At 45.7% G+C, this 126,763-nt stretch overlaps 2 protein-coding genes, 1 long non-coding RNA gene and 1 pseudogene across 5 annotated transcripts; 1 reads left to right on the top strand and 3 right to left on the bottom strand.

Moving 5' to 3' along the window:
- Window positions 1-12,667: 12,667 nt before the first annotated feature.
- On the bottom strand, window positions 12,668-20,715 carry LOC137375237 (G-protein coupled receptor 55-like). Of its 2 annotated transcripts, none has more exons than XM_068042087.1 (2): window positions 20,562-20,715; window positions 12,668-16,446 (listed from the first exon to the last, which is right to left on the bottom strand). In XM_068042087.1, exon 2 carries the CDS (start codon window positions 16,127-16,129, stop codon window positions 15,224-15,226), a length of 906 nt encoding a protein of 301 aa, XP_067898188.1. In that variant the 5' UTR covers window positions 16,130-16,446; window positions 20,562-20,715; the 3' UTR covers window positions 12,668-15,223. The 2 variants fall into 2 exon arrangements, with proteins under 2 accessions (XP_067898188.1, XP_067898189.1); XM_068042088.1 differs by having other exon boundaries at window positions 12,668-16,375.
- Window positions 16,114-84,232, top strand: LOC137375238 (uncharacterized). 2 transcript variants are annotated; one of them, XR_010975958.1, is made up of 3 exons: window positions 16,114-16,177; window positions 25,219-25,256; window positions 84,148-84,232. It is a non-coding gene; the product is annotated as an uncharacterized lncRNA (long non-coding RNA). The 2 variants fall into 2 exon arrangements; XR_010975957.1 differs by lacking the exon at window positions 84,148-84,232 and adding an exon at window positions 38,056-44,920.
- LOC137374859 (G-protein coupled receptor 55-like) lies at window positions 35,631-37,067 on the bottom strand. The gene has a single exon (XM_068041416.1). It carries the CDS (start codon window positions 36,889-36,891, stop codon window positions 35,980-35,982), a length of 912 nt encoding a protein of 303 aa, XP_067897517.1. The 5' UTR covers window positions 36,892-37,067; the 3' UTR covers window positions 35,631-35,979.
- A 19,928-nt stretch (window positions 84,233-104,160) lies between the features above and the next one.
- Window positions 104,161-107,522, bottom strand: LOC137375021 (G-protein coupled receptor 35-like; annotated as a pseudogene).
- Window positions 107,523-126,763: the final 19,241 nt, after the last annotated feature.

Genomic DNA, 126,763 nt, shown 5'->3' with positions numbered 1-126,763 from the left:
ACATTGAGTTCAATAATTTCAGAGCATGACAGCCCCCCACTTTACTTTCATTTTTAGTCATTTTTGGTTATTTTTTCTTCCTTTTTTTTACATTCCTTTTTACATTTTTTACAATCTTTTTTTGCATTTATTTCATTTCATCTTAGTTTGTTCAGTTTGCTTACCCACTGTTTTTTTCAGGTTGTTTTTCTTCAGGTTTGCACTTGCTGCTGTTCAATATTCAGTATATTCACACCTAATCTGTACTAATGCTTTGTCTTTCAACACACCATTAACATATTGTTTGCCTTTGCTCCGTGACCTTTTGGTCAGCTATGTGGCCTGGTCCAATCTGCACCTTCTCCTTTGTTATCTCTTGCCCAACCCCCACCTCACTTGTTTATAATCTGTGACTTTTCTAATATTTGTCAGTTCCGAAGAAGGGTCGCTGACCCGAAACGTTAACGCTGCTTCTTTTTCCACAGATGCTGCAAGACTAATAGAGTGCTGGGCTTATATCTAGAGGACTTGAATATAAAAGTGTAGAGTTTATGCTACAGCTATACAAAGCCCTGGTTAGACCACAGCTGGAGTACTGTGTTCAGTTCTGGGCACCACAGGCTGAATTTTGAAATTCAGGTGGGGGTGGGGGCCGGGGAGAGGGTGGGAGCAAGTGATGAGTGATTTGAAAATCAGATTCTGGGAGGTCGGCACCAGGTCCCACCACCTCTGGAATGTGAAGCAATTATGAAAAGAATGCCGGGAGGGAGGGAACTGGAAGTCCGCACAGCTCCAATTAATTAGCAGTTGAGTTCATTGAGGAGCTCGTTGAAAGGCTTGTCAGGAGTAGTTTTTAAGTTTCAATAAGAGGGCATGGGGAAAAGACCATGTCTGGAACACTGTAAGGTGTAGAGGCTATTGGAAGGGCTGTTTAACATATTGTAGAAGCGCAGAATAAAGCTCAGCTGCTCAAACAGTGCCTCAGAGTAGCTATCGCTGGAGCTGAAAGACTTGCATTTGTGAGTGGCGAGTGGCAGGAGTCTGGAGAGGGACATGAGGCTGCTGGCATTATTGGTCAGCTGGGGTTAGCAGGGGAAGGCCTTGTGAACAGAAGAACCTGAGGTGAGGGAGTTTAGATAGGAACAGGCAACTCTGACATTGGACAGAGGAGACAGGATGAGCTTCAGCAGAGGGAACCTCCTGGACAGGAGGAGGCCAGAGGAGCACAGCGGGAGGTAGGATGGCCGGGGGGGGGGGGTGGAGGTGGCTGCAAGAGGAAGAAGGCGCCACCCAAGACATCGGGTCTACCACCCAAAAGTCAGCTACCTGAAAATAACAGAGCGCCAGTGCTGTAGGAGGCAACGCCGATCCAGGCAAATAGATCCACAATGACCTGAGGCTTCACGGCTCCCATGGCAGTCCCTTGCCTGCTGCTGTCATGGTCACCATCGGCCTGAATTTTTATGTAACCCGGCCGTTCCAGGGATCAGCTGCGGACCGAGGTGGCGTGCCCCAGTGAGCAGCTTATCACGCCATCAGGTAGGTCCCGGATGTCATATTCTGGAAGGCAGGGATTACATCCACTTTGACGCAGATGGTCCAGACAGTCATCGTTGCATTCATGTAGGCATCAAGGCAGTCAGCAAGATTCTTGAACAGAAAGGGCCACCATTCATCGACTGCCCAGCTGGTCTGTGACCACAGGAAGCGAATCCTGCAAGTCCGCACCCAGTTCCTGGGCAGCTCTCATGACTCCTTTTATTGTGCAAGAGTCCCAGGTGCCACACCTTTACAGGCTCACATCCAGACTATGTGGGTGGCTGCAGGGAGATAAGGGTTATCCTTCAAAGAACAAGCTCTTGATGCCCATCTGTTACCCAGACACAGATGGAGAGAGGCACTACAACCGGAGCCACCTCCTAACATGGCCCTGCATTGCACAGATCGTTGGCATCTTGAATATGCACTTCCATTGCCTTGACTGGTCAGGTGGTGCCCTCCAGTACGAGCCAGCCAGAGTGACTCATATTGTGGTCATCTGCTCCGCACTGCACAACATGATAATGCAAAGAGGCCTGGAGCAGGATGAAGAGGAGGACCTGGAATGCCACTCCACCTCTGAGGAGGACTGGGAGGAGGAAGAAGTGGGGGAAGAGGAGGAGGAAGGGATGGCTGCAGAGGTGGCCATGCATTCAGGCCATTGGAGGACGCCCACTGATGCCACCCAGACCTCAGGGTGAATAGCAGGCTGACATAGCCACAAGGACTACACTGATTCAGCAGCATTTCTCCTGATCACCCCCAAGCTTTTATGACCAATGATCCCAAAACTCACTTTCCAGCACGGAGAGCTATTAGTCCGCTATGTCCTGTGAAGAATTAGGTTTCCACCACCAATACTCTCCAACATCACAGGGCATGGAAATACAGTAATCCTAGGCTGCCCTGACCCCGCACCACACACCCCCAACCCACCCAACAAAACTCCATCCCCATTTTGACATTAAGCGTCAATCACACACATATCAGATTGAGCACATAAACAATTGATATTGTACTGAAAACAAAACTGCAAACAAATGTGACAACAACACCCAGGTGACTCATTAAATGAAATCAATGACGTGGCACTTTTCTTTCCCTACCACTTTTACTGGGGGCTCCCCGTGTGGCAGAGGATGAGCTGGATGTAGCCTGCTCTCTACTCTCTGCCTCTGGTTGAGATGCCTGTGGCTTCTGTCTTCACCTTTGATGCCCGTGAGGGATCCTGCATGAGCTGCTGTGCCTGTGTCATTACAGGGGCTGCCTCTATCACAGGGCCTTGGCACACAGAAGATTCCTAAATCAGAGGGGGCAAGGCGATGAAGGGTGACACCAATGCCCCTTGAGGGGTGGCGCCTTCATCTGCCACTTCAACTGCCTCAGCCCTTTCTGGCGCCTTTGGCTGCTGGATGATGCCACCAACTGGGATTTAACTGGCATCCATTCCGAGCATCTCAGTGCCATCAGTGACACTGAGCGATCAATGCTACAGAGAGTCCCAGCTTTCTGTACATATCAGCGCACTTCTCCTGCACACACTCAGACGTGCTGCATATGGCTCTCCAAGAGGATGTCCAAACTCTCAATGGAGGAGCTCATGCGATCGAATGTCTGAGTCAAGACAGAGCACATGTGATGCAAGGACTCCTTCATTACCTGCCCATGGCTCTTCAATGCCACAGGGAACTCTGACATACAGGAACTTATCTGCCTCTGGTTCACAAGGAAGACCCTCCTCATTTGTGAGACACGAGGCCCAGCAGAACATCGCTGTGTCTGTCCTCCGTCCTCCGAGGAGGACTGCCCACAACTGACTCTGCCTCACCCTCCTCCTCCTGCTGATGCATGATGTGAGGTTCACCTAGTGCTTCCTGTTTTATGCTACTTTTGGGCCCAACTGGGGGGGCGCGTTGGTTATCTCAGTTTGTTAGTCGGCGAGTATGTGATTCAAAATAATGCTAATGGAGCTGGTTCAATGCCTGTTCCAGCTGATGTAGACATGGGGACTTGCCTGTTCACCCTGCCTCTGTTGGCAGAATACAAATGTTACTCTGTGATGCCAACACAACCAAAGCAGAAGCAGAAGAACTGAAGTGAGTATGTCTGCACTGGTGGAAGGTGTGGAGGTATGATGTGATGGTGCTGGATCTGTTAAGCCTCCCCCAGTGGAGGAGGGCGGCGACGATTGTGCTTGTGTGCTCTCCTCACCCTCTACAACTGGCCTTGTGGGAAACACAAGAAAGTGGAAATGAGAACTTGGCCTACTCAACAACTGCCTTGGCACAACCAACCCCTTAGATGACAGCGGTCGACGATCCATAGCATGCATTGGGCAGGTGTCTCCCCCATGCCCTTCACCTCAAGATACAGCTTTCAAATGACCCTGCAGTTCTTGGCCTCTTCTCTCGCCATCCCCCACGGATCAACATACTGGCTTTCTGGTGATCTCCAGTGCTGCCTCCTCCTATATCAGGGTCAGAGTGTGGAGGTTGGCCACACCAGCACCCATTTGAGCCATATCCCATGCATTGTTGGCTCTCATCTCCTGCAGTATGAGGGGAGAATGATTCATGTGTGAGCTGCCCTCCCTCAGCACTTCCGGCATGACATACACGTGAGCTGATGTTCCCTTCAGTGATGTCCGCTTCGGAATAGCCAGCCATATGTGAGGGTGGCTGCTGTCTCAGTGATGCAACTGGACACTTGATTTGACCATGTTAGGCAGAACTATGGACATTCTGTGAGGTCAGCTCATCTGCATGCTCTTGTATACGGAGTTGGAGACCTGTTACCCGTGTGCTGCTTGCCATTCACCTTCCCAAACCTTATCAGATCATCGAATCTCTTCTGACACTGTACCCACGTCCTTCAGGTCACTGTTTGGCTGCTAACCTCTGTTGCCACCTCCATTCAGGCCCTCTTTGTGTCTCTTGGAGGGTTCCTGTTCCCAATTGTCTGAAATAAAATATGATGCCCATCTCCAACAGCCTTGATAATGCCTCAAGGGAGGCATCAGAGAAGCATGGGGCTGCCCGTGGACGTCTGCCCATGACTGCACTGGCCCGTTCCCTTGCGGATCCATCTCTTCAGCGAATGGCATGCCAGTCATGGCTGCCGTTCACCTTTTCAAAGGGTCCTTCATTACCGGATCCTGCCTCCATGCTGTTCCCGGCTCCACTAAATCTTGACCCCGGGGCATTTAGGTCCCTTGCATTTAAAAATAGCATTGCTGATGTGGCATGGGGTCAGGATCTAGCAATGTCCCAATGGTGGGTTCCCGACCCCGGACAAAAATTCAGTCCCACATGTTGGGAAGGATATTTTGGCCTCAGAGGAAGTGCAGCATATATTTAGCAAAATGATGCCTGGACTCCAAGGGTTAACCCTTATGAAAAGGGATTGCACAAAATAAGGCTGTATTCCCTAGAATTTAAAAGGTTAAGGGGTCATTTGATTGCAGTTTTCAAGACATCAAGGAAATTTATAGGGTAGATAGAGAGAAACTATTTCCACTGGTTGGGGTGTCTAGGACTACGGGAGATAACCAAAAAATTGGAGCTAGGCCTTTCAGGAGTGAAGTTAGGAAACACTTTTTCACATAAAGCGTGATAGAAGTTTGGAACTCTCATCTGCAAACGCCAGTTGATTCTGGATCAATTGTTAATTTTAAATCTCAGATTGATAAATTTTTGTTAGTCAAAAGTATTCAGTGATATGGGCAAAGGCAGGTATATGGAGTTAGGTCACATATCAGTCATGATCACAATGAATGGCGGAACAAGCTCGAGAGTCTAATTGTGTTCCTATGTTCTCATTAAGTAAATAATTTATGTAAAATAATTTCCCTTGCTATTTCTCAGTCTTGGAACTGGATTTTCTGCCCCCGCATGGGCTGGGATCGGAGGTGGGCAGGGCTGAAAATTAGCCCTACTGACTGGTGTAGCTGTACCATCCCACCTTTGGGCCATTTTTGTGGAGGCGGGATTGAGGGCTGGCAGGACTACCTGTCCACATGATCAGACTCATTAAGAGCCTTATTGAGTCCAATTAAAGGACACAAACTAGGATTTTCCAGTCGGCCTCCAGGTTCCTGTTTTATGTTTGTTTGGTACGCTGCCACCTTAATTAGTCTAGTTTAGAGAGATACTTCAGTCTGGGGTAGTTAGAACATTTTTATATATAATATTAGAACTATATGCATCTTCACACTAGTCTGTGTGATGCCACCACAGCATCTAGCTTCAAGTCTCTCACGTGAGATCTCATACATCATCATGGTAGGAGGTATTCTTTACATGCTGTCAAGATTAACCCTTTCAGACCCTTATACTACATCTCCCTCCAAGTCTTTATCCAAATATATATTTACATACATTCACTTTTTATTTACATACTACCCCATCTCCCCCAAGAGTCTGATGTCGTAGATTCAACCTGTCAGGCGGCTTCACAACTCTCCTTGATCTTGTTGTCATCTGATGTGGAAGATTGGTCGCCTTTCGCTGAACTCTTGTTTCTTGACTTGGACGGCCTTCATTGAGTTTTGTCGAATCCTGAGCTTTCTGAGTTTCAGGTTCAACATCTGATTCATCTAAATCTATGATGATTGACTTCTTTGATATAAAGGAAGAAGATTCCTTCTGTTCCTTCATATAGTACTTCTGAAGTTCTTAGCAATTAGATTGCTGTTGATTCTCCTCTTTCTGGAGAATTACATCTTCTTTGTTTTGGTCTCGTATCCATATCTTTTGCCCTATATGATGATGTGTTGTGAAGATTTCTTGTAACACTTGAATGATTGCTTCAGTTGTTGTGTACATACGTTTAACCTCAATCCATCTTGAAAAGTAATCTACTACAATTGGATAAAATTCTCCATCAAAGATGAATAGATCCATCACCAAACATTCCCATGGTCTGGTTGGGAATTGGTTCGAAATAAGAGGTTCTTTCTGATCCTGTTTTTGAATTGCTCATACATGGCAATTTGAAATCATTTCTTCAACATCCTTTGATATTCTTGGCCACCACACAGATGCTTGAGCCTGTGCTCTGCTTTTAGTTATACCCATATGACCCTGGTGCATTTTCTCCAAGATCTCGACCCGAAGTGACTCCGGAAACACCAATCTCTCATCATATACCAGACAACCATCCACTATGTTAAAGTGTCTTCCATGTTTGAAGAAGATTTTCATCCTCTTACCACTAGGACTCTGTTGTGGCCAACCTTGCTTGCAATATTGATGGACATAGATGCATTCCTCATCTTGCCTCTGCACCTGACAAATTTGTTAGAGTTTATTTGAACTTGCCAGCCATTGTGATGCAGTGACCTGCGTGCATGACTCAATTTCATTAATTAAGTTAACATCCTGGTGAGTAGGATGGTCGACTGTCGCTCTGGACAATGCATCTGCTGTTGTTTGTTGCTTGCTCTTTATGTATACCATATCGTCTGTGAACCTCATGAGCCTCAACCAGAATCTCTGGATCCGTGGAGGCATCTTAGTGAGTTCCTTTTCAACAGTAAGGAAACGAGGGGTTTGTGATCTGTCTCTATGACAACCTTTAAGCGTATAATATAGTTGAAAACTTCTCACAAGCCCAGATGACTGCGAGAGCTTCTTTCTCTATCATCGCATATCTCGACTCAGTGTCGGAAAATGCTCATGTCGCATAATAAACAGGTCTTCAACTTCCATCTGGCTGTTTTTGGAAAAGGACTACCCCCATCTCTGTAGACGAGGCATCAGCCGCAATTGTTGTTGGAAGTGAAGCATTATAATGAGCTAAAGCAACTGTCAAAATCAGCATCTCCTTGATCCTTTGAAATGCTTGTTGTTGATGCACCATGCATGAGCGTTCCTTAACAGTTGTCGGAAAGGCTCAGTAACTTGTGCTCAATTAGATAGGAATTTTGCCAATGGATTGACCATGCCAAAAAGCCGTTGAAGATTATGGATCGAAGTAGGAAGTAGAAATCTGCTAATGGCTCTTGTCCATTGTGGGTCTGCCATTATGCCGCTACTACTGACAATGTGTCTTAAAAAACGAATGGATGTTTTTGAAAACTCACACTTCTCATTGAATGCTAGGCCTTCATCCTGCAGATGATTTAAAATCACTCTAACCCTTAAGTTACGTTCTCCAATGGACTCTCCATGAACTAAGATGTCGTCCATGTGGCATATTACACCTTCAAGACCCTGTAGAATATTTAACATAGTTTTTTGGAATATTTCTGGTGCTGACGTGATACCGAATGGTAGATGGTTAAAATAAAGGGAGTAATGAAGGTTGTCAATAACCTTGACTTTTTATTGAATGGAACTTTCCAAAAGCCACTATTTGCGTCAGGCTTTGTGAACACGGAACTTTTGGATAACTTTGTCAAGCTTTCGTCAACTGAAGACATCGGATGGATTTCTTGTGCTACAGTCTTATTAAGTTGAGCTAAGTCTACACAAATGAGAAGATCACCGTTAGGTTTGGGAACTGGAACCATTCCCAAACACTACACTGTAGGTTCAGTAACAGGAAAAATGACTCCCATCCCATCTAATTGATGTTGGATTTGCTTGGGTGGGTGTGGAATCTTCCTAGGCATGAAAAGACATACTGGTTTAGCATCTTTCCACAATGTAATACTATATTCGGTCTTCAGTCTGCTTAGACCAGTAAACAATTTTGGGAATTCCTCTTGGAAGTGACTCCTGATTCTTCTTGTTTAACTTTATTTATTTTATTTAGAGATACAGCACTGAAACAGGCCCTTTGGCCCACCAAGTCTGTGCCGGCCATCAACCACCCACTTATACTAATCCTACGCTAATTCCATATTCCTACCACTACCCCACCTGTCCCTACATTTCCCTACCACCTACCTATACCAGGGGCAATTTATAATGGCCAATTTACCTATCAACCTGCAAGTATTTGGCATGTGGGAGGAAACCAGAGCACCTGGCGAAAACCCACGCAGACACAGGGGGAACTTGCAAACTCCACACAGGCAGTACCCAGAATTGAACCCGGGTCGCGACAGCTGTGAGGCTGCAGTGCTAACCACTGTGCCACTGTGCCGCCACTTCTTCTACTTTCCTTATAAGATGAAGGTCAATACAAGCTCTTCTACTTAATTGGGTGGCACAGTGGCGCAGTGGTTAGCACCGCAGCCTCACAGCTCCAGCGACCCGGGTTCAATTCTGGGTACTGCCTGTGTGGAGTTTGCAAGTTCTCCCTGTGTCTGCGTGGGTTTCCTCCTGGTGCTCCAGTTTCCTCCCACATGCCAAAGACTTGCAGATTGATAGGTTAATTGGCCATTATAAATTGCCCCTAGTATAGGTAGGTGGTAGGGAAATATAGGGACAGGTGGGGATGTGGTAGGGATATGGGATTAATGTAGGATTAGTATAAATGGGTGGTTGATGGACGGCACAGACTCGGTGGGCCGAAGGGCCTGTTTCAGTGCTGTATCTCTAAAACTAAATAAAAAAACTAAAACTTAAAAGTGAGAATTCTTGATTCTTGATGAAACATACAATGTTTCTAATATTTGCTTTCCCTTGTACTGGAGTGTTGTCTGTAGCTTCCCCTTTACTTTGAGTTCAACCCCTCCTGGGCCATGTAAATGGGTTTCTTTTAGTTTGCAGAAAATGTGTTGATAACCAAGGCTCTTGTTTGATAAGACTGTTACACTCGCTCTGGTGTCGAGTTTAAAACTAGTGATCTGCAGACCAAAATGCCTGACTAGAAACAATGATCTCGTCAAGAAAGTGTTTTGGTTGCTCTTCTGAGGAAGATTGTTTAACTTCATTAACCACGCTATTCTTGAATGATTTTTCTTTTGCACCTGTGGGAATAAATATTTTTGATGGGCTTATTTTTATCGAAATGCCCTATTTTCTTACAGTGGAAGCATTGTTTGCAGGACACTGTTTGCATCTGTGGATACTTTTGGCGCCACAATGCTGGCAGGGCTTCATGGTTTCGTTCAATCCCCCCACCCACACCCACCCCCCTGCCACCCCACTCCACTTTACCTTTTTTCTGGTGCCTCTTTCATAGTACCCTGGTTAAGGAACTATATGGTTGCTGGGGGTTTCCTGAACCGAAGTCTTTCTTCACCTCTCAGGATTGATCTGTTCTTCTTCTGGACCTTTGTTTGTCTCACCAGCTGAATAGCTTTGTCCAGGGAGAGATCCTCTTTAGACTGGAATAAATCTGATAGGGACTCATCAGAAATGCCTACTACAATGTGGCCTCGTATCAATTCAGCTTTAAGGTCTCCATATTCACATCCCTCTGTAAGCCTGTACAGGTCATTGATGAAAGCATCAACTGTTTCGCCCAGTTACTGGGCCCTTCTGTTGAACCTTACTCTTTCTAAAATCTTATTGCTCTGCTAGTTGAGATAAGAATCAAAAGCTTTTAAAACCTCTTCGAATTTGGCAGATGTCTCACTAATAACTTGTCTTGCAATAACATCATCTGCTATAGCCCCAGTAGAATATAATAAAGTGTTAAGACTGGCTTCAGACTGGCTGTTAAATTTGGAAGCTTATTCTGTATTTGAGAAACCTTTTTCACCAGAGTGACCAATTTTGGGTTTGATTTTGTCCTTGCATGTGTCCAAATTCCTCTGGAATTTAGAATTTAGAACTAATTGCTTCAATTAGTTTTATTTCACTTTTGTGTTCTTCCCTCCAGTATCAGAAGTTTTCTGCACTTTTTCAGCTCCGCGCTGATTCCCACTATGGCCGTTTCAACCTTCAAAATGTCACCGCTAGACTTAAGGATTATTTCCCTCCTTATATAAAAGTCTGTTTTATAATGTTACTACTATACTCCTTAAGCTCTCTTCTCATACAAATCAAGTATTTGCAACCTTGTTGCTTGCTTTTTATTCACTCCAGGGGCCACGTGTAATGGTGCCGACCTCCAATCAGCCCTCGCTATGGACTTTCCCGGTGCTGCCTGCGGATTGTTCACCCTCTTTTAGGATTGCTCACCAGATCTTCGAACTTTGCTTGGTTCTTCGACTCAAAGCCTGTGCTCGCTGAACGGGATTTCTACTGCCAATTCCCCAAATCTCCGTGGCTGCAACTTTTCTGCAGACTCTTTTCAGGTCCTGCAATTTTGGCTCTTTTTTTCAGGTCAGCCCTCTCTAAATTCTTTCAAATTCTTCTGCTGGGTGTAGCTTGGTAAGAACCCCCATTGGTCTCGATCTCACTGCTGATCACCATATTGTATGTTTGTTTGGTACGCTGCTACCTTAATTAGTCTAGCTTAGTCTGGGGTAGTTAGAATATTGATATTTATTATATTACAACTATGTACATCTTCACACTAGTCTGTGTGACTCCTCCAAAGTCACGCTGCATCTAGCTTCAAGTCTCTCTCACATGTGATCTCCTACATCATCATGGTAGGAGGCATTCTTTACACGCTCTCAAGATTAACCTTTTCAGACCCTTATATTACTGTTCCCATATGAGTAGGGCCGGTTTAGGTGCCTGGAGGTGAGCCCCCAGTGGCAATCCGGGGTCCAGTGCCCTAGGCAGGCTGAAAGGCCCTTCCTGCCTGCCTGAGGCTGCCCTGTAGCGGGGACCCCCCCACTTCCCCCTCTTGGTGGTGGCCTGGCTGCTAATTGATATTTTACTTAATGAGTTGGAGTTGGACAGTTGGAGAGAGGACGCCTCCATTTTGAAGTGCACACTCTTTTACTTATCTTCCATAGTGCAGAAGGTGTTCGTTTTGGCAGGCATCAAGATCGGCGCAGGCTTGGAGGGCTGAATGGCCTGTTCCTGTGCTGTACTGTTCTTTATTCTTTGTTCATTACAGCCTGCTGCTCCTCTCAAACTCCTCTGATTGGCCCTCCAGCTTAGAGTTCCTGCCCACTATCCTTAATTGGACAGGAAACCTGTCTCCATGCAAATTAAGGGTGCTCCCCTGTGAAAATCCCAATTAGTGACTGTTTCCCCCTGAGGGCGGGTTTGGGACCCAGAAACAGTCTTGACGTCTGTTTCCTGCCCTGGAGGGAAAATCCAGCCCTTAATCATTTTTTAAATGGGTATAATGCCAATGACCAAGATATGCAGAAGAGCTGACTCATTAAATTCTGATGCAAACAGATCTCTATTTCCCACTGGTGCAAATGAGATGAAATCACTACATGCGGAAAAGATGTTATTTCATAAATGCCACAATACAGGAAAATGCTTTGCAAAACGTATTTTATTCACTCAACACAATAAAGTATGAGACTTATCATGGTACACATCAATACACTCAATTTCTAAATATCTTAGACAAAATATTTTTGTGAAAACACTGTAATGCAACAGTTCACAGTAAATTCATGACAAAAAGTGTTTATTTATATTCTTGATCTAAAAAGATGTAATCGGTTGAAAACTTGTCATGAATGAGCAATCAGAAACCATATCTAACTGCTACTAACAAGTGATTGAACAGGAAGACATTTACTATCTCAAAATAGAGGGAGGGTTGAATGCAAAAATGCTGCAGTTTGATTCTTTTAGGATGTGATCAGGCAATATAACTTATTTTCTCTCATACTTAAAGTGATCATTTAACACTATAACCTGATCTCTAATTAAAATATAAATACATATGTAGTCTTAGCTTAGAATGTTGTCTTATTAGTGAAGTCTGTGTTTTCATACTGGCAACAAAGTCTTTGTAAAAGTCTTATGTATTCAATTGATGACCCTGAGTTGATTTTCCAGTGTGAAATCAGATTAGCTACCGAGTGAACAATCCTATTTGACCACCTTCCAAGCTCCCAACAACATAGATGTCAATGTCCAGCCAATTCAGTTCATTCCACATGACATGAAGAATTTGCTGAATACATTAAACACAGCAAAGTTATGTGCACCAAAGCTAGCAGTAACTCTATCTAAGTTCTTCCAGTACAACTATTACACAAACATCTACCTGACAAAGTGGATGATTATCCAGGGATCCTATCCATAAGTAATAGGATAAATCTAACTTGGCCAATTACTGTCCTATCAGCCTCCTTCCAATCATCAATAAAGTAATGGAAGGCACATTCAATTGTGGCATCCAGTGACACCTATTAGCCATTAACCTGTTTACTGATTCTCAGTTTGGGTTAAAGGCACTATATAAATGCAAGTTGTTGTTGATGTTGAACAAGCACATTATATCAGTTACTCTCCAGCCCCATGGCACAATTTAACAAAGATTAAAAACTGTGGCCAAACCCTCTGCTATTCTCTGACTTATTTCATCAGCTTTTGGTATGTGCCATCAATGGTTGGTCACTCATTCACCTTGTGCTCCACATTTTTTTCAGGACCAAATCCTTTTACTACAGTTAGCACTTTCAATTTTTCACATCCTCCTTTAGTACACGTATGTTTTCACTTTCACCATTAATTGTAAAAGCCTAGGCAAATTATTTATTTGTTATTTCCACCATCTCCTCATCTTCCACAATTAGACTCGCTCCTTTATTCTTGACTAGACCTAGCCTCTCTTTAGTGGTTTGTTTTATATGCTTATAAAATCCTGTACTACTTTCTTTTATAGTATTTGCTGCTCTTTTTCAGATTCTCTTTAGCCCTTTTAATCTCTATTTCCTCTACTTCGTACATTTTCTATATTCTCATGATTATCTTTAGTATTGTTAACCCCATCTTTATCATTTACCTCCCTTTAAAATTAAAGTTTAATTTTAACTGCTCCAAAATTCCATGGGGTTTTTACTAGAACTTCCATCTGCTTGTGGCAAAGCTGGGGTGGGGCCTCCCTAAGATGGGGTTTCTATGAAAAGGACCCAGAGTATCAGTGGTGGCCAGTGTGCTGAGAATTATGAGGTGTACCAGCCACTACAAGGATGCATGTGGGTCCGACCAATATTACTGCCATTATCTGTGATGATTGCCTCTCTCCAAGAACATACTGATTCCACAATTCCCATAAATTCTTGATTGTCCTGTCAATCATACTTATTTGCAAAACTTGAATTGTTAATGAAACTGCCATTAATTCCAAAGACAGAAAACTATTATGTTTTTTAGCCTTAAAGGTCCAACAACCTATTTTATATGATATAATTTTGTTGTCCTGAAAAAAACAATGCACCCTCTGACTTGCCATGGGCAGTGCCAAAGAAGTCGTGCAAATAAATATATGCATGATTTGCTTATTATTTTTAGTCTCATGGCGATCCAGGATTTTGAGATCCACTTCAGTAGCATAGACACAGGGATGGCCCATGTGGATCCTAGATAATCTGCACTGATTTCAATGGAAACTAACACTTTGATTTAGCTGCTATTAGACTCTTAGCAATTGGTAGAACAATCAGCCATTCTAATACATGTCTTGATCCAACACACAGGACAAGAATTGGCCTCCTTTCTGCTTCTAGCTGCTGATTTCAAACTTAAGCCAAGCATCATTTTAGCTGGGGCTCAAACCTGGCTGGTGTTGATTCTTTGATCTGGACTTAGCTGCTTGCATCAACAAACAGGAGCAGGAATTTTGCCAAGCCCTCCCTATCTCAGTTGCAGCAAACTGGAAGTGAACACACGAGATAGCTCATTCAAGAGAGGGATGAACATGACATGTATACCAAGATTACTTCCAGTCCTGTGCAAGGTGAAATATTTCCTATCAAGTAGAGCATGTTGTAAATCTTTCTTCCTATTTTAACATTGAAAGCATTTTCCTCCAGAATAATAGTTGTCTTTAAAATGAATCCCACATGTATCAAGGCCCCTTTAACTTTGAATATAACGTGGGTGTCTTAAAAAATGTTGATGTAAAATACCATTTTGAATATTGCATCAATCGCTTCCTTCTACCTTCCTAACTGTATTAATTAATATACAAAGATTGACAAAATATATTTTTGGAAAGAATTTAAATGAAATGTTTTAATTTGTTACTTTCATGTTGATTCTCATTTCTCTATTTTTCTTCAATCCTACCTTCTATTTGCACTATCTGAACCTTTATTTTATATAATTTCTTCTGCTTACTGCTTGTTTTAACTCTTATGTTCGATCTTTTTATATTTCAAGTCAAAGCATCCTTTTGTCCTGTATTTCTCCTGACTTGCCCTCTATTCTGGATATGTGACCCATATCTCATAGATTAGTTTTAGACTACACTTTCTGCAAACTAAAACAGATATGAATTGGACTCCTGAGGGCTTGACTCTTCTTAATTATATGGCAATATTTGACTTTATGGTCACTCCAAACCAATTTGCAACTATAGAAAAGTGTCAGTCTAAATGCAGCCTAAAATTCAATGTAATTCAATGAGAGCCAAAGGATGCTTTTCCAGTCAATCTAGACTGAATAGTCACATTGGTTCTGGTCATTGAAGTGACCATGTCAAATGTTAATATCTCTTTCGGGCTGCGCTTTGCAAACATGAGGACCCCAATAAAATAAATCAGTTACCTATTTGACAGTTGTCCAAAAGTAAAAATAATGTTTTCCACCATTTAAAATTCTGTATCCAAAATATTGTAAAGTAATTTTTCAGTCTATTTATCAAGTGAGTTCATCAGTGAGACTAGTTTCATTATCAGCATCCATTATTCTCCATCTTATTGTTATAGGCAGGACAGCAGTAGATGACTATAAACTAATTTGTTCCAGGCCCATGATGGAGAGCTGAATTCTGAAAGTCAACTAATATAGGTCAAATTGACTGTGCTCTTGATCTTTGTTTTCCAAAACTCCTTAATGATCAAATAGTAATACATTGCATCCAGGCAACAGTTTATGGTTGCCAAGCACTGAGAAATCTGGAGAAAGGCTCTCAGAGGTGTTAAGTAATCACTTGCTATATAGCAGTTTTTTGCTAAAAAGTACAGCAGCATGGCGACATGATATGGTGTAAAGCAGAGGAGGAAGGTTACCAGATTTGAAGAGATCACATTCATAGACGTCCTCATGTTTGTATCTTCTCTTCCTTCATCCACTCTTTGCAATGTTCTGATTATCTGAATACTACAGAAAATCACTGTAACTGCAGCAATTAAAAATATGGTTTCCATGCTCAGGGGAATTATGCCCCTTTTCCAAAATTCAGAAAAATTTGCGAAGCACGTTTGGTTTTCCGGACCACTGTCAGATTGGATGTAATTTGGAATGCTTGCAGACCAGACACAAACCCAGATCACAGTGCAGGCAATGATGGCTTTCTTTGGAGATCTGAGGGTTTGTGCCAGAAAAGGATGTTTGATAGCGACATATCGATCCAGCGATATCAGCATTATTAGCAAGATAGTCCCATACGTGTTCACAAAGTACAGGGATTCCACAAACTCACAGAACCTTGGTCCCAGATGCCAGTTTCCACCCACCCGGTAGGCATAGATCTTGAAAGGCAGGGAGAAAAGCAGGAATATGTCAGAAAAAATTAGGTTTGTCATGTAGATTGTAGATTCCATCCAATTCTTTAATCGAAAGCAGAGTATCCAGAGTGCAACTGAATTAATGATCAGTCCCAGGATGAATGTTGGTATGTGCACTCCATACTGAAGTGCCTTCATGAATTCAAAGTCCGTTGTGTTGTTCAAATTGCACATATTTACTGAAAGTCGAAGCAGGAAGCTGGCTGTACGTATCGGTAGACGGTATGTGACTTAGTTTACCAACTTCTATTTTGTAATTGCTATAATTTTCTAGCTTTCTCACAATTTCAGGTATGTAAACTGAAAACACTGCATTTTAAGTAATAACGATTGATAGTTACCACATTCTGCAGTCACGCAATCTTGGGCCGCTGGCTCTGAAGACGGTCTATTTATTGCATCCACCACATCCTGTGTCACCTACTTGTCAGAATCATCATCATATATCCCACATTAATAGGTTTTGACATGATCAGACACTGAGACTGCATCTAATGATGAGTGGGCAAATGTAGGAAAATTACTTTTTCAAAAAACGCCTGCTTGTTACTTTCCTCTGGTGAGGTGACACTTAATTTCAAAAGCATATAAAAATAGTTAAAACGGCATTTTAAATTACTCCCATGATGCCTTGGCGTGGGCAAATGGAACACGGACTGGGGTTGTGTCACAGATTGGGGAAGTCACAGGTACTATCTTTATCAGTGCTAGACTAACTGATCTCAGCCTGGAGTGTCACAGTTGACTACAATATCCCAGCCAGATTTTCCACCTTGATTGTTATCCGCCAGTGACCCCTGCTGGAAAATATATATGTGCACATGTTAGGACAGAGGAGGATTAGGGTGGGCCTAGTCTTTAGCCTGGAGGTGAGGTGAGGTGAGTTCTATGCGGGGGTCAGGTGGGGTAGGAGAGCTGTTGTGAGGTTGGGAAACTTGGAAGAATGGGTTTCCCAAATGTTCTGCCAAATTCAACTGCAGGACTGCTCAATATTTTATCCTGTAGGATTCTTTTTTTTATTCATTCAGGGATGTGGGCATTGCTGGCTATGCCAGCATTTATTGCCCATCCCTAATTGACCTTGAGAAGGTGGTGGTAAGCTGCCTTCTTGAACCGCTGCAGTCCATTTGGGGTAGGTATACCCACAGTGCTGTTAGGAACGGAGTTCCAGGATTTTGACCCAGCAACAGTGAAGGACCGGCGATATAGTTCCAAGTCAGGATGGTGTGTGACTTGGAGGGGAACTTGCAGGTGGTGATGTTCCCATGCATTTTCTGCCCTTGTCCTTCTAGTTGGTAGAGGTCGCGGGTTTGGAAGGTGCTGTCTAAGGAGACTTGGTTCATTGCTGCAGTGCATCTTGTAGATGGTACACACTGCTGCCACTGTGCGTCAGTGGTGGAGGGAGTGAATGTTTGTAGATGGGGTGCCAATCAAGCGGGCTGCTTTGTCCTGGATGGTGTCGAGCTTCTTGAGTGTTGTTGGAGCTGCACCCATCCAGGCAAGTGGAGAGTATTCCATCACACTCCTGACTTGTGCCTTTAGATGATGGACAGGCTTTGGGGAGTCAGGAGGTGAGTTACTCGCCTCAGGATTCCTAGCCTCTGACCTACTCTTGTAGCCACAGTATTTATATGGCAACTCCAGTTCAGTTTCTGGTCAATGATAGCCCCTAGGATGTTGATAGTGGGGGATTCAGCGATGGTAATGCCGTTGAATGTCAAGAGTAGATGGTTAGATTCTCTCTTGTTGGAGAGGGTCATTGCCTGGCACTTGTGTGGTGTGAATGTTACTTGCCACTTATCAGCCCAAGCCTGGATATTGTCCTCCAACAATCACAACCATCTTCCTTTGTGCTAGGTATGACTCCAGCCAGTGGAGGGTTTCCCCTGATTCCCATTGACCTCAGTTTTGCTAGGGCTCCTTGATGCCATACTCGGTCAAATGCTGCCTTGATGTCACGGGCAGTCACTCTCACCTCATCTCTTGGGTTCAGCTCTTTTGAACCAAGGCTGTAATGAGGTCAGGAGCTGAGTGGCCCTGGCGGAACCCAAACTGAGCGTCACTGAGCAGGTTATTGAGAAGCAAGTGCTGCTTGATGGCACTGTTGATAACACCTTCCATCACTTTACTGATGATTGAGAGTAGGCTGATGGGGTGGTAATTGTCCTGCTTTTTGTATACAGGACATACCTGGGCAATTTTCTACATTGCAGGGTAGATGCCAGTGTTGTAGCTGTACTGGAACAGCTTGGCTAGGGACACGGCAAGTTCTGGAGCACAGGTCTTCAGTACTATTGCCGGAATATTGTTAGGGCCCATAGCTTTTGCCGTATCCAGTGCCTTCATTTGTTTCTTGATATCACGCGGAGTGAATCGAATTGGCTGAAGTCTGGCATCTGTGATGCTGGGGACTTCAGGAGGAGGCCGAGATGGATCATCAACTCGGCACTTCTGGCTGAAGATTGTTGCAAATGCTTCAGCCTTATCTTTCGCACTGATTTGCTGGGCTACCCCATCATTGAGGATGGGGATATTTATGGAGCCACCTCCTCCAGTTAGTTGTTTAATTGTCCACCACCATTCACGGCTGGATGTGGCAGGACTGCAGAGCGTAGATCTGATCCGTTGGTTATGGGATTGCTTAGCTCTGTCTATCGCATGCTGCTTACGCAGTTTGGCACGCAGATAGTTCTGTGTTGTAGCTTCACCAGGTTGACACCTCATTTTGAGGTATGCCTGGTGCTGCTCCTGGCATGCTCTCCTGCACTCTTCATTGAACCAGGGTTGGTCTCCTGGCTTGATGGTAATGGCAGAGTGGGGGATATGCCGGGCCATGAGGTTACAGATTGTGTTTGAGTACAATTCTGTTGCTGCTGATGGCCCACAGCGCCTCATGGATGCCCAGTTTTGTATTGATAGATCTGTTCGACATCTATCCCATTTAGCACGGTGGTAGTGCCACACAACACGATGGAGGGTATCCTCAATGTGAAGGCGGGACTTCGTCTCCACAAGGACTGTGCGGTGGTCACCCCTACCTATACAGTCATGGACAGAAGCATCTGCGGCAGGCAGATTGGTGAGGACAAGGTCAAGTATGTTTTTCCCTCGTGTTGGTTCCCTCACCACCTGCTGCAGACCCAGTCTAGCAGCTATATCCTTTAGGACTCAGCCAGCTCGGTCAGTACTGGTGCTACCGAGCCACTGTTGGTGATGGACATTGAAGACCCCCACCCAGAGTAGATTTTGTGCTCTTGCCACCCTCAGTGCTTCCTCCAAGTGGTGTTCAACATGGAGGAGTACTGACTCATCAGCTAAGGGACGGTGGTAGGTGGTAATCAGTAGGAGGTTACCTTGCCCATGTTTGACCTGATGCCATGAGACTTCATGGGGTCCGGAGTCAATGTTGAGGACTCCCAGGGCAACTCCCTCCCTACTGTATATCACTGCGCCACCACCTCTGCTGGGTCTGTCCTGCCAGTGGGACAGGACATACCCGGGGATGGTGATGGCAGTGTCTGGGACATTGTCTGCAAGGTATGATTCCGTGAGTATGACTATGTCAGGCTGTTGCTTGACTAGTCTGTGGGACAGCTCTCCCAACTTTGGCACAAGTCCCCAGATGTTAGTAAGGAGGACTTTGCAGGGTCGACAGGGCTGGGTTTGCCGTTGTCGTTTCCGGTGCCTAGGTTAATGCCGGGTGGTCCGTCCGGTTTCATTCCTTTTTATTGACTTCATGGCGGTTAGGTACAACTGAGTGGCTTGCTAGGCCATTTCAGAGGGCATGTAAGAGTTAACAACATTGCTGTGGGTCTGGAGTCACATGTAGGCCAGACCAGGTAAGGACAGCAGATTTCCTTCCCTAAAGGACATTAGTGAACCAGATGGGTTTTTACAACAATCGACAATGCTTTCATGGCCATCATTAGACTAGTTTTTTTAATTCCAGATTTATTGATTAAATTCAAATTCTACCTTCTGCTGTGGTGGGATTCGAACCCATGTCCCCAGAGAAATACCCTGGGTCTCTCGTTTACTAGTCCAGTGATAATACCACTACGCCACTGCCTACCCATTCGGGCCCACAAGCAACCCGATTGATGGGCTGGAAGCCTTTTGGGCTTGATGCCTGCTTCATAGGGCCAAAAACTAAGCGAGCATGTAGGTGTATTGGGGGAGGAAGATACATCGTGCTTAGGGTGAGGGGTGGGCTCCGGATTGCAGGAGGGTGGGGGATGGCAACCCATGGTGGTCTAGGGGAATCATGATCATCGGGGAAGAGTTGGATGGTGGTTCAGAGATCCCAGTCGTGGTTTGGGGGGTGGGTCTATTGATGGTTGGGATGGTTCTTTTGGTAGTTTGGGGGGTCCAGTGGTGGTTGAGGCTGGGATGGGAGCAGATGTTTTGCAATTTAACCTCTAACATAACCCCAACCCAACTAATTTTGGGAGTTAAGATTCAGCCCTTGCTTTAAATTTTCAGATCTGCATCATTTCAATGTCTACATTAATTCATTTTAAGATCTATTTACGATATTGGGTATCAGCCTTGGTTCCTCAGTAGCACACTTGCATCTTAGAAGGTTGTCAATTTAAGTCCTACTTACCTGAGACTGACACTTCAATGCAGCATTGAGGACCACAGCATTTTGGAGGTCCCATCTTTCCGCTGAGATGTTCAACCGAGGCCCAATCTGCCTTCTCGGGTGGGCGTAAAAGATTCCACGGCACCACTTGTATTTTGAAGAAGAGCAAGCCAGTTCTCCCCAGTAACGATAAACAAAAGAACAACAATTACAAATTAACCTGAAATCAAGCTAAATCCATTGACTGGATATAACCTATATCTCAAGTAATTCCATTACATTTAGCATTAAATTACTATTAACAAATAAATAAAAACTTGAAATGGCAGTGCAGGTTGTGGTCGTACTGTAATATGTGAATGTTTGTGGACAGGGACCACTGTCCTGGATTGACACATCTGCAGGAAATGTCCATACCTTACATAGAAACATAGAAAAGAGGAGCAGTAGTAGGCCATTTGGCCCTTTGAGCCTGCTCCACGATTCATTATGATCATGGCTGATCATCCAACTCAGTAACCTGTTCCCGCTTTCACCCCATACCCTTTGATCCCTTTAGACCCAAGAGCTATATCTAACACCTTCTTGAAAACGTACAATGTTTTGGCCTCAACTGCTTTCTATGGTAACGAATTCCACAGGCTCACCACTCTCTGGGTGAAGAAATTTCTCCTCATCTCAGTCCTGAAAGGTTTACCCCGTATCCTTAGACTATGACCCCTGGTTCTGGACTCCCCCACCATTGGGAACATCCTTCCTGCATCTACCCTGTCAAGTCTTGTTGGAATGTTATAGTTTTCTATGAGATCCCCCCTCACTCTTCTGAACTCCAGTGAATATAATCCTAACCGACTCAATCTCTCCTCATATGTCAGACCCGCCATCCCAGGAATCAGTCTGATAAACCTTTGCTGCACTCCCTCTACAGCAAGAACATCCTTCCTCAGATAAGGGGACCAAAACTGCACACAATATTCCAGGTATGGCCTCACCAAGGCCCTGTATAATTGCAGCAAAGACATCCCTGCTCCTGTACTCGAATCCTCTCGTTATGAAGGCCAACATACCATTTGCCTTTTTTACCATCTGTTGCACCTGCATGCTTACCTTCAGTTACTGGTGTACGAGAACACCCAGGTCTCACTGCATATTCCCCTCTCTCAGTTTATAGCCGTTCAGATAACAATCTGCCTTTCTGTTTTTGCTACCAAAGTGGATAACCTCACACTTATCCACATTATACTGCATCTGCCATGAATTTGCCCACTCACTCAACTTGTCCAAATCACCCTGAAACCTCTCTGCATCCTCCTCACAACTCACCCTCCCACCCAGTTTTGTATCATCTGCAAATTTGAAGATATTACATTTAGTTCCCTCACCTAAATCATTAATATATATTGTGAACAGCTGGGGTCCTAGCACCGATCCCTGCGGTATCCTACTAGTCACTGCCTGCCATTCGGAAAAAGACACATTTAATCCCTACTCTTTGTTTCCTGTCTGCCAACCAATTTTCTATCCATCGCAATACACTACCTCCAATCCCATGTGTTTTAATTTTACATGCTAATGTCTTATGTGGGACTTTGTTGAAAGCCTTCTGAAAGTCCAAATAAACCACATCCACTGGCTCCCCCTCATCAACTCTACTAGTTACATCCTTGAAGAATTCTAGTAGATTTGTCAACCCTGATTTTCCTTTCGTAAATCCATGCTGATTCTGCCTGATTCTGCCACTGTTCTTGAAGTGCTCTGCTATAAGATCTTTAATAATGGACTCTCGAATTTTCCACACTACTGACGTCAGGCTGACTGGTCTATAATTCCCTGCTTTCTCTCTACCTGCCTTTTTAAATAGCGGGGTTACATTAGCTACCCTCCGATCTGTAGGAACTGTTCCAGAGTCTATAGAATCTTGGAAGATGACCACCAATGCATCCACTATTTCTAGGGCCACTTCCTTTAGTACCCTGGGGATTTATCGGCCTTCAATCCCATCAATTTTCCCAACACCATTTCTCTACTAATACTGATTTCCTTCTGTTCCTCTCACGAAGCCCTGTGTTCCCCAACATTTCTGGTATGATCTTTGTGTCCTCCTTTGTGAAGACGGAACCAAAGTATGCATTTAGTTGGTCAGCCATTTCTTTGTTCCCCATAATAAATTCCCCTGTTCCCGACTGTAAGGGACCTACATTTGTCTTCACCAATCTTTTTCTCTTCACATACCTATAGAAACTTTTACGGTCAGTTTTTATGTTCCCCGCAAGCTTGCTCTCGTACTTCATTTTTCCCTTATTAATCAATCCCTTGGTCCTCCTTTGCTGAATTCTAAACTGCTCCCAATCCTCAGATCTGTTGTTTTTTTCTGGCAAATTTATATGCCTCTTCCTTGGATCTAAGGCTATCTCTAATTTCCCTTGTAAGCCATGGTTTGGCTACCTTTCACATTTTACTTTTGTGCCAGACAGGGATAAACAATTGTTGCAGTTCATCCATGTGCTCTTTAAATGTTTGCCATTACCTATCCACCATCATCCCTTTAAGTAACGCTTCCCAATCCGTCATAGCCAACACGCGCCTCATACCTTCGTAGTTTCCCTTACGAAGATTCAGGACCCTAGTCTCCGAATCAACTACGTCACTCTCCATCTTGATGAAGAATTCTATCATATTATAGTCGCTCATCCCCAAGGGGTCTCACACAACTGGATTGTCAATTATTCCTTTCTCATTACACAATACCCAGTCTAGGATGGCCTGTTCTCTAGTTAGTTCCTCAACGTATTGGTCCAGAAAACCATCCCGTATACACTCCAAGAATTTCTCTTCTATGGTATTGTGACTAATTTGATTTGCCCAATCTATATGCAGATTAAAGTAACCCATAATTACAGATGTTCCTTTATTGCATGCATCTCTAATTTCCTGTTTAATGCCATTCCCAACATCACCGCTACAGTTTGGGGGTCTATATACAACCCCCACTAACATTTTTTGCCCCTTAGTGTTTCTCAGCTCCACCCATACAGATTCCACATCGTCAGAGCTAATATCTTTCCTCACTATTGCATTAATTTCCTCTTTAACCAGCAATACAACTCCACCGCATTTTGCTTTTTGTCTGTCCTTCCTAAATACTGAACACCCCTGGATGTTCATTTCCCATCCCTGGTCACCCTGCAGACATGTCTCCGTAATCCCAACTATATCATACCCGTTTACATCTATTTGCGCGATTAATTCATCCACTTTATTGCGAATGCTCCGTGCGTTAAGGCACAAAGCCTAAAGGCTTGTCTTTTTAACATTACTTGTCCCCTTCCCACGATTTTTCACTGTGGCCCTGTTTGATTCTGGCCCTTGATTTCTCTGCCTATCACTTTTCTTATTCCCCTTACTGTCTTTTGTTCTTGACTTTGATTCCCCCCTCCTCTGACTCCTTGTAAAGGTTCCCACCCCCCTGCCATTTTAGTTTAAACCCTCCCCAACCACTCGAGCAAATACTCTCCCGAGGACATCAGTCCTGGTCCTGCCCAGGTTCAGGTGTAACCCGTCCAGTTTGTACTGGTCCCACCTCCCCCAGAACCAGTCCCAATGTCCCAGGAATCTAAAACCCTCCCCCTCACACCACCTCTTCAGCCACGTAGTCATCCGATATATCCTGCTATTTCTACTCTGACTAGTACGTGGCACTGGTAGTAATCCTACCTTTGAGGTCCTACTTTTTAACTTACTTCCTAGCTCCCTAAATTTTGCTTTCAGGACCTCATCCTTTTTTTTACCTATGTCGTTTTTAAATCAATGTGTACCACGACCACTGGCTGTTCACCCTCTCCCTTCAGAATGTCCTGTAACTGATCTGAAACATCCTTGACCCTAGCACCAGGGAGGCAACATACTATCATGGAGTCTCTTTTGCGGCCACAGAAACGCCTATCTATTCCCCTTACATTTGAATCCCCTATAACTATTGCATTACCACACTTTTTACTCCTCCCCTGTGCAGCAGAGCCAACTGTGGTGCAACGAATTGGGCTGTTGCTGCTTTCCCCTGACAGGCCATTCCCCCCAACAGTATCCAAAGCAGGATATCTGTTTTGCAGGGGAATAGCCACAGGAGATTCCTGCACTGCCTGCCTAGTCCTCTTGCTCTGCCTGGTGGTCACCCATCCCTTCCTGCCTGTGGAGTCTGAGCCTGCGGTGTGACCAACTCTCTATACTTGCAGTCTTCGATACTCTCTGCCTCGTGGATGCTCCACAGTGTCCCCAGCCGACGCTCCAGCTCCAAACCCCGGACTTCCAGGAGCTGCACACATGCTGGTCCTGGGCACTGGAAATGTTCCCGGCTTTCGACATGGAGCACGAGGAGCACACCACGGCCTTGAGCTCTCCTCCCATGACTTAACCCTTTAAATTAACCTTTTGGAAGATCTTAACGTCAAATAATATCAGTTACTCTAGGGCCCTTCTTCCCTGGTCATCATTACTACAGAACTCCCCCCAAAAAAACTACTTACTATATATGAAATAAACTGTAAACCTTTCTTACCTTAGATACTTACCCAGCTATTTAGAGCTATTCCCTCACAGCAGTGACTCACCAACCAATCACTTTGCAGCTTTCCTGTGACATCACTGTTGCCTTTTTTTTCTTTTTTTTTCAAAACTCCAGCGCAATGGAAGACATCTGACTGCTCTCCGCTCCTGAAGGTAAGTGAAGGCCCCGAGCCTCGCACTGGATTTATCCGCTCCTGGGTCTCAGTGTTTCCACACAGGTCCGACTGCTCTCCGCTCCTGAACCATTCCTGAACCTTGAGCCACTTCAGCTCCGGGTCCTTGAGCTAGAGTGTGAGTTGGAGACGCTACAACACATAAGGGAAGGGGAGGTATTTCTTCTATTTATTATTCGTTTATGGGATATGGGCATCGCTGGCAAGGCCAGCATTTATTACCCACCCCTAATTGCCCTTGAGAAAGTGGGGGTGAGTTGCTTTTTTGAACCCTTATGATCCGTCTGGTGCAGGTATAGCCACAGTGTTGTTAGGTAGGGAGTTCCAGGATATTGACTCAGCAACAATGAGCAGCGATACATTTCCAAGTCAGATGATGTGTGACATGGAGAGAAATCTGCAGGTGATGGCGTTCCATATGCCTGCTGCACTTGTCCTTCTAGGTGGTAGAGGTCATGGGTTTGGAAGGCGCTGTTAAAGATAATTCTGGATAGTTTTTTTTCCAGGGTACATTGACACCTCTAAAGAAAGCACAGGTGCAGGAAAGGGAGAGTGTGACTGTCAGTCAGCAGGGTATGGGAAACTGAGGGAAGATACAGGAGGTGGCCCCACAGACACTGATCCGATCTGACAGGTACGATGTATCTAATCCTGTGAGGATAAGGAGAAAGACTGTGGGGAGGACAGTCACAATGCTGACTTAGGCACCATGGACATCAGAGGGCAGGGTTATGGGAAAAATGCTAGGATGTGGGACTAAATTGGACAGTTCTCTCAAAGAGCTGGCATAGACATGATGAACCAAATGGCCCCCTTCAGTGCTGTAAGGTTCTCTGATTCTAAGACCCAGGGACCCAGGGTCCAGACAAAAGCTTAGGTCTAGGTGTGGTAAGATCTTGCAGACATGTTTACATCTAATGACTAACTTCACAAACATGTTATTTTTTTTCACAAGTCTAAAACCTTCGTAGTTCTTTTCAGTAGCTTTTAACTGTCTCTGATTGGATGTTATATCATATGAGTTCAACTGGTTGTTGGAGATCTATTCGAGTATTCCTCTATTTATTTGTTCATGGTAAATCAGGTTCATTTGATGGTCAAATTCTTTTTGATGGTCAGAAATTTAGATATTAATAACTTTTAATACTTAAGGTGTGGTGACTTGTCAACTGATGGTCCAGTTGCTTTGGACACCTGACAATAATTTAAATCACATGCATATTTATCTCAATGGCAGGATTGCTGCTGGAAGTGGGTTGAGGTAGGAATTCAAGTGGCTGGCCTAAATTCTGGCGTGACTACAATTCATTTTCTGGGTTATGGTTAATTAAGTACGTAGGGCAGATTTCAAGCATTATCTCTACTCTTCCAATTCACCAGTCACTTTACTGCTCTGTTCCAGAGAGGCACTGTGAGAGGAAAGGAAAAAGTTGTGGGGCTGCAGCAGGGCACTTGTTTCAGCACCCACAATGGGTGGGAACAACTTTAAAGGGGGTTGACACCTCATGTCAGTGCTGGATTTCTAAAATTGGCTCTGAATAAATCAAACTAAAAATAATAGGGATTTTGAGGGGTTGGGAAAGGGAAACCTGGCCAGGTTTTTCACTTTTAAGCCAGAAAAATCTTTCAGCCTGCGTCACACTACCACAATCTCCCGTGCACTTACTACATTCTGGTCTACCCCAACATTGGTGTATCAGAGGGAAATGGAGGGAAATAGACTGGAGTTTACACATAATGGGGTAAGCAATGGACAAGTATCTGTCATTGGCAGGAATGAAAGCAAAAGAACATCTCAACAGCTGATTTTCTGCGTGATGTTGAACAGGCAAGTGTCCATGTCCCATTTCCTTGATCCTCCAGTTTTCGGGCTTGAACTTGGAGAAAGATATTTAATACATACCTTATTCAATTACTCACATACCTCTCAACACATCTGAATAATACAGCACAGGAAACCCCTAAGAACATCTGTAATGATGATTGTATGAGACAGGTTTCCTGTCCAATTAAGGACAGCAGGCGGGCTCTCGAAGCTGCAGGGCTAATCAGAGGCCTTCCAGCTTGAGAACAATGGATGGTAAATAACTGAGAGGGCACTTCCATGCCCTCTAACCAACTTTTTCAATCTTTAAGAAAAAAAGAGATATAGTAGCCATACCACCACTGTTTGGTGGTGGGGCAGGGGAAATCCCTTTACAGGGTGATGTGCAGCTGCATCCATGCCCAGGCAGACAGGAAAGGCCTGTAGGCCTGTCTCGGACACTGGCCCCCTGGCCTGATGCCTGCCTCCAGGCACCTAAATTGGCCTCCGGCGGTATGGAAAACCGGAGGCTGACTGGAAATCCCTCCTTTAATTGCTATTAACAAGGCTCTTAGTGAGCCTAATCAGCTACCTGCTGCATGGGGATGGGCAGTCCTGCTGGCCCTGTACATTCTTTTTCTTTTGGGCCTCCTTATCTCGAGAGACAATGGATACGCGCCTGGAGGTGGTCAGTGGTTTGTGAAGCAGCGCCTGGAGTGGCTATAAAGGCCAATTCTGGAGTGACAGGCTCTTCCACAGGTGCTGCAGAGAAATTTGTTTGTTGGGGCTGTTGCACAGTTGGTTCTCCCCTTGCGCCTCTGTCTTTTTTCCTGCCAACTACTAAGTCTCTTCGACTCGCCACAATTTAGCCCTGTCTTTATGGCTGCCCGCCAGCTCTGGCGAATGCTGGCAACTGACTCCCACGACTTGTGATCAATGTCACACGATTTCATGTCGCGTTTGCAGACGTCTTTATAACGGAGACATGGACGGCCGGTGGGTCTGATACCAGTGGCGAGCTCGCTGTACAATGTGTCTTTGGGGATCCTGCCATCTTCCATGCGGCTCACATGGCCAAGCCATCTCAAGCGCCGCTGACTCAGTAGTGTGTATAAGCTGGGGGTGTTGGCCGCTTCAAGGACTTCTGTGTTGGAGATATAGTCCTGCCACCTGATGCCAAGTATTCTCCGAAGGCAGCGAAGATGGAATGAATTGAGACGTCGCTCTTGGCTGGCATACGTTGTCCAGGCCTCGCTGCCGTAGAGCAAGGTACTGAGGACACAGGCCTGATACACTCGGACTTTTGTGTTCCGTGTCAGTGCGCCATTTTCCCACACTCTCTTGGCCAGTCTGGACATAGCAGTGGAAGCCTTACCCATGCGCTTGTTGATTTCTGCATCTAGAGACAGGTTACTGGTGATAGTTGAGCCTAGGTAGGTGAACTCTTGAACCACTTCCAGAGCGTGGTCGCCAATATTGATGGATGGAGCATTTCTGACATCCTGCCCCATGATGTTCGTTTTCTTGAGGCTGATGGTTAGGCCAAATTCATTGCAGGCAGACGCAAACCTGTCGATGAGACTCTGCAGGCATTCTTCAGTGTGAGATGTTAAAGCAGCATCGTCAGCAAAGAGGAGTTCTCTGATGAGGACTTTCCGTACTTTGGACTTCGCTCTTAGACGGGCAAGGTTGAACAACCTGCCCCCTGATCTTGTGTGGAGGAAAATTCCTTCTTCAGAGGATTTGAACGCATGTGAAAGCAGCAGGGAGAAGAAAATCCCAAAAAGTGTGGGTGCGAGAACACAGCCCTGTTTCACACCACTCAGGATAGGAAAGGGCTCTGATGAGGAGCCACCATGTTGAATTGTGCCTTTCATATTGTCATGGAATGAGGTGATGATACTTAGTAGCTTTGGTGGACATCCGATCTTTTCTAGTAGTCTGAAGAGACCACGTCTGCTGACGAGGTCAAAGGCTTTGGTGAGATCAATGAAAGCAATGTAGAGGGGCATCTGTTGTTCACGGCATTTCTCCTGTATCTGACGAAGGGAGAACAGCATGTCAATAGTCGATCTCTCTGCACGAAAGCCACACTGTGCCTCAGGGTAGACGCGCTCGGCCAGCATACTTCAGCAAAAATCGCTGATGCAGGGAACAGGTTTGTAAAACCAGAACGTTGGTGGCGCCAGAATCTTCGGGTCCTGTCCACCTCCATTCCTGTCCCTGGAGGGGCCCGGAAATCCTATCCTTTGCATCTGTCTTCACAGTAGAAGACACAAAAAAGTATCAGAAATTGTAGGGAACCAAAGGTCCCAAGATGGTAAGGAACTTAAAGCAATCAATATTAGTAATATTGGTGAAACTAATGGGACTAAAAATCAAAAAAAAAATTCCCTGGACCTGAGGACCTACATCCTAGGGTTTTAAAAGACATGGCTGCAGAGATAGTAGATGCACTGGTTTTGATCTTCCAGAATTCCCGACAGTCTAGAATGGTCCCAGTGGATTGGAAGGTAGCAAATGTAACTCCGCTGTTCAAGAAAGAAGGGAGAGAGTAAACAGTGAAATATAGGCCCGACAGCTTGACGTCAGTAGTAGGGAAAATGCTAGAATCTATTACTAATGCTGTGGTAATCAATCTCAATATGATTAGGCAGAGTCAATATGGTTTCATGAAATGGAATTCATGTTTCATAAATCTATTAGAGTTTCTTGAGAGTGCAACTAGCTGGTTAGATAAAGAGGAACCAGTGGATATAGTATGTTTGGATTTCCAGAAGGCATTTGAGAAAGTGCCACACAAGAGGTTGCTACACAAGATTAAGGCTCATGGGATTGGGATTAATATTATGACAGAAACCACACTTGCCAAATGGATACATATAAATCTCATCGTACGGAATCCGACTTGAATTTTTTACTGGACATTGAACATAACTTGTTTAAAAAAAGACCACAGAGTTGGACAGCTGAAACATGGCTGCACATTTGCATTCTGAGAGACAGTTGACTAGAGAGACAAAGGGAGTGCTCTGATTCAATTAACAAGATTGGTTGGCAATCAGAAAAATCAACCTTCTTTGTCTGTGTAAGAGCCAGCACTCCACCCCCCACCTCCTCACTGAGTGTGTCTAGTAAGCTTTGAAGAATCCACAACCCTCGCAGATGATGCTGTTTCAAATGAAAAGCTGGTCACATGACTTATCTGCTGGCCAGACTGGGAACGGTTTTTGATTGTGCCTCACAGAAAGGTTTGAGGCAGTCTGCAATTTGAAGACCAAAGAAAAGGAAGGTACCTCTCTCTCTCTCCCTGTCTCTCTCTCAAGCAAAGTCCCAGGGACCCATGGAAGCAGCTTAAGCCTCAAGACAGAACACCTCTCCAGCCTTCTGGTACCAGAGAAACAAGTTTGAAAGTGTGCACTGGACCCCAGTGGGAACTGGAAGACTTCAACTCCAATCAAGGACTCTATAGCAAAACTAAAGACAGTAACTGAATTCCATTTACTCCTCCAAACACTCCCCCTTTAATTCTTTCTCCTCCTCTGTATCCTCCTCTGTGTGTGTTTATCTCTTATGCATGCTAGCGTGGTTGCGTCGCGTATTTTTAGTAACTTTAACTACGTTAGAGTGTTAAGGCTAATCAACTTACATCTTTCTTGTTTAAACCTGAGGAAACCTGTCTGGTTAGTTCATTTACAATTACAATTAGAGATCAGTGAGCAAGGACTCACTGAGGTGAAGCTAAAAACTCTGTGTTTTAAAAGTTAAACCCTGTTATGGCCAAACCAGGAAAGGGGCGAAGGGGAGCCTGAGACTCCTTCCTCACCTGGCTGTAACAATATATTAGCATGGATTGAGGATTGGTTAACCAACAGAAAACAGAGAGTAGGGATAAATGGGTCATTTTCGGGACAGCAGGGTGTCACAAGTGGAATGCTGCAAGGATCTGTGCTTGAGCCTCAGCTATTTACAATCTATAGCAATGACTTAGTGAGGGGACTGAGTGTAATACAGCCAAGTTTGCTGACAATACAAAGCTAGGTGGGAAATCAAGCTGTGAGGAGACATAAAGAAACTACAAAAAGATATATCAGTTAAGTGATTGGACAAAAAACTGGCAGATAGAATATAATGGGCTGCAATTTCGGGCAAAAACAATGGCGGCCCGCCCGTGCGGGCCATACGTCGCAGAGCCACCATGATATTAAGCACAGCAGCTCATTTAAATAGCCAGGGGTGCCATCCCCCCGCCCCTCGATGCCGTGGGAGGGGCGGGCTGTCCATTCCCAGCAATGGCGTCAGCTGCCTGTGTGCAGGCACTGACACCATTTTTAAAGGGCCTTGAGCCCGACCGTTGAATTCAAAAATTTAAAGAGACATTGAATAAAAAAAAATTAATTTTGCTGCTCTCCCCTCCCCCAATAACCATAGAATTAATTACTTGCCCTCTCCCCGCAAAACCATGTCCACTTTAGCTTCCCCCCCAAAATTACATAAACATTAAACTATAACCCTTCCCATCATCCCCTACACCAATGATATTACTTTGACCCCCCCCCCCACCACACTGAGAAACTTACCTCCTCACCCCTCTCCACCAGTGCTCCGCCTCGGTTCCTCGGATGGGGATCCAAAGGTGTGGGAGTGCTGATCAGCGGCAGGAAAATCGCACCGGGACAGACGGTGGGAACATATTAATTAATTATGTTTTATTAATTAATTCTTAATTAATTATTATTAATTCATTAATTTATTTAAATATGTAAATGGGGCTCCCATCACCGAGCGGCGGGGGTGCCGCCACGAAGCCTTGCTGCTGCTGGCAATATCCTGCTGGTCCCTCCCGGCGTCGGGATGCACGATGGCCCTCTCCTGGAGGCATTTTCCGGCCTCCCTCCGCCACAACCCCCGACGTCGGGGAGTCTGTAAAATTCAGCCTTATATGTGAGCGTGAAATTATCCCCTTTGGTAGAAAGAATGGAAAAGCAGAATAATTTTTAAAAGATGGGAGATTAGTAAATGTTGGGTTTCGGAGGGATTTAGCTGTTCTTGAACATGACTCACAGAAGGTTAACATCAGGTACAGCAAGTAATTAGGAAGGCAAATGGTCTGTTAGCCTTTATTGCAAGGGGCTTTCAGTATAAAAGTAAGGAAGCTTTGCTGCAATTATATAGGGCTTTGGTGAGACCATACCTGGAGTACTGTGTAAAGTTTTGGTCTCCTTACCTATAGAAGGATAAACTTGCCTTGGAGTGGGGTGCAACAAAGGTTCACTATTTTGCTTCCTGGGACGAAAGGGCTGTCCTATGAGGAGAGATTGAGTAGAATGGGCCTATGTTCTCTGGACTTTAGAAGAATGAGAGGTGACCTCATTGAAACGCATCAGATTCTTAAAGGTCTTGACAAGGTAGATACTGGAAGGCTTTTTCCTTTGACTAGACAGTTGAGAACTTGGGTCATTGTCTCAAGATAAGGGCTCGGCCATTTAGGACTGAGATGAGGAGAAATTTCTTCACTCAGAGGAGTTCACTACCCCAGTGGGCTGTGAATGCTCAGTTTTTGAGTAGATTCAAAACTGAAATCAATAGATTTTTGGGCACTAAGGGAATTATGGATAAGGGGATAGGGCGGGAAAATGGAGTTAATGTAAAAGTTCAGCCATGATCTCATTGAATGGCAGAGCAGGGTCAAGGGGCCAAATGGCTTAATCCTGCTCCCACTTCTTATGTTCTTATGTTTTTAATTCCAATTCTTAATGAGCCTTTCACTTTGCATCAGTAGATAGAAAAAAATGAACCAGAAATTATGTTTTTTTAATATTTGTTTTCAGAATATGGACATTACTGGCAAGGCTCGCATTTGTTGCCCATGCCCAATTGCTCTTGAGAAGGTGGTGGTGAGCCACTTTCTTGAACTGCAGCAATCCATGTGGTGCAGGTGCACCCACAGAGAAGGAGTTGCAGGATTTTGACCGTGAAGGAATGGTGATATAGTTCCAAGTCAGGATGGTGTGTGCCTTGAAGGGGAACTTGCAGATGGTGGTGTTCCCATGTGTCTGCTGCTCTGTTCTCCTAAGTAATAGAGGTCACAGATTTGGAAAGTGCTGTTGAAGGCGGCTTGGCCAGTTGCTGCAGTGCATCTTGTGGGTGGTACACACTACTGCCACTGTTGCCGGTGGTGGAGGAGTGATTGTTTAAGGTGGTGGATGAGGTGCTGATCAAGCGGCTGCATTGTCTTGGATGGTGTTGAGCTTCTTGAGTGTTGTTGGAGCTGCACTCATCCAGGCAAATGGAAAGTATTCCATCACACTCCTGACTTGTGCCTTGTGGATGGTGGACATGGTTTGAGGAGTCAGGAGGTGAGTTACTTGCTACGGAATTCCTAGCCTCTGACCTGCTCTTGTAGCCAAAGTATTTATTTGGCTGATTCAGTTAAGTTTCTGGCCAGTGATAACCCATGTTGATAGTGGGGGATTCAGCAATGGTACTGCTGTTGAATGTAAGGGGAGATGGTTAGATTCTCTCTTATTTGAGATCGTCATTGCGTGGTGTGGTGCGAATATTACTTGCCACTTATCAGCCCTAACCGAAATGTTGTCCAGGCCTTCCTGCATGAACATGGACTGCTTCAGTAACTGAGGAATTACAAATGGTATTGAAGACTGTGTAATCATCAGTGAACATCCTCACTTCTGACCTTATTTTGGAGGGAAGGTCATTGATGAAGCAACTGAAGATGGTTGGGCCTAGGACTCTACCCTGAGGAACTCCTGCAGCAATATCCTGGGGCTGAGATGATTGGCCTGCAACAACCACAATCATCTGCCTTTGTGCTAGGTATGACTCCAACCAGTAGCGGGTTTTCCCCCTGATTCCTATTGACATCAATTTTACTTGGGCTCTTTGTTGCCACACTCAGTCAAATGCTGCCTTGATGTCAAGGGCAATCACTCTTACCTCATTTCTGGAGTTCAGCTTTTTGTTCATGTTTGGACCAAGACTGTAATGAGGTCAGAAGATAAGTGGCCCTGATGGGACCCAAATTGAATGTCAGTGATCTGGTTATTGCTGAGTAAGTGCTGCTTGATAGCACTGTCGATAACACCTTCCATCACTTTACTGATGATTGAGAGTAGACTGATGGGGCAGTAATTGGCCAGATTGGATTTGTCCTGCTTTTTGTAGACCGTATATTAAAATAACAGGCAACCAGCAGATTTAGTCACACTTGCAGAATGAGTGGAGGTTTTCCACAAAGCGGTCGCCCGTTCTACATTTGGTCCCCCCATCATAGACTGCAGCGTGAGCAGCAAATGTAGTATACTAAAGTGAAAGAGTAAACTGATGTTTTACCTGGAAGGATGGAGGGAAAAGGGCAGGTGTTGAATCTTCTACACTTGGAATGGTACATGCACTGTGAAGGGGATGGGCTGTGGAGGGTGTTTGAGGTCTGGACCAGGTACCCAGGGAAGGAACAGTCCCTTCGGAATGCTGAAAGGGTAGGGAAGAGGAAGATGTGTTTGGTGGTGGAGTAACAATGGAGTTTGATGTCAGAGTTAAGTTCACAATCTATATTGCCTTGAGGCACCAGTAGATGTCGTAAATCTCTGTGGGTGATATTAACATAAAAATATGCAATCTTTTTCTTTAGGCAGTAGCCTGACTGTATCATAGTGCTCAATCTTCCACCGCAATGCTCTGGTTTCACTTTTGAGGCTGCTTTGTGATAAATTGTTATTTGTAGCATCGTGATATTTTGATCGTTTTCTCTTTACCATTTGTCCACTATCTAAAAGGCACAAGTTAGCAGTGTGATGGCATACTCTCCAATTGTCTGGATGGGTGCAGCTTCAAGAACACTCAGGAAGCTCAACACCATCCAGGCTAAAGCAGCCTGCTTGATCAACACCCCATCCACCACCTTAAACATTCATTCTGTTCACCACCAATGCACAGTGGCAGCAATGAGTACCATCTACAAGATGCATTGCAACACCTTCTTCGACAGCACCTACCAAACTCACAACCTCTTCCACCTGGAAGGACAAGGACAGCAGATGTGTAGGAACATCACCATCTGCAAGTTCCCCACCAAGACATACACCAGCCTAACTTGGAAATATATCACTATTCCTTCACTGTCGCTGGATCAAAATCCTGGAACTCCCTCCCTAACAGCACTGTGGGAGTACCCACACCAGATGGACTGCAGCAGTTCAAGAAGGGAGCTCACCATCACTTTCTCAAGGGCAATTAGGGAAGGGCAACAAATGCTGGCCTTCCCAGTGATGCCTACGTCCCGTGAAATGAATTTTAAAAAATCTCTCCATACTTCAAAACTTATGCCACTGAATTAACTGTATTAACCTTTCATTAGCTGCTTTCATGTTGAACTTAACCTTTCCAGGAACTTTCTAAGACCTCTATAGATGTTACATATCTTACACTTAACATTAAGTACCACCTCAGCTGACTTGATCAACAATACCAAGCACATTGATTTACATGAACCACATAAAAAATGCAATTCAGATAAACAAATAGGTCCAGGACACTTAAACTGATAACTTTCAATTAATTTGATAAATCACACTTCCAATGTAGGTGAATCACTGGGGGGAAGCATACATTACTGATAATCTGGGCTCAAGGCTTACTGGTACCATGCTATTTGTCCAAGGTCCATAGTAAACAAATCCCTGCTTTTTTAGCTCATCATTTTTTCCAGTACAACCAGCAATATCTGCACTAAGGCATAAATACATGTTAAGAATACATCCAATAATTTGATCATCTTTCATTATCCATTATTGTTCATTTAATGACTGTAACCAGAGAGGCAATTGATGATTTTAAGTTCGTGTAGCCAAGGCGAATATGGCAAACTGAATTCTGGAAGTCAACTAGTATGGGTTGAAATAGTTTCCTCTGTGCTCTTGGTCTTTGATTTCCAGAAATCCTTAATGATCAAATAGTAATACATTGCATCCAGGCAACAGTTTATGGTTGCCAAGCACTGAGAAATCTGGAGAAAGGCTCGCAGAGGTGTCAAGTAATCACTTGCTATATAGCAGTTTTTTGCTAAAAAGTACAGCAGCATGGCGACATGATATGGTGTAAAGCAGAGGAGGAAGGTTACCAGATTTGAAGAGATCACATTCATAGACGTCCTCATGTTTGTATCTTCTCTTTCTTCATCCACTCTTTGCAATGTTCTGATTATCTGAATACTACAGAAAATCACTGTAACTGCAGCAATTAAAAATATGGTTTCCATGCTCAGGGGAATTATGCCCCTTTTCCAAAATTCAGAAAAATTTGCGAAGCACGTTTGGTTTTCCGGACCACTGTCAGATTGGATGTAATTTGGAATGCTTGCAGACCAGACACAAACCCAGATCACAGTGCAGGCAATGATGGCTTTCTTTGGAGATCTGAGAGTTTGTGCCAGAAAAGGATGTTTGATAGCGACATATCGATCCAGCGATATCAGCATTATTAGCAAGATAGTCCCATACGTGTTCACAAAGTACAGGGATTCCACAAACTCACAGAACCTTGGTCCCAGATGCCACTTTCCACCCACCTGGTAGGCATAGATCTTGAAAGGCAAGGAGAAAAGCAGGAATATGTCAGAAAAAATTAGGTTTGTCATGTAGATTGTAGATTCCATCCAATTCTTTAATCTAAAGCAGAGTATCCAGAGTGCAACTGAATTAATGATCAGTCCCAGGATGAATGTTGGTATGTGCACTCCATACTGAAGTGTCTTCATGAATTCAAAGTCCGTTGTGTTGTTCAAATTGCACATATTTACTGAAAGTCGAAGCAGGAAGGTTGGTTGTATGCTGTATCTGACTTAGGTAATAAGTTCTTACTTTTCACTTGAATCTGTTGTAATTTTCAATTGCTTTCACAATTTGAGAAGGATAAATGTCGTTAAATTAAATCTGAAACTCGACCTGCATTATTGATGAAATAGCAATGCACATTGTTGAGCTTTTTCATGTGACACCTGTTTATAGTATGAGCCACATCCTGTATTACGTGAATGTCAGAAACAGAATGACCACATCACCGTATCTTGAAGCAGAACCTGAAACTACTAAATAGTGAGGGATGTATGAAAACTCCTGAGGTTAGGGGAACACTTTATTTAAGAGCTCTTCAAATGACATTTATTAGAGGTACGGTAACATTGTTGTTAATTACTGGACTAATGATCCAGAGATATGAGTTCAAATCCTAGCATGGCTGCTGGTTAATTAACTAAATCTAGAATAAAAAGCTAGTATCAGCAATGGTGACTACGACACTACTGAATTGTGGTACAAGCCTATCTACTTCAATGATGACCTTTAGGGAAGCGTAGCTATTGTCCTTATCTGCTCTTGTCTATATGTGAGTTAGAACCACAGCAATGTGGTTAACTCCTAACTGCCCTCTGACATGGCTTTGCAAGCCATTCAATTGTATTCAAGATTATTGAATACTAATACTCTGAATGAATTTTTTTTGGCAGAGAAAAATACACTCCCAGTAGAGGGCCTCCTCCTGTACAGCTTCTCTTCCCTGTTATACTCAATCTTTTAGTGGAAGTAATGCACAGCAGAAATTGACATGAGAATGGATGGTGAAACCAGCAGGCAGCTTGTACCATTATAATATATATCAACATGCATTAGGCATAGACAGAATTTGCCAAGGGAATAGTATTTAAGAACGTGTGGAAGATGATGTTTAGTGATGAAGGACACTATTTCAGAGAGCATTTTGCAGCACAATGGATGTTCATGCAGACAACTGTAAGAGTGTGGCTGTGCAGTTACTGTGCATGCTGCAGATGCTTCATAAACAACACAATGAAGAAGTCATTATTGGGTTGCCGAGCTTGGCAAAGCTAATGAAACTTTAAACCTCTTGCAGCACAGTAGTCATGGTTGCTGAGGGATGTAATTTGCATTTTATGTTACAGGCTATCTCTTGCCACAGAACCTGAATTAGTCATTCCCCCTGTGTGGCCACCATCTGCAGGGAACAGGTTTCACTCCTCTGGTTCATTTGCCCTGACAAGATCTCGACAGCCTATTGGAAAACTCTGGAGCAGAACAACATCTTCGCCTACTTGTTACTATTCTTTTCAATGTCACTGCAATAATAATTATGCCTTGTATATAGCAATTTCCCATTCACTAATGAATCAACTGGAGCTCACCCACAGGGCTGGATTTTAAGCTGCTGTACTGCTGTGATCTACCGTGCGGCGGCTTGTTTAAATACCCAGGTCGGCCCCACACCCCCAATCACGTGGGGGGATGGGCTCTCTGATGCCAGCAATAGCGTCAGCTGCCTGTGCACAGGTGCCGGCGCCATTTCTAAAGGGCAGCCAGCCCTGCCAGTTAATTTACATTTTTAAAGAGTTACCCCCCACCCCCCCACAATAGAGTCATAGAGTTATACAGCGCAGAAACAGGCCCTTCGGCCCATCGTGTCTATGCCGGCTATCAAGCACCTTACTATTCTAATCCCATTTTCAAACACTTGGCCCGTAGCATTGTAAACTATGGCATTTCAAGTGCTCAGCTAAATACTTCTTAAATGTTGTGAGGGTTCCTGCCTCTACCACCTCTTCAGGCAGTGTGTTCCCGATTCCAACCACTCTCTGAGTGAAATTTTTTTTCCTCAAATCCCCTCGAAACCTCCTGCCCCTTATCTTAAATCTATGCCTCCTGGTTATTGACCGCTCCTCTAAGGGAAAAAAGTTTCTTCCTATCTATCTTATCAATGCCCCTCATAATTTTGTATACCTCAATCATATCCCCCCTCAGCCTTCTCTGCTCTAAGGAAAACAACCCTCGCCTTTTCAGTCTCTCTTCATGTTTCTATAGGTATGTGAAGAGAAAAAGATTAGTGAAGACAAATGACCTCCCTTACAGTCAGAAACAGGGGAATTTATTATGGAGAGCTAAGAAATGGCTGACCAACTAAATGCATACTTTGGTTCTGTCTTCACAAAGGAGGACACAAATATCATACCAGAAAAGTTGGGGAACACAGTGTTTAGTGAGAGAGAGGAAATGAAGGAAATCAGTATGAGTAGAGGAATGGTGTTGGGGAAATTGATGGGATTGAAGGCCAATAAATCTCCAGGGACTGATGGTCTGCATCCCAGAGTACATAAGGAAGTGGCCGTAGAAATAGTGGATGTATTGGCGGTCGTCTTCCAAGATTCTATAGACTCTGGAACAGTTCCTACAGATTGGAGGATAGCTAATGTAACCCCACTATTTAAAAAGGGAGGTAGAGAGAAAGCAGGGAATTATAGACCAGTCAGCCTGACGTCGGCAGTGGGGAAAATTCGAGAGTCCATTATCAAAGATTTTATAGCAGAGCACTTGGAGAACAGTGGTAGAATCGGACAGAGTCAGCATGGAGTTACGAAAGGGAAATCATGCTTGACAAATCTATTAGAATTCTTCGAGGATGTAACTTTATAGAGTTGATGAGGGGGAGCTAGTGGATGTGGTTTATTTGGACTTTCAGAAGGCTTTTGACTAAGTCCCACATAAGAGATTAGCATGTAAAATTAAAGTGCAAGGGATTGGGTTTAGTGTATTGCAATGGATAGAAAATTGGTTGGCAGACAGGAAACAAAGAGTAGGGATAAATGCGTCTTTTTCCGAATGGCAGGCAGTGACTAGTGGGGTAGCGCAGGGATCGGTGCTAGGACCCCAGCAATTCACAATATATATTAATGATTTAGATGAGGGAACTAAATGTAATATCTCCAAATTTGCAGATGACACAAAACTGGGTGGGAGGGTGAGTTGTGAGGAGGATGCAGAGAGGCTTCAGGGTGATTTGGGCAAGTTGAGTGAGTGGGCAAATGCATGGCAGATGCAGTATAATGTGGATAAATGTGAGGTTATCCACTTTGATAGCAAAAGCAGGAAGGCAGATTATTATCTGAACAGCTATAAACTGAGAGGGCAATATGCAGCGAGACCTGGGTGTTCTCGTACACCAGTCGCTGAAGGTAAGCATGCAGATCCAACAGGCAGAAAAAAAGGCAAATGGTATGTTGGCTTTCATAGCGAGAGGATTTGAGTACAGGAGCAGGGATGTCTTGCTGCAATTATACAGGGCCTTGGTGAGGCCACACCTGGATTATTGTGTGCAGTTTTGGTCTCTTTATCTGAGGAAGGATGTTCTTGCTATAGAGGGAGTGCAACGAAGGTTTACCAGACTGATTCCTGGGATGGTGGGACTGACATATGAGGAGAGATTGAGTCGGTTAGGATTATATTCGCTGGAGTTCAGAAGAGTGAGCGGGGATCTCATAGAAACCTATAAAATTCTAACAGGACTTGACAGGGTAGATGCAGGAAAGATGTTCCCGATGGTGGGGAAGCCCAGAACCAGAGGTCATAGTCTAAGGATATGGGGTAAACCATTCAGGACTGAGATGAGGAGAAATATCATCACCCAGAGAGTGGTGAACCTGTGGAATTCGCTACCACAGAAAGCAGTTGAGGCCAAAACATTGCAAATTTTCAAGAAGGAGTTAGATATAGCTCTTGGGTTTAAAGGGATCAAAGGATATGGGGCGAAAGTGGGAACAGGTTATTGAGTTGGACGATCAGCCATGATCATAATGAATGGCGGAGCAGGCTCGAAGGGCCGAATGGCCTACTCCTGCTCCTATTTTCTATGTATGTTTCAATGTATGTTTCATAGCTGAAATGCTCCAGCCCAGGCAACATCCTGGTGAATCTCCTCTTCACCCTCTCCAGTGCAATCACATCCTTCCTATAGTGTGGTGCCCAGAACTGTACACAGTACTCCAGCTGTGGCCGAACAAGTGTTTTATACAGCTCCATCACAACCTCCCTGCTCTTATATTCTATGCCTCAGCTAATAAAGGCAAGTATCCCATATGCCTTCTTAACCACCTTCTCTACCTGTGCTGCTGCCTTCAGTGATCTATGGACAAGTACACCAAGGTCCCTCTGATCCTCTGTACTTCCCAGGGTCCTACCATCCATTGTATATTAACTTGCCTTGTTAGTCCTCCCAAAATACATCACCTCACACTTCTCAGGATTAAATTCCATTTGCTACTGCTCCGCCCATCTTACCAGCCCATCTATATTGTCCTGTAATCTAAGGCTTTCCTCTTCACTATTTACGACACCACCAATTATCGTGTCATCTGTGAACTTACTGATCATACCTCCTATATTCACATCTAAATCATTAATGTACACTCCAAACAGCAAGGGTCCCAGCACCGATCCCTGTGGTACACCACTAGTCTCAGGCTTCCACTCGCAAAAACAACCCTTGACCATCACCCTCTGCCTCCTGCTATTAAGCCAATTTTGTATCCAATTTGCCAAATTGCCCTGGATCCACTGGGCTCTTACCTTCTTAACGAATCTCCCATGCGGGACCTTATCAAAAGCCTTACCGAAGTCCATGTTGACTACATCAACTGCTTTACCCTCATCTACTCATCTAATTGCCGCCTCGAAAAATTCAATCAAGTTAGACACGATTTCCCCCGACATAGCCATGCTGATTATCCCTGATTAATCCCTGCCTCTCCAAGTGTAGATTAATCCTGTCCCTCAGAATTTTTTTCAATTGTTTCCCTACCACTGATGACAGGCTCACCAGGCTGTAATTACCTGATTTATCCCTGCTACCCTTCTTGAATAATGATACCACATTAGTTGTCCTCCAATTCCCTGGTACCTCTCCTGTGGCCAGAGAGTATTTGAAAATTTGTGTCAGAGCCCCTGCTATCTCCTCCCTTGCCTCACATAACAGCTTGGGATACTTGTCATCTGGGCCTGGGGATTTATCCACTTTTAAGCACACTAAAACAGCTAATACCTTCTTCCTTTCAATGCTAATATGTTCAAGTATATCACAATCCCCCACCCTGATCTCTACACCGACATCGTCCTTCTCCATAGTGAAAACAGATGAAAACTAATCATTTAAAACCTCCCCTAAGTCCTCCGGCTCCACAAGCAGATTGCCACATTGGTCCCTAATGGGCCCTACTTTTTCCCTGGTTATCCTCTTGCCCTTAATATACTTATAAAACACCTTAGGATTTTCCTTTATCTTGCCTGCCAGTGTTTTTTCATGTCCCCTCTTCGCTCTTTTAATTACTTTTTTAAGTACCATCATACACTTTCTATACTCCTCTAGTGCCTCCACTGTTTTCAGTGCCCTGAATCTGCCATAAGCCTCCTTTTTTTGCCTCTGTATCACTTGACATCCAGGGTTCCCTGGATTTGTTTGTCCTACCCTTCACATTAATGGGTACATGTTGGCTCTGAAGTCTCACTATTTCCTGTTTGAATGATTCCCACTGGTCTGATGTAGACTTTCCTACAAGTAGCCACTCCCAGTCTACCTCAGCCAGATCCTGTTTTATCATATCAAAATCGGCCTTGCCCCAATTCAGTACTTTTATTTCTGGCCTGTCTTTGTCCTTTTCCATCACTACCTTAAATCTGACAGAGTTATGATCACTGTCCCTGAAACGCTCCCCCACTGACACTTCTACGACTTCTCCGGCTTCATTCCCTCAGATTAGATCCAGTACTGCCCCTTCTCTTATAGGACTTTCTACGTAGTGGCTCAAAACGCTCTCCTGTATGCATTTTAAGAATTCTGCCCCCTTTAAACCTTTTGCACTAAGACTATCCCAGTTAATATTGAGGAAATTGAAATCCCCTACTATTATTTCCCTATTATTTTTACACGTCTCTGACATTTGCTTACATATCTGCTCCTCTCTCTGCTCCTGACTGTTTGGAGGCCTGTAGTACACTCCCAGCCAAGTGATTGCTCCCGTTTTTGTTTTTATGTTCTACCCATATGGCCTCATTTGAGGATCCTTCTAAGATATCATCCCTCCTTACTGCAGTAATTGACTCCTTGATCAATAGTGCAATACCACCTCCTCTTTTATCCCCTCCCCTGTCACGCCTGGAGATTCTATACCCTGGAATGTTGAGCTGCCAGTCCTGCCCCTCCCTCAACCATGTCTCTGTGATAGCAATAATATCATAATTCCATGTGCTAATCATCGCCCTCAATTCATCTGTCTTACTAATAAGACTCCTGGCATTAAAATAGATGCAATCCAGCCTTGCATTTTTTACCTGCGCCTTAACAGGTCTATATTTGCTTTGCCTTCCAGACTGACTCAGTTTCTCTTTTATATTTGACTGTGCATCACCCCCCTACTGTACCTCCACTCTGTATCCCATCCCCCTGCCAAATTAGTTTAACCAACACCCCCCGCCCCCCCAACGGCACTAGCAAACCTCCCAGCAAGGATGTTGGTCTCATTCCGGTTCAGGTGCAACCCGTCAGACTTGTACAGGTCCCACCTTTGCCAGAAACAGACACAGTGATCCAGGAAACTAAAGCCCTCCTTCCTGCACCGTCTCCTCAGCCACACATTCATCTGCTCTATCCTTCTATTCCTATACTCACTAGCACATGGCACCGGGAGTAATCCAGAGATTACAACCTTTGAGGTCCTGCTTTTTAATCTGCTACCTAGCTCCCTAAATTCTTGTTGCAGGACCTCATCCCTCTTTCTACCTATGTCGTTGGTACCAATGTGTACCACGACCTCTGACTGTTCACTCTCCCCCTTCAGAATGTCCTGCAGCTGCTCCGTGACATCCTTGACCCTAGCACCAGGGAGGCAACATACCATCCTGGAGTCACGTGTGCAGCCACAGAAATGCCTATCTGTATCCCTTACGACAGAATCCCCTATCACTCTAGCTCTTCCACTTCTTTTCTTCTCCTCCTGTGCAGCTGAGCCACCGGTGGTGCCACAGACCTGGCTCTTTCTGCTTTACCCTGAAAAGCTATCTACCCCAACATTATCCAAAATGGAAAATCTGTTAGCTAGGGAGATGGACCCAGGGGACTCCTGCACTACCTGCCTAATTCTTCTACTCCGTCTGGCGGTCACCCATTCCCTTTCTGCCTGAGCAGTCTTTACCTGCGATGTGACCACCTCCCTGTGCATGCTATCCATGATGGTCTCAGCCTCGGATAAAATTCTAATGCCCCTTTCCCACCCCATAACAATAAAATTAAATATCTGCTCTTCCCCCCAAAAGCACTTACATTACAAATAATACCTTACCCCTCCAGACTGTACAAAGTTCACAATTCACCCGTTCCCACTGTCCCCTAAACAGATGATGATAATTAGAACCCGCCCCCGCATTAGAAATCTCACATTCCCCCCTTTCCCACCAGTGTTGCACCTGCTTTCCCCAGACAAGAAAATGAAGGCATGCGAGTGTCGGCCTCCACACTGAAGATCTCGGCCCGATCGTTAGATCACAGTTTTTAAATGTATGCATTTTATTAATTTACATATGTTAATCCATGTCCTGTTGCCCAGCTGTCAGTCTGGCTTGCAGTGTGGTGCATTTGTGCATATTGGAAGCTACATATATTAATACACAGGGCCCTGATCTTTGCAGGCAGAAAGAATATGTACACACATTGCGCCTGTTTCAGCTAAACAAAATAAGTGACAGCCATTTGCTGGTTCATTTTTTAAGGGCAATGCCTGGACCAATCAGAGTCAAGCTGCTTGGTTTAAATTTAAAACAAAGCTTGCCAGTTAACTGTCAGTCACCATAAACTGGTGCATTCTCCATGACAACGGTTCTACCAATCTGAGTCCATTTGCCAACCAATTAGCACTCTCTTCTCATACAGTATAAATTTGTTGTTTCCCTTACATTTGTATTCTTGTGAATTGTCCTGATGAGTGCAAGACGAAAAGCTTCAATAAAATGTCTCTATTTTCAGCAATATTCATGTTCTGTACTACCAAACGACTATTTGGAAATGAAATGATTGCTTTTGCATAGGTAAACATAACAATCACTTTCTACACAGCAAGATTCCACAAACCACTATGAATAAATCAATAATCAACTTATTATGATTGTGTTGATTGATGATGGCTGAGATATATTACTTTTCAAATGTCACCATGATATCTTTAGCACCAACTGACTAATTTGCAATTTGTTTTATTCATTCATGTGATGTGAGTGTCACTGGCAAGGCCAGCATTTATTGCCCATCTCTAATTGCTCTTGAGATGGTCATGGTGAGCTGTTCTTGAACTGCAGAAGTCCATGTGGTGAAGGAAAGCCCACAGTGCTGTTGGGGAAGTATTTCCAAGTTTTTGACCCAGTGGCAGTGAAGCAATTCTGATATATTTACGTCAAGATGGTGTGTACTTGGAGGTGGTGGTGTTCTCATTCACCTGCTGTCCTTGTTCTTCTAGGTGGTAGAGGTTATAGGTTTAGAAGTTGCTGTCAAAGAAGCCTGGGTGAGTTGCTGCATTGTTACTTTTAGATGGCATACATCACAGCCATGTTGCGCCGGAGGTGAAGGGAGAGAATCTGTAAGGTGGAGAATGGGGTGGTGATCAAGCAGGCTGCCTTGTCTTGGATGGTGCTGAGTTTCTTGAGTGTTGTTGGACTGCACTCACCCAGGCAAGAGGAGACTATTCCATCACATTCCTGACCTGTGCCTTGTAGATGGTGGAAGGCTTTGGGAAGTCTGGAGGTGACTTAGTTGTGGATAAACACCAAGCTTCTGATCTTGTTTTGTAGCAGGTTGATGAGAAAGTGGAAGGAGACAGGGTTCGACTCGGGAAGCGAATGTACAGGATAGCCATTGCTGAAGATGTGCTGGTTGTGTTTGGAAAGGTGGGAGTGGAGAAATCAAGGGTAGTCCAATGCAGTTGGACAGAGGAGAGGTAATCTTCTTGTTGTGTTGCTACACCTTCCCTCATCATTGCCTCATGCAGACTCTGACTCAAGAGTTGCATGTAGTTTTGTAGAAGGATTCGCAAGCTAAACAAAGCCTGCCAGGGACCGTGATGTGAACGCTTCTTCAGTGGCTCCAGGAGAGATGATGGAGGAGAATGAAATGTCCGACCATATGAAATGCACTGTTGGGAGGATGTCGGAGGGATAATGTGCTGTAATTGTTGAATATTGTTGTTGAGTTTGAGCATGGGGATATCAGTGTTGTCAACATGGTGGACATCATACGGCAGGGAATTGTAGGAGAAGAGGACATGGGGCTGGGAGGCAATGACAGGTTCAAGAAAATTGGAGATGGGCAGGTCAAAGGCAGGCGTTTCCAAGTTAAACATACCCTGAGGATGTTGGAAGAGTTGAAGCTGCATAGCCACTGTCATGTCCACAATTCTACGATGATAGGTGAGAGTCCCAGAGGCAATGAATCCGTTCCGCTAATAATGGGAGAGTCAAACTCTTCAGGGAGTCACATATCAGTAGCCGTTGTAGGAAATTTGAATCAGCTGATATTTTGTGCATATTGCTGCTGTTTATTGACCCCTAAGTGTTCCTTCTCATTGGTACTGGCCAGATAGCAATAACCTTTCAAACTAACAGTTCATTGCAATATCAATATTATCTCATTCAACTTGCTTTGGCTTTGGACAACTGATTTTTTTCTTCCAATAGTGACAAAGATAAGTACTTTTGCAATATTTTTTGGGTACTTCATGCTGAATCATTACAGCAAGGTTCTGTGCACTCCACAGCTACTTAAGTGAATGTTTTCCATTTATATTGCTACGGTCAGATGAGGAGGGGTTGAAAGGCTCCCCTCTTGTCCCTCTCCTTGTTTGATCGCAACGGAAAATAAAAGTTGATAGTGTAGGGGGTAACATATTGGCATGGATAGAAGATTGGCTAGCTCACAGGAAACATACAGTAGGCATAAATAGGTCATTTTCTGGTAGGCAAGATGTAATGAGTGGTGTCCAACAGTGATCAGTGCTGGGGCCTCAACATTTTACAATTGTAACAGAAATCACAACTGCCAAAAGGAAACATACTAATTTCTTCATATGGGATATAGCTTGAGAACTTCTTGTACTGGACACTACAAATGACATTTTTTTTTGAAAAAAAGCAGAACTGAACAGCTAAAAAATGGTTGCACATTTGCATTCTGAGAAAACACAGGCTGGCTGAGAGACAGAAGGAAAGCAGTCAGTCTAGCTGGAACAATAGGAGTGCTCAGTGATTCAATTAGCGAGATTGGTTTTGCCAATAGGGGTAATCAAAAGACATCGACACCCCTTTGAATTTGGAAGAGCCAAACACCACCTCCCCCACCGAGTATGTCTCATGGACTCTGAAGTTCAAAGACCCCTCTGGAAGTTGCTGTTTCAAATAAAGAGATGGTCACATGACATACCTGCTGGTAAGATTGAGATTTTTTGAATTGTGCCTTAGAGTGAACAAAAGACTGCACCAGGACTGACAGAAAAAAGTCTCCCTCTCTCTCTGTCTCCCTCTCCAGCAAAGTCCCAGGGAAACCACAGTGGCAACTTCTAAACTTCAAGACTGCAGAGCTTTACAGATGACCACTATAAAGACAGACAAAACCTCTCTTCCACCTTCTGGTACCAGAGAAGCAAGCCTGAAATTGTGCATGTGACCCCAGCGAGGACTCTAAGACTTTAACTGCAATCAAGGACATTACCCTAAGGACATTGAGGACAGTATTTCTGTTCCATTTATTATCAACTCTACTTCAACCTCCCAATTCTTTCTTCCCTTCTGTATCTATTTGTATGTGTGTGTGTGCCTCTCGTATGCATGTGAGCATGACCGCGTTGCATATTTTAGTAGTTTTAACTGGTTTTGAGTGATAAGGTTAATAAACTTAAATCTTTCTTGTTTAAACCCAAGAAAACCTGTCTGATTGGTTCATTTGCAATTATAATTAGAGAGCAGTGAGCAAGAGCTCACTGAAGTGGTAAGCTAAAATCACTGTGTTTAAAAAGATAAAACCCTGTTACGGCCAAATCAGAGAAGGGGTGAGAAGGGAACCTGAGACCACTTCCTTAACTGGTCATAACAGAAATTTGGGGGCTCTAGTCTGACATTGGACTGACAGACAAACGAGAAATTGGAAGTGGGAAATCAAATTGATCCCAATCAAAAATAGAAAAAGACCTCAATACAGGTTTTCTTGTGGTTGGTGTTGCTAGAATACTATCATGTCCGTGACCGAAGCCAGTGTCTCCCCAAGCCAGAGTGAAGTAATATGGGATAGGTTAAAGGCACTACCTATGGAGGAGTTGAGGAATATGGCTGAGCAGTTTGGGATCACATTCCATGCCAAGGCTAGGAAATCGGAACTCCTGAGACTAGTGGCCAATCATTTTTCCCTCAAACCAAAGAATCAGAGGTGGGGTTAGTATTAGAGTCAGACAGAGTGATATTAGCAAATATACAATTGGAACAGAGGGAACTTGAATTAGAAGGCAGGGAAAGAGAGAGACAAAGGGAGAGAGAGGAGAGGGAAAAAGAGAGACAGGAGAGAGATAGAGAAAGAACTTTCCAGAAGGGACAGGTGGAAAGGGAGCTACTGTGGCTTGAGTTAGCTGGGGCGACCCAGTAACCCCAGTGAAAGCATGGTCGATATGGAGGCTATATAATTCGGGGTCATGTGCTGAGCTTTTAAAATACTCCCAATTGATCCCAAAGTTCAATGAGGGAGACGTAGATGCATTTTTTGTAACTTTTGAAAAGCTTGCGAGGCAGTTAAAATGGCCGACTGAGAGCTAGACTCTCCTGCTGCAAAGCAAGTTACCAGGAAAAGCCCACGAGGTTTATTCCCTGTTGCCAGCCGAAAGTTCATGAAATTATGGACGGACTAAAAATGCTATCCTCGGGCAATATGAGCTAGTACTGGAAGCCTACCGCCAGAAGTTCCGAAACTTCCGGAAACAAGCTGATCAAACTTACTTGGAGTTTGAGAGATGAGCAACTGGCTTTTGACCAGTGGTTGAGGGCTCAAAGTATTGCCCACATATGAAAGCTTCAGAGAGGTGATTTTACTCGAGGAATTTAAACCCTCTCTCCCCCTCTCTATAAAGATCCATGTGGAGGCACAAAAAGTGCACAGAGCGAGGCATGTGCATTTCTGGCTGATGAGTTCAATCTAATACAGAAGTCGGTTCCCCAAGGGCAAAACTTTTCTAGTCAGCCCCACAAACCCGTAAAGGACAAAGGGTGGGAAGGTGATAGGAGCCCAAACAGTCCTTGGGAGAGAAAGAAAATTTGGACACATAGGGGGCCTCCTCAAGCCAAGTTAGCACTGCAGCCTCACAGCTCCAGCAACCCAGGTTCAATTCTGGGTATTGCCTGTGTGGAGTTTGCAAGTTCTCCCTGTGTCTGTGTGGGTTTTCTCCGGGTGCTCCGGTTTCCTCCCACAAGTCAAAAGACTTGCAGGTTGGTAGGTAAATTGGCCATTATAAATTGCCCCTAGTATAGGTAGGAGGACTTAGTAGTTGGCAGGAAAAAAGACAGAGGCGCAAGGGGAGAGCCAACAGTGTAACAGCCCCGACAAACAAATTTCTCTGCAGCACCTGTAGAAGAGCCTGTCACTCTAGAATTGGCCTTTATAGCCACTCCAGGCGCTGCTTCACAAACCACTGATCACCTCCAGGCGCTTATCCATTGTCTCTCGAGATAAGGAGGCCAAAGAAGATAGGTAGAAGGTAGGGAAATATAGGGACAGGTGGGGATGGTAGGAATATTGGGATTAGTGTAGGATTAGTATAAATGGGTGGTTGATGGTCGGCACAGACTCAGTGGGCCGAAGGGCCTGTTTCAGTGCTGTATCTCGAAACTAAACTAAACTAAACTAAACTAAAAAGGATGGCGCTGAAAGCAGGAGTGAGACCTGGAGATCTGTATGCTTCCATTGTAATAAGGCAGGTCACCTCAGAGCTGACTGCTGGAAACTACGAGGAAAGCCTATGGGGTTAATCAGGGCACACCTGCTCAGTGCAGGAGACGGAACCCTGATGAAAAGTGCAGCAGAGCAGGCTGTGGCTTTAACTGAAGCAGCAGTAAAACTCAGAAAAATACTGCTGTGGGTACTGGAAAATGTAATATGATCCCTGAAGGTTATCAGGATTTTGTATCTTTTTTTAAATTCATAAATGGGATGTGGGCGACGCTGGCCAGGCCAGCATTTATTGCCCATCCCTAATTGCCCTTGAGAAGGTGAGCTGCCTTCTTGAACCGCTGCAGTCCATGTGGGGTAGGTACACCCACAGTGCTGTTCGAAAGGGAGTTCCAGGATTTTGACCCAGCGACAGTGAAGGAATGGCAATATAGTTCCAAGTCAGAATGATGTGTGACTTGGAGGGGAACTTGCAGGTGGTGATGTTCCCATGTATTTGCTGCCCTTGTCCTTCTAGTTGGTAGAGGTCACGGGTTTGGAAGGTGCTGTCTAAGGAGTCTTGGTGCATTGCTGCAGTGCATCTTGTAGATGCCACTATGCGTCTGTGGTGGAGGGAGTGAATGTTTGTAGATGGGGTGCCAATCAAGCGGGCTGCTTTGTCCTGGATGGTGTCGAGCTTCTTGAGTGTTGTTGGAGCTGCACCCATCCAGGCAAGTGGAGAGTATTCCATCACACTCCTGACTTGTGCCTTGTAGATGGTGGGCAGGCTTTGGGGAGTCAGGAGGTGAGTTACTCGCCTCAAGATTCCTAGCCTCTGACCTGCTCTTGTAGCCACGGTATTTATATGGCTACTCCAGTTCAATTTCTGGTCAATGGTAGCCCCTAGGATGTTGATAGTGGGGGATTCAGCGATGGTAATGCCGTTGAATGCCACTTATCAGCCCAAGCCTGGATATTGTCCAGGTCTTGCTGCATTTCTACACGGACTGCTTCAGTATCTGAGGAGTCACGAATGGTGCTGAACATTGTGCAATGATCAGCGAACATCCCCACTTCTGACCTTATGATTGAAGGAAGGTCATTGATGAAGCAGCTGAAGATGGTTGGGCCTAGGACACTACCCTGAGGAACTCCTGCAGTGATGTCCTGGAGCTCAGATGATTGACCTTCAACAACCACAACCATCTTCCTTTGCGCTAGGTATGACTCCAACCAGTGGAGGGTTTTCCCCCTGATTCTCATTGACCTTAGTTTTGCTAGGGCTCCTTGATGCCATATTCGATCACACTCCGAAGGGAGAATTACCCCATATTCCTTGAGTGGGGCAAGTAAACCCATAGTAATAGTCAGGGATACAGGGGCTGCCAGATCCCTTTTGCTGGGAAAAGGCCTGACCTTTCCCCCAGAGAGTGCAGTAGATATCAGAATAGTGGTGAATGGTATTGGAGGGCAGTGTACGCCTGTACCTTTACACGGGTGCACTTGAAGTGCGACCTAGTTTCGGGACTGGTGACTGTAGGGATCGTTCCTAGTTTGCCTGTGGATGGGCTCCTAGGCAATGATCTGACGAGGGTGAAGGTGGTAGCTTCCCCAGCTGTGAAAGAGAGACCGCAGGAGGCCAGAGAGACAGGGCAATGGCAGGAGACGGTCCCCTGCAGTTCCCCGGAATGTGTATGGCCAAACCAGCTCCCCCAGAGGAGACTGAATGGGCATTTCAGGCAGATGACCATGGGGTCTGTCTGTCTGAAACTTTGGAAAGTCCGAGGTCCCAGGGAATGGATTAAATGAATCTTCCCTAGTTGAGGCTCAGCAAGCTGACTCAGTATTAAGAAAGTTAGAACAGCCTGCCCAAACTGAAACTGAAGCAGATGGAGTCTCTGATTGCTACTATGTCAAGAATGAGGTGTTGATGAGGAAATGGAGTTCTCTTCACAGACCTGAGGACAAAGAATGGACAGTGTTTCACCAGTTAGTGGTGCCACAGAGGTACCAAAGAGAAATATTAAGAATTGCCCATGAGATTACAATGGCTGTACATGTACATATGATAAACCAAAGCCCGCATAAGATAGCAGTTTGACTGGCCAAAACTCTACAAAGATGTGATGGAGTACTGTAGGAGTTGCCACATATGCCAGGTTCTGGGGAAGCCCCAACCTGCAGTGAAATCTGCACCCCTAATTCCTGTACCGGCGTTAGGAGGACCCTCCAGCAGAGGGCTGGTGAATTGTGACAGACCAGTGCAAGAACAAAAGGGGACAGAGAGGCACAGGTCTGGCAGAGAGTTAGAGAGGAAGGGGAAAAAGCAACCAAGAGGACAGGGTAAAGGAGGTCCGGGAGGATTCCCAAATGAAAACGCCTACTGTCCAGTCAGACAACCCCAAAATGTTGGAAAAAGTAGACCTCACATCCTCCTATGTAAATGTAGACAACAGAAGCACCCTACCAGGGTGGCTAACAGCATTTGCAGAAACCTGCAGGGACAAAGAAAGTCCTCAAGAGGGCAGAGAAACTGTGAGGGTGATGCATCACCTAGTCAAAGTGCCGCAGTGGAGTGCAGTAGAATCTGAACAAATACCTGTAAGCAGGAATGTCCCAGAGGACATAGGGGAGATTAGCAAATAATTCTCCCCCACAGTGAGGAGAAAAGAGAAACAATGCCCTGAAGTGAACAGCAATTGCATGACTCACCAGAACAACGAAAGTGAGGTCAGAGTAGATCCACCCACTGATGACTCCAAAGATCAGAGCTGAAGCCCAGAGATAATTAAATACAGCAATCTCCCTGCAGACCCCACAAAGGTACCCTAGACAATGATACAAATATGCAAACATCAAACCTCTCCAAAAATCACATGTTTATTGGGATGCCCATTCCCAACTTATCACAGGCTGATGCTAAAGAAACTTCAAACCCATTGGACAACACCTATCTCAGACCCACCTCAAGGGGGTGAGACAATTTTAAGACTTCTGAGTGGATGAGAGTGAATGAGAGAAATGCATTGTGTGTTTTCCTGTATTTTCTCTTCTTTCTAACTTGTAATGAAATGCTCCCCATTATCGCGTTTCATTCAGCGTGGTGCGGAGGTGTGACGGAAATCAGATCTGTCAAATGGAAACATACTAATTTTGTCATATGGAATACTGCTTGAGAACTTCTTTTACTGGACACTACAAATGACTTTTACAAAAAACAGAACTGAACAGCTAAACAAATGGTTGCACATTTGCATTCTGAGAAGACAAGGGCTGGCTGAGAGACCGAAGGAAATCAGTCAGTCTAGCTGGAACAATAGGAGTGCTCCATGATTCAATTAGTGAGATTGGTTTTGCCAATAGGGGTAATCAAAAGACATTGACACCCCTTTGACTTTGGAAGAGCCAAACTCCACCCCCCACCGGGTATGTCTGATGGATTCTGAAGTTCAAAAACCCCTCTGGAAGTTGCTGTTTCAAATAAAGAGATGGTCACATGACATACCTGCTGGTAAGGTTGAGATTTTTTGAATTGTGCCTCAGAGTGAACAAAAGACTGCACCAGGACTGACAGAGAAAAGTCTCCCTCTCTCTCTGTCTACCTCTCTCACTGTCTCCCTCTCCAGCAAAGTCCCAGGGAAACCACAGTGGCAGGTTCTAAACTTCAAGACAACCACTATAAAGACAGACAAAACCTCGCTTCCACCTTCTGGTACCAGAGAAGCAAGCCTGAAATTGTGCATGTGGCCCCAGCGAGGACTCCAAGACTTTAACTTCAATCAAGGATATTACCCTAAGGACATTAAGGACAGTATTTGTATTCCATTTATTACCAACTCTACTTCAACCTCCCAATTCTTTCTTCCCCTCTGTATCTATTTGTATGTGCGTGTGCCTCCTGTATGCATGTGAGCATGGAAGCATCACATATTTCAGTAATTATAACCAATTTAGAGTGATAAGGTTAATAAACTTACATCTTTCTTGTTTAAACCCAAGAAAACCTGTCTGATTGGTTCATTTGCAATTGTAATTAGAGGGCAGTGAGCAAGGCCTCACTGAGTGGTTATCTAAAATCACTGTATTTAAAAAGATGAACCCTGTTTTGGCCAAACCAGAGAAGGGGCGAGAGGGGAGCCTGAGACCCTTTCCTCACCTAGTCGTAACACAATTTATATAAATGACTTGGGTGAAGTGACCAAAGGTATGGTTGCTAAATTTGCTGATGACACAAAGATAGGTAGGAAAATAAGTTGTGAAGAGGACATAAGGAGGCTACAAAGATGTATAATCAGGTTAAGTGGGTGGGCAATGATCTGGCAAATGGTGTAGAATGTGGGAAAATGTAAAATTGTCCATTTGGCAGGAAGAATAAAAAAGAAGCATATTAGATAAATGGTGAGAGATTGCTGAGCTCTGCGATGTAGAGGGATCTGGGTGTCCTAGTGCATTAATTGCAAAACGTTAGTATGCAGGTACAGCATGTAATTAGGAAAGCTAATGGAATGTTATCATTTATTGTGAGGGGAACTGAACACATCAGTAGGGAAGTTATATATCAGTTATACATGGCATTAGTGAGGTCACATCTGGAGTAGTGTGTACAGTACTAGTCTCCTTGTTTACGGAAGGATGTAAATGCATTGGAAGCAATTCAGAGAAGGTTTACTAGACTAATACCTGGAATGGGCAGGTTGTTTTATGAGGAAAGGTTGGACAGGCTAGGCTTGTATCCGCTGGAGTTTAGAAAAGTAAGAGGCGACTTGATTGAAACATATATGGTAATGAGGGGTCTTGACAGGGTTGATGTAGAAAGCATGTTTCCCATGTGGGAGTATCTTGAAGCTGGGGTGTTTGTTTAAAAATAAGGGGTCGCCCATTTAAGACAGAGATGAGAAAGTTTTCGCTCAGAGGATCGTGAGTCTTTGGAACTCTCTTCCTCAAAAGGTGGTGGAAGCAGAGTTTTTGAATATTTTAAGGCAGAGAGATAGATTCTTGATAAGCAAGAGGGTGAAAGCTTATTGGGAGTAGGCGGGAATATGGAGTTGAGGTTACAATCAGATCAGCCATGATCTTGTTGAATAGCAGAGCAGGCTCGAGGGGCCGAGTGGCCTACTCCTGCACCTAATTCGTACGTTCATATGTACTAACACTCCATTAGAGTAAAAGGCATTTGTTTACTAATATCACTAACCATAAGTTCCAGGATACTGTGCATTATATCTGTAAACTGAGAAGCAGAAACATATTGGAGGCAAAATTTGATAGCCCCCAGAAATGGGCATGGGAATCCGATGTGCGATTAGCCTGTGCCTGTTGCTTCCAATGCAAGTAGTATGCCAACTTTATGGTGTCTGCTATTTGCATGTTTGCTGCATGCAGCCAGCCCTAAATGTACTGTTTAGTAGCTGCATGCCTCAGCAGGTGGCCCAAGTTTGTACAAGGCTAGCTCCACTTAAAGCTAGTCTGCATTACTTATTGCTAATCAGTGCCTCTTTAAGGGGAGTTGCATTCTGGCTGGAACAGGTGCTGGAATTTTTATGTGGAAGAGTGTCTGAGCAGGAAGATTGAATTATGGTGCAACAGGGGAGAGCACGTGCTCCATAGGCTCTCTGATGCAGCATTGGACATCTAGGTGGAGGAAGTAATGAGGAGGAGAGGTCTAGCCACAGAGGGCTGGGAGGCCCTTCAGACAAACTTTGTGAAGGTAGTTGGACCAGATAGCCATGGTGGTCAGTGTCAGGAGTGCAGGAACCTTGAAGACCTGGATGCTGTATCCCAAAAAATTCAATGACTTCATATGGGTAGTCATGATCTGTGAATGTATTTTCAAATGCCATATTCATCAACTGCACCACTAACGTCACACACTGCTCAATGTATCACATCCTCCATCAATCACCTACTGACAATCTATATCAATCACTACTCATACCTCATATTCATGGCTTCACCTTATGCACTTAGCACTGCTGCAAGCCTCATATCCACATCTCACAGCTTGCACACACTGCCAGCTAGTCAACCATGACAGCTACATCACCCAAAAACATTGCACCATCCTCACTTACAAACTTCCCTCCTCCTTCTGAAGAAGTTCTGAAGAAGGGTCATTGACCTGAAATGTTAACTCTGCTTCTCTCTCCACAGATGCTGTCAGACCTGCTGAGTATTTCCAGCATTTCTTGTTTTTATTTCAGATTTCCAGCATCCGCAGTATTTTGCTTTTATTACAAACTTCCTTCCTCCTTAAAGGACAAGGTGGCACATAGCTGCAGGAAGCAGCACCAAACTGACAGGGGATAGGTGATAGTCTTCACTTCCCTGGAGGAGACAATGCTAGCCATTATTGGAATGGTCATTGCTGAGGCCATGGCCAGCGGGGGAACTGAAACTATTGAAGATGACAATATCATCAGACCTAATCCTCCTTCTGATCTCCCACTTCCCCCTCATCCCACAATCTCTTCTGGATTTACAAGCTGCAGATAGTCTAAACATACACCTTTTCCTTTCCCCCACCTCCTCTCACCACAACTTACCCTGTGCCTTTCTCCTTTCAGATACCTGAGAACTGCCACTTGGTCAGGTAGTGGTGGAAGAGCAACAAGTGGAAGAGCGAGAAGTCAGTGATGAAGAAGAAACACCATCATTTGATTTCACAATCGCAGCCACCAGCTCAGATACTGACCCTGCATGTAATTTACGAGATAGCATAGGGGCAAGATCCTCATGTGGTGTGTCACCAGGCAGAAATGGCCTACACCTAGGGCAGGGGGCAAGGGTAGAGCAGGTGCCAGCTCACCACAGGGCGAGGTCGTGCACGAGTCCTGCTGCAGAGGATTCAGATGAATACTTTAATGGGGCAGAAGAAGGCTGATGGTTATACAAAATAAATTGCTTGGTGTATTGGCACACCTGGCAGAAAACATACATGCAATATCAAGAATCATGGAGAAAACTGGCATCAACTTTGCATAGGGCTTGGTGCTCATGCTTTCTAATATAGCAGTGGTGGACAACTCCTTGAGAGTACTTGCACATCCAACCATGATGCAGTGTCTGATGGCCAATGTCTCAGTAAAGGCCTGCAACCTGACCCGCACCCGACAGGACCCGACGACATGTGTCGGGTTTGGGTGAAAAATGGAAGGTAAGTTAACTGATGGTCGGGTCGGGTCGGGCGCAGGAAAAAAATGGAAGGACTCGGGCCGGGTTGGGCTTGGGTCAGATGTGGTTCTGTCAGGCTCGGGTTGGGTTTATTTTTGCAGACCCGAGCAGGCCTTTATGTCTCAGCATCCAGTGCAGTTCAAGCAGAAGGCACCCGACATCTGGATGCTGCAGTGGAAACTCAGATTGAAATCATGCAAATTCATACTTCTGCCATCTTGGCTGCAGATACCAGTGTTCAAAGGAGCTTGAACGGTATCACAGCAGTCCAGCAAATTATCCTCCAATAGATTAATAGGATTGCTGAGACACTGCCTTGGAGGTGTGGCAATAGCTCCAAAGAATACGAACTTGCTGTTTTCTCTCAGGATGACAGCACATGTCCTCCCACATTGCCACTCCGCCAGTGCCCTTGCTGTTGGTTGCCAGCCCAAACTACTACCACCCATGCCGAGATAGTGCAGTCTACTGCCAGGCCTTATAACCTCAAGGTTGGCCTGCAAGGCCATCTGCAGTCTCTCCCACTGAAATTCAGCAGCCTTTCATAAGCCATGCTGCAGCCACTGGAATAGCACTGTGTAGGAGCGCCAGGACAGGCAAAGGGACAAAGAAGACTGGCACAATGGGAATGCACAAGGATGATTAGTTGGTGTTTGTATGCAATATGCCATGGTTTGATTTCTAAACTTAATTTGGAATGTCCCTTTTGTGGTAGCTTTTATTGTTGCATTATGGTCAAACAATGGTCAGTAACAGAGGGAAGGGAAGGTCTGGAACATTTGGTGAATAGGAAACTGGGTTGCATTACTTGGTATTGCAGTCAGATGAGTCAATCATGGTCAGGCCAGCCGGAAAGGGGCTCTGTTGGTTGCCTACCTCCTTCTTCCTCCTCCTCTTCCTGTTCCTATCGTTGCTGTATAACTGGTGGCAATGATTTTGTCCTCATGGTGATAATGTTGTACAGCATGAAGCTGAGCACCACAAATATTGTCACACCCTGTGTCAGGTTGTGCAAGGCTCCTCTAGAGCTGTCCAGGCAACAGAAGCATTGTTTCAGCATGCCAGTTTTGTGTGGCTTTCATTGTATGCATGCTCCCTGTGTGCACGTGAGTTGTGCACTGGAGTCATCAGTCATGTTGTCAGCGTATAGCCCTTTTCGCACAGTAACCACCCTTTGGTTTGTCATGGTGGCTCAAATACAGATGACATAATGGACTGTAAAGATAGATTTTCTGCATATGGTCACACACCAGCTGGACACTGAGGGAGTGGAATCCCTTTCAATTGCAATACATCTCAGAATTGACATGCGGCACCTGCAAAGCAATGTGCGTGCAGTCAATGGCACGCTGCTGCATGGAAGCCTGCACACGTTGAAAAGCTGTGTGCTTGCTCTGCCTGCTTTTCTCTGGCAGGAGAGAATGAAAAGTATTTAGCTGTCTTAGAACACAGAACCTCAGTGACCTCCCTTATGCAACAGTGGATGGTCAACTGTAAATATCACCTGCTCCTGCCTGGAAGGAGCCCAGCGCAAAAATTTCAAAGCCACATTCACCTTCACAGCCACTGGCAATGTCGTCCTTGCCCTGCTCTGAGGCTGTAGTTGTAGCTGCAGCAGGTGGCAGATTTCAGAAGCACAGATGTCTGATACACGAGGCAGAATTTTCCCTGAAGGCTTCAGGACTCCACCATCAGGAAGAATTGGGAGTCAGAGGCCTGCATTTCGTGGGGAACAGTCATTCACCTGTGATTTTCCCCAAATTAGCTAATTAATGGCCAGAGGACGGCTGGCCATCCAATTAAGAATGATGGGTGTTCTCTCAAAGCCTTCCAACTTGAAAGCAGCAGCAGGATTCCATAGCAGGTATGTGAAGGAGAAGGCACCCCAAGGTGGAGGTGCCCTCACTCCAACATTTTTAAATCTAAAAGAAAAAAAGGCCTTTGAAGCCAAGCCACCACTTTGGAGTGAGAGGCCCTCCACAGGGTGCTTTGTGGCTGCAGCCGAACCCAGGCAGGCGGGAAGGGCCTCTAGGCCTGCTAGGGGTGCTGGACCCCCAGTTTGCCACTGAGAGGCTGCCTCCAGGCAACTGCACCGTCCCCTGCCACCTGCAGGGACCTGGAGGCCGACTGGAAAATTCCAGTCAGCCTCTGATAATAGGCCTTTAAGAGCCTCAATTGGCCACCCACAGCTTGCAGGCTGGTCACTCTGCTGCACGCTCTGCACTCCATCCTTCCTCTGGGAAAATGGCCCAGGGCCAGGATGGAGCCAGGGAACCAGCTTGTCAGTGGCGTGAAATTCCGCACCTGCCTGCCTCCATGCCCACCCCCAATGGGAGCTAAAATTTTAGCCCACTGTTTCTCACTTAGGTTCAGGTCGGAGAATTGTTCTCTGAACCCCCTGGGTGGGTATGGCATCCTGCAGAAAGCCTTTCTCCCCCATCTCCTCCTTTCTCTTCCAGCAGCTTGTCCTGCGCTGTTATTTTATTCTCCCTGTAATGCTGTAATTCAAGGGGAATGCATATTACTGCACTCATGTCTGGGAGCAAGTGGGTCTGTGCCGAATCTGTGACATCAAGACAAACGTCTTCAGAATGTGCCACACCACTCCCTGTAAACATTAGCATCTTTAAACTAAAGAAACCACCAAACACTTCTACAATCACAGCAAGAGGCAAGAGAAATCAATTGGCAACTAAACTGCAAGGAGTTGATGATCCCTTTAGATAACACTGGTATGGGTGGTCCTTTATGCTGCTGAATTTGTGTTCAGCTATGCATGGTTAAGAGATGACAGTATTTCTTTGCACCACAAGTTGATTGACTTCTGATCGGTGTCTTTTCCAAGCTTCCAGTTTGTCTGAAATGTGTTAATTTATCCCGTCTGCTGTAGAGTAATTCAAGGTTTCTTCATTGTGCAATCTGATTCAGTCTTTGTTAGGCAGGTTCCAATGCTCACAGTGCTAACACTACTGCTTCCGAAGAACAGACAAGGCCCACATTCCCAGGTTAGGAGCACTCACAGTTCTCACACTACAGAGTTCAGAGAACACACAGTGCTCACTCCACTGATTTCAGAGAACAGACAGGGTTAGCCCTCCCAGGTTGGGAGCATTCACAGCGCTCACAGGATCGAGTTCAGAGAATGCCCAGTGCTCACATTTCCAAGTTTAGATTGGAAAGAGTGAGGAATCGAGGGATTTCAAAATGAGGAGGAGAACTTTAAAATTGAGGCATTGATGGACCATGAGCTAATGTAGGTCAGTGAGCACATGGGTGTTGGGTGAATGGGACTAGGATATGTGCAGAAGAGTTTTAGATGAATTCAAGTTCAAGGTGGGAGGCTGACTAGGAAAACATTGCAATAGTCGAATCCTGCAAAAACAAACTAGCAAAAAAAATCACTTGAAATACCTGTCGCATAGCTATGTAAACACAGCAGGCTTAGTGCTGGAAGCTAGACAAACAGTCAAGCTACTGCTGTCAATCAAATCAGCCAAGAGAGTATCTTAAAGGCAATAGAGTACAGAGTCAGAGAACCAGGTCTCAAAGAAAGTTCTTAAAGCAAAAGAACAGCAGAAAAGTGGATACCAAATTATTTCCAGCATGAACTGGAAAACCTTGGATATCCTATCTGAGTTCAAGCTGTTCCAACAGAGAATGCAATTATGCTTAAAAAAAACAAATAATTACAGAACCGGTAAAGCAAGCTGTAAAGATAATATTAGCGATTGGAAATGAGGGATTGCACAGAATCAATACCTCTAGATTATCTGAGCAGGACCAGATAGATCCTGCTAAGATATGGAAAGTGCTGGAAGATCACCTCAGACTAATTGTGAATTTTCAAATTCACTGCCTAGAATTGACATCCTACAGGCAACAGCCACAGAAATCAATAGACCAGTTTGTCAGCAGATGCCAAAGTAAGGGCAACGACTGCGACTTCTCAGAAGCCGAACTGTCAGACTGAAGAATGGAGTTGGTGATCATATCAACACCTGTTGACACATTCCAGAAAGACCTCTTGGGTCACAGCATTGATGCACTGCTGGAAGATGGCAGGAAATACAAAGCCATTGTAGCTGGACAACAGCATCTGCAAGCACTGGGTGAAGCCAACAGTATCGGTAAAAGGACACTGGGTCTGCCTATGCAGGAACTCTGGATCCAAAGACGAAGCCAGAAGTCACATTCGGACACAAACGAACAGATATCACGGCAACAGCAGCAAAGATAGCGCCAGAGACCTGTATAAATGTAAGCCAATACGTGAGGTTCACAGCAAAACAGACCTGAGACAAGACTCAAGTAGGAGCAAGTCTCAGTCAGAAGACGAGCAAGCGTTCCACATTGTGAACCTAACACATCATGTTGATGAAGTCCAACAAATGGAAGCTTTCACCACCATTAACATCATGTGCCAAATGAAAGCTGGCAAATATACACTCAAGGTCAAGATTGACACCGGGAGCATTGAGCAGAGAGCATTGCCAAGGAGAAATCTCCAAGGACTGGAACCTGCTTGCAGGCTCTGACCAGCATCAAACGGTGCAGTCTGGAAGCTCAGCAACAGCACAACAATGCCACACCTTCACTTCTCTATAGAGAACCACCAGCACCATAACATGCCAGAACTGACAGGTATCTCCATGAGACCAAGTATTCATTCCCCAACAAGTCCTCGACCTTGAGCCCCAAGTTTTCAGACATAGGGGATGAGGAGAGGCGAAGGACATGCAATGTCCTGAAGAGGCGGAGGAGGAATGAGCTGAAGCATTGTCTATTGGCTCTTCAAGATGAAGTGCCGGAACTTTCCAAGATGGTGAGGCCCCAAAAGCGGTCACCTTGAGAAAAGCAGGCTGAAGGCAGAGCAACAGAAACTGAATGTAGAGAGGGTGAAACTTCAGAAAAAACAGCAATAGATGAGACGCGAACTCCCCGAGCAAGAGTTGTCAAACCACCGAGACGATATATGGACTTTTCAGCCTCTATTCTTGTACATTTCACAATCTCTATACCTGTGTAAATAATTTTGATGTTATCTAATTTTATGTGTTTTTACTGTTAGCATACAAGACTTTGGAAAAAAGGGGGATGTTGTGCGATTGCCTTTGAGAGTAATGTACCTTTAAGATCTTAGTATGCTAATGATCCGGGTGCCAGGATGTAGTCATGTGACTACATGCCAGGCTTTCTCTGTACTGTAACACCAAGAGGCAAAACCTGCAAATAGTTCTGTACTATATATAGTTGTTAGTTGTTTAATAAACCTGTTTTGAGATCTTCAATCAACCTGAAATTCACGCATCTCATTTATGTTGCACAAGACAACATAAGGAAGCTTCTCGTTTCACATGTGACAACTAGGATGTGTAACAATAAATATATAACTGAAATGTATCAGATACTAATGTATAAAAATATGGTGCATAAAATATGGCAACGATTTCAACATAGACTTGATTGATGTGCATGGATAAATGAATCGGAACATGTCATATTCTTACAGCTCTGGTTAGACATGCGCAGCCACAAATGAGGTGCTCTGGTGCAGAGATGGAATGTTCCCAAATGGGTGTGCATGCGCAGAAGGATGGCTGATACGTTTTGAAAGTAGTCATTCCATAAAGAGATAGCATTAGCTGGAGCGTTGAGCTCCAAAATGGCATCACTTGCACCAAACCAGAAAGAAATGCTTGCATTCATATAGCGCCTTTTGCGATCACCAGATGTCCCAAAGCGCTTTACATCCAATGAAGTACCTTTTGAAGTGTAATCACTGTTGTAATGTAGGAAATGTGGCACAGCACGCTCCCACAAATAACAATGTAATAATGGCCAGTTGATCTTTTAGTGATGTTGATAGAGAGATAAATATTGGCTAGGACACAAGGAATAACACCCCTGCTCTTCTTCAAAATAGTGCCATGGGATCTTTTACATCCACCTGCAAGGGCAAACAGAGCCTCAGTTTATCATCTCATCTGAAAGATAGCACCTCCAACAGTGCAGCACTCCCTTAGTACTGCACTGGAATGTTAGTCTTGATTTTTGTGCTTAAGTCCTACAGTGGGCCTGTGAACTTACAACCTTCTGATTCAGAAGTGAGAGTACTACAACTGAGCCATGGCTAATACAGTATTACATGCTGATTAATATCACAATCCACTTATTCTGCATATATGTGGCAGATGCTCCCTGCATGCACACTAATGCCCTTTACTGGAATGACGTTCAGCTTCGCTCACACCATAAGTTTGTGCATACATCTTAGTCCCATTTTGGAGCCAAAACAGCACTCGTATTGCCGATAAAATGGGCACTAAGGAGCTGAATTTTGCAACCATAATTTTGTGTCAACTCTCTTTGCAAATGGTACAGATGTGTAATAAATTAACCCCCCCCCCACCCCTGCTTTGAATACTGTTTTCATGAAGAATGTCTGGTGTGACATTTTATCTGAAGGAAGTGGTTTCTGGTACAGCCTATCTTTCAAACAGCAGAGTTTCCCAAAGCAGCACCTTGTCTTAGGCTTCTGGTTAGCAGACTAACCGCTGTAGCTACAGGTTTTGATAAATATCTTGAAGTAATTGCTCAATTCGTTTTGTGGGTTATTAGTAATTGTGTTGATCGTAAATGTGTGACTAAAGTTGGTGTGTATATTTTTGCAGATGTCACATTAGTCAAGCTACCATTATGTATCACCATTGCCCACTGCATTTTTGGTTGGTCTGCAAACCTTTTGAGAAATGCTTTCTAAAGATTGATAATGAACGTATGATTATGGTTAAAAGTGCGGGTCCCTTTTTATTACATATGTAAATAACGGAACTATTAACTTAACATTATATTTTGTAATCACTTATACCTTAAATTGAAAATCTGAATAGAACATTAAGTCTTATACTTTAAACCCGAATATCTTAACATAATATTTCCTGTTTAACTTTTACTTCCACCCAAGAGGGTCCCTATACTTTACAGGATCGTGAGTGTTCATTCACTTCTCCTGGGACCAATCCAAGGCATACCACAACTCTCAGGAATTCATTCCGATTCTAATTAGTTTCCCAGCTATCCTCCAAGGTGAGGCATGTAGCAATCAGCTAGGCGAACCCTCCAGCCTTACTTCAACACCTCATGAATTTGGATTTCCCCAGCTTGAGCAAGGACCTCACTTGCATCCTTGCGTAGTGACCCCAAATGAGAAACACCCCTGGTTCCTGATGGCCTCTCTGCTCCTTATCCCAGCTTCTGGCAGATTCTCTCTCTGCCTGGTTCAAGCTGCTCCAAAGCACAGACTCAACTTTTTGTCAGCAATCACAGAGATAAAACACCTGACCAAAAGGCATCTCCCTGCTTAATCTATCTCCATAGCAAGGTAATACACCTGGAATGTGCCAGATAGACATTTAAGCTAATTAACTCCAACTCCAAAACATCTCTGATTCTGGGTACCCACATGAAAAATGTATACCTCTGATGGGGACATCTTCAATCTCTGCAGACTTTCTGGCTTCATTAAGAAGCTATGAGAAGGGTCACCCCATTGTTTAGTGCTGTCACACTTCTAACTCTGACCCTGCAAGTACACATGGAAAGATCTTGAAGATCTTGGGTGATCTGGCAACTTCTAAATTCCAGAGTTTCAATTACCTTACATTTAATTTCCCCAACACTAAAAATAACCTCCAAAAATATTTGTATAAACCATTAAACTAGATAATTGTAACACTAATGGCATAGTTTTGGACTTCCCCACAAGTAGAAGCATCTTCTCTACGTCTACCCTATTGAATCCCTTCATAATTTTAAAGACATTTAACAGGTCGTCCCTCAATCTTCTCTTTTCTAGAGAAAAGAATCCCAGCTTAATCGGTCTCAGTTTTGGTATCATTGTGGTCAATCCTTTTTGTACTTTATCCAGTAAAATAATATTATAAATTGTATTGAAACATATAGAACTAAAATCCATCCAAACTAGGAATGTCTAAGGAATGCAGAATGACAGACGTAAAGCCAACAGAATGAATTTTCTGAAAAAATAGGTTTAGGCTAATTACAGAATTATATCAATTTACAGCCTAGAAGGAAGCTATATCGCCTGTCATGTTGGCCCCAACTCTCTGAAAAAGCTGTCTACAAACAACAACAACAACTTGTATTTATCTAGCGCCTTTTACATAATAAAATGTCCCAAGGTGCTTCAAAGGAGTGTTATAAAGCAAAGTTTGACACTGAGCCACGTAAGGCGATATTAAGGCAGATGGCCAAAAATGTAGGTTTTAAGGAGCATCTTAATGGAGGAAAGGGAGGTATAGGGACAAAGATGTTTGGCGGAGAATTCCAGAGCTTAACGCCTAGGCAGCTGAAGGCATGGCCATCAATGGTGGAGCAATTAAAATCAGGGATGCCCAAGAGGCCAGAATTATACAAGCGCAGATATCGCAGAAGGCTGTGGTCTAGAGGAGAATACAGAATTCTGCAGGGGCAAGGCCATGGAGGGATTTGAAAACAAGGATGAGAATCTTAAAATTGAGGCATTGCTTGACCAGAAGCCAATGTAGGTCAGTAAGCACAGGGGTGACGGGTGAACGGGACATGATGCACGTAAGGACACAGGCAGCAGAGTTTTGGATGACCTCAAATTTACGGAGGGTAGAATATGGGAGACCAGCCAGGAGTCCATTGAAATAGTCAAGTCTAGAAGTAACAAAGCATCGAATGAGCTAAGGTAAGGACGGAGTTGGGCAATATTACAAAAGTGGAAATTGGCAGTCTTAGTGATGGTGCAGTTATGTGGTCAGAACTCATCTCGGGGTCAAATTTGACACCAAGGTTGCAAACAATCTGGTTCAGCCTCACACAGTTGCCAGGGAGAGGGACCTGTATCTAGGGAAAGGATTTTGTGATGGGGACCGAAGACAATGGCTGGAATTTTTCCCTTGGCAGATGTGAGCCATCCACCGACTGATAGGTCGGTGGCGAAACTGCCTCCGCCTGGCCTGGGGATTCAGACCTTTAATTGGTCTGAGGCGAGACTTACACCTCATTGAGGCAGGAAGTCCTGCCTAATGGAACTGCCGGCCAATCAGTGGGCCAGCAGCTCTTAGTCCCAGCAGTGCCACCGGGAGTGGTGGCCACTGCTGGGGCTGCAACCCAGCCATCAGAAAGAAGATGTCGGGGAGCCCTGGAATGAAGGTAAGTTTTTGGTGACACACTGGGGGTGATCGTCAGGCCTGGCGAGGCAAGGGTGGTCCACTGGGGGGACAGAGGGTATGTTGGGTTTTGGGAGTGGTTGGGGCAGCGGGGGTGGCCCTCCGTCGGGCACAGAGTCAGGTAAAATGCCCGTGGCGGCAGGCGGAGGCCCTTAAGTGGTCATTAAGTGGCTCTTTGGGGGCGGCATAAAATTCCAGCCAATGGGCCTGAATTTAACTCTGTACCAGTGGATGGGTTTTGAGTGAGTTAAGAGTGCACCCAATGGCTTCAGGCTTCCCAATATTCAATTGGAAGAAATTTCTGCTCATCCAGCACTGGATGTCAGGCAATTAGTTTTATAATTCAGTAACAGTGGAGGAGTTGAGAGAGGTAAACTGGGTGTTGTCAGTGTACATGTGAAAATTAATGCTGTGTTTTCGAAATATGTCACTGAGGGGCAGAATGTAGATGAGAAATAGGAGAAGGCTAAGGGATAGATCCAGAGGTAATGGTGCAGGAGTGGGAAGAGAAGCCATCGTACGGTATATTCTGGCTATGATTTGATAGATAAGAATGGAACCAGGCAAATGTAGTCCTACCCAGCTGGAAGACAGTATTGGAGGAAGATGGTGTCATGTCCAGTACAGGCATATCCTGTTCATAACTTTTAACATGGACTATCTTCAGCATAGCATCCTCTGAAACTGAGGCTGGAATTTTACAGCCCCATAATGAGTGGGCTGGTGGCGGGGGCCATGAAATTGAGTGGGAGGTGAGGGGAGCCATTTCCGATCCCCTCTCGCCCTTGCTGCAATTTTATGTGGGGCGGTGGGGGCGGTGAGAAACGGCCCACCTGCCCCAGGCCAATCAAGGCCCTTAAGTGGCCAATTAACTGCCACTTAAGGGCTTTCGCCCGCCACCACGGCTAGACAGCAGAGGGCCCAAGAACCCCGCCTGGTAAAACTAAGCAGCCTTCTTGCGGGCTGGGGAGGGCCCTCCTGATCGGGCACCCAGTGCCCCATGGAGGGTAACCCCCAAAGCCCAAACTGCCCCCAACGCACAACCCCCCCCCCCCCCCCACCCCCACAACTGACCTCCTCTTGCCCTGCTGAGGCCCGGCCAACTATCCCCAGCGAGGCCCTAAAAGTGTACCTGAGTTCCGGGGCCTTCCTTCCTGTTTCCTCCGATGGCTGGCTGTAGTCCCACCAGTGGCTACTGCTCCTGATGGCACTGCTGGGACTAAGAGCTGCTGGCCCATTGATTGGCCAGCAGTTCCATTAGGCAGGACTTCCTACCTCAAGGAGGTGGACGTCCCCCGGAAGACCAATTAAGCGCCTGGGAAGTGAAAAATCCCAGCTTGGCTCCCCAGGCCTGGTGGTGGTGGGCTCAGCACCAACTTTTTGGCTGTGGGGCGGGGCCTCCCGCCTAAAGTAAAATTCGGGCCTGAATTTTCCTCTTGTTTTAAATAATCACAATGGACATTAAAAGCAGACATGGGCTGCAAAGGTGACCTTGACTTGTGTAATCAAGAACTGACTCACTGGGCTGGATTTTAAGAGCCCGCTGCCGCTCTCGGCGGTGGGCGAGAGAAATAGCGGCCGCATGTGTGGGCCGAACACTGCAGAGCTGCCGCGATCTCCCACAATGGCTCATTTAAATAGCCGGGGCAGCCCACCACCCTCAATCACGTGGTGGGTCCAATGCCGGCAATGGCGTCAACTGTGCTCCCCTCCCAAAATGGACCAAATAAAATTATAACGCCCCTTTCCCACCCCTCAATTGCAATTACCTTAAGTATTTACCCTTACCCCGCGCCCCCCACAAAAACACACCTTTGAAATCTGACCTTCCCCCCCCCCCCACCACCAGACTGTACAAAATTTAAACTTCAACCCTTCCCACCATCCCCTACACTCATTATGTTTGTTTGACCCTGTCCCCCCCACCCTAAAAATCTTTATTCCCCTCCCTCCCTAGCAGTATCATGCCGGGAAGTGACGGCGCGGGAATGTTGGCCGCCGCACTGAAGATTGCACCGGGCCCGGATGATTGAAGGTAAGTTTATGTTAATGTATTCATTTTATTGATTAAAATATGTAGATGCAGGTCCCATCGCCCAGCAGCGGGGGAGCCACCACAGAGCCTCGCCGCCGCTGGGCTGATCGGGCCGGGCTCTCACGGTGTCGAGCTCCGTGGCGGGCCTCTGCTGGAACCATCTTCCAGCCACCCCGCTACGGAGCCAGACATCAAGGGCCCTGGTAAAATCCAGGCCACTGTCTGAAAGGACCAAAGAATACCTTCCAGACGAAGAGATATCATCAATGCCCATGCTGAAACCATAGGGAGATATTCCTGAATTGAATAGTTTTCTCCTGAAACAACAAAGGTGATTGTCTTAACCCTCCTGAGGATGAATGTCTTAGAACAATAAATAGGGTGAGGCTAATCGACCTAGACCCCCACCATATTTGGAAAAGGAACGGTGAGAAGTCACATGGTGGGGCAGTCATGCTGGTTCTCCATTAAAAAATCCTTAAGATACAGATTGCAAAATAGCAGAAGACAGACAAGGCAGTACCATTGTGCCTTAAAAGAACAGGAGGCTGTAACATCTTAAAGTATCTGAACCTGTTCCTATTCAAGTCCACCAGTACAGAAAACTAGTCCCCTAGTAATAAGTCTACAAGCAACTAACTTCACGACCTGTTAAAAATCCACCTCTTTGAGAGAATCCTGCAATGACTTCGATATATGACACCAGCTATTGAATCCACCTAATTACTCTTCAACAGTGAAAACACCTTCTTCTCTGGCCCCACAATGCATTCCTTTTCCCCAAGACAAGCCAAATCACATGACTTATGAACTATTCCTTTGCTTGTTATTTGTTAAAGTGCACTATCCTTTTAACGGCTTTCTTTCTCAAGGGTGTGTGTGTGTGTGTGTGTGTGTGTGTGTGTGTGTGTGTGTGTGTGTGTGTGTGTGTGTGTGTGTGTGTGTGTGTGTGTGTGTGTGTGTGTGTGTGTGTGTGTGTGTGTGTGTGTGTGTGTGTGTGTGTGTGTGTGTGTTGAATGAGTGACATAGCATTAGAGTTTTGGGTTGAGAGTGTGAATAAAAATAATCCTCTTTATTTAAACCCACGAAAAGTGTGCTACTGGCTATTCAAATTGGCCATATACCCAGGGGTTAAGAAACACACCCATCTTCCTTTTCAAAACACACCGATTACAGATGGAAAAAGGGAAAAAGAACTGGGGTTTCAGTTCTTGCTCAATTTTGTCCGTAACAGTATCATATTAATTGCAAATAAATAAACAACAATAATTCAGCCTATATAAAATAACAGCGCCAAATTGTCTGCCATCCAGATTGGCAGGTAACAAAATGGTTCTCCTACATATTAGGCTGTATGTTACCTCCCATTGGGAACATGGCAGGAGTAAACAGCAATCCTGGGTGTGAATATTTGTTAGAAGCCTGGCAGGATTTAACTATCGAACCTTACTTGAATGCTGCCGTCAGTAGCTCACCCATTTTGAATGGAAAGTAGCAGCTGGTGGATTGGAGAATAAAGATTAGTCAGCACCAAGAGATGGCTGCAAAGCAGTTTCAGGAAGGAGGGCATTGCAAGGGTCTCTTGGTGCAAGGGTCTCTCTACTGTTGGTGAAGAAAGGTTTAATGAAGCCTGATCAGGTGACAATGAAACAAATAAACAAAAATATCTGGAATTCTAAAACAATTGGAAGCCATGATCTTAGGAAGACAAGCTCAGAGGAGAGCTTGACTATTTACTATATGCTGAGAATGATGGGACCAAAACTAACTGATCCATCATAGTTCTCAATTTCACAACTAAAAAAGGTAGCATTACAATAAAAAGAAAAAGTAAGTTGCATCTTCACATCCTTAGGAATTTCCAAAGTACTTCACATCCAATGAGCTACTTTTGAAATGTTGCCACTGTTGCTCTTTGGGTAAATGTAGTAACCAATATTGCACACAGCAAGGACCGTAAGCTGTCGCCTGGATGCAATGTATTACTATTTGATCATTAAGGATTTCTGCAAATCAAAGATCAAGAGCACAGTGGAAACTATTTCAACCCATATGAGTTGACTTCCAGAATTCAGTTTGTCGTATTCGCCTCAGTTACACGAACTTACAATCATCAATTGCCTCCCTAGCTACAGTCACTACATGAACAATAATGTACAATAAAAGATACTCAAGTTATTGGATTTATTCTTTTATAATATATTGATGCCTTAGTGGAGATACTGCTGAAGTTGCACTGGAAGAAGTGATGAGCTGAAACAAGGAGGGATTTGTTTTCTATGGATATTGGATCAATAGCATGGTACTCAAGCCAAGATTATCAGTAATGCATGCTACCTCCTAATGATTCACATACATTGGAACTGTGTGATTTATATAATTAATTGGAAGTTAACAGTTTAAGTGTTCTAGACCTATTTCTTTATCTGAATTGCATGTTATGCAGTTCATGTAAATGAGTGTATTTGGTGTGGTTGCACGTCAGCTGAAATGAAACCACTTAGAAACCATTCATCTAAAGAGATCTTAGAAATTTCCCGTAAAGCTTAAGTTCAACATGAAATTAGCTAATGTAAAGTACATATCTACAGTTAATTCAGTGGCATAAGTTTTGAAGTATAGAGGGAGATCATGATTAGAGAAGGTTTTCGACAAAGTCCCACATAAGAGATTAGTGTGTAAAATTAAAGCGCGTGGGATTGGGGGTAGTGTATTGCGATGGATAGAAAATTGGTTGGCAGACAGGAAACAAAGAGTAGGGATAAATGGGCCTTTTTGCGAATGGCAGGCAGTGACTAGTGGGGTACCACAGGGATCGGTGCTAGGACCCCAGCTATTCACAATATATATTAATGATTTAGATGAGGGAACTAAATGTAATATCTCCAAATTTGCAGATGACACAAAACTGGGTGGGAGGGTGAGTTGTGAGGAGGATGCAGAGAGGCTTTAGGGTGATTTGGACAAGTTGAGTGAGTGGGCAAATGCATGGCAGATGCAGTATAATGTGGATAAGTGTGAGGTTATCCACTTTGGTAGCAAAAACAGGAAGGCAGATTATTATCTGAACAGCTATAAACTGAGAGGGCAATATGCAACGAGACCTGGGTGTTCACGTACACCAGTCACTGAAGGTAAGCATGCAGGTGCAACAGGTGGTAAAAAAGGCAAATGGTATGTTGGCCTTCATAGCGAGAGGATTCGAGTACAGGAGCAGGGATGTCTTGCTGCAATTATACAGGGCCTTGGTGAGGCCACACCTGGAATATTGTGTGAAATTTTGATCTCCTTATCTGGGGAAGGATGTTCTTGCTATAGAGGGAGTGCAGCGAAGGTTTACCAGACTGATTCATGGGATGGCGGTATATGAGGAGAGATTGAGTCGGTTAGGATTATATTCGCTGGAGTTCAGAAGAGTGAGCGGGGATCTCATAGAAACCTATAAAATTCTAACAAGACTTGACAGGGTAGATGCAGGAAGGATGTTCCCGATGGTGGGGGAGTCCAGAACCAGGGGTCATAGTCGAAGGATACGGGGTAAACCTTTCAGGACTGAGATGAGGAGAAATTTCTTCACCCAGAGTGGTGAGCCTGTGGAATTCACTACCACAGAAAGCAGTTGAGGCCAAATCTCTTGGGTTTAAAGGGATCAATGGGGATGGAGCGAAAGCAGGAACAGGTTACTGAGTTGGTTGATCAGCCATGATCATGATGAATGGTGGAGCAGGCTCGAACAGCCGAATGGCCTACTCCTACTGCTATTTTCTATGTTTTTATGTTTCTATTATATGAGAAGATTAACAAATGGTTAAGAGAAGAAGGCAATCAAACATTACGATATTACATATAACAATTTAGCACAAAGCAGCCTCAAAAGTGAAACTAGAGCATTGCACTGGAAGACAGAACATTGTGATACAGCCAGGCTGCTGCCCAAGGAAAGAGACTGGATAATTTGAGGCTGCGTTTGCTGACAATGCTACCACTAGGTGGCGCTGCAGTAGCACATGTACAAATGCACAGTCTGGGACTTCAGGCAGCTGCCAGGACTAAAGATGGCGCTGCTCAAATAATCACATGAAGGCAACCTAACCTAAACACATGGCAGCACACATTGGCGGGAGGAAGAGAGCAAGCGAGCTGGCCGAGGACGGGGGCAAGTGGGCTGGGGCCGGGGGGAGCGGAGCGGCTGATAGAGCGGAGCAGCCAGAGAGAGCAGCGAGGGGGGAGGGGGGAGCGGAGCAGCCGAAAGAGCAGAGCGGCCGGAGAGAGCAGCGAGTGGGGAGGGGAGCGGAGCGGCCGGAGAGAGCAGCGAGTGGGGAGGGGAGCGGAGTGGCTTGAGAGAGCAGCGAGTGGGGAGGGGAGTGGAGCGGCCGGAGAGAGCAGCGAGTGGGGAGGGGAGCGGAGCGGCCGGAGAGAGCAGCGAGTGGGGAGGGGAGTGGAGCGGCCGGAGAGAGCAGCGAGTGGGGAGGGGAGTGGAGTGGCTGGAGAGAGCAGCGAGTGGGGAGGGGAATGGAGTGGCTTGAGAGAGCAGCGAGTGGGGAGGGGAGTGGAGTGGCTTGAGAGAGCAGCGAGTGGGGAGGGGAGTGGAGTGGCTTGAGAGAGCAGCGAGTGGGGAGGGGAGCGGAGTGGCTTGAGAGAGCAGCAAGTGGGGAGGGGAGCGGAGCGGCCGGAGAGAGTAGCGAGTGGGGAGGGGAGCGGAGCGGCCGGAGAGAGCAGCGTGTGGGGAGGGGAGTGGAGCGGCTTGAGAGAGCTGCGAGTGGGGAGGGGAGTGGAGTGGCTTGAGAGAGCAGCGAGTGGGGAGGGGAGTGGAGCGGCCGGAGAGAGCAGCGAGTGGGGAGAGGAGGGGAGTGGCCGGAGAGAGCAGCGAGTGGGGAGGGGAGTGGAGCGCTGGAGAGAGCAGCAAGGGCGGGAGCAGAGTGGCCAAAAGAGCGGAGCGACCGCAGATAGCAGCGAGTGGGGGAGCAGAGTGGTCGGAGAGAGCAGCGAGGGGGGGAGCGGAGCGGTCGGAGAGCGCAGCGAGTGGGGGAGCGGAATGGTCGGAGAGAGCAGCGAGGGGAGGAGTGGAGCGGTCGGAGAGGGCAGCGAGGGGGGGAGTGGAGCGGCCGGAGAGAGCAGCGAGTGGGGGAGCGGAGCGGTCGGAGAGAGCAGTGAGGGGGGGGAGTGGAGCGGCCGGAGAGAGCAGTGTGGGGGGGGGAGTGGAGCGGTCGGAGAGAGCAGCGAGGGGGGGGAGCGGAGCAGCCGGAGAGAGCAGCGAGTGGGGTGGGGGGAGAGGAGCAGCCTGAGAGAGCAGCGAGGGGGAGGGGAGAGGAGCGGCCGGAGAGAGCAGCGAGGGGGGGAGTGGAGCGGTCGGAGAGAGCAGCAAGGGGGGGAGGAGCGGAGCAGCCGGAGAGAGCAGCGAGGGGGGGAGTGGAGCGGTCGGAGAGAGCAGCAAGGGGGGGGGGAGTGGAGCGGCCGGAGAGAGCAGCGAGTGGGGAGGGGAGTGGAGCGGCCGGAGAGAGTAGCGAGTGGGGAGGGGAGCGGAGCGGCCGGAGAGAGCAGCGAGTGGGGAGGGGAGTGGAGTGGCTTGAGAGAGCTGCGAGTGGGGAGGGGAGTGGAGTGGCTTGAGAGAGCAGCGAGTGGGGAGGGGAGTGGAGTGGCTGGAGAGAGCAGCGAGTGGGGAGAGCTGTGGAGCGGCCGGAGAGAGCAGCGAGTGGGGAGGGGAGTGGAGCGGCTGGAGAGAGCAGCAAGGGCGGGAGCGGAGTGGCCAAAAGAGCGGAGCGACCGCAGATAGCAGCGAGTGGCGGAGCGGTCGGAGAGCGCAGCGAGTGGGGGAGCGGAGCGGTCGGAGAGAGCAGCGAGGGGGGGAGTGGAGCGGTCGGAGAGCGCAGCGAGTGGGGGAGCGGAGCGGTCGGAGAGAGCAGCGAGGGGGGGAGTGGAGCGGTCGGAGAGCGCAGCGAGTGGGGGAGCGGAGCAGTCGGAGAGAGCAGCGAGGGGGGGAGTGGGGCTTGACACTTGGGTGAATACCCGTTAGCGTTGCATTGCTGTTCGCATAAAGCGCATGCGCAGAGGCCGACCAGGCGCATTGCCCGAAGCTGCACACATCATGCGATGATGTCATTGGCTCATGCGCTAACCAGACCTGGCAAGTTGGAACGCAGCGCACGCGCAGAGAGCAGGAGACCGTCTGCGCAGGTGCGCACCTTGGCGCAGCCTGATGAAGTCAGTGGCCGGCTGCGTTGTCAGGAATCACTTTGATATTTTTATGCTAATGTCACCTGCAAAGACTTACTCCATTTATTGGTGCCACCATGCAGTACAGATTGTAAGCTTAACTTTTACATCAAATATTACTCTGCTGTTACTCCACAACCAAACACATCTTCCTCTTTCTCCCCTTTCAGCATTGCAAAGGGACTGGTCCTTCTGTGACACCTTGGCACACTCCTCAATCATCCCCAACACCCCACCCCTTCCCACTGCATGTACCCTTGCAAGCGCAGGAGATACAATACCTACCTTTTTAGCTCCTGCCTTCTCACTGTCCAGGGCCCCAAACACTCTTTCCAAGTAAAACATCAAATTACTTGTACTTCTTTCAGTTTAATATACTGTATTTGCTGTTCGCGATACCGTCTCCAATATATTGGAGAGACCATTTTGCAGAAAAGCTCCGCTCATTTTGGAAGCGTGACCCAACTTTCCGGTCGTGTGTAATTTTAATTCTCCACCCCACTCTCACTCTGACCTCTCTGTCCTCGACCTCCTACACTGTTGCAATGACATTCAATGTAAGCTTGAGGAACAGCACCTCATCTTTTGATTAGCACTGTACAGAATTCCAGACTTAATATGGAATTCAACAATTTCAGATCATGACCTCTGCCCCCATTTTTTCAGATGGCAGCTGTTGGTGATGATTCTGCTATTCCCATTGACATCTCCTCTGGACTCATCTTTTGTTTCTTTACTTGTCCCATTACCATCCCCTTTTGCTTTGCACCATCATCCCTTTTGTCATTTAATCTCTCCTGCCTTCCACCCTACCACAATCCTTCCCTTTTGTTCTTCCCTCCCCTACTCCCTTTTCTTGCTTCTGTACTTTCTTAAAATCTGTTTTCCAATTCTGCCAACAAGTTATGGACCTGAACTATTAACTCTTTTTCTCTCTCCACAAATGCTGTCTGACTTCTGAGTATTTCAGGCATTTTCTGTTGTTATTTCAGATTAACAGCATCTGCGGTACTTTGCTTGCATTACTCCATTGTATTTGTGTTAAGTGAACTCAGTTAATGCTGAGATACAATGATACATATAACAATTAAATTCACCCTCTTGGTGGCTCATTTAAATAGCCGGGGCGGCCTGCTGCCCCAATCAGGTGGAGGGGGTGGGCTGTCTGTCCCTGGCAATGGTGTCAGCTGCCTGTGTGCAGGCGCTGATGGCATTTTTAAAGGGCAACCAATCCTGCCGGCATATTTCAATTTTTAAAGAAGCAACCCCCCCAAAATTAAATAAATAAATTTATAACGCCCCTTTCCCACACCCTCCAATAACAATGACAATATGTATTTGCTCTTCCACCCCACCCCTGCCAAAACACTTACCTTTTACATCCGATCTGCCCCCACCACAAACTGCACAAAGTTTAAGGGTCATCCCTTCCCACCATTACATTAATTTGACACCCCCACTCCCCCGACACTGACAAATCTACCTCCTCCCCCCTCCCCACCAGTGTGGTGCCTTGTTTCCCCGGACAGAGGATCTGAAGGTAGGGGAGGCCCCCTCAAAATTGCAGGTAAGTCTATTTAAATGTATTCATTTTGTTGATTTAAATATGTTAATTGTGGTCCCGTCGCCCAGCGGCAGGGGCCACCACGGAGCCTCGCTGCTGCCAAGAGGATCAGGCTGGGCCCTCCCGGCATCGAAGTCAATCGCGGACCTCATCCGGAGTAAACTTCAGGCTAGTGTTAAAGGTTAGTGTTTTGGGGAGGAGAAAGGGTAAATAGTTAATGTAATTGTTATTGGGCGGGTGAGAAAGGGGCGTTAGAAATTTATTTAATTTTGTGGGGGTCTGTCTTTAAAAATTCAATTAGGTGACAGGACAGGTTGCCCTTTAAAAAATGGCACCAGTGCTTGCACACAGGCATCTGATGCCATTGCTGGGGTCGGACATCCCGTCCCTTCCATGAGTGGTGGAGGGGGGGGGGGGTATGGTTTGCGGGCCACCCTGGCTATTTAAATGAGCACCACGCTTAAGATCGCGGCAGCTTTTTGGCATGTGGTCTGCCATTTTGTGAGCTCGCCGCCAAGACTGGCAATGGGCTCTTAAAATCCAGCCCAAAGAGAAAGGAGCAGAGATAGAGAGTGGGGGCACAGAGAGAGCGAGAGAGGGTAGAGAGAGAGAGGGGGTAGAAAGAGACAGAGAGGTGGCAGAGATGGAGAGAGAGGGGGGCAGAGTGAGATACAGAGGGGGCAGAAAGAGAGAGGGGGCAGAGAAGGAGAGAGAGGGCAGAAAGAGAGAGGGAGGCAGAGAGAGAAAGGGAGACAGAGAGAGAGGGGATAGAGGGGTGGGGGGTGCAGAAAGAGGGGGCAGAGAGGGATAGAGAGGGGGGGGGACAGAGAGAGAGGAGCAGAGAGAGACGGCTGGGGGAGGGGGTGACACAGAGCGAAGGGGACAGAGAGAGAGGGGGACATGGAGAGGGGGAACAGAAAGAGAGGCAGAGAGGGGCACAGAGAGAGGGGGGACAAAGAGAGAGGGAGAGATGACACAGAGAGGGAGGGGGACAATACAGAGAGGTGAACACAGAGAGGAGGACACAGAGAGGGAGGGAGAGAGAGAGAGAAAAGAGGGAGAGAGAGAGATCAAGATCACTCCTGACAGATGGCCATCTATCCTGAATACTCCACATCGCTTTAAGTGTGTGGTGAAACACTGACTACTTGTGCAAGCAAAAAAATGCCAGGTATCTCACTAAATCGGTGTCCAATAAAGTGATAAGAAAGTAAGTCAATAAATTAGTCCTCCCATTTAAAGCTTCTTCACAGCAATGCATATCTGTTGTTGTTTTGATTGATAGTAAGATAGATTTTTTATACGTTTATCTTTCCAGAATTGTCTCACTGGTCCCCTGTGTAAGAGAAAAATTGTAATGTGACCACCACACAAAAAGGTTGGACACTGCTGTTCCAAGTCTTTAACCTTAAAGCTTAAAGGCTTCTGTTATGTAAACTCATTTTAAAATGGCAAAAGTCACTTAGGGAATGTCTCGTTTTTTGCGGCCAGGCACGCATTACTTCCACCTGGTACACAAGCTCAGTGACATGGTAAAGGTTGCTGGACTTTTACTTATATATAAATGTCGCAATTCCACTGCTATCCATTTGGAATCACATTGTTCCAGAACTTGTATTGAGGAGAAAACAGGCAAGAAAATCCAAGGAATCTCCAGAAGTCAGCACTGTAAGTTCCTCATGAATACAAGAGTACAGCGTAATGGGGCTGAGTGATATTGGCAAAAACAGGCTGCTGCTGACTCATATACAATAGTTAGTAAATACAATGTTATAGATAGCTTTAAGAGACCCTAATCAATGAAGAACTGTCTACAATTCCGTAACAAATCTTGCTTAATTTGCAGTTTTAAAAGCTGTCAAGGAAGACATAGTAAACAATGTATTATATTTCAATGACCATGTCAGAAGCAATCATTAACTGATTTTATTTTACTGCCTGACGTCCCGCTGCAATCTCCAGCCTGGTCGCTGGCACTCCTGCTCCTTCGGATCGCCATCGGGGAAATGAGATGGGAAGAGGTAAGTTTATCAGTGCAGGGTTGGGGGGTGGGGGTTGGAATGGGGTCAAAGTAACATCATGGCTGTAGGGGATGTTGGGAAGGGTTGGAGTTTAAAGTTTGTGCAGTTTGGAGGGGAAGGTCGGATGGACAAGGTGAGTGTTTTGGGGGGGTGCGAAAGGGCAAATAATTAATTTTATTGTCACTGGGGAGGTGGGAGAGGGGCAGTAGAAATGTCTGTATTTCTTTTCATATACTTTAAATGTAAATTTTTAAATTTCCCAGTATGGCTCAAATCCCTTTAAAAATGGCGCCAGCACCTGCCCATTCCACATGATCGGGTGGGGAGGGGGGCGCGACCCACCCTGGCTATTTAAATGAGCTGCCGCACGGAAGACCATTATTTTCACCCATCGTCAACATTGGCAGCGGGCACAGAAGATTCAGCGCTTTATTTGTAATTGTGTTTATCTAATTTTGTCACTCGCTTCGGTGAGTAAATGACATTTTGTCTATGGGAGTTTCTGTTATTTCTGTATTTTAGAATCCAGGACAAGTTGAACACTAAGAAATGACTTGATGTTCATATTATGTTTGATGTTCAAAATAATGTCTTTAATCAAAAGGGGAACATTTAGTGTTCAATGGTTTGATTGATTTGGGTTTGATTGTATTAGTCTGTTCACTGATCAGTGCTCACTGTGCTTAATTGATTAAGCCTAGTGTTTTGAAACTGTAACTAAAAACAGAGATTGTATTCTGATAGAGGCATTGTACTGAAATCTTGTAACTGCTGAGATATTTTAAAATACTGTAAATAAACTAGTTGTTGTATTCTCTAATTAACTCTATTTAAACAACTCTAATTAAATAGTGTTCTGAAGCAGATGAATCAAACCAGAGTGCTGATCTGTATGACCCGAGTAATTTATGTGGCTTGGGTGGAGAAAGAGGTGGAGGGCAACCCAAATAAAATATGATCTGGCACTGTTTCAGTAAGTTGCAACATGGAAGGGAGTGTATGGCAGGTTTGTGGATTTCATGAGGATAAAGGGAGAATTATCTATTCTTTTACTTTGTGTGTTTGTGTTGATTTGTGACATGATAGAGGTCCTGGAAAGCAACATCGAGAGTTGGTTATGTTGGAGCACTGCAGATTATTTGTTATGCAGGGATTGGCACGTCATTACAGAGAGGTTATCTAACAAACCACAGAATACTGTGGTCTCCAAGTGATGCTCACCCATAGAGCGAGGTTTTATGAAAAGTAAGGTAGTTCTGTCACCGGGACCAAAAGTGGGTTCTGAGCTCGTGCAGATGGATGGTGGGACCCCAAGGGGGTTTAGCCTGTGGCCTGCCTCGCAGAGCTGCTGGACCAATCAGAGGGCTGGCAGCACGGCAGCCTAGGCAGTGCTATCGATAGAAGTGGCGATTGCTGAGGCTGCAGGAAGAAGAAAAGGTTACCCCCATGTTGCGGTGCCCTCGATGGCATATGCGGAGGCCAGGCAGGCAGGCCCCAGCGATCCAAGGGGTGAACCTCTAGCAATGGCATCAGAGCAGCAGGAGCAGCCATTAATGCCAGGGAGTCCCTCTGTGGGCCATGGAGCATCCATAAAGGAAGGCACCAACCCCCGAAACCCAACGGGAGGCCGCCTTGATATACCTGGCAGTCTCCCCATGTGGCAGGGGACCATTCCGATGATAGTAAAATGTCAGGGTGGGTTGAAAGTGGCCACAAATTAGACAATTAAATGAATGAATTGGCCACCTTCCTCTGTCGGCAAGCGGCCGTGCCGCTGCTGTTCCCATTTCTGCGAATATGTCATGGCAGCAGGAAGACGTCAGGCTTCCCTCCCGACACCTGCCACCGCCATTTTACCAACCCTCCTACCTCCCAGCCCATCTCCAGAGGGCTGGTAAAATTCAGCCCATAGGGCTGGATTTTACCTGAGGCGGATGGGAATTTGCCACCGACATAAAAGTCGGTGGTGAACTCGCTTGCGCCTAGCCCGGGGATCAGTCCTGTATTTTATGGGTCCCCGGGCTTTAATTGTCCCGAGGTGGGACCTCCACCCTCTTGAGGGAGCAAGTCCCGCCTCAGTGAGCTGCTGGCCAATTAGCGGGCCGGCAACTCTTAGTCCCAGCAGCGCCACTGGGAGCGGTGGCCACTGCTGGGACTGCAGCTCAGCCGACTCATTGAACCTGGAGACGAGGTAAGTTGGGCATGCCTCACCAGGGGGATTGGTCCTTCCTTGGTGAGGCTGGAGTGGTCATTTGCGGGGAGGGGTGCGTCGGGTCCCGGGGACATGTTGGGAGCGGGGGCGGCCCTCAATTGGGCATCCTGTGCCCGACTACCATGAAGCCCCCCTTGCCTCCCCCAGGGAATGGAAAGGCCAGCAGCTATTGCTGGGCAGCCTTTCACGTTCCCAGCATGCCCGATTGCCATGGGTAAAATACCCGTGGAGGTGGGCGAGGGCCCTTAAGTGACCGTTAAGTGGCAACATAAGGGCCTTGTTTGGCCTCGGGCGGGCAGGCCGTTTCCCCTCCCCCGCCTGACCGCCGTAAATTTCACTGGAGGCGGGAGCAGAGCAGGTAGGCATCCCGGAGCCTCCTGCTCAATTTTACGCCGCCCCCACACTACACCACCATCCGACCCGCTGGGGCAGCGTAAAATTCAGCCCATAGATTTTGATCCCAAAATAATGCTTAATTAATTTAAATCTTCCCGTATTGTCAACGGCTGCATTCCTTGGACAAAAGATACTCAGTGTAAATTTTAAAATGCCCTCTGGCAGCAGAGGGCCTCAGCTGCCAACAGCGCAGACTTGGAAAATTGTCCCTAATTTATCACCGTAAAATGCTACATTGCCAAGCTGCCCTAAAGGGATTTCACCCAGCTGTCCAGGAGCACACAAAGATTACTGAGCAGGCCACAACTTCTTTTCCTGAAGCACGTTAATGCTAGGAGTGCATTTTAATCAGTTGAATTTATATTTACTTTTTTGAGGTACATCATTCTGATTCTAGGGGCTGGATTTTACGTCGGGGGGAAGGGAGCGGCCACCGACGTAAAAGTCGGTGGCGAACCTGCTTCCGCCTAGCCTGGGGATCCGATCTGCATTTTATGGGTCCCCAGGCTTTAATTGTTCCGAGGCGGGACTTCCACCCGCTTGAGGGAGGACATCCCGCCTCATTGAGCTGCCGGACAATCAGCGGGCAGACAGCTCTTAGTCCAGCCGAAGACATGGAGCCAAGACTGAAGGTGAGCAGGGCTTGCGACAGCGTGGGACTTGGTCGCAGCCTGGTGAGACAAGGGTGGTCGTTTGGGGGGCGGGGGGTGTGGGGGGGGCGGTTCTTGGGTGCTTGGGGTGGTTGGGGAAGTGGGGGCGGCCTACAATCGGGCACCCTGTACCCAATTGTCAGGGTGCCCCGCCTGGGACGCTGAGATGCCACCAGCTTTCACTAGGCAGCCTTTCGCGTCTACTGGACGCCCGCTTGCCACGGGTAAAATCCCCGTAGAGCCAGGCGAAGGCCCTTAAGTAGCCACTCAAGGGCCTTGATTTGCCTTGGGCAGGCGGTCCGTTTCTCACCCCCCCCAGCCCATGTAAAGTGGGCCAGAGGCGGGAGTCCGGATGGCCTCCCAGAGCCTCCCGCTCAATTTTACACCAACCCCACCCCCCCCCCACCCCGCCACCATCCGGCTCGCTAGGATGACGTAAAATTCTGGCCTAGTTTACAAATGTAGGCCTATAAATTCAGCTGCATAGCATCTGTTTTCAGGCACTAACTAGCCCACTAACCCCCAATATGGCAGGCATAAAGTACTGACTTGAACACCCTGGCATGATGTCCTTCATACAGTATCATGTAAAGCATGGCACTCTAGGATTGGGGTGTTTCTGAAGATTTTTCAGCATAACACAGATTTGTAAAAGGCAAATCATGCTTGACTAATCTAATTGAATTTTTTAATGAAGTAACAGAGAAGGTTGACGAAGGAAGCTCGGTGGATGTTATCTATATGGATTTTATGAAAGTGTTTGGTAAAGCAGCCCATAAAAGGCTGGTCAACAAAATTCAAGCTCATGGGATAGGAGGGTCAGTGCCCAATTGGATAAAAACTTGGTTTAAGGACAGAAAACAGCGAGTCATGATAAATGGTTGTTTTTCAGAGGAGAGAATGGTGGACAGTGATGTTCCCCAAAGGTCAGTGCTGGAACCACTGTTTTCTTTGCTATATATAAATGACTTGGATCTTGGAATACAAAGTAGAATTTCAAAATTTGCCAATGATGCCAAACTTGGAGGAGTGGCAAAGAGTGAGAATGCTATGAACTGCCTGCAACAGGACATAGATAGGCTAACAGAATGAGCAGGCAAGTGGCAGATGGAATTTAATACAGAAAAGTGTGAGGTGATGCATTTTGGCAAAAGGTGTATGGAGAGGTGATACATAATTAATGGCACAGTTCTAAAGAGTGTGTAGGAACAGAGGGACCTAGGGGTGCAGGTGCATCGATCTTTGAAGGTGGCAGGACATATTGAGACAGTGGTTAGCAAAACATATGGGATCCTGGGCATAGATTACAAAAGCAGAGAATTAATGCTGAACCTTTATAAAGCTCTGATTAGGCCCCAACTAGAGTATTGTGTCCAGTTTTTGTCACCATACTTTAGGAAGGATGTGAGGATCCTTGAGAAGGTGCAGAAGAGACTTTTTTTTTTAGAGATACAGCACTGAAACAGGCCCTTCGGTCCACCGAGTCTGTGCCGACCATCAACCACCCATTTATACTAATCCTACACTAATTCCATATTCCTACCACATCCCCACCTGTCCCTATATTTCCCTACCACCTACCTATACTAGGGACAATTTATAATGGCCAATTAACCTATCAATCAGCAAGTCTTTGGCATGTGGGAGGAAACCGGAGCACCCGGAGGAAACCCACGCAGACACAGGGAGAACTTGCAAACTCCACACAGGCAGTACCCAGAAATGAACCCGTGTCGCTGGAGCTGTGAGGCTGCGGTGCTAACCACTGCGCCACTGTGCAGAATGGTTCTGGGGATGGGGGCTTTTAGTTACAAGGTTAGATTGGAAATGCTGGGGTTGTTCTTTCTGGAGCAAAGATGATTGAGGGGAGATTTTATAGAGGTGTACAAGATCATGACAGGCTTAGATAAGTTAGACAAGGAAAAACTGTTCCCATTAGTTGATGGTACAAGGACTAGAGGACACAGATTGAAGGTTTGGGGCAAGAGACGTAAGGGGATTGTGAGGAAGAACTATTTTATACAATGAGTGGTAATGACTTGGAACTCGCTGCCCACAAGAGGGTGAAAGTGGAGACAATCAATGATTTCAAAAGGAAATTGGATGGGAACTTGAAGAAAATAAACTTGCAGGGGTTGTTAATTGAGGGGTGGGGGGTGGGGGGGGGGAGGGTGCGCTGTTCTCAGGGTGGGAGAGGAAGCCGATCGGAGGTGTGGGGTCAATCCTGATTGGGGGGTGTCTGATCCCAGGGTGGGGGAAGGTGACCCCACAGGGCAAGTGTCAAACGCCTGAGGGTGGGAGGAGATTGGAGGCCTCACGGGGGCAGATCGGAGGCCCAGATGTTGCTAGGTTAGAGGGTTGGGAGGGGGCGATTGGAGGTCGTATGGAGGAGGTTAGTTGTGGGGCAGATCAGAAGGATCAAGGGGCTGTCCAATCACAGGGAACTGGCTAGTCAGGCACACTGAATCTTACCTCCTGATATAGCAGTCCCTTGCCTTAGCCAGCCAGGGTTAAATATCAAATGGTGAATACAAATGAGGCACACACCCTCATAATAATATTTAAAATGCCAACCCAACTCCTTGGAGCATGCTGGTCACCCATGTCCATCCCCACCCCAGAATCCCTTACCCACCTCCGTTAAAACCTGAAATGGGTGGCTTGGATGCGGGCTGGGGTTGGGATTTTTAACCCGTTAACCCCCCACCTGACCCAAACCTGCCCATTTTTTGGGATTAAAATTCCCCCATTGTTTCTGAAATTACCAATGTATCACATTTCTCACCAACAGATGATCGGTTGGAATTTTGTCATTGTCGGTGGCTCAGAGTCCAGGGAGGCGGAAGCTCCCGCTCCGCGCCTAGCTGCCGCAGCTATCACACGTGAGTCAGAAAATTAGCGGCTCCACGGCATATTTCTGAATGAAAAGAGCGCGCACAGGCAAGAAGCTGAGCATTGGAGAGGCTAGAGCTGGAAAAGGTTGCTGAAAGCCATTTAAAAGGCCTTTCAGCAACCTCTGTGGCTCTGAGAGGCTTACCTGCATCAAGGAGGATGTTGGGAGGAGCAACTGCATATTGCCAAAGGAAAAACAGGAGCCTAAGGTTAAAGGACTGGAGGAGGACTTAAAGTGCCCACCTATCCAACAATTGTAAATAAAACAGAAGCCCACCAGAACCCACTGGCAGCAATGGAAGGGAGAAGCAGCCACATGACCCCCCCCCCCACTTCTCAGAGGATTTCTTGCATGTCCTCCTCCAGGCAGCTGAGGCAAGGCGGGAGGTCCTCTTCCCATCAGACGGAAGGAGGAGGCCTCCCCTGATTAGCAGGAAGTCGTGGCTGGAGGTAGGGTGGAGGTCAGAAGCCGCAGAGTAGTTAGGAGGACATGGCTCCAGTGCCACAAGTGGGTGAATGACCTTCTGCGCTCTGCCAGGGTAAGGAGCATTCCGCAGTCATCGCAGCTTTTAACTGGCTTGGGAGGGTCAATGGGTGCCGATGCTGCAAGGTCGAACCATCCATGTTCAGTGATTGGCTGCAGCCCTGCCTTGGGCTGTATAATGGGCACGTCTGTGATGCACAGTGGTCCAGACGTGTTCCATCAGTGCACTTCACTGGCATTGGTTTGAGATGCAGTATTCAGCCCAAGGGTTGAGTGGGTGATCTTTCAAGTAATGGGTCTTAACTAATTGCTTTGTGTCTACACAGGAGAAGAGGGTACATAATGCCCATGAGAGCTCCCAGACCAGTGGCTGCGTGGCCAACCTTGCCTTTTTGAGCAGACTGGCGGAGGATGCGTTGACGCTAGCAGGGGAGGATGGAGGACATGCCGATGGCGAGGCTGGCGCACCTGGCCAGGAGAGTGAGTTGCCTCGAGTCTGGTTGAGTGGGAGTGGGGGTGTCTCAGGCACTGAAGGGTGCTCTCAAAATTAAAATCACACAAATGTGTCAACAATGCTGTCTATGACATGTCCTCCAGTCAGGAATGCTGATCACAACTGATCATTCTGATTTTCTCTGCAGGTGAAATGCAGCAGCGGCCAGGAAGCATTGCTGGGACTTATCCGTCCACCTCTGAGGATGAGGAGGGGACCTCAGAGGATGCAGCATCACATCCTCGCCTCGCACCAAGCGCCAACGGACGACGAGTGGCATCTCGATCTTGCCTGCCGTCCGACCAGTATACAGTGGCGTTTGGGCGTCATGACATCGGTAACCCGAATCGATGTCATCGCCCGTCATTTTACGCCTCATCTGCCTCGGAGGATTCTCGTTTTTATATGGTAAAATTCCAGCCGGGGATGTCTCGTTCTTTTGACCATCATTTTCGCAGACCATCCAGCAGGTTTAAAACAGTTCGCAAAACCTCTTTCTGACACCTGCTCCCATGCAATTCCTCATAATTTTGAATACCTCTACTCAATCTCCCCATAACCTTCTCTGCTGTTAGGAGAACAATCCAAGTTTCTCTAGTCTCTCCACATAACTGAAGACCCTTATTCCTGGTAGCATTCTAGTCAATCTCCTCACCATCCTTTCCAAAGCCTTGACATATTTCCCAAACTGTAGTGCCCAACTGAGGCCTTACCAGTGATTTATAGAGCTTTAGCTTAACTTCCTTGCCTTTGTACTCAATGCCTCTAATTATAAAACCAAGGATTCCATCTGCTTTTTTAATAGCCTTTTCAATTTCCTAATCATTTGCATATGTAAACTCCCAGGTCTCTCTGTTCCTGCACCACCTTTAAATTTAGTTTTTATTGCCTCTCCTCATTCTTCCAACCACACTTCTCTGCAATAAATTTCATCTGCCATTTGTCTGTCCATTTCACAGCCTGTCTTATGCCCTCCTGAAATATGCTACCCTCCTCCTCATTGTTTACTCTGGGCTGAATTTTAATCTGCAGGATAATTAGGTTTGGGACTGGGTGGGAGCTGTAAACTGGCGAAATTGCTAGCACGTCACCACCTTTCACATCTTACTGCGTTGGGCTGTGTGCAAGCAGCTCCCTTAGGAGGTGTAGATTGCCTCTAAAGATATGTTAATTGCCCCATTAGAGCGATATACATTTACAATGTTAGCTGTCTATCCACAGGTTTCCCAGGCTCTCTGGAACTTGCCAGTGAAAGCAAGGTGGGAACACACCTTGATTGAGGAGGCTGAAGCCATGTCAAGGAAATATGTTAATAAGTACTGAAACTTCACAATTGCTTTCTTACCTGCTTGTGGGAAAGGGTTTGATCACAGTACTTGTGCTGGGAGCTTACTTTACACACTTTGGAGGTGTCATCTACACTTTGAATCTCTAATCTACCAGATCAGCACGGGTGTCACTTTCACTGCCATAGATTGGACCTCAGATGAGGACCAAGATAACCAACAACAGCAGCAACCGCAGCGCCAGCAACAGCTTTGTGCTCATAGACATGTAGCTCTACAGGAGAGAGCAGCATCAGAGAGATGCATCTCACAGAATGCCACAGAATGGCACATAGGGTCTACAGCAATGCTCCCTTTGATCTGCATGTGTGTGCAGCGACCCAGAGTTACCATGCAGGCCATGCACAAGTCGTCCCCTTTATGCAACACGCATGTGTGGCAGCACAAAAAATATGAAGGTACTGCGCACTTAAATGAATAGGCCACACACAACAAAAAAAAAATTAGAGGGACCGTTGGTTTATAGGCAGAGAACAAGCTTCCTTGACATCTCTGAACATGAGTATCTCAGGAGGGTCAGGGTCTCATGTCAGGTGGTGGTAGACATTCACAGCCTGATGAAATAAGACCTGCTTCCACCTCCACCTGGTGACTATGCTTTACCAGCACATGTCATAGTCACAAACAGCCTCAACGCTTTTGCCGTTGAATGCTTCCAGAGACATTTGCAGGATTGTGCAGTCAAAAGCATGCAAGTGCATAACACAGGCGAATGATGGCTTGTTTGCCAGGGTAGCTAATTATATCAACTTCACCTGTGATGATAGCAGTCAGAATGACTGGATGAATGGGTTTGCAACTCTGGCTAGCTTCCTACAGGCACAGGGCAATCAAGGCACCCTCCCAGATCACCCAGGAATGTTCAGGAACCGCGAGGACTTCCAATCCATCGCTGTGCAGCTGGTGTGTAACCACAAAAGGATGGTTATGCAGGTGCGTGGAAGATTCCTGGGCAGCTGCCATGATGTTTTCATCCTGCAGCAGTCCACCCTCCCTGATCTCTTTGCATCTGGAAGCAGAGTTGCCAGCTGGATTCTTGGAGACAAGGGATACCCACTTAAAACATGGCTCATGCCACCTCTCAGAAACCTGTGGAATGAAGCCCAGAAGCGATACAATGACTGCCAATATGACCACCAGATGTGTCATTGAACAAGCCATTGGTATGCTTAAGATGGGCTTCATGTGCCTGGACAGATTTGAAGGTCTGAGGACTGATCCCCAGGCAGGGTCTCCAGAATGTCTATGGTGTCCTGTGCTCTGCACAACATTCTACAGCAGCGAGGATTGGACCTGCAGAAGGAACAAGGCACAGAGTACGGAGCAGGGATAGGCACCGACTTGCTGCACCACAGACATTTGACCAAATTATTGACTCAGCAATGGTCATGGGGGCAATTAATCTGTATATAAAGTGTATAGCCAATTGAATGCCATCAAAACACAGTCTGATTTAAAACACATTTTTCCCTATAAATAAAGTAGCTAAACAAACAAACATCAATGGAGAGCAGCACAACTGTATTAGCTAGCTAGCAAGCAAAATAGTATGCAATGCCAATGTGAATTACTTTTCTTCACAGAATAGAGCTAGCTACACCATATCACGAGGTAGTAGATGGACCTTATTGGATTACCTCATGTGTCAGGAGTGCAAATTCATCCAATAAACCATGAAACTCGAGGAGAGGATTGTTATAAAAACAGGAAGTGCTGAAAATACTCAGCAGGTCTGCCAGCATCTGTGGAGAGAGAAGCAGAGTTAACACTTCAGGTCTGTGACCTTTCATCAAAACTCAGATGAGAAGATTGTTATTGTGGCTATTGAGGTGATGCAGTAGAAACATCAGCAATAGGAAGACAGCCCATTTGTTACACTGCTATTGTGAAAAAGACAATTTAACCTGTGGTCAATATTTGTGCAACTTCTCCACCTGCTTGTAAAATGCATATGAAGACAGGGCAGCCAACAAAATGGCAGTGATCTCCAAATCAGGAGAATGTTATAGGATGGAGCATTGTACATCAGAAGAGTCATGTAAAACAGAAAATCAGAGTGGGATAGGAAGGGACAGAGAGATTAACAGTAGGTAGCCAAGACTAGTTTATTCATCTTGACAGGCTGTTAAACTAGGTCCGAGATCCTAAAATACAGAAACTACAGCATCTCTCATGGACAAAATGTTAATTACTCACCAAAGCTAATTACAAAATTGGATAAACACAATTACAAATAAAGAGTGCCCTTTGGCTCCTCAAATAAAGTGGTTCACTTAAAGTCACATGTCTATATCTCAGTCTATCATTGTCAATTCTGATTCAGTTCTGACAAGATAATTATTAACAAAAAGCTTTTCTGCAAAACGTTGAACAGTTGTGACTGCATGTATTATTCGGTTACAAAATGTTCAGTCAGTGTCTGGAAGATTGTACTCCAGACTAGCCAGTTTATGTCCAAGCCAAAGGTGCACATTTAACGTAATGTAATTATACAGACAACTTTCAAGTGGCATTGGCCATTCTGATAATAAATGATGTACATTGTAGTTACTGATATTTAACATGTTTATAAAACTTGTCCTTTAATACAATTTGCAGGAAAAAAAATCAGTTAATGACTGTTTCTAACATGTCCATTGAAACATAATACATTTTTACTATGTCTTCCTGACAGTTTTTAAAACTATAAATGCAGCAAGGATTTTTGTTGGGGAATCGTAAAGAGTTTTTCATAGATTATGGTTTCTTAAAGCTATGCATTGCATTGTATTTACTAACTATTGCATATGGGTCAGCTGCATCCTGTTTTTGCCAATATTACTAAACCCCATTACACCATACTGTTATATTCATGAAGAACTTACAGTGCTGACATCTGGAGATTCCTTGCCTGTCTTCCCCATTGTACAAGTTCTAGAACAATATGATTCCAAATTGATAGCAGAATTGCAACATTTATATCGAAGTAAAAGTCCAGTCATTTTCAACATGTCATTGATCTTGTGCCCCAAATGAAAGTAATATCTGCCAGAGTGTAGAAATCAAGACATTCCCTAAGTGACTTTTACCATTTTAAAATGTATTTGCATAACACAAGCCTTTAAACTTGTGTTTTAAAATAACCTAGTTGCTAGGTTATTTTAAGACACAAGGTTAAAGGCTTAAAGCAGGGGGGAACATTACAATTTTTCTCTTACATAGGAGCTGGTGAGACAATTTTGGAAAGATAAAGGCATTAAAATTTATCTTACTGTTAATCAAAACAAGAACAAATGTGCATTTTTGTGAAGAAACTTTAAATGAGAACACTAATTTATTGACTTACTTTCTCATCACTATGTTGGACACTGATATAGTGAGATACCTGGCATTTTTTTTTTACTTGCACAAGTAGTCAGTGTCTGCCTGCACACTTGATGCAGAAATGCAGAGTATTCTGGATAGATATCTATCTGGCAGGAGTGATCTTAGACGCCCTCCCTCCTCTCTCTCTTGGTCTGTCTCTCTGCCCCTCCATCTCTGGGTTAGCACTCTCTGTGTTGTCCCCCCCTCTGTGTTGTCCCCATCTCTGTGTCATCTTTTCCTCTCTGTGTCGTTGCCTCTTCTCTGTGTCGTTGCCCCCGTGTCACACGCTCATGTTGTTCCCCCGTGTTGTCCCCTCTCTCTGTGTCACCCCCCCTCTCTGTGTACTCTCTCTCTCTTTGACCCCCTCTCTCTCTGTTCCCCCTTTCTCTCTCTCTTTCTTCTCTCTCTCTGTCCCCGTCTCTCTCTGCCCGCTTCTCTCTCTCTGTCCTCTCTCTCTGTTCCCCTTGCTCTCTGCCACTCTCTCTCTCTCTCTGCCCCCCCTTTCTCTATGCCCTTTTTCTCTCTGTCCCTCTCCCCTCTCTCTCTTTCTCCCCTCTTTCTCTTTGCCTTCTCTCTCTGCCCCCCTCTGTCTATCTCTGTCCCCACAGACTCTCTCTCTCTCGCCCCCCTCTCTCTCTGCCCCTCTCTCTCTCTCTATCTTTGATCCCCCTCTCTCTGTCCCCCTTCTTTCTCTCTACCCCTCTCTCTCCTTGCCTCCCCTCTCTCTCTGTCACCTCTGTCCCTTTCTGTCTCTCTCCTCTCTCTCTGTGCCCCCCCTTCCCTCTGCTCCTTTCTGTCTCTGTGCTCCTCTCTCTCTCTCTGCCTCCCCTCACTCTCTTTGACCCCCTCGCTCTCTCTGTCCCCCCTTCTCTTTCACTACATTCTCTCTCTCTGTGCCCCTTCTCTCTCTGTGACCCCTCTCGCTCTGTCCCTCTTTCTCTCTGCCCCTCTCTTTCACTGCCCTCTCTCTCTGCCCCCCCCCCCCCCACCTCTCTGCTGCCCCTCTCTGAGCAGGAACAGCGGTTTCTGAACTTTGGACAGATTCGTGGTTTTCCAATGGACTTTTTAAAAAAAATCAAAACCCACCGGAAAACCCCAAATCTCTCCCATGTTTGGAAACTGCTGTTCCTGCTCTCAGCACCTGTCAGCTGTGAAAATGGAAAGGAGTCTTAATGAGCATTAGATAAAGATTTGAGCTTTGAAAATCCAATTCAGCTGTGAAACTGAATTTTTAAAAAGACTTTTTCAAGTCTGGTCAGAAAGAATAAGCCAATGGGAAATTTCTCATCCCTGAAATTGCCAGTCATGGATCTCAAACATTTTAACAAGGACACCGGAGTCCGTGTATAGACACATTGCCGACCCTGGTAAAGGCCTGCACGGGTCTGCAAATGAGACCCGACCCAAGCCTGACAGAATCCCATCTGATCCCAAGCCCAACCCGGCCCGAGTCCTTCCATTTTTTCCCGGGTCCTACCTAATCCGACCCGACCATCAGTTAATCTGCCTTCCATTTTTCCATTTTTCACTTTGTTCCTTCCCTGCACAAGCTTAAAATAACTGTAGCAAAACCACCTTTAAAGTCCAAAAAGTAAATTGACGTTAAAGTTACTTCCCTGAGGTGGTGATAGAGCATGTCCGATCCGACCCAACCTGACCCGAGCCCGAATGCAGGACCTGGAAGTGCGACCCGACCCTTCCCGACACATGTCGTCGGGTCCCGTCGGGTTTGAGTCGGGTAGCAGGCCTTTAGACCCTGGCATGGAGGATTCCAAGGAGCAGAAAGCAGAGGAGGTAGAAGATGATGCAGCCAATGCACCATCAGTCGTACACATTGCTGCACAGGATTCCCTGATTATTGCAAGGTTCACTTTGGTTCCATCAGTCCACCCATCTAACAACCACATGCTAAAGCCACTTCCCCCTAAGCCCTCACCCCTATCAGAGCAACACAAGCAGTCCAGCAATCAACCAAGCATCCCTTTCACAGGCTCCCAGTGCTCAGCGTCAATTCATGTCTTCTCATTCATCATCAAGTAACTGAAAAGGCCACTTGCCAGTCAGCAGCCTAGAATGACCAAGATGGGAAAGTGATACAAAAGAATATTTATGTGCTTCAAATACACAACAGAAAATTAACAGCATAATAATACTTAAGACACCCATGTGTGTACCCTTGTGCAACTACAAATCTTTACTGTTCCTTTTCCTTGCGTTGTTATGTGGTGCAACCCCTGTGGCTTGAGCAGAGGTATAGTTAGATCACATCCTCGTTGTATGAGTTCCTCCTCGCTGATGTCCTCTGAGTTTTGGAGTCCGTAGGGGCCCCGCTAGACATTGCTCACCCTGCACCTGTGCCGAACCAGACTCGACCATTGGGACACAAGGCAGCATGTCAGGAACTGACTGATGATTGAGAGGTGGGGAGGAGCAATGGGTGATGTGCAAGTGCTTTGAGCACAGTCCCCACTTCCATGTCCCCTTTCACCATCACCCTGCCACATTTCCCTGCTATCAATGCGCTGAAGAACACTTTGTTGCAGATCAGTGGGGCAATAAAAGGCTGACTAGGGTATCATTCATTCCATTTAAGGTAATGTTCAGAGTGTGCAAGCCATTGTTGAAGACCTGCATGCACTCGTGTGATTGTTATGTTTTATGCTCCATACAGTGAGCCACTCTTTCCAAGGAAAAAAAGAGATCAACGCAAAGGCCTACAGCATCATACCACTCATAATTGACATTATACTTGGGACAGACTACCCCAATCATTCTGCAATCTGCACAGAGTGCTTGAGATAGCTGCTAGTACATTTTCTGCTGCTGATCTAGAAGTGTATTCTTCATCGATGGCCCCCAAGGTTCAGCATCCAGTTGAGCAGAGCTTGGAGAATCCTGTGTCCTCTAAGATAGATTCTCCACTGCTGTGCATGTCTCCACCATCTGCTCTTGCTCACTTGTGATATGCGAGTCACCATGTGAGAAGCCAATTATCTCTCTAACTACTTTCACCGTAATGCACGTATCTGAGCTGGTGCATGGTCTCATAGGTTCTGTGATGGTGCTGCCTTAGTGGGAGTGAGCTCCTCAAAGGAGTCCTCATCATCGTTGTAGGCAACCTCGACCACCTCCCGATGTACTCGTGAAGGCCATGTATGCACTAAAAAAATGATTGAGCACTGTCAAGGTAAGAATGCTTTAAGTTATCATATTTCAGTTGTTGGTGACATCGAGTCAAAGTGACTGATTGTTGTATCAGGCTGCCTGTTGTTGAATTCTACTACCAGATAGTTGGCAAGCCCCATCTCCGATGGGCAGGTACATCAATTCTCTGCTTATCTCCATTGCTTCCTCCCCTGTAGCTGTTAATTGAGAGATTTGTGAAGGGTCACCTCCGGTTCTCTGCTTCTCGCTGCTGATTTTTTTTTCATTTCATGGGATATGAGCATCACTGGCTAGGACAGCATTTATTGCCCATCCTAATTGGCTTGAGATGGTGGTAGTGAGCTGCCTTCTTGAACTGCTGCAGTTCATCAGATGCAGGTACACCCACAGTGCTGTTGGGAATGATTTGGAGGGGAACTTGCAGATGGTGGTGTGCCCATGCGTCTGCTGCCCTTGTCCTTCCATGCTCTCTTCTAAATGGAGGGAAAGAAGGGACCTATGAATGAGAGGAATGGCATGTGTTAATCTGATTGATGGAGAATATTTGGTGAGGATGAGTATCAAGGAGAGGCATAACATTGCATAAGGATGAGTGTGAGTCTCAGTGCTGCATGGATAGATGGGGATGTGAGGAAGCGCACTTACAAGGTAAGTTAGTGTGTAGAGTGATATGCTGGAGTAGGCTTAAGATGGCAGAGTGAAGGAATTGGGGTGATACACATATCCAGATGTAGATCAATGCACCATTACTGTCATCTTTCCTGCCCTGCTTAGGTCATTGAAGTGCTTCCTGCATTGGATTCAGGAGCGTGGTGCTACGGCCCTGCTGTTGACCTCCTTAGCAATCTCCAACCATGTCTTCTTTGTATCAGCAGCAGACGTCTTCCTCGCATTACTGGGGAATAGGATACTAAGCCCTTATGGCCCCTACCAGCACATCCAGGGAGGCATTGGTGAACAGGGGCACAGCCTTTGCCTGTCTTGAATCCATTGCAAGACTTATTTGTTGCCATATGACAACTCTAGCTGTTTCAACTTGTTTATGTGGATATTGGAGTTGTGAATGTATCATTTGGGTTGTCATCATGCCTGCTGATGCTAATTGGACAGGAAACCTGAATGTAAAATAGTAATCAGGTGATTGAGTTAAAAAGCCACTGACAGACATGCTGTACTTCTGGATTTTCCATGCGCTATCGGCCCCTCTGCTCCCAGCACATTTGCACATTAAATCCCAGACCCATATATCCTAGTTTATGCCATCTGCAAACTTTGAAATTATGCCTGTATACCCTAGTCCAGGTTATTAATATATATCAAAAAGAGCAGTTGTTCCTGTACACTACTGATAGCATATTTACCTTTGTAAAACACTTGGGATTCGTTGCTAGACCAATGGAAAAAGGGACAACCAATCAGTTCTATCCATGTTTCCCTTTATGGTCCAGATCAATGATGAATTGGGGTTTTGTTTCAGAGACAAATGTGACCTTTTGCTTACACATCTGCCTGGCTACAGTTTTTTTTTTTGGCTACGGTTGCAGTTGTATCCTCACATCCATTGCTACATTGCAGTTTCTGGCAGATGATAGGCTGTCTTATTAGGCAATGATTGCAAACGTCATCCTGGATGCACAATACAATAGGCTATCTTTCAATTAGCCTCAGCTTCAATTCCATCATTGGATTTAGGTCAGTCCGAGTAGATCCTGCTGAAGTATTTTTTGTAGTGGAGCTGATGAAGGTGAAGGCTGTGGGTGTGTTACAAGAGTGCACTGATTTTTTGCAAGATATGTTTCAAAGATTTACAGTTGAATTATGGACATTGATTCAAGAGATACTGAACTTTGTGTTTTTTTAAAAAGATGTCACGAGAAAGCTTCCTGGACTCGGCTTGTAAACAAGCCCTTTCTGGAAGGCACCTGTTTTCAGATAAAATACCAGCAGGGAGTTTGTTGTTTTGACTTGGAGAAGATAGTTACATAGAAGTGACAGGTTAAGATTTATAGGGATAAAAACAAGAAATGCTGGAAACACTCAGCAGGTCTGGCAGCATCTGTGGAGAGAGAAGCAGAGTTAACGTTTCAGGTCAGTGACCCTTCTTCAGAACTGGCAAATATTAGAAATGTAAAAGGTTATAAGCAAGTAAAGTGGGGGTGGGGCAAGAGATAACAAAGGAGAAGGTGTAGATAGGACAAGGTCACAGAATAGCTGATCAGAAGGTCATGGAGCAAAGATATGTTAATGGTCTGTTGAAAGACAAAGCATTAGTACAGAAAGGGTGTTAACGGACTGAAAATTGAACAGCCGCAAGTACAAACATGAAAAAAAAGTGGGTAAGCAAACTGAACAAACTAAGATGAAATAAAATCAAATAAACACAAAAAAATATATAAAAAAAGGAAAAAGAAAAAATAACTAAAAATATAACTAAAATGGAGGGCACGTCATGCTCTGAAATTATTGAACTCAATGTTCAGTCTGGCAGGCTGTAGTGTGCCTAATCGGTAAATTAGATTGCTGTTCCTCGAGTTTGCGTTGATGTTCACTGGAACACTGCAGCAATCCCAGGACAGAGATGTGAGCATGAGAGCAGGGGGGAGTGTTGAAATGGCAAGCAACCGGAAGCTCGGGGTCCTTCTTGCGGACTGAGCGGAGGTGTTCCGCAAAGTGGTCACCCAGTCTGTGTTTGGTCTCCCCAGTGTAGAGGAGACCACATTATGAGCAGCGAATAGAGTATACTACATTGAAAGAAGTACAAGTAAATCGCTGCTTCATCTGAAAGGAGTGTTTGGGGTCTGGGATAGTGAGGAGAGAGGAGGTAAATGGGCAGGTATTACACCTCCTGCGATTGCAGGGGAAGGTGCCTTGGGAAGGGGATGAGATGGTGGGGTTAATGGAGGAGTGGACCAGGGTGTCACGGTGGGAACGATCCCTTCGGAATGCTGACAGGCGAAGGGAGGGGAAGATGTGTTTGGTAGTGGCATCACGCTGGAGGTGGCGGAAATGGTGGAGGATGATCCTTTGGATATGGAGGCTGATGGGGTGGAAAGTGAGGACAAGGGGAAACCTGTCACGGTTCTGGGAGCGAGGCGAAGGGGTGAGGGTAGAGGTGCGGGAAATGGGCCGGACACGGTTGAGGGCCCTGTCAACTACAGTGGGGGGGGGGAGGAATCCTCAGCTGAGGAAAAAGGAAGACATATTAGAAACGCTGTCATGGAAGATAGCATCATCAGAGCAGATGCGTTGGAGACGGAGAAACTGGGAGAATGGAATGGAGACCTTACAGGAGGCAGGGTGTGAAGAAGTGTAGTCGAGGTAGCTGTGGGAGTCGGTGGGTTTATAATGGATGTTAATAGACAGCCTATCCCCAGAGATGGAGACAGAGAAGTCAAGGAAGGGAAAGGAAGTGTCGGATAGGTGAGAGAAGTGTGGAAATTAGAAGCAAAGTTGACAAAGTTTTCCAGTTCGGGGCAGGAGCAGGAAACGGCACTGACACAGTCATCAATGTACTGGAAAAAGAGTTGGGGGAGGGGGCCTAAGTAGGACTGGAACCAGGATTGTTCGACATATCCCACAATAAGATTTATAGAGGTCAGGGGGCTTGTCTTCTGGAATGTCTTTGGTTTGTTTGAATTGTTAAAAAAGACAGTTGGCTTATGCCTGCCAAGAAAAGCCAGCTTATCCCTTTCTCTTTCTTGGAAAGAAACCCTGCATATTCAATGTGTCAGTATCCACTTTCCTCCTGTCGTTGAAGAAACCTTGTGTATCAGAAGTGTGGGAACTGAAACCCCTGTTGCTGCATTTCTGCTGAAAGGCCTATCTGAAGACTCCATAGCTGCATTTCTTGGAAAGTCTACCCAAACTGATCTTCAACATCGCCCAGAAAGAACAGTTCTGAGAAGATTCCAGTGACAGCCTTCTATATGCATTTGGGACGTCAAATGAAAACAAAGGACATCTTTTCATGTGTTCTCTTTTTTCTTCAAGATGAGCAAGTATTCAGCCTAAGTGTTTTTTTTGTCTTTTTTGTTTGTAACAGAGCTCTAAAACCAAAATCCCTTTTACTTTTCCGATTAACCGATGTATATATATGTGTGTGCGTGTGTGAGTGTGAGGGGCGATGGTTAAAAGAGAACTGTTATACTTCAATCTGTGTGTGTATGCTTTGCTTCATTACTGGTTAAGGCTTGTTTTAAAATAAACTGATAATTTTGCTGTTTATTAAAGAAACCTGGTTGGTGTGTTTTATTCTGGGAAAAAAAGCATATATGATTGACCATATCAGTAAGTGGGAAAATTTAAATATATTTTGTGTCCTGTGGAGGAGTGGGACTAGAATAAACAGTGCACTCCCCCCACCTCGGTCCTAACAGGCGTAAAGGGCGCTGTGCTGCCTACTTAGCATCAATGGCGAGCAATTTACTCAATTTAACATATAGTGCAGGAAGGTCACTGTAAAATGTCTAAAAAGATTTGTACCAAATAGTTTTGCTTGGTAATGGTGATGTCTCCTACCTTGTCTACTCTGGTAAAGTCAATAAACTTTTGGTGACACTGAGTTGTGTGATATTGCTACACCTCACTGAGTGGGGAGGGAGTTGGGGGGGGGGGGAGTGTGAGAGTGGGGCAGTGATGGACATGATAAATGTAGAATGATGCTAACTAGGAGCAGGCCTCTAGTTTCAGCCTCCGATACGTGCTTGATGCTCTCCTAGCCTATGATGCCCACCATGACCTCGTCTAGTAAGTAGTGGAATAATCTAGAAATGTTGCTGATTTAAAGAAAGCATATTGTGATACACAAATGCCTCATGAGGTTTGTTGTGTATGTAAGCTATGAACATGCAGATAGACGGTATTGAAAGGAAGTGTTGTGTGTTGACCCTTAATAATTTCAATGTGACAACAATTGGCTATAAGGTACAGCTTGAATTTGTGTCCTACTATAGAATGGTTATGCATTATAAACAGTTAAAGTGTAAGACCATTGGCATGTTATGGATGAAGTAACAAGAAAATGATAACAAGTTATGAAGAAACACTTTGTGGCATGAATATTTCAGCAGCTATTTGACACAGGAAACAGTTGCAAAACCTAATCTTCCTTGGTTTCCTAAGGACTGTCTGTTATTCCTCTTTTTGAATCCAGCTCTTATTGCTTTTTGCTGTGCATGGCCTGCTTGCACTTCACGCTCCCTTAAGATCACTGCTCAGCTGCACATGTACACATCTTAAAGGGACTGTTGTTTGTGGGTGGCCTGTTTGTTCCATGCATGGTACGTTCTGGATTGTTACGCAGCCGCACTTCTGTGCAGCTTAGAGGGAATATTGTTGCTGACCTCATTCAACCTATCAGTTATCATCTGCTGGGCATTTTAGGCCTCTGTTTTTCTGGGAGACTGCATTTCAGTGGCATGGAGGGAAGCAGTTTATTGCCTCACTTCTTCCAGCATGGATTTAGCACATCATCTCTGAACCTGCATATGTCCAAGTCAGAGCCTTCCATTTTACTGAATAATGCAACTTGACTTGCAGGTGATGATACAACCTCAGGAACAGCTCTTGTTAGCTGCCTGGCACTATTTCAGACAGCTTATGGTGTTAATGTTAATATCTTATATAGGGTAGAAACAGACATATGAGAAATAAGTGGGAACTTTGCATTCCATCGTTGTTGTCTGAATTGTGCCCCCAACAAAATTTCTACACTATCAAGATTTGAAAGACCACAGCAAGCAGCCATTCAGAGTAAGAGTGCCTGTTTGCATACAAGACTATACTCAGTCACTATGTTCCCATAGCACATACTGGCCTCATGTGAACAGTTGCAAGTAAGCGTGACCACAGCAGGAAATCCATCCAGGGCAAAATTTTCAATTGAAGGACTTGGCCTTATATGAAAGACAAAGGGTAGAGGAACTGCAATCAAAATATGTACGCATAATTGACTCATTTAAGAAGATTTGAATATGTTGGAAAATTCCTTGGAAACACAAGTGGGTGGACAGATTCTCACTGCCTCCATCAGACAGAAACCAGATCATGCCTGGAAGATTGTAACAAATAGCTAACCCCTCCACTATGCTCCTGACCAACCTGACATCATCCTGAAAGGAACCAACTGTTTCGGATAGTATGCCCTTTCAGTACACAGGGCTCCGACTGCCATTTTGGTGGGGAACTGGGCCTTGCGCACACTGTCTCATTTTACCTAACGGTACAACCAAAGAGGACCAAAAATGGTTTAAAATGATTTTTCCGGGTCTAGGAGATGCAGGGGTGTTGTTGCTGCCCTGGGATCCCTCTCCCCACAGGACCTACCTTTCTCACAGCTCAACGGTAACATGGTAATAAATTCTATCCTTAAAATGGATGGGACTTTCCACTGGCAATATTGGGCAGCTGGCATTCACTCTTTCCCGAGTGGCCACCTGATAGCTAAAATCTACTCCATTTTATTCCAGTGATATTGTGAGTACCTTGATTTTACATCTATGGAGCTGGATTTTATAGAGGCCTCGACGTCAGGATCCATGGCAGGGGGACATGAAGATTGCCCTGGATGAAGCCCGCCACGGACCTCAACGCCAGCTGGGCCCGACCCAAGATTGCCAGCGGTGGTGACGCCTCGTGGCGGCCCTCCCCCCCCCGCCGCTCGGCGACGGGACCGTAATTTAAATATTCAAATTCATTAAATTACCTGAGTTAATGATGTTCCCGCCACCTCCTGAAGGGCTGTCGCGAACTTCATCCTGGCGGCCGGCACTGCGCGCATTTGGATCCCCATCTTGAGAAATGAGATGCAACACCTGTGGGGAGAGGGGAGGAGGTACGTTTCTCAGTACGGTGGGGGGGAGCAGGTTCAAACTATTCTGATTGGTGGAGGGGATGGTGGGAAGGCGTAAAGTTAAAAGTTTGTGAACTTTTGGGGGGGGATGGTCAGGTACACAATGTAAGTATTTTTGCGGGTGAGGGAGGGCAAGGAATGAGTGTATTGTTAATGGGGGGGTTGCGGAGAGGGGCTAAAAATATGTATGTAATTTTTAAAAATCAGTTTAATTAAACTTTCCCTTGAAACATTTAAGTTAAATGTAAGGGCTGGAAGCCCTTTAAAAATGGTGCCGGAGCCTGTGCAGTGGTGCCCCACGCCATTGCTGGGGACAGCTCGCCCGCCCCGTCCACATCATCAGAGGGGACAGTCCACCCTGGCCATGTAAATGAACCGCTGCGTGTAATATTGCAGCAGCTCCGCAGAGCAAAACCCACACGTGCGGGCTGCCATCTTTTACAGCCACCACTGTAATTGCCAGTGGCAACATAATATTCAGCCTCAAGGTGTCTATTGGGGCAAGTTTCTAAGTTTGAACCAGCCATCAGGGAGCTGCTCTGGTGGGGATGGGGGAGGCAGAATGCTGAAGTCATCTAAGTTTAGTTTCCGTACAGCTCGCTTGGACAGTTATGCAGCTGCATTGACATAGAAATCATTGGTTATCACACTGAGGTGCCCAGATGCCAGGCAGTCTGTGGGATCACTAGATTTCTACATTTTCCTGTATTTATTGATTCACTATCAAGTTCCTTCTGTTGCTTCTTATTACCTAGGGCTGAATTTTTTCAGCTCTCTTGGGGCGAGCAGGATCATGTGGGGCAGAGTGCCTGTCGCCCTCTCGATGCCATTCAATTTTGTCAGGGGCGGGAAAGGCCAAGGACTGCTTTCCCAGCCAGAGACCAATTGAGCCCCTTAAGTGGCCAATTAATTGCCACTGAAGGGCCTCTTCCCCCGCTGCTGATATTTTACCCAGGGCTGGTCAGAGCCCCCCATGTGGGAAGACTGCCCAGTAACCTGGTGGCCTCTCTCTGGGCTGGAGGCAGGGAACCCTCCTGTTTGGGCAATCTGTGGCCCACAGAGTGCCCCCAGAGGCAAAGGCCAACCCTGTGCCAACGTGCATCCCTCTGCCCTCAACAACCCACCTGACTGGCCCCAGCGAGCCTGCCCCCACTTACCTCCTCTCTGAGGCTCCATGGCTGCTCCTGGTCCTGGGCCTCCTCCCGTACCAGCAGTGGCTCTGCTGGGAATGCTGAGCTGCTGGTCCTCTGATTGGCTGGCAGCTCTTGGAGATCAGATTCACATCCGTAAAGGGACAGGGATACCAGCATTGGCAGTTAATTGCCTGAGCGCCATTAAATGCAGCCGGGGCTCCCTCAGAACAACAAAGGTAGGGTTCCTCTCACCTTTCTGGCCTGGCGTCGGGACTCCTGTCATCTTCGTAAAATCCAACCCCTAGCTTAAACTGTCTTTTTGAGGTTAAAGCAGAACTGTGTTGATATATACCATTGGTTCCTAGACATTCTCAGTATTTACAGGAGGTTCCTGGGATAGGGGGTGGAGGTGGGAGGGGGGTCTCAGTAATTACAGGGGGTCACTGGGAGGTTTTCAGTTCTTAGAGGTGTTTCTTGGGAGGGTCTCAGAATTTACAGGGGTTCCATCGGATGGTGTTAGTATCTACAGAGGGTCCCTGGGAGGGTGCCAGTATTTACAGGGGGTCTCTGGGAGGGTTTCAGAATTTATATGGGGTCCCTGGGGAGTGTTAGTATTTACGGAGGGTCCCTGGAAAGGTGAGTGCCTCAGTACCGGAGGGAGTCCCTGGGAGCGTGTCACTGTTCACAAGGGATCCCTGGGAGGTTGTCAGTATTTACAGGGAGTCCCTGGGAGGGTCTCTATTTCCAGGGGGTCCCAGGAAAGGTGTTAGTATTTACAGGGAGTCCCTGAGAGGTTCTCAGCATTTTCTGGGATCCCTGGGAGGTTGTTAGTATTTACATAGGGTTCCTGGGAGGGTCTCAGTATTTACAGGGGGACTCTGGGAGGTTGTCAGTATTTACACAGGGTCCCTTGGAGGGAGTTAGTATTAACTGAGAGTCCCTGGTGGGTCTCAGGAATTAGAGGGGCTCTGGGTGGGTGCTACTGTTTACTGGAGGTTCTTGGAAGGGTGTTAATATTAACAGGGGGTCCTTGTGTATTTGTCAGTATTTACAGGGTATCCCTGGGAAGGTGCAAGCGTTTGCTGGGAGTTCCTGAGAGGGTGTCAGTATTTGTATCAGTGCCACAACCACAAATGATTAAAAACATCAGTTTTAAACATTCAGTCTTGTCTTCGGAGAGGTGAATGTGCTTATTTTTTAGGGATTGATCAGTAAGCCTATGATTGTTGCTAATTTTTTTCCAGGGAATTCCTATCAGTAATAAACAATCTTTATCATAATCAATAAGATAAGGCTCTTTACAATGTCAGCTAACATAGGAGGCATGAAGGGAATTTGTGTGGTCATGGATGAGATGCGTTTGGAGAGTGCAGGGCAGCCGGGCCAAAATATGGAGAGAGATAGGGGACTCATGGCTAGAGAGGGAAAGGTATGGTGATGCTAGGATAAAGGTGCAAGTTGAAAGGAGGGAGTTGTGGATGGTCTCAATCTTAGTGGCTGACATTTGTGCGTATGAGGTCATCATACTTCTAGTAAACATAATGTGAGCTGATGAACAAAGGAACTTTACTAGTTTTGTAACTTACTGCGTAAATGTCAAAATATATCTTTCAGTACTGCCTCTTAGTGCATTCTACAAAGTTCATAATTAATTTCTAAGCCTGTTGAGCTTATCTTTTCTGTGCATGGATGGTAAAGTTTGTAATAACGTTTGATGCTAACAAACTTGTCGTGATTTTTTAAAATTCATTTGTGGGATGTGGGCATCGCTGGCTAGACCAGCATTTATTACCCATCCCTAATTGCCCTTGATCTGAGTGGCTTGCTAGGTCATTGAAGAGTCAACCAGATTGCTGTGGATCGGGAGTCACATGTAGGCCAGACCAGGTAAGGACAGCAAATTTCTTTCCCTAGAGGACATTATATGGGTTTTTATAACAATCAACAATGATTTCATGGTTATCATTAGACTAGATTTTTTTAAATTCCAGATTTATTAATTGAATTCAAATTTCACCATCTGCCATGGTGGGATTCAAACCCATGTCCCCTAAGCATTAGTCTGAGCTCTGGATTACTAGCCCAGTGACGTTACCACTATGCTACTGCCTCCCCTGAATACATTGGACGTATTGGATAGAAAATTGTCTCATGCTGGCAGGCCAGCACAAGCTGGGAGCAGGGAACAATCTAAAGTGCTCCCCACATTTGGCCTCAGGCTGTGTCAGATGTGGCTCAGTGTTGTCTCTGAGTCAGTTGGTTGTGGATACAGGCCCCATTCCAAAGTTTTGAGGACCTGAGCTAAACTGCCACTTCAGTGCAGTGCTGAGGGAGAGCTGCACTATCAGAGGTGCTGCCTTTCAGATAAGCTCTTAAACCTCTCAGGTGGACCTAAAAAAAAGATGAGCAGGGCATTCTCTCCAGTGTATTGAACAATATTTATCTCTCAACCAATATCACTAAAACAGATTATCTGGTCATTATCACATTTCTGTTTTTGGGGCCTTGCTGTGTGCAAATTGACTGCATTGCAACAGTGAAAATACTTCAAAAAGTACTTAATCCATTGTAAATTTCTTTGGGATGTCCTGAGGTCATAAAAGACGCTATAGTCTTTTTTTGTCAGGCCACATTCACATGAAACCAGTGAGATACAAACGCCTGCTAGGTCCCCCAAGGCAGGTTGCTGACAAAGAGGCTTTCAAATTCAGGCCACTGCAATGCTGGCACCTACCTTCAGGTAGGTCCAAGAGAAGGGAGCAAGTGATCAGGAAGGAAGGGGTGACCAGGAGAGGGAGGGATTTGCATGGGAGGGGGTAATAGTCACAGGTGAGGTTGGGGAGAGGGTGTGCGGAAACCACTAATGGTCTTTGGTAACCTTCCTGTACCTGTGGAGGTTTACAGCAGTTCCTTGAAAGACCACTGATTAGGCCACATGTTGACCATGTTTTCCTGAAAGCACAAACAGAAAGAAGTACTTTGCTTTGACTTGGCATTTGTTTTGACTTTGACTTGACATTTTATGCACCCGGTCATTTTGATGCTCCTTGAAAGTAATTAACAAAGATATTTCATACAAATATTTTACATATTTTCCTTTATTACTAATTGCCTCACAAAATCAAAGTTCTACTCCAGAAAGAATTCTACAATTAAAATTGGACATGTATCAGTACAGGTGAACTCCCAGAGTGTTGCTTTTCAAGTGTAAGTAAGATGACTATGGTAGGTAAGCATGTCAGGGGATGGTCCAACTTGATTGCTGGATAGATAGATAGTTTAAATGTGTTCACTTGTACCACTTTTCTTTCTGATCCCTTTTCTTTCCAAGAGCTCTTCAATAACAGAATAATAGTAGACTGCATCTAGACAACAGTTTACTTTTGCCAAGCACAGAGAAATTTGAACAAAATTGTGTAAAGATATCAAGTGCTTCTCTGATATAAAACAGCTATGTATTAAAGCTTTCAGAGGCATTGCCACATGATAAGGTGTAAAACAGAGAAGGAAAATTAATACATTTGAAATGATAATTTTCATAGATTTATTCCCAAAATCATTCTCTGCTTTTTCAGGAGCTCTTTCTCTGAGGATTTTGATAACCTGAATGGAGAAAAAAATCATGATAAATACACAAACTAAAAATATTATTTAGGGAAGGATAACTACATTCATGTCCCATTCCTCTATAGGATCATGGTAAAAGTATGTTGGTAAACTGTGTTTACAAAAAATATGCCAGCTTCCCATAGCGATAATAATCCAAATGACGATGCATATGATCACAGTTTTCTTTGGTGACCTGATGGTTCTTGCCAGGAAAGGATGTCTTGTGGCAATGTACCGATCCATACAGATGCATGTTATTAGCAGAATGCTTACATACGTGTTCGCATAGTACAGAAACTCCAAAAGCTTGCAGAATATCCAACCTAGACACCATCGCTCCCCAACATGGTCAGCATAGAGTTTGAAAGGCAGTGAGAGAAGGACAGAGATGTCTGAAATGGGCGGCACAGTGGCGCAGTGGTTAGCACTGCAGCCTCACAGCTCCAGCGACCCGGGTTCAATTCTGGGTACTGCCTGTGTGGAGTTTGCAAGTTCTCCCTGTGTCTGCGTGGGTTTCCTCTGGGTGCTCTGGTTTCCTCCCACATGCCAAAGACTTGCAGGTTGATAGGTAAATTGGCCATTATAAATTGCCCCTAGTATAGGTAGGTGGTAGGGAAATATAGGGACAGGTGGGGATGTGGTAGGAATATGGAATTAGTGTAGGATTAGTATAAATGGGTGGTTGATGGTCGGCACAGACTCGGTGGGCCGAAGGGCCTGTTTCAGTGCTGTATCTCTAAACTAAACTAAACTAACATTAAGTTGATCATGTAAATTGTAGCAACTGTCCACTTCTTTATCTTGAAGCACAAATTCCACAATACAATGGAATTTATGATCAGTCCCAGAATAAATATTGGCAAATACACTCCAAGTTGAAATAAATGCATGTATATTCTTGTGCCATTCGATGTTTTGTTGTCCAGAATACATTTGCTTACTGAAAAGGAGAAAGAGATAATATTATAATGCTGCCTTTATACTACATCTTAGATGCCACTGTTGTGCTAGGACAGCTGGTGATTGTAGCGATTTTGGTGCTGTCCCAATACAAAGCTTTACATCCATAGGCAGGCCTATGAACCAAAACTTTATGCCCAAAGTAACATGGGATCACAGTCTACAGGGTGAGCAAGGAACTATTATACTGATGAGGTTAGACTGAAAATAATACATTACTGCTATACATAGTCGATCACTCCCATTAAACATTATGACCGACTGAATAGTTCTGGCTAGAATCTAGATTTATTGAGCAAAATTAATAAGAAGCAAGATATCTCATTACATTGCAGAACCTTACTCAATGCACAATATCTGTTTCAAAATAATACGTCATAAAGTTCTGACTGTTCTCTATAATCTTCCTTTTTTATTCAGGTCACGACTCGTTTGTTTCTCTAAACAGTTGTGATTTCCCTTAGCGGAGGCATCAATAACTAGTGGGCATAGATTTACGGTAATGGGCAGGAGGTTTAGAGGGGAGTTGAGGAAGAATTTTTTCACCCAGAGGGTGGTTGGAATCTGGAACACACTGCCTGAAGGGGTGGTAGAGGTAGGAACACTCAAGACATTCAAGAAGTATTTAGATGAGCACTTGAAATGCCACAACATACAAGGCTACGGGCCAAGTGTGGGGAAATGGGATTAGTTAGGGCAGTGCTTGATGGTCGGCGCAGGCGCAGTGGGCCGAAGGCCTGTTTCTGTGCTGTAAAACTCTATGACTCTAAAACTCTATTGATGTGGGTCTCCAGTTTACCCTCTCTTTGTTTGTCCAAACTGGGTTAAATGTATTCTTCGAATGAAACAGTACCCGGGGAAGTGATTTTTAATCAATCTGTCAAACATCTGTAATAATAGTAGTCATCTGTGATACAGGGTTAGACAGTCTCCTTTGATATGACATTAATACATTAATCAAGACATGATTTCTCCCTGATGCAGAGAAGCAGGCCACCTTTGTTAAGATAAAGGAGGCAATTTAATTTTCTAACAATTCAACTGATCAGTGAATTCCCATAGATACATTAAGAATATAAGTGCTAATTTCCCGATCCTGCAATGCTGCAGCCCTATCTACAATTTGTGTCGTTAGCATAGGATTGTAGCATTAACCCTTTAGAGCCTGGTATGATTCCAAATAAGACAGGTCTCCAATGCATCATAGGCTAGTATTGGCAAAAGTGAGAACACCTGAAATAGCTGCTTGCTTTTGCATCATTTTGTTACAAAGCCTTTCTTTAACTAACTTTCTATTTCAACTGTTAAAAAGAGTTGATTGTCTTGTCAGCTGTAATTATACACACACAGAGAAACACACAGAAACACAAATACACAAATCAGAAGCTAATAAGCTTCATGCATTTCACAGAAACACTCAGCTTTGTATTCACCCATTGCACAAAGGCAATCCAATTCGTGGCCTGCTGCTCAAATGTTGGGCAGTTGGCGGAGAGTAGACCAAGTTTTGACCCATTGGATTTGCTCCTAATTTTCTCCTGCAATAAATCAATGCCTCTATGATCAAAGTGAGCTATCAAAGACTTCATTTACACCAGAACTAAATCATCACAGAATGATGCACAATTGCTTTTTAACATACTACTGAGTTACTTACAAGTCTGGTTCATTTTTGTTCAACTCTCGTGAATATTGCACACTTCCTCTTTGAAGACTGCTGCCAAGCCCCACTGTCTGGTTTAAATGAACTATTTCGTATAATATGCCAGCCTATTGCTGACTATTGCTAACCTTGGGAATTAAATGCTTTCAGATTATACTTAGGCTTTTGCTGCACACTGAACAATTTTTCTCCGTACCTTTTCTGTAAATCATTGGTTGCTTCCTTATAAATGTTCCTAAATTGAGCAACAAGGAGAGTCAGATATTGTGAAATTATGTTCTCCTTTCCTCTTTCAAAACTTTGCTAGTAAACTGTATAAGGACGTTTACAAAGCCCCAATATAGTTTTAATCCTTCAAAATGCCAATTTCCTAAGCTACGAGAAAATCAAATGGAAATAAAAATCTTATACAGAACAAGTGTTACAGACAAAGAACAAAAGAACAAAGAACAGCACAGCACAGGAACAGGCCATTCGGCCCTCCAAGCCTGCGCCGATCTTGATGCCTGCCTTCTGCACTTCCGGGGACCGTATCCCTCTATTCCCATCCTTTTCATGTATTTGTCAAGATGCCTCTTAAACGTCGCTATCGTACCTGCTTCCACCACCTCCCCCGGCAGCAAGTTCCAGGCACTCACCACCCTCTGTGTAAAGAACTTGCCTCGCACATCCCCTCTAAACTTTGCCCCTCTCACCTTAAACCTATGTCCCCCAGTAACTGACTCTTCCACCCTGGGAAAAAGCTTCTGACTATCCACTCTGTCCATGCGGCTCATAACTTTGTAAACCTCTATCATGTCGCCCCTCCACCTCCGTCTTTCCAGTGAAAACAATCTGAGTTTATCCAACCTCTCCTCATAGCTAATGCCCTCCAGACCAGGCAACATCCTGGTAAACCTCTTCTGTACCCTCTCCAAAGCCTCCACGTCCTTCTGGTAGTGTGGCAACCAAAATTGCACGCAATATTCTAAGTGTGGCCTAACTAAAGTTCTGTACAGCTGCAGCATGACTTGCCAATTTTTATACTCTATGCCCCGACCGATGAAGGCAAGCATGCTGTATGCCTCCTTGACTACCTTATCCACCTGCGTTGCCACTTTCAGTGACCAGTGGACCTGTGCGCCCAGATCTCTCTGCCTGTCAATACTCCTAAGGGTTCTGCCATTTACTGTATACTTCCCACCTGCATTAGACCTTCCAAAATGCATTACCTCACATTTGTCCGGATTAAACTCCATCTTCCATTTCTCCGCACAAGTCTCCAACCGATCTATATCCTGCTGCATCCTCTGACAATCCTCATCACTATCCGCAACTCTGCTGTTGCAGACGGTTCTTCTTATATTCCAGCCAAAGGAATGATTTCTCAGGTAGGGAGTTCAAGGCCAAACTCCAGTCGCTGCCTACATGTAGTTAGTTCAAAGCTGGTAATCTTAGGCAGGATCCTTTCTCTTTGATGGCATAGATGGATTTCCTTTGTCTGTTTAGATTATACCTCTATTAAAGCTCCTTATCAGAAACCTAGTTTCTGTATGTCACCATAGTTTCTCTTTCCATTGTCCTCATAAATGGTTTCTGATGGTGAGGCCATTGTTAGACAATGGAGTGCGGGCATCACTCATCCTCATCTCACCTTGTTAAAGTAGGGCTTTTCACACCCATTCTTTGGAACTTGAGTTTGGATTCAAAAATCTGTGGCAGTATTGTTAACCCAGTCAGCTGGGGAGAAGCAGCCATTACCACAGAAAGGGTCATTTGCATTTTAATGATTTCTGAGGGATGTGTCCAGAAAGGTCATTTGTATTTTAATGACTTCTCAAGACTTGTCCAGACAGGAAAATTAGCTCAGAGTTCTTGTAGTTCTATGTGTATTGGCAGGAAAGGAAAGGTCACCTGACCTCTTAGTCCATTCTGTTTACAAGAAACGTGTCCATTTTAGGTTTACTTCATACGTTCCTTTTATTGTTCATTAGTTTGGATTGCATGGGTGTGTCACCTCCCCATAAAAGGTAAAAATTGAAATTAGTAAAACACACAATAGTAAACATTCAGACGCATACATTCACATGCATTCCTCATTCACTGTCACTAGCCCTTCCACAGCTTGCTGGTGGCACATGGTCTATTTAAATTTTGGACAGAGCATCCACAATGACATTGTTTTTTAAGTTAAATGGTTGTAGGAGTAAACTCCATCTGAACAGCCTGGCATTGTTGATGTTGAATTTCTCTAGGAAAGTTTGTGGATTGTGGTCAGTGTATACTAATATTTCACTGTGTCCATTATCGACGTAAACCTCAAAATGTTGAAGGGCTATCAGAAGTCCTAAAGTCTCATTTACTATGGTGGAATATTTCTGCTGATGTTTATTTAATATTTTAGAGAAATAGCCAATTGGTCTCTCAATACTCGAGTCATCTTCTTGGAGTAAGACATCTCCTACTCCCACATCGTTCGGGTCAATAGCCAACTTGAATGATTTGTTAAAGTTTGGGGCTGCTAACACAGGTTTATTTGTTAGCATAGCCTTCAATTTCATGAAAGCCATCTCTGATCACACTATCTTAACAATTTTCTTTAATAAATCGGTAAATGGAGCAGCTAGGGTGTTTAAATTAGGGATAAATTTTCTGTAGAATCTGCACATCCCCAGCAATTGCATTATCTCTCTCTTGGTCTTGGGAACTGAGAAATCTACCAGGGCTTGTACTTGTGCTGCCCTTGGCAACACCCAAACTTGACCTACAACATGGCCCAAGTAGGTCACTTTGGCCTCAGCGAACTCACATTTGGCTAAATTTGCCATTATGTTAGCGTTTTGAATAACGCCCTTAAATGATTCAGGTGGTCTTCCCAGGTGTTGCTATAGATCAGCAGGTTATCAAGGTATACGACTCAATTGCTTAGGCCAGCCACCACTTGATTCATCAGTCTTGGAAAATTTGCTGGGGCATTCTTTAAACCGAGTGGCATGACTTTGCATTGGAATAGGCCATCTGGTGTTACAAAAGCCGAGAGTTCATTAGCATGGGTGGTTATGGGGACTTTCCAGCACCCTTTTAATAAATCAATTTTGCTGACGTAAGCGGAGTTTCTCTCTGGTTAATATAATCTTCCATGCGAGGAATCAGGTACGAATAGGTTCGAGTCACTGCATTAACTTTTTGATAGTCAATGCAGAGTCGCTTTGAAACATCCAGCTTAGGAAGCAATACAATAGGAGAACTCCAGCTGCTTTGACTAGCCTTGATTGGGTCATTGTCTAACATGTATTGAATCTCCTCTCGGACTTGAGCCAATTTATGGGGGCTCAGCCAATATGGGTTCTGTTCTCCACTACATCCACATCATGAATGGCCAAAGAAGTGTGATCTGGTTTGTCCCTACACACTTCCCCAAACTCTCATAGCAGTTTTGCTATGCCTTTCCGCTGCGCATCAGTTAAATAATCAAGTAATCTTCTTTAGATGTTGAGAATATGTTTCCACTAATGGGGAAATCTTGAACTAGGGGACATAGTTACAGAATAAGGGGACACTCATTTAAAACTGAGATGAGAAGGAATTTCTTCTCTCAGAGGGTAGTGAATGTCTGGAATTCTCTAACCCAGAGAGTTGTGGAGGTTAGATCACTGGAAGTATTTAAAGACGAGCTAGATAGATTTTTGAAATATCAGGGAGTTGAGGGCTATGAGGAGCTGTCACGAAAGAAGAGTTGAGGTCTGGGGCAGATCAGCCATCATCTTATTGAATGGCAGGGCAGGCTTGAGGGGCCGAATGGCCTGCTCCTGCTCCTATTTCTTATGTTCTTACATTCTTAAGCACAGTGTCTAGCCTCCATAAGATTTCTGTTAGGGGGTTCAATCTGAGAAATTTCCTGGTTTCCTTCTTTCCCTAGCTCCTCCTCAGCATTGTCTCCATCTTCAACTGTCCTCACTACCAGGCAGACATCCACCAGTTGGTCTAGTTACAGATTATAACATTTCATTAACATGTTTATGTGGCACAGCCATTGTTTCTTTCTCTGGTTGGGGGTATTGATCAGGTAGTTGACCTCACTGATCTTTTTCCCATGCAGTATGGGCCGCAAAATCTAGCTTTCAGGGGTTCGCTTGGTAACAGCAAAAGTACCAGGACCTGATCGCTTGGTTTGAATGGGTCTTTCGGATACCCACATACCCAGCCAATGGGATTTTGTGGGCAATCCTCAAAATGTCCATTCCTCCTCTACAGGTCACCGAGGAGGTCTCCACTTTCTCATCACTACCCTATTTTTTAAGTAATAGCATGTCTGTCTGTCTGATTTGTCATGATCTGCTGGGAGGCTTTAAGGTGTTCCTTAACCACAGCACATGCTTTAGAGAGTGGCTCGCAGAAGGCTGGTACATAATTCAACAACAAGGTTTCCTCCCTTTGATCTAGAAATTTTTCTTTGATCAGTTTAAGGGGGCCTCTTACATCATGCCCGTAGACCAGTTCGATTGGTCTGAAGCCCGTCCATTCATTGGGTGAATCCCTAGTGGCGAACAGCAGAAAAGCTACCCCTTTTTCCAATCGTGGGGATACTCTCAGCGTTAGGCTCTGATCATGGTTTTCAGGGTTTAGTGTTACTGTTCCAGAGCCCCTGTGACTGTGGGTGTATGCTGAGGACTTTAACTGTTCGATGCTAAGGCTATGTATAACCCTCTGGAATACACAGGGACAGAAAATGCAATCCTTGATCCAATTGGATCTCTTTAGGCAGTCCATAGTGGGTGAAAATCTGGGTCGGCCCCTCGACCTTGGCTTTTGCTCTGATTTTCTTAAGAGTATGGCCCTGGAAATTGGGTGGACAAGTCCTTAAGTGTTAACATATATTGAAAACCCATCCTAGTTCCAGGTAAGGGTGCCACACAATCTAGCAGAACTCTGCTAAAGGTATAGTCAAAAGCAGGTACAGGTATTAGTCGGGTGGGCTTGAATGCAGGTTGTGGTTTCCCAACAACCTGACAGGTATGGCAGGTCCTACAGAATTTAACAACATCTTGGTAGAGGTGAGACCAATAAAAGTACTGGCTTATCCGGGCCTGGGTCTTTCGGATACCCACATGCCCAGCCATTGGGATTTCGTGGGCAATCCTCAAAATTTCCCTACGATAGTTGGGAGGAACAAAAACTTGGTGAGCTACTGTCCACTCTGCCTCTGCAGGCCACTGCAAAGGTCTCCACTTTCTCATCATTACCCTATTTTTAAGTAATAGCATTTGGAAACCCCTTCTGCCTCTGCCTCAGAACTGGCAGTCTGTGCTAATCTTTTTTAAGTCAGGGTCAGCCTGCTGAGCCTCAATCAAGGAGGATCTGCTGAACACCTCCTTTTCCTCTTCTAAATCTCCAGAAAAAAAATTGGCCAGCCAGACCTCTGGGTCATCTGTCTGCAGTACTGGCTCAGCTCTCTCTAGAGGAGCTTGCTTAGCCATGGACCTGGTCACTATACAGTTGGGGAATATTCCAGGGACTTCCTCCTGTTCCATCTCCCTGGCCTTATTTGACTTGTCTAAGGCTACCGGGAGGCTATCACTCTACCCCTCCAGCCAAATCATTACCAGCAGCAAATCTATTCCAGCCACGAGCAGACTAGGGACCATCCCTACTGCAACCAGTCCAGAGACTAGGTCGCACTTTAAGTGCACCTGATAGAGGGGTATGGACATGTGCCCGCCCTTCAATGTCTTTTACGAGAACCTTCGAATTCATTGAGCTTGCTGGTGGGAAGGTCATCCCTTTACACAGCATGAGTGATTGGGTGTCCCCTATAACCCTGAGCAGGACAATTGACTTGCTCACCTCATTAGGGGAGTACAGGGATACCTTTCTCTTCAAGAAAAATTCCTGGTAATCCTCAGGGATTTTGTCTGTTTCTACTGCACCCATGGCAGTATTCCGAGAGGGGTCACTCGCTGTGGCTAGGCTCACGGTCTTGTCTGGCGTGCGACCTGTTAGGCCACTCTTTCCTCTACTGGCCTTATGATTCCCAACAAAACCCACTGGCTTCCCCGTCAATTTACAGCAATTGGCTTTCACGTGCCCTGATTTACTACAGTGGGAACACATGGGCCTTTGGTAATCATTCCTACCCTTGCACTGTCCTTCCTGACCTACCCCCCATGTTCTTACTTCTATTCTCCCTTTCATTACCACCCCATCGTCTGTCATTCTCCCACTTTCTGCCCTTCCTGGACCTTGGGGATTATTAGGGAAGGGATTTCCCTGATTAAAGGGCTTGAGCGTGAGTTCATAATCATCTGCCATTGCAGCAGCATCCCTCAACTTTTGAACCCTTTGTTCCTCAATATGGACCTTGATCTTAATTGGGATAATATTTTTAAATGCCTTTAATAGAATCACTTCCCATAAATTCCCATATGAGAGTTCTGGTTTCAAAACTCTCATTCAGCGATCAAAAGCCATGCTGAAATTCAATGAAGGTTTGGTAGGCCTTTTTCAAGTATTCCTGAATTTTTGTCTATATGCTGCAGGGACTAACTCATAGGCATTTGAAATAGCAATTTTGGCCTGCTCATCATCTAAAGAGCTTTCCACTGGGAGCATAGAGTAAGCTTTACGGGATCTTCCCATTAATTCACCTTGTAAAAGGAGGGTCCAAGACTCTTTTGACCACTTTAACCAATGAGCAATTTTCTCAAAAGGGAAAAAAAATGTGATTTGACCTCATCCTCATTAAATTTTGACACTAATCGTGTCTCAGGAGATCAAAACTTTGCTCTGAATCGGGGCAGTGTTTGAATCACTGGTGGTATCCACACTTTGCAATTTCAGTCTTTCCCTATCTAACTCAAACTGCCCTGCCTATGTCTGGCTATGCATCTCTCTCTCCTGTTGCTCTTTTTCCCTTTGAAACTCTAATTCCAATTTTTGCATGGCAAGTTCTTTTTCCATTTGAATTCTGGTTAGTGCAATTTTGTTGGTCTTAGGTTCCATGCCTGTTTCTTTTGTTTCTGAGTCAATATTAAAATGATTAGCAAGAGTTTTAAAGCTCTCGGTCTTCCTTGCTTTCGGCCTTAAACTTACCCACCCACCATGCACCACCAACAACCCCCCCACCCCCAACCTGGTTGACTACAGCTTTTAGTTCCTCAACATTTAATGGATTAATGCACCCCAAGATAACTCTTCCTGTTCTACAAACATTTTGGCGTCGAACGTGGGCATGTATGAAGTGATTATCACAGTTAGAAATACGAGAAAACAAGCTTTTTTTTTACAACTTTAGCGATCAATTTGCCTCCCATGTTCAAGTCACTCGTTTAATCTAATGTTTCAGATCCTGGACAATGAGCCCCCACTGAAGGCACTGGATACTGCAAAGGCTATAGGCCTTGACAATATCCCGTGAATCATACCGAAGATCTGTGCTCCAGAACTAGCTGTGCCCATAGCCAAGTTGTTCTCGTACAGCTACAACACTGGCATCCACCTGGCAATGTGGAAAATTGCCCAGGTATGTCCTATACGCAAAACGCAGGACAAATCCAATCCGACCAATTACTGCCTTATCAGTCTAGTCTTGATCATCAGCAAAGTGATGAAAGGGGTCATCAACAGTGCCATCAAGCGGCACTTGCTCAGCAATAACCTGCTCACTGACACTCAGTTTGGGTTCTACCAGGGCCACTCAGCTCCTGACCTCATTATAGCCTTGGTCCAAACATGGACAAAGGAGCTGAACTCCAGAGGTGAGTTGTGAGTGACTGCACTTGATGTCAAGGCAGCATTTGACTGAGTATGGCTTCAAGGATTCTGAGCAAAACTGGAGTCAATGGCAATCAGGAGGAAAACTCTCCGCTGGTTGGAGTCATACCTGACACAAAGGAAGATGGTTGTGGTTGTTTGAGGTCAATCATCTCAGTCCCAGGACATCACTGCAGTAGTTCCTCAGGGTAGTGTCCTACGCCCAACCATCCTCAGCTGCCTCATCAATAACCTTCCTTCAATCATAAGATCAGAAGTGGGGATGTTTGCTGATGATTGCACAATGTTCAGCACCATTTGTGACTCCTCAGATACTGAAGCAGCCCATATCCAGATGCAGCAAGACCTGGACAACATTCAGGCTTGAGCTAATAAGTGGCAAGTAAGATTCACGCTACACAAGTGCCAGATAATGACCATCTCAAACAAGAGAGAATCTAACCTTTTCCCATTGATGTTCAATGGCATTACCATCACTAAACCCCCCACCGTCTACATCCTGGGGGATTACCACATTGACCAGAAGCTGAACTGGACCAGCCACAACATTGCTGTGGCAACAAAAGCAGGTCAGAGGTTGGGAATTCTGTGGTGAGTGACTCATCTCCTGTCTCCCCAATGCCTGTACACCATCTACAAGGCACAAGTCAGGAGTGTGATGGAATACTCTCCACTTGCCTGGATGGGTGCAGCTCCAACAACACTTAAGAAGCTCGACAGCATCCAAGACAAAGCAGCCCACTTGATTGGCACCCCATCCACAAAACATTCACTCCCTCCACCACCGACGCACGGTGGCAGCAGTGTGTACCCTCTACAAAATGCAATGCAGCAACTCATCCAGGCTGCTTAGACAGCACCTTCCAAACCAATGACCTCTACCATCTAGAAGCACAAGGGCAGCAGGTGCATGGGAGCACAACCACTTGCAAGTTCCCCTCAAGCTGCACACTATCCTGTCTTGGAACTATATCACCATTCCTTTACTGTCGCTGGATCAAAATCCTAGAACTCCCTTCCTAATAGCACTGTTGGTGTACATATACCCCAAGGATTGCAGCGGTTCAAGAAGGTGTCTCACCACCACCTTCTCAAGGGCAGTTAGGGTTGGGCAATTAATGCTGGCCTAGCGAGTGATGCCCACAGCCTGTGAAAGAATATAAAAATTGCAGAAGGCGCCACTGGCCATAATAGAAGCATGGAGCCCATGCACTTGAATGATGGGGCAGTCTCTGAGGCAGTGATTGCAGAGTCAGATAACTCCAATGCAGGTAGTGGTAAAATATTTAAAGCTCTGCCAGCCCTGCTTGTATTGCTGCCTTTCAGTGAGGCAATGAAGCTGGAGTGCTGCTGAACACCACTAAAGTGCTGTTGCAAAAATACCTGAACCCCACCCCCCCCTCCCCCCACCCACACAAGTACATACCAGTGTTGGATGGGGTGGGAGTGACCTGGAACCATGTCAGAGCCAAGACCAAGGTGGCCCCATGGCTTATTGATGCCTCACTGGAAACTTTCCTCCAGGCTGCAGTGGAAAGACAGGAGGTCCTCTTTCCAAGGGATGGCGAAAAGATCCTCCCGCAGGACCAAGCAAGCCTGGACAGATATTGCAGAGGAGGTCAGCAGCCATATGGTCACCCCTCAAGTACTGGGTCCAATGTCAAAATAGAGTCAATGACCACCTTCGCTCTGCCAAGGTAAGTCCTCCATACCTCTCTCCTCTATGGGGCTTGCACATGGCTACGCAGGAGGGAGCACGACATGGGGAGGGAGTGACCATAAGGGTACTGGCAGGAGGGTTCAGGCATCACCACATCCTACCAGATGCATGGTTGCATCTCGGTAACAGGCTGCCTTCTTTCACAGCTCAGCTCCAGTACGGCCCCTGAGAGTGGACGTGGGGAGAAGCCATGTAGGAAAACCCATCAGGGGACGAGGGGATGCCATTAGCTAAACTCTTCCTGCAAAGGTTTACTGTGTCCCTATTTCTACTTCTGGAGCAAATGGGTCTGTAACACCAGGGAGACCTCAAAGAATGGCGGAGTCATCCCAGATCTATGGCTTCTATCATCAGCTGAGGAGGAGGCACTGGAGCTAGTGGAGACCCAGGGTGGCCATTCAATATGGATGGTGAGACTGGAGTCTCTGCACAAGAGAGTGAGCATTTGTGCATTTGTCCTTCTGGAGATCCATATCGTGCATGGTTGGCATGAAGAGATCTGCACAACCTAACCCACAAATGTTTGTGTTTCCTCATGCAGGTCTTCATCCACAGGAGGCTTGCACTGATACTGTGACAGGGGGACAGCCGCTGATCTCTGAGGTTAAGGAGGAGCAGTCATTCCACCAGCACAGATACTTTCACCTCGGTGGGTATATGTTCGGGCTTAGATTCAGGGTCACAAGTTGGTGAGAGCAGCACACACGCAGCTGATGGAGGCTGCAACAGGCAAGGCCACTGACAGTCAGATGGATAAGCGTGGCCAGGCCCATGCTGAGCCCCAGGCTGATGATGAGCCTCTGGTGATGATAGCACAGGGCATGCTGGAGTTTCAGGGAGAGAAAGTGCAGCACCTGGTGGAGCTGCCAAAGGCCATGAGCAGCCACAAGCGGACAATAGAGGAGTCCATCCATGCCAGGAAGGCTGCCACGTCTCAGGCATGTGAGTGCATGGCTTCCTCCATCAAGAGGTTGGTGGCTCTCATGGAAAACCAGATCCCACAGATGTGCTGAGACCTGCACACCATCATCTTGGCCATGAGCTCAATGTGGCAGTGGCAAGGTGAGAGAAGGACGAGGCTCCAAGAGTTTTCTCCAGGTCCTCGTTCTGCTCTGGTCAGCAGGGAGGTTCAGGTGGAGGAGGAACCTTAGTTAGGCCACACTTAGAATATTGCGTGCAATTCTGGTTGCCACACTACCAGAAGGACGTGGAGGCTTTGGAGAGGGTGCAGAGGAGGTTTACCAGGATGTTGCCTGGTCTGGAGGGCATTAGCTATGAGGAGAGGTTGGAAAAACTTGGATGGTTTTCACTGGAACGACGGAGGTGGAGGGGCGACATGATAGAGGTTTACAAAGTTATGAGAGGCATGGACAGAGTGGATAGTCAGAAGCTTTTTCCCAGGGTGGAAGAGTCAGTTACTAGGGGATATAGGTTTAAGGTGAGAGGGGCAAAGTTTAGAGCGGATGTGCGAGGCAAGTTTTTTACACAGAGGGTGGTGAGTGCCTGGAACTTGCTGCCAGGGGAGGTGGTGGAAGCAGGTATGATAGTGACGTTTAAGAGGCATCTTGTTAAATATATGAATAGGAAGGGAATAGAGGGATATGGGCTCCGGAAGTGCAGAAGGTGTTAGTTTCGGCAGACATCAAGATCGGCGCAGGCTTGGAGGGCCGAATGGCCTGTTCCTGTGCTGTACTGTTCTTTGCTCTTTGAGAGGCTGACTTCCACCTCTGAGGGCTCCCCTCAAGGTGCTTTGAGTGTGGGCAGTGGCTCTTCAGCTCCTCTGCAAGTGAGCTCAGCTCCAGTAGCAGCAATGATCGAGGAGAGTCCTGCACCTCTGCTGCAACCCTTCTGGCAGTTGGGGCCCTCCAGGCTTCAGCCAATCAGAGGACGGCCCCCGAAGTCATCCCAGGTCAAGGGGCACCCGGATCAGCAGCCTGCATCCAGCCCAGTTGCTGGTGCAGGAGTCACACCTCGTAGAAGCACTTGTAAACGTATAAAGAAGAGCACCGAGACACACTTGGGGATTTACGGGTGTATTTCATGAGCCCTTTATATTGTTCTCTGCACTTTTTCCATAAATAGAGTTCACATTCATTTTTGTGAAATGCTTGCTCTCTCATGCCTGAATTGTGAAATGCTGCTATCAGCCTTGTTCCCTCAGTGGGCTGCCAGTGTAAGCACAAGCCGTGTTTGGATTTAGTTAGCATCTCAGATGTGCCAGAGGGCTTGGTGCAGCTGGGCACGAGGAACAGAATCCAGATAGAAATGAGGTGACAGGTGGAATTTAGTGAGGTGAGTCTTTATTGAGTCTGCTTTGAGAGGCCATCATGGTGGCAGGAACCGGGTATGTATGAAATTGTCTCTTGCCTCCTTTGTGTGTCTTTCAATGGTCTCTTCTGCAAGGGAATCATCATGCACTTGTACCTGCTCATTAGCCACCTCCACATCCTTAGTTTGTTCAGTTTGCTCACCCACTGTTTTTTTCAGGTTGTTTTTCTTCAGGTTTGCACTTGCTGATGTTCAATATTCAGTATATTCACACCTAATCTGTACTAATGCTTTGTCTTTCAACACACCATTAACATATTGTTTGCCTTTGCTCCATGACCTTTTGGTCAGCTATGTGGCCTGGTCCAATCTGCACCTTCTCCTTTGTTATCTCTTGCCCAACCCCCACCTCACTTGTTTATAATCTGTGACTTTTCTAATATTTGTCAGTTCCGAAGAAGGGTCACTGACCCGAAACGTTAACTCTGCTTCTCTTTCCACAGATGCTGCCAGACCTGCTGAGTGAATCCAGCATTTCTTGTTTTTGTTCCACATCCTCCTCATTGGATGAGGTCTGACAATCAATCATGTCATTTTCATATAAGGCCTCCCCCCTCTGCAGTGCTCGATTGTACGGAGCACAGAAGACCACCATGATAGGTGAGACCCTCACTGGAGCATACTGCAGGGCTCCATTGGGCAACGGAATCTCTTCATCGGTCGCCCAATGGCCTGCTTGATTGTCACTCGGGTGGAGCCGTGGCAATTGTTATACCTCTCCTCTGCTGCAGTGCGAGGGTTCCTCATGGGCATCATAGCCACATCTTCAATGGGTAGTCCTTGACCCGAGAATCTATCCCTGAAGGTGAGCAGGGTGGGCGGGGGTGGGGGGGTGGTGGTGGGGGGTGGTGTATGGGGGGAGGAGGGTTCAGGTTGAAAAGCTGTGGCACCTGGGACTGCCAAAATATGTTGGTGTCATGGCTACTTCCTGGGAAGTGGGTACACACCTGCAGCAAATGCTTTTGTTGGTCGCAGACCAGTTGAACGTTGATTGAATGGAAACCCTTCCTGTTCATGAAGCTGTTTGTTCCGTTGGAACCTTGATGGCCACATCCGTGCAGTTGATGACATCTTGCTTCTGGGGGAATCCAGCGATGGCTCCGAATCTAATGTCTCTCTCCGCCTGATTGTCATGGTCACTCTGATAGTCACATAGTCACCGGCCCTGTTGAACAGGGCATTGGTCACCTCCTTGATGCAGCGGTGGGCTGCTGCCTGTGAGACCAAACACATGCCCCTGGTGAATCTCTGGTCAGAGCCAGAGATGTAGAAGTTGAGCGTCACAGTGATCTTCAGGGTCCTGGGCATTGGGTGTCCCCCGAAGTCCACACGTTGCAGCTGTTCCTGCAGCATGGTCTGTACGTTGGTGACAGCCTCCTTGCAGAGCTGCAGTCTTTGCTGACACTGCCGCTCAGACATTTGGAGGCAGCTGAGATGAGTCCAGTAAACTTTCTGGTGTGGGTATGCCCTTCTTGGAGTGGCTGGCTACTCCAGCTCTCCTCTTGGAGCTTCACAGGCAGGCACAGCTACATCCTGGCCCTCCCTCCCTCTGAGCCGATGCTGTGCGGCACGGGGTCAACAAAGATGGGGTGTATGAGACTCATGCCAGCTGATCAGTACCCTCCAGAGTGTTATCCTTGCAGAGAGGAACTTGCCTTGGCACCTTTCACTTTTCTACTCCCCTCAGAATATGCGCCAATGCCCCTTAGTGCCCACCCTTCCAGATCGCCCTGCACCTGGTATAGAGCCCAATGGGGCAGAGAGCCCGTTACTATGACCACCTGACCCTTGCACCCGACCAGGCAGAGAACCCAGCACCGCAGGCTGATAATGGCCTCCACACCCCCCTCTTCCCTTATCCACTGCCCCCCATGGCTGCCCTCCCTAGTGTCACTGAGGCCTTACCTATATGCCAATACATTTGAATGGTTGGGGATCAGAAGGCACTTGATCCCCATTCGCCATTGACAAAATTTAACCCCTCTCCCCCATAAAATCACAGTCACCTCCATGCAAATGTATTATAACTGGCTGTTCAGCAATTTAAACAGCAGTGCTGCTGTGTTGGGGTGGCAAGGCCGCCTCTCAGCTTTCCCGCCGCTAACAAAATCTGGAACCAACCTCATGATTAGGTTTTCGGACGACCACGTCCGTTCCAGTTTTTCAGCCCCCCACACTTCCACTCCTGCTCCTTCTGGCCACACAAAATTCAGCCCTCTCTAAACTTGAGCTTATCCCAAGTCACACCAAGTCACACCAAGTCGCATTCACTCATCACACCTGTGCTTACTGACATACATTGGCTCCTGGTCCAGCAATACCTCAATTTTAAAATTCTCATTCTTGTTTACAAGTACCTCTGTGGCTTTCCCCTCCTGATCACTATAACCTCCTCCAGCAACCTGCTAAGATATCAGCTACCGAGCCCCAAAGCTCTGGAATTTCCTTCCTAAACCTATCTGCCTCTATGCCTTTGTCCACTCCTTTAAGATGCTCCTTACAACCTATCTCTTTGACCAAGCTTTTGGTAACCTTTAAAATCTCCTTATGTGGCTCGATGTTAAATTTTGTTTAATGATCTTGTGAAGTGTCTTGGGATGTTTTACTACATTAAAAGTGTTCTATAAGTACAAGTTGCTGTTTTTATATTGATACGATCAGGTGAGGATGGGTTGAAAGGCTCCCCTCTTATCCCTCTCCTTGTTTACCTGCAACAGGGTTTATTTCTTTTAAACAGTGGATGTGCTTACCAGTTCAGTGAGTGTTTAACCCTTTATGTGCTATGATCATAAAAGAACCAATCTGGCAGGTATTCTTGAGTTTAAACAAGAAAGAGGTTAGTTTATTGTCCTTAAAACCAAAACCCGATCCAAGTAAAATAATAAACGACGCTCCAACTTTCACACATACGCGCACGCACACAAACACAAGAATCACACACACACACACAAGTAGGTTACAGAGCGGAGAAGTGTAGATTGGTTGGATTAGAGTCCGGAACAATAAAGAAAAAATACAGCCTGTGGAGTCTGGCAATTCACTTGTCTTCCGGATGAACTCAGTAGTCCTGAAGTTTCTGGCTGGTAGCGGTGGCCAACTGGTTCAGGGATTTTTTGGGGACAGTGATGCAGATGGTTTTCTTCCAAGGGTCTCTGTCTGCAGCAATGATAGACTAGGATGTTTTGCAGCCAGCAGGCAGGGCTCAAACCTGACAGGTCACTTGGAGAGAAAGAGGGAGACCCCACTTGGGTCCTTCATTGGTCAAACTCAGGTGTTTGCTGTAGAGAGAAGGAACTGTAAGTTTTCACACAGATTGAGGGTCTGTCACATGATGGGCCAATGTATTCTCTCTTTTGCATCTTATTTAGAGCAGGTCGAGTAATTCTAATCTCTCAGGGTCTGATTGTTCCAGGATTTGAGTGGCTCATCTTCACCAGTGTTAATGTTCCAAGTTTACCTTTAATGTCTTGTTAATGAAGGCAAGGCAGGTAGCTCATTCAAAATTCACAAGCCATTGTTCTGGTGGGAGATTTACCAGATCTCCACCTCAATACATTGGCATGTAGGGTACTTAGATGCAAATTGCAGTGGCCATTTTAGCTGATAGCAGTGACATTTAATCAGTTTTTTTGTCTCTGTTTCTTTTTAAAGTTTAATTCATGTTTCCAGCCAATGGATTAAAAAAAAATCTTCATTTGGCATAGCACGTGTTCATGACACCTCCATACCATGTGGAATGAAATGTGACAACAGGAGCATTACATTATAAGGTTGTAGGTAAAATAAAGAAACTATACACAAACATTCATCCTCAAGCACTCACTTCTCAATCTCACACTGCCAGAGCGATGCTCTGGTTCAGTATTTTTCATCTGAGATTGGGCACAAGCACGACTGGGGAACTTCAGCTGCTCTGGCTGGGCTCAATCACCTTGTTTTCCAGCATGTACTGAATTTCCTCTCAAACCTGGGTCAGTTTCCTGGGACCTAGGTGATAGGGGTTTTGTTTTATGGGAGGGGTCTCTCCTACATAATAGGAGAGTGCAGTGCCAACTTTCCCTAACATTTCGGTGTGGCTAACCGGACAGTAGGGGGTTTGATTTGGGAATCCTCCAGGCCTCCTTCTAACATGTCCTCACTGTTCGTTTCATCCTCCTCCCTCCTGACTGGCTGCCAGACCCGGGCTTGTTTGTCCCCTTCCCGACTGTGATACTGTTTTAACATATTAATGTGGCACAGCCTTTTTCCTATGGTCTGGGGTGTCAATTAAGTAGTTCACCCTGCCAATTCTCTTTACTACTCTATAGGGGCACTGAACTGGGCTTTCAGGGTCTTTGAGGATGACTGTTTGTATATAGTTTCTTTATTTTATTAGGAGTTGTACATGATCTCCGGGCCAAAATTTTCTGGCCTTGGCATATTCATCTGCCTGCCTTTTCATGACTGTCTGGGAGGTGTTTAGGTGTTCCTGAGCCACTGCACAGGCTCTCATGAGCCACTCCCAGAACATGGAGATGTAGTCTAACATGGAAGGCCATGTGTCCCAAAAACCTCTCCTTGATTAATTTAAGAGAACCTCTCACCTCATGTTCATAAACTAATTTAAAGGGACTAACGCCAATGTACTCATTGGGTGAGTCCCTGGTGGCAAACAAGAGAAATCCCAGCCCTTTGTCCTAGTCATGGGGATATTCATTGCAGTATGCCCTGATCATTGTCTTTAGGGTCTGATGGTACCGTTCCAAAGCCCCTAGTGATTGTGGATGGTAATCTGGTTATGCCCAGATTACCCATGACCTTCTGGAAGATACCAGACATGAAATTTGTGCCTTGATTCATCTGGATCTAGGCAGGTAGCCCTTTTTGGTAAAGAATTGGGTAGCCTCGCCACCACTACCTTGGCAGAGATAGTTCTTAGGGGGCTGGCCTCTGGGAATTGGGCAGCCACCTCCATAATGATAAGAAAATACTGGTATCCCCCTTTAGTTTTGGGGAGGGGTCCCACACAATCCACCAGCACTGTGCTGAAGGGTTTCCCAGAAGCCAGTATGGGAATGAGGGGTGCAGTTTTCATTGCAGGTTGGGGATTCCCCACAACCCTGGCACATTTAGCAAGTTTTACAGAACTCCACCACATCCTTGTGGAGTTGTGGCCAGTCAAAATGCTGTCTTATGCAGGCTTGGGTTTTTCGTATACTGACATGTCCAGTCATTAGAAGGATGTGGGCTATTCTTAGTATTTCCCTACAGTACCTCAGCGGCACCACTATCTGGTGAACCACTGTCCACTCTTCATCCGCAGGTCTGTGAGGAGGTCTCCACTTCCTCATCAGCACCTTATTCTTTAAATAGTAGCACTCTGGGACTCTCTCTGCTTCAGCTTCAGTTTGTGCTACATTTTTAACACTGGAATCGGCTCGCTGAGCCTCGATCAAAGAAAACCTGTTTAACACATCCTTTTGGTCCTCCAACTTCCCAAAGATAACCAGATTGCAGACAGATAACTCATCTGTCTGCACTGCCAGTTCAGCCTCCTATGATAGAGCTTGTTCGGCATGGACCTGGTCACCACAGTCAGGAAAAATGCCGGGGACTTTCTTCTGCAACTGCTCTGTCTCCCTGACCCCTTTTGGTCTTTCTAAAGCCACTGGGGAAGCTACCACCTTTGCCCCTGCCAGGTCATTACCCAGGATCAAGTCAACCCCGTCCACATGTAAACTAAGGACAATTCCACGGTTACCTGTCCTGAAACAAGGTCACACTCCAGGTGCACCCGATATAAAGGGATGGGCATATACCATCCTCTAATGCCGTTTACTAGTACTCTAGGATTCAATGCACTCTCTGGGGGAAAGGTCATGCCTTTTCCCAGCAGAAGGGATTGGGTGGCCCCTGTATCCCTAAGTATGACTATAGGCATGCTTGCCTCACTCGAGGGGCATGGGGTCACTTTAGCTTGGGACACAAAATCCTGGTAACTTTCAGGGATTTTGTTAAGTTTTCCTGAACTAGTAGTGATATGGTTACTGGGTCTTACTGCTGCAGCCTGGTCTGCTGTGCTTTCCATTAGGGCCCCTTTTCCTGTACCCTGGTGTACCCTGATTAATCTTTTATTTAGAGATACAGCACTGAAACAGGCCCTTCAGCCTACCAACCTGTGCTGACCAACAACCACCCATTTATACTAATCCTATATCAATCCCACATTCCCTACCACATCCCCACCACCACTAGGGGCAATTTACAATTGCCAATTTACCTATCAACCTGCAAGTCTTTGGCTGTGGGAGGAAACCGGAGCACCCGCAGAAACCCACGAGGTCACAGGGAGAACATGCAAACTCCGCACAGGCAGTACCCAGAACTGAACCTGGGTTGCTGGAGCTATGAAGCTGTGGTGCTAACTACTGCGCCACTGTGATGCCCTACAGGTTTTCCCCGTAACTTCCAGCACTCAGCTCATAGGCGAGCTGCATTGTTACAATGGAAGCACATAGGTTTTCGGACATCAATCCTGTTCTCAGCATCATCTTTTTTGGCCTGAGGAGGGCCCCCTATGTGCCCAGCTTTCCCTTTTTGCCCATGGCTATTCAGACTTCTATCACCCTCCCACCTTTTATCCTTTTTGGGTTTTTGGAGGTGACTAAGGAAGGGTTTCCCTGGAGCAAGTGCTTGTGAACAAGCATATGATCATCAGCCAGGGTTGCGGTCTGCCTGGCTCTTGGGACCTTTTGTTCCTCCATGAGGGTTTTAATGGAAAGGGGAAGTAAATTTTTGAACTCCTCGAGAAGGATCACCCCTCTGAGGTTTTCATATGTGAGCAGTATCTTGAGTGCCCATGTCCATGGTAAAAAGAGAATTGCTTAACTCTTTCAAACTCATGGTAAGTTTGTTCAGGCTGCTTTTGAAAGGTTTGGAATCATTGGCAGTATACCTCCGGTAGCAGCTCACACATGCTCAGGATAGCATTTTTGGTCATCTCATAGTCTGATGAACTCTCATCAGACAACAGTGAATAAACCTCATGGGCTTTTCCTGTTAGTTTGCTAGGGTCCAGCTCTTTGCTGGCCACTTCTGCTGTTTTGCAAGCTTTTCAAAAGAGATGAAAAATGCTTCCACCTCCCCTCAATGAACTTTGGTATCAATTGGGGGAACTTTAACCAACTCAGCACTTGGCCCTGAGCTAGGGGTAGTTCCCTTACTGGTGGTGCCTTCACTGGATGTATTGAGTCTTCCCCTAGTTAGTTGGAGCTGCCTTAACTCCCTTTGGAAAGCTCTTTTTCCCTTTCTGGAAACTCTCTCTCCTCTTTCTCCTTCTGCAATTCTAATTCTTGTGTCCTCTGTTCTAGCTGTACCTTAGCTAATGCTACTGTGTTTATCTGATGCAAACTGCAGTGGCCATTATAGCTGCTAGCAGTGACTCTTTAGCAGTTTTTTTGTCTCCTGTTTCTTTTCAAAGTTTAATTCAGCTTTCCAATGGACAGATTAAAACAAATCATCATTTGGCATAGCGTTTGCTCATGACAATATAGGCCGGAATTTTTCATTGGGTGGAAGGCCCTGTCCACTGGCCGTAAAGTCAGTGGCGACCCCGCCTCCACCGGGCCTGGGAAGCCATACCGGGATTTTTCGCTCCCGAGGCCATTAATTGATCTTGGGCGGGACTTCCA

The sequence above is a fragment of the Heterodontus francisci genome, chromosome 11 (assembly GCF_036365525.1).
Source record: "Heterodontus francisci isolate sHetFra1 chromosome 11, sHetFra1.hap1, whole genome shotgun sequence".
NCBI classification, from domain to species: domain Eukaryota; kingdom Metazoa; phylum Chordata; class Chondrichthyes; order Heterodontiformes; family Heterodontidae; genus Heterodontus; species Heterodontus francisci.
The sequence above is the reverse complement of the archived record's forward strand: the minus strand, read 5'-3'. Positions and strand labels throughout refer to the sequence as shown.

Excerpts from the sequence above, each read along its gene's own strand:
- LOC137375237 (XM_068042087.1), bottom strand. The coding sequence starts at position 16,129 with ATGTGCAATTTGAACAACACAACGGACTTTGAATTCATGAAGGCACTT.
- LOC137374859 (XM_068041416.1), bottom strand. The coding sequence starts at position 36,891 with ATGTGCAATTTGAACAACACAACGGACTTTGAATTCATGAAGACACTT.